Source organism: Haliotis rufescens, unplaced genomic scaffold, assembly GCF_023055435.1.
Source record: "Haliotis rufescens isolate VD_foot unplaced genomic scaffold, xgHalRufe1.0.p SCAF_13, whole genome shotgun sequence".
Taxonomy (NCBI): Eukaryota; Metazoa; Mollusca; class Gastropoda; order Lepetellida; family Haliotidae; genus Haliotis; species Haliotis rufescens.
In genome coordinates this window covers 15,359,171-15,503,349 of record NW_025963813.1, presented here as the reverse complement: position 1 = coordinate 15,503,349, position 144,179 = coordinate 15,359,171, and the positions used below count along the sequence as shown (strand labels likewise).

The 144,179-nt window shown below is 43.1% G+C and overlaps 8 protein-coding genes across 8 annotated transcripts in view; 1 reads left to right on the top strand and 7 right to left on the bottom strand.

Moving 5' to 3' along the window:
- The window catches only part of LOC124116381 (general transcription factor IIH subunit 2-like), a 25,127-nt gene extending 15,327 nt beyond the window's left edge, over positions 1-9,800 (top strand). Inside the window, exons 8-14 of the mRNA XM_048394225.1 lie at positions 2,386-2,462; positions 2,866-2,896; positions 3,382-3,445; positions 5,820-5,926; positions 6,396-6,501; positions 6,856-6,892; positions 9,225-9,800. Of these exons, the coding sequence (XP_048250182.1) occupies positions 2,386-2,462; positions 2,866-2,896; positions 3,382-3,445; positions 5,820-5,926; positions 6,396-6,501; positions 6,856-6,892; positions 9,225-9,362 (560 nt within the window). The 3' untranslated portion in view covers positions 9,363-9,800. The remainder of the gene's footprint in view (positions 1-2,385; positions 2,463-2,865; positions 2,897-3,381; positions 3,446-5,819; positions 5,927-6,395; positions 6,502-6,855; positions 6,893-9,224) is intronic.
- Positions 9,801-17,069: 7,269 nt separating this feature from the next.
- On the bottom strand, positions 17,070-54,919 carry LOC124116379 (macrophage mannose receptor 1-like). The gene is made up of 5 exons (XM_046477693.2): positions 54,733-54,919; positions 49,471-49,636; positions 37,373-37,587; positions 24,463-24,491; positions 17,070-17,756 (listed from the first exon to the last, which is right to left on the bottom strand). Exons 1-5 carry the CDS (start codon positions 54,794-54,796, stop codon positions 17,535-17,537), a joined length of 696 nt encoding a protein of 231 aa, XP_046333649.2. The 5' UTR covers positions 54,797-54,919; the 3' UTR covers positions 17,070-17,534.
- Positions 54,920-75,082: 20,163 nt separating this feature from the next.
- LOC124116400 lies at positions 75,083-81,108 on the bottom strand. Its single transcript, XM_046477720.2, has 4 exons — positions 80,988-81,108; positions 80,738-80,818; positions 77,581-77,679; positions 75,083-75,356 (listed from the first exon to the last, which is right to left on the bottom strand). The coding sequence occupies exons 1-4, from the start codon at positions 81,027-81,029 to the stop codon at positions 75,156-75,158; spliced, it is 423 nt and encodes a 140-aa protein (XP_046333676.2). The 5' UTR covers positions 81,030-81,108; the 3' UTR covers positions 75,083-75,155.
- Positions 81,109-87,145: 6,037 nt separating this feature from the next.
- On the bottom strand, positions 87,146-91,323 carry LOC124116394. Its single transcript, XM_046477714.2, has 4 exons — positions 91,170-91,323; positions 90,019-90,090; positions 89,040-89,141; positions 87,146-87,425 (listed from the first exon to the last, which is right to left on the bottom strand). The coding sequence occupies exons 1-4, from the start codon at positions 91,209-91,211 to the stop codon at positions 87,204-87,206; spliced, it is 438 nt and encodes a 145-aa protein (XP_046333670.1). The 5' UTR covers positions 91,212-91,323; the 3' UTR covers positions 87,146-87,203.
- Positions 91,324-96,299: 4,976 nt separating this feature from the next.
- On the bottom strand, positions 96,300-101,149 carry LOC124116393. Its single transcript, XM_048394765.1, has 4 exons — positions 100,996-101,149; positions 99,295-99,366; positions 97,344-97,445; positions 96,300-96,553 (listed from the first exon to the last, which is right to left on the bottom strand). Exons 1-4 carry the CDS (start codon positions 101,035-101,037, stop codon positions 96,377-96,379), a joined length of 393 nt encoding a protein of 130 aa, XP_048250722.1. The 5' UTR covers positions 101,038-101,149; the 3' UTR covers positions 96,300-96,376.
- Positions 101,150-107,191: 6,042 nt separating this feature from the next.
- Positions 107,192-114,323, bottom strand: LOC124116392. Its single transcript, XM_046477712.2, has 4 exons — positions 114,221-114,323; positions 113,486-113,554; positions 109,807-109,905; positions 107,192-107,396 (listed from the first exon to the last, which is right to left on the bottom strand). Exons 1-4 carry the CDS (start codon positions 114,260-114,262, stop codon positions 107,247-107,249), a joined length of 360 nt encoding a protein of 119 aa, XP_046333668.2. The 5' UTR covers positions 114,263-114,323; the 3' UTR covers positions 107,192-107,246.
- A 3,360-nt stretch (positions 114,324-117,683) lies between these two features.
- On the bottom strand, positions 117,684-124,536 carry LOC124116391 (glutamic acid-rich protein-like). The gene is made up of 3 exons (XM_046477710.2): positions 124,497-124,536; positions 120,665-120,749; positions 117,684-118,278 (listed from the first exon to the last, which is right to left on the bottom strand). Exons 2-3 carry the CDS (start codon positions 120,729-120,731, stop codon positions 117,728-117,730), a joined length of 618 nt encoding a protein of 205 aa, XP_046333666.2. The 5' UTR covers positions 120,732-120,749; positions 124,497-124,536; the 3' UTR covers positions 117,684-117,727.
- A 5,553-nt stretch (positions 124,537-130,089) lies between these two features.
- Positions 130,090-136,550, bottom strand: LOC124116401. Its single transcript, XM_046477721.2, has 4 exons — positions 136,409-136,550; positions 133,745-133,810; positions 131,466-131,567; positions 130,090-130,265 (listed from the first exon to the last, which is right to left on the bottom strand). The coding sequence occupies exons 1-4, from the start codon at positions 136,448-136,450 to the stop codon at positions 130,119-130,121; spliced, it is 357 nt and encodes a 118-aa protein (XP_046333677.2). The 5' UTR covers positions 136,451-136,550; the 3' UTR covers positions 130,090-130,118.
- Between the last annotated feature and the right edge of the window lie 7,629 nt (positions 136,551-144,179).

Here is a 144,179-nt window from a genome sequence, read left to right as displayed (position 1 = left end):
GGTTTGTGCAATCAATTTTTTTTTTTTTTTTTTTAGAGTTTATTCCTGAGCCCTTGATTGCGTGCGCTTTTATCAATTATTACAACATTGAGTTGGTTAATTTCTCCGAATCCCTTTAGTTAAAAACCTGTGAGGTACATCTGCTCCTCAACTTTATTGGGAGATCCTTAGGTCTCTTGAATCTTGTGATCGACCCCTGTTGGCCAAGCCCGGGTTGTGCGACAGATTCTTTTGGATATGAGATTTCCGGAGACATTGATTGCATGCGCTTTTATCAATCTGATCGACCCCTGTATGGCCAAGCCGGGGTTGTGCGACAGATTCTTTTGGATATGAGATTTCCGGAGACATTGATAGCATGCGCTTTTATCAATCTGATCGACCCCTGTATGGCCAAGCCGGGTCATAGATTGCATGTGTGCGTCAATCATAACAGACATTGAATTTTGTTATTCTTTCCGTGAACTCATTTAAGTTAAATGGGGAACGCGGCAGAGGGTGAAAATCGTTAGTTTCTGTCCAAACTCGATGATCGACCGTACCAGACGTTGCCGGATGCAAGTTAGAGGCACTTTCTGTTTGACCGGTAAAATGCATCTGCTCCTCAACATTATTGGGAGAGTGGGATGAGCGACGGGGTCTCTTCTCCTCATAAGGTGAGACGGCGCTCTCGCGCGACACTCGCGCTTTTACGCTTTATACATCATTACAGACATTGAATTCCGAACTCAATTAAGTTAAAAGGGGGAACGCGGCAGAGGGTGAAGATCGTTAGTTTCTGTCCAAACTCGATGATCGACCGTACCATACGTTGCCGGATGCAAGTTAGAGGCACTTTCTTTTTGACCGGTAGAATGCATCTGCTCCTCAACTTTTGGGAGAGTGGGATGAGCGACGCGTTCTCTACTCCTCATAAGGTGAGACGGCGCCCTCGCGCGACACTCGCTTGTAACCCACGTGATTAATATGGCCACCAAGAGCTTAATCACTTGTTTTTACTTGATGCGCTAGTAATCTTTGTAATCAGGATTGTTGATACATGCCTTGTAGAGCTTGTCAATTTTCTCCTTTGACAGAGGCTCGCAATAGCTGCACCTTGACTTTTGTGTGCAGTTGCTTGCATGATAGACATCTAGGGTGAGGGTCACCAGGTATCTGGTGTTGCCCACAGCCTGAACAGACGGGTGTCTGTCCTTGAGATGAAGATCTCATCCCACAAAACGTTTCTAACTAATTACTTACTAGAACTTCCGATCTTCTTATACCCCCGTTCTCTGCTTGTAGACTGCTCACTGCTTGTAGCCTATGAAGCTTGAGAAGATCTAATGTGCTTTGTAAGTGTGGAACTCAATCACGTGTACAGATGTGCAACAAAATATTTTCCTTGTTGTCATCTGGACACACAGGAAAGAAGTGACTAGATTCCCGCCTTGCGCATGCGCAGTGGCGCCTCTGGCAAGGGATAGGGTTTCCCTCACAACTATGGATATGTTGGCAGTGTAGTGGACGTCTGTTGAAAATTTATAAAAAATTATAGTGTGGTTCTCAGCATAAACAGGAATTTATGGCACTGATGTGATAGAGGTGAGGTATTCACAAGAATTATAGGTATTTGGACGCAACTCTGCACAGCGAATCGCCACGCCTTGGACGACTGGGCCACTCGTGCCCCCTTGACTCTGAGAGTTTCTTTGACTTAGGTCTCCGTCATATAGCTGGAATATTGCTGAGTGCTGCGTTAAACAACAAACAAACAAAGCATTGTACTAACAATGTGTGACAAATCTGCTTATGTTTAAAAAAAGGAAGAGTTTTAAGGAATTTTGATTTTTGATCAAAGGTTAACCTGTTAACTGTCGTAAGATTTAATTTGTAAATATTGTTGTTACAGGGTAGTGATTCTTGTTCATTTTAATTAAATATTGTCTTCAATCTCACATGTGACCAGTGTAGATCCAAGGTAGAATAGGTCTTCAGCAACCTATGCTTGCTGTATATGGCAACTGTGCTCGCCGTAAGAGGTGACTAACGGGATCAGGGGATCAGGCTCCCTGACTTTGTTAATGCATATCATCGTATCCCAATTGCGTGGATCAATGCACATGTTTAAAATCACTGGATTGTCTGGTCCAGACTCGATTATTTACAGACCGCCGTCTTATAGCTGCAATATTGCTGAGTGAGGCGTTGAACAACAAACAAACAAACAATTGTGCATGTTCATACCGTGTCAGCAAAGCAGGGGACATAACTCTTGCGAATATCTCACTGATCCAGACCACTGTCTAAACTGGATAAACTTTCGGTCATACATATTTCTGGTTTAGACCAATACCACTCTGTATGACATGTCATTACCACTGTATCATGATAAACTGTCTGCAGGGAAGTACAACGTGATTCTAGACGAGTCTCACTTCAAAGATCTGCTGTACCAACACGTGTCTCCCCCTCCGGCCACGGTAAGCTCCTCACAGTGTCTGTTGGACAAACTCTAAACATGGCAGTGATGTTGAAATTGAGGCAGAATAAATCCCAAGTGGATGAAAAGAAAATATACTAAGATTAAAATAATGAAATGAAAACAAGCTCTACACTTGATACAATTTGTGATACAATAAGTTGAATTCATGATAGTATCTTTGCGATTTTTAAGTCACAAGTCAAAACTGTTTCACAAACAAACATGTTTGAAATGTGTGAAAAAGATGTACGAGGAAAGGGAACACACTGTTACGTCAATACAAGAGGTATGCTTATAATTATTTTTCATCGAGAAATAAATATGTTGCTGTACTTTATGCATTTTTATAATGCTTGGAGAGTTTCATCGTATTATAGTACCGGTACTTTGGTTTATTTCAGTCAAATACAGAATCCTCTTTGATCAGAATGGGTGAGTAAAATCATCATCATCATCATCATCATCATCATCATCATCATCTTTCTGTTTGAACAAGGGGCGGTCGGGTAGCCTAGTGGTTAAAGCGTTAAAACCATACTCACTCACTCACTCACTCACTCATTGTTTGAACAAATATCATTCATATGTTTTTGATTTTGGAAGCAGATTAATATTAACATGAATGAAATAAGATTTAAAAAGAGATTCTAAAAGCATGGGTTGGGAAGCAAAAAGATACATTAAAGAAACCTGCTCGAAGCAAGGTTGATTGGAATTTGGTCTTGAATGGCGAGCCAAGAGTAACTTCCTTCTCAGATTGAGGTACTTTGTGAAATAAGAATTTATTCCTTATTGTGAAAAGGGAAGAAATGTGACCAAATAAGGATGAGTTCTTTGTCAAATTAGGCATTTCACACAACCGATATTGATTACATTGAGACTCATAACCCTGGTCAAGCTGAGTGTTGATGATGCAGGCTTCCCCCACCACACGCTGAATGCTGACCGAGACCAGGGGGAGAAGCCGTCCATGTGTATGTGGTGAGTAGGTGGTGCTCTCAGCATCCATGTGTATGTGGTGAGTAGATGGTTCTCTCAGCATCCATGTGTATGTGGTGAGTAGGTGGTGCTCTCAGCTTCCATGTGTATGTGGTGAGTAGGTGGTGCTCTCAGCATCCATGTGTATGTGGTGAGTAGGTGATGCTCTCGGCATCCATGTGTATATGGTGAGTAGATGGTGCTCACAGCATCCATGTGCATGTAGTGAGTAGGTGGTGCTCTCAGCATCCATGTGTATGTGGTGAGTAGGTGGTGCTCTCAGCATCCATGTGTATGTGGTGAGTAGATGGTGCTCTCAGCATCCATGTGTATGTGGTGAGTAGGTGGTGCTCTCAGCATCCATGTGTATGTGGTGAGTAGGTTGTGTTTTCAGCATCCATGTGTATGTGGTGAGTAGGTGGTGCTTTCAGCATCCATGTGTATGTGGTGAGTAGGTGGTGCTTTCAGCATCCATGTGTATGTGGTGAGTAGGTTGTGTTTTCAGCATCCATGTGTATGTGGTGAGTAGGTGGTGCTTTCAGCATCCATGTGTATGTGGTGAGTAGGTTGTGTTTTCAGCAGTACATATACCCCTGGAGGGACACGCAGCCAGGGTGTGGGGTGGTGGGGTAGGGTGCCACACAACAGATAGTGGGATGGTGGGGTAGGGTGCCACACCACAGATAGTGGGGTAGGGTGCCACACAACAGATAGTCAGGTAGGGTGCCACATAACAGACAGTGGGATGGTGGGGTAGGGTGCCACACCACAGATAGTGGGGTAGGGTGCCACACAACAGATAGTCAGGTAGGGTGCCACATAACAGACAGTGGGATGGTGGGGTAGGGTGCCACACCACAGATAGTGGGGTAGGGTGCCACACAACAGATAGTCAGGTAGGGTGCCACATAACAGACAGTGGGATGGTGGGGTAGGGTGCCACACCACAGATAGTGGGGTAGGGTGCCACACAACAGATAGTCAGGTAGGGTGCCACATAACAGACAGTGGGATGGTGGGGTAGGGTGCCACACCACAGATAGTGGGGTAGGGTGCCACACAACAGATAGTCAGGTAGGGTGCCACATAACAGACATTGGGATGGTGGGGTAGGGTGCCACATAACAGACAGTGGGGTAGGGTGCCACACAACAGATAGTCAGGTAGGGTGCCACATAACAGACATTGGGATCGTGGGGTAGGGTGCCACATAACAGACAGTGGGGTAGGGTGCCACACAACAGATAGTCAGGTAGGGTGCCACATAACAGACAATTGGATGGTGGGGTAGGGTGCCACATAACAGACAGTGGGGTAGGGTGCCACACAACAGACAGTGGGGTAGGGTGCCACACAACAGACAGTGGGGTAGGGTGCCACACAACATACGGTGGGGTAGGGTGCCACACAACAGATAGTCAGGTAGGGTGCCACACAACAGACAATTGGATGGTGGGGTAGGGTGCCACACAACAGACAGTGGGGTAGGGTGCCACACAACAGACAGTGGGGTAGGGTGCCACACAACAGACAGTGGGGTAGGGTGCCACACAACAGACAGTGGGGTAGAGTGCCACACCACAGACAGTGGGGTAGGGTGCCACACAACAGACAGTGGGGTAGGGTGCCACACAACAGACAGTGGGGTAGGGTGCCACACAACAGACAGTGGGGTAGGGTGCCACACCACAGACAGTGGGGTAGGGTGCCACACAACAGACAGTGGGGTAGGGTGCCACACAACAGACAGTGGGGGAGGGTGCCACACAACAGACAGTGGGGTAGAGTGCCACACAACAGACGGTGGGTCGATGGTACGTTCCATGGCCGGCACTGGTATGATATGTTAAACCCAGTCTCTGAAGCCCTGTGGGGATTCCAGGTGAGAAATGGTCACCAGCAGCCTGTTCCAGTCACACAAGGTGATTTACAGATTCGGTGGTCAGTTTTGTTGGCTTTCTTGATTGCATGTCATTGTACTCTGACTGTATGGATTGTCTGGTTGATACTAAATTATTTACAAGCTGCCATGAAGTTGCTTGACTATTCCCAAGTGTTCCGGTGAGCACAAACAAATATTATATTTCTTGGTGTTCCTGCTTTATCGGTTTCACTGGTGGCTATGCAGAGTTGTGGGCCTTTGTCCTACCAGGATCATCTGATATTGGGTGTAAGTGATCCCAGAAAACAATTATCTTCCCTAACATAAATAATGTTTTGAAGATCTTTCTTGTTGTAATGGAGTTTTGATGCATGTCAGAAAGAAGATGGCCCCATGCTCCATTGCTTGACTGACATTTTAAACCAAACCCAATTTATTAATTTCTTGGAGGGATGGAAATCAGAACAAAATGCCAATAACTGATTTATTTTCCAGCCATGCCGATGGAAAGTCTGGCAGCCAAGGCTTCAGCAACAGCGGTTACTTCTGTCCCCAATGCAAGAGCAAATACTGTGAGCTGCCCATAGAGTGCAAGGCTTGTGGTAGGTGGTGGCCATGAGAGACATGTTTGTTTGTTTGTTGTTTTACACCGCACTCAGCAATATTCAAGCTGTATGACCGCAATCTGTAAATAATCGTGTCTGGACCAGACAGTCCAGTGATTGACATCATGAGCATCGATCCAGACAATTGGGATACGATGCATGCATCAACTAAGTCAGCGAGTCTGACCAGCCGATCCCGTTAGACTCCTCTTATGCCAAGCATTGTCGCATCTTAGCCCAAGCATGGGCAGCTGAGGACATATTCTGACCTGGATCTTCATGGGATGACGTGAATGAATTGTGGGGACATCAAAATGGTGGACAAGGTTTCACGAGTAACAGACTACAGATATAACAAATATATTTCACCAGTGCCTTTGTTTATGACCATGTTTGATGTCACTGAGATATCACTCACTCACGTAGTTTCTTCCTTTATTGTTGTATGATATATTTCTATTTCCAGGTTTGACGCTAGTGTCCGCCCCACACCTCGCCCGGTCCTACCATCATCTGTTTCCACTGCCAGCTTTCAAGGAAACCCCAGTGTCGAACTTGTCAGCCAATCCAAAGTGAGTCTGCATTGTGGACACCCGTGAAGATGCGTGTAGAGAATAGGTCTTCAGCAACCCCTGCTTGCCATAAAAGGCGACTATGCTTGTTGTAAGAGGCGACTAATGGCGTCGTGTGGCTTGGTTGATGCATGTCATCGTATCCCAACTATAAATCGGCCGGACTAGTACAAGCAGCCACACACATGCATGCATGTCGCTATATACGTGCAATAATCTTGGACACGACGTTAAACCCAATTTCACCTCACCTCACCTCACCAAGTTTTCGTCAGTAATTTACTTATCATTTTTCATTATGTGGTTGAAATGGTATGTGGTTGGATCATTAGACAATGTTTCCTCTTGTTACAGGTGCTACTCTTGCCAGATCCAAATCACAGAACAAAACGTGAGTGTTATTGTCAAATACAGATTCCTGCTGCATTCCAGGTTAGAACATGTCTCCATCAACATGTTCAACCTCTACTTGTTGAAAGAGGCAACGTTATGTCCCCATCAATTTATTCACAAAAGCAGTGAGATAAAAATCAACAATACCAATCAGAATGTCTTTTCTGAACAAGAGTTCAGAACAAATCTTTATTCCAAAATGTCATATGGATTATCTAAATCAGAAGACATATAAATGCACTTTCAGATGGAAAAGTTGTTTTCCTTGATATTAAGATCGATAGAGGTCCATATGCCAAGAGGGGCACAGGTGGCACAGTTGTCTAAGATGTTCCATTTTGCTGTGCAGAGTTATGTCCCTTGGGCACACCTAAATCCAATGATCATGGGTTCAAATACCGGTTCACCCGATTATTTTTCTAGGTTTGTCAGCCCTGCTCGTGGGTTTTACCAGGTGATAAACGTCTGAGACCGGCTTCTTTCCTCACACATTACGCGGACACGCTGGGATATAACTGGAATACAGTTCCAAGCGGTGTTAAGCCCAACTCACTCACTCATCCCTTATGCTAAGAATAGTTTGATTTGATTTTCTGACCAAGTTCTGCATCATGTTATTTGAACTGGACATGAGACAATGGTTCCACAGTGTCCTTGTGAGTAGAATATCGAACCCTGGGAGGGTTGTTCAGATACCAAAATTTCCAACAAAGTAAACTTAAAATCTATACTTGCCCAGTTTGATTTTCAACTTGCTCTGCTAAATCAGAGAAAGGAAAAAAGACAATTAGACAAGCCAGTGTCACTATCGATGGTCAACCACTGGAACTCACCTAACCCAACCAAGAACCATTTCCGTTTTATTTCATATGATTTGTCCTTTTCCACTTGTATTTTTCGTTTTTTATCGTTTATATTTTCAGTTGTCTTTGTTTCTATATTGAAAAATTGTCCAGAGGATCATCCATGTCAGTTAAACTGGAAATATGATATCTAGAGATACACAATGTTTGATTAGTTAACATATTAACAGTTCAGCCAATCAGAAAAAATCGGAAAAAATACATTCTTAATTTGGAAACGTGTACACTGACATCTCACTGACTTGGTTGATGCATGTCATCGATCCCAATTGCGTGGATCGATGCTCATGATGTCAATCACTGGATTGTCTGGTCCAGACTTGATTATTTACCGGCCGCTGTCATATAGCTGGAATATTGCTGAGTGCGGCGTTAAACAACAAACCAACCAACACTGACATCTCGACTTGATAATGTTAAAGTGACTATCAGAATTAACCATGGAATTCCAAATGGGATTTTTATCCAGTGAGTAGACTGGTACCTGCTTCTGTTCACACACTCGCTATGCTACATAACAGTCACAGCTAGAATTAAAGCATTAGGACAGGGATCCAGTCTAATCCAGCGAGGAGTTTGTGTAAAGGGAGGTAATTCAAAATTATGTTCGAAGCACACAGTGTATCTTCTAAGTTTCAAAGTTAACACCGTCAAGGGCAACTAAATGGTGTTTTCCCACTTGCCCACCAGCACTTTATTGTCATAGGTCGGAAAAGTCCGCCATGCTTTTTAAAAAACCCTGCCTGATTGATCCAGGATGGGGTTCACAGGACCAGTAGAAATAACGGAAAGTGGGGTGATTGTTCCGTTTATGTCATCAACTTGAAATACGAAATGATTTATACCCCTGGTGATATTTTGACCTGTAATCAGAGCTCCAGATAAGCTGCGTATCTGCGTAAAACACGCATCAGAAATGCAGAAATACTCAGTAAAATAAATTCCAAGCGTATCAAATACGCAACGAACATTACAAATACGCTACAAAAATAAAACTTGTGCGTATTATCAAAATATTGTGAAGTAACCCTGCGTATTCGATGAGCAAATCAGCAATGTATTTTGAAATTATAAACGGACATTCCGTCAACCTTGCCAAACTCCACGATGACAGTTACATCATGATCCTTTGCCATCACACTTTCTTTTGGAAGTATCGTGGTATTTTTGAGTCCTATAAAGCTCTCGAACCCACACGACACCAGTTTGAAGGGACTAGATGAATAGCTTATCTTGAGCACTGTGTAATACAGTAAACTACGGTTATTACGAACTCAAAGGGACCACTAATTTTAGTTCGTTATAACCGTAGTTCGTTATAAGTACATATAAAGCATGACTACAGCAAGTAGTCGGGACCAAAAAGTAAGTTCGTTATATCCGTCAGTTCGTTATAAGCGTGTTCGTTATAACCGTAGTTTACTGTATTATAACAACTCACTCACTGACACGTAGCTTCTATTCCAGGTGTATATTTGTGAGAGCTGCAGCCAGTTGTTTTGCCTGGACTGCGACCTGTTCATCCACGAGACTCTCCACTCCTGCCCTGGGTGCTCAAGCTTCAGGGGGACCCAGCTCCAGTCTCAAATACCCATGATTACATGATCAGATGAAGATGTTACATGGGTACAGTGTGTGAAGCCCATTATGGGGCTTCCATTGCTCGCTGTTGTACTTTTGGGAGGGAAGACAAGACAGGCCATTACAGACTTTGTTGCTGCCCCGATATGGCTGCAATATTGCTCACGTAACATTATTTGGGTAATTGATCCCCACCACATTGTACTTGTCATTCAAGCGGACCAAATGGATCTGGTGGGCGGACTGGATGAATTGGTTGATAGAATGTCTTTGCATTCCTTTCAATCACTGACTTGTCTGGTCCGTAATTTGTTATTTACAGGCTGTTGTCATATTGCTGGAATATTGCCGAGTGTGGTGTTTGACAAGAAGCAAACAGAACATTTACTTGTTACTGTTAACACACAAAATATGATGATGAGGAGGAGGAGGATGCAAATAAATGGATCAAAGTGAACTTGTCATTTTAGTTATGTTATTAATTAATTTTTAATTAATTTTCAAAGGAATGTTCTTGGAACCGAGAAATTTCAACCAGTAATATCATGGGAATCTTCCTGTAATATTCTCGAAACTGTGAGACCTCCACCATTAGTGACATTTGAATGTTCTTGAAACTGAGAGGTCCCTTCCAGTAATGTTGCCTGAATCTTCTTGAAAAACAGATGTATAATATCAACTAGTAATGTCACCAGAGTTTTCTGGAAATTGAGAGACCTCTACAAGCGACACTGGAATGTTCTTGAATCTGAGAGGGGACGGTGGGGTAGCCTTGTGGTTAAAGTGTTCGCTCGTCACGTGTGAAGCCCATTTTCTCGTGTACCCTACCGTGTTATTGCTGGAATATTGCTAAATGTGGCATAAAAGCATACTCATTCACTTACTGAAACTGAAACATCTCTACCAGTAATGTCATTTAAATGTTTATGAAACTGAGAGATCCCTGCCCTTAATGTCGTTTGAATCTTGAATCAGAGATCTCTACCAATAATGCGAGAGTTGTTCAAATATGAGGGATCAGTGTTGTTATTTGTTGAGCTAAAAATCAAATTTTCGTTGTGTTCATTGAAATTCCTGCATTCTGATCAGCTGAACTGGTCACGTGTTATTGCATTCATTTCCTCATGAATGTAAAAAAATTAAACCACGCCCACCGAGGCGCACTTCGTTTATTGCTGCGAATCCCAATATTACAGTCGAAGGAATTCCCTTTCTGCTCACGTGTATCGTCATGCACAGGACATTTAGCGACATTCATGCATATTCATTGTCCAAACTACCCTTTGAAACCGAAGGCCGAGAATGAATGAAACAGCAAACGTGCAGGCTCGCTCGCCTGTTTATTTCTCGCTCGCCTCGGTTCAACTTTCATGTCTTCGGGTTTAATTTCTAACTAGCATTTTCCCAACTGTGTTTTCCCGCTCTCATGGAACTAATATTTGAATCTGGCGGTAACTGACCATGTTATTTGAAATAGCCGCCTTCTCCCGGACATATTTCTTCCCGTTGCAGTTCTTCTCGCCGCTTGCAACGCGGATTCATACAGTTTGCACATCGGTTTTTCGATTCATACCTCAATGAACCGAAAAAATCACACAGTCAATCCTTAAAAGCGACAGAGCCCTTTTTCCATCATCATAAGAGATCTATCGTCCAACTCTGTCATGAGCGTGTGTTCATGAATCATTATCAAAGAGTGTTCGCATGGGCGGATACAGTATTTATTTCTGTATAAATTACCACCAAAGACAATAAATAGATCTTAATTGTAGATCTTAAACGTTAAAAGATGGTACTTGTTAATTGTTACCCTGTCTGGCGCTCGGCATTAAGGGGCTAAAACAAGGACTGGTCGGCTCGGAGTCAGTATACTGTGTCTGAGTGGGGTATTCATGTTCAACTGCGGCATGGTATCTCAGTGAGCTAGCACTATAAATCGGCATCAGTCCGGACTAGTACAAGCAGCCACACACACACACGTGCATGCGCGTCGCTATATAAATGCAATAATCTTGGACGCGACGTTAAACCCCATTTCACCTCATCTCACCTCAAATTATCGATACACCTGAATCTTAAGGTAAACTGCTCTTGGCATAACTGCCTTGTTTTGATTTTGCCATCCGTTTTCTGACTCGTATGCATAAATATACAGATAAACAAGGAAGGAACATAATTGTTGCCTTCGGGGATGCCTACATGACTTAATGTCTCTATTTCACATAAGTTATATTCAAGGACGTTCAGTATTTAACTCAATTCGTTCTCAGTAAAATCAAAATGGCATTTGCTTTCATTTTGACAAATTGTCCTGAACCTCCAAAGATAAAGATGTAACTATATGTAAGGTCACCACGTTTAATGACAAATGCATTGATTTTGTCGAACGGAACTCACTGGCTCTTGTTGAGGACATCACAGATGAATCGCACAATATGTGATGTCAATATTTATCGGTGGAGCTTAATGTATATTTGATAATATTTTGACTTCCGGTCTATCTGTTCGTAGCGAAGCACTTGTAAGAGCCTTCTTTCTGCCTTGGGCAGGTAGGTTATCCAGTCGGCCATGCGTTTTGTTAGTGTTGAATGTTTTTGACCATTTATGCAGAAGCGGCTCTGTATATTTGTCTAACTGTATCCTAACAACCGCCGATAGCTGAATGAATTATTCAGAGATTATTGTCACGTTTGATATCTATCTATAAAAATCTATCGTAAAATACATATTATTGTGGAGCGAATTTCTCTGTTGTTGGAGGTCTTTGAAAAACATTTCCTATTTGATAAAAGTTGTAAAACCAAAGGTTGTGATGAAAGGCCAATGGCTTTGAAGCTGCCCGGGGCAGACAAGTCTGCTCAACTCCACAACAATAGGCCTTTTGACGTAAATATCTCACCGACAGATGGTATATATTCTTTGTTCAGATTCGTGCAAGAGGCAGACTAGTTTTTTTGCCACTGCTTCCAAACATATGTTGGGTAGCCTGATGGTTAAAGCGTTCGCTCGTCACGCTAAAGACCCGGATTCGATTCCCAATATTGGTACAATGTGTGAAGCCCACTCACTCACTCAATCACTCTCCTTGAAAGGGGGAACCACATGTATTTCTTCATCGTCCCGAGGCAAGGGAGTTTAAAAATCCAGTTACCACCATTGCCGAATTCGGCTGGAATTTCCAGGCTCGATCGTAGCGCCACCAGTGGCTAATACGACTTAGGTCCCTTCTATGTCCCTCCTATTGACCAATCACATACCAAACTCATATCACTTGCATTGGCTTCAAACAAAATGGCGGCGCCCAGTCACTCGATATTATCGATAATCAAGAACAATATTGAAATAAAACGGGTCGTTTACGCATCAGGATGTCCAGTTCGTTGCGCGATTTTGGTTGGACAATGCATTGACTCGTTAGTCCAGCCAAAATGTAACTCCATAATTCCAGCCTAGTTCAACAAGGTGGAAACTGGACTTTAATAGTCAGTTAACGCCCTTGACTCGGGATAATGACACTTCTTTGTAATCACATCTCGTCTTGTAAAGCTGAATCAAAAATAGTGAAAAAGGTTTTTATACAGCAAATTCTCTCTCACCCCACCTCTCCTCCCCCATCCCCACCCCCTACACGCGCGCACGCACACACACACACACACACACACACACACACACACACACATACCCACAAACACGCACGCACGCATGCTCAAAAATTAACATGGCCGGTCATTGAACTAACCAAGCTTGCTGCATTTTGTTGTTTGATACAAAATAAAAAGAACACCTTTCTTACAACAGATTTTTATTTCTCAGTAAAGGATCACAAGGCACGGAAGAGAAGGGATCTTACCTATTAAAATAACGCCATGGTAGCGGTTCCTTTGTAAAGCGATACAAATTTCAAAACGGTATATAAATGCTCTAAGTCCCTTGAATTAACCCAATTCACTCTGGAAAGATAATCTGTGCCTCCCTGTACACGTAGCTCGTTAGTTATTTTCTAATTGCTCCCCACAATGACAGATTAATCCGTACATTAGTTAATCCGGTCTAATCCACTGAAAACACTGTCGTCCGGATGAACGAGGTCACTTTGTTTAAGATCGAGTAACATTCGTGACTCATTGAAGCAATTAAGTATTTAGAGAGCTGCACGCACCTTGTAATGTGTTAAAATGGACAATCGTGTCTTATGCGTCTTGTGTACCCCTAGGTGTCTAAGTAGTTTCTTGGAGTCCCCATTACTTCCTTTGTGGCTTTCCAATTTGTTTGTTTTTCAGTTGAGTGAGTGAGTGAATTGGGTTTAACGCCGCTTTGAACAGTGTTCCAGTTATTTCACGGCGTGTCAGCTTAATGTAGGAGGATAGCCCGAAGTGATGCAGGTCTCAGACCTATACCACTTTGGTGAAACCCACGAGCACGGATATGGACAAAAGTAGAAACATAATCGGGGCGAACCGGGATTCGAACCCACGATCATATGTTTCTGGCGTGCCCAAGGGACGCAACTCGAATGACGGCGAATTTGACGACTGGGCCACCCATGCCCCCTGATATTTTCGAATTTAACATGTATTTGATAAACCCGAATTCTCCCATCTCTCTGTCCCAGCATGAACTGGAGGGCGTTCTTTACATTTACACGCATCTTAACATCACGCTATTGTTGGAATTCACTGGCCATTCCCTACATGTAAACCTGAGGCAGCTATAGGTCATTTTGCAAAACAATAGAGAAAATATACATCAACCATACCATGGTTAAACTTAATATTGATTTGAAGACAAGGTTGACTGCAGATACTGTACTGATTTGAAGATAGGGTTGACTGTAGAGAGAACTGGATACTGTATTGATTTGAAGACAGGTTTGACTGTAGAGAGTACTAGATACTGTATTGATTTCAAGACAGGTTTGACTGTAGAGAGTACTAGATACTGTATTGATTTGAAGACAGGTTTGACTGTAGAGAGAACTAGACACGGTATTGATTTGAAAACAGGATTGACTGCATATATTTATTTGATTTGAAGATAGGGTTGACTGTAGAGAAAACTAGATACTGTATTGATTTGAAAAAAAGATTGACTGTATATATTGTGTTGATTTGAAGTACTAGATACTGTATTGATTTGAAGAAAGGGTTGACTGTATAGAGTACTAGATACTGTATTGATTTGAAAACAGGATTGACTGCATATATTGTATTGATTTGAAGAGTCGGGTTAACTGTAGAAAGTACCAGATACTGTATTGATTTGAAGATATGGTTGACGCTACATACTGTACTGATTTGAAGAAAGAGTTGACTGTAGAGAGTACTATATACTGTATTGATTTGAAAACAGGATTGACTGTAGAGAGAACTAGATCCTGTATTGATTTGAAAACAGGATTGACTGTATATATTGTATTGATTTGAAGATAGGTTTGACGCTAGATACTGTATTGATTTGAAGAAAGTGTTGACTGTAAAGAGTACTAGATACTGTACTGATTTGAAGACAGGTTTTACTGTAGATACACTGTATTGATTTTCTACATAATGTGACAGTACATATATACACCACTAAAAGTTTGGACAAGTGTTTCATTGGACAACGAGAACTAAATAAATATCACAGGGTGAGCTTTGTATGAGAAGAACTTGCTTCAGACTTAAGTGCTTTGAGCAAGAAGTGGCCATCATGCTATGTTTTAACACTTCCATCTTAAGATCTTTGTCGTCAAACACAGTGTTCTGTATTCTTTTAGAAACAAATGCTAACATGTTAACGATTTACACGGCAAGAACCCTTTGTTGAACACTAATGGGAGTCTTCACCTCCCTGATATGAACATTAGAAAAAGTTCTGAAATGACTTAGTACACAGGTGTTTTGGGGGTGCTCGCCATTCAAAAACAACACCATGGTTACCTTCGATCGCTAAAAATAGACTGGCTTGTTCTAACCAATCAAAATGACCATGCGATCAAGATTTGAACCAATCAGACATCTCCTCTTATAACGTTTTGTTGGTGGTGGCACTCTGCTCTCCTAATGCCCGATGTTATTTACACAAATGGCGGGAAAAGCCGCGTGGAATCGAGGTTATGAATTGAAATTTGTCGACATGTTGTTTCGACTTGAACATATCCCAATTCCGTCTGTGTCTTAAATTCAAGACACGTGGCAGACAGATAATGATTCAAACTTGCACATTATCAACACGATAACTGGACACCAGTGTTGCCTATTTTTGCTATCTGTCAATTGATGCACGAAAGAATTATCCCCGTTTATTTAGGTTTTCATTGGTCGTCTATTCTTAGATTCACGTTATTCTATTTTTAGGGATCAAAGGCTACGTCAAACACATGGCACATGAAATAACGCCACGCGTATATGCAACATTTAAAAGAAAATAGACAATATAAAAGAAAATACATAACAAACATCAAACAATTGAATACGCCAATGTAGAAAATAGGTTTCAGCAGTTTGCTTGTTTCATTTACAGGTAGTCATCGATCGTACAATCCAACCGCTGTTTTATCCCAAAGCAAAGCTAATCGTGTTATTTTGAACATCACTGTTGTTGCACAGATCGGTAATTATGATGTTTTGCGATGAAAGTGAATTTCATTGTGATGTTTTTAGGTCATGTGGTATTTTAGGTCTTCCAGCGTTTGGATATCGCTCGATGACTTCCTCTATACCACTGACGAGTGGTTTGTTTATTTAAAAAATGTTACTTGTATATTTATTGACTGACTATCCAAAATTGACATCTATAAGGATATTGCATTGCACAAGAATGCTAATATGGATAAATAATTATGTACATTTCTCATGAAGTTTCTTTCACTCGTTGCTACGTGTTATCGACGAAATATATCACATAATTGTTTGATGACTTTGAACAGCTTCTGTATAACTGTATAATGTAATTAAATATGTAACATGTTTGAAGTGTCAATATTGTAGATGTAAGCAAAACAATATATATTTTAAACAGTTTCATTTGAAGAACGTAGCTCGAAAACTCATTCGATAGAGGTGCATGACTTTTGTTCGTTGATTTTGAAACCTGTTCCATGAAATTTTAGTCACGTAATAAATATACAGTTAAACACCGTTGTGCCGAAGTTGAAGGAACCTTCGTAAATACTTCTATTTATCCGAGGTTCGACACAACCGAAAATTATGAATAAAGAAGGAATACGCAGGAACAAGGTTTACAAACGTAAGCTCGACACAATGGTGTTTTACTGTACCATAATATTCGAAACACCTCATCTTTTCCTGCCTGATATTTTTTTTCCAAAACGATCGAATACATCAACGTCAACATTGTACCTAAATGGTTTGATAATCTCATTTAGTACGGACAAGCTATATTGTGTTACATGTAAATTTGTTCACAATGAGGTGTTCCGAATGGTCATCTTACTGAACATTCGTGACCACTCGTATATTTCCGTCATCTCATTACACAATCGTGATCACTCGTACCTTATCCCCAAGTTCTCATTCGTCAACATTCGTGAATCATTCGTCACCACTCGCCTCTTTCCGTAACCTGCAAGAAGACTCGTCCCCCTATCGATGAATGTTATGTGCGAAAATACGACAAACCTATCAGAATGCGCGTATGATTTCAAGTTCTTCGTCAAAGAATCCCTCAGAAATAAGTTTTGATTTTACATATGTCTAGCATCTAAAAATATACCCAAGACACAGTAAAATGTGCCAAATCATACTGTATAATTCCGCACGTCCCGATGTGCTTTAAATTGCATCGGGGAAAATATATGTGAACCATTACGCAACGAGTTGAAATTGTTTTAGGTATGCCCGTTTGCGCTAAGACTGAACTCGGTCGTGAAAAAGCCATGAGAGTCGCACGAGTCGCTATTCGGTTTGTCCCGGAATAACACGAGTTGGTCACGAATGACTCGTGAATTTCCTTCCTTTCAATTCGTGGCTTCTGCACGAACATTACAGGGTTGAACACACGAAATTAACACGTGTCAGCGAATGTCTAATTATACATTCTCCACAATTAAAGTTTTTTCCTCTAAATCGATACTTATTCAGGATACGATCACTAATGTCACGATCTGCCGTGAAAAAATAGACTCTACTTTCGTGCCTTTCCGTGATAGAAACATTCAGCAGATCTCGGAATGGCACGAGTGGTTACGAATGTTATTTAGTATTGTTGACCAATCACTGTCACTGGTTCCATGTTCGGCCTGTTCCGGCCCTTCATTTCGCCCTGCCACTTGAAGACTTCCGTTTCCTTTTTGTTCACCCAGCTTTTGCAGCAAGGCAGGTGCATCAATATGGCCACAACCAGGATGAGGCCACCCGCACACGCGAACCCCTTCAGGAGGCCCTCCCACATCACGGCGTTGTTGTCGCGCTTGGCTTGCTGAAAACACAAGGCAATCAATGTTTACAGACAAAGCTAAAAATTGAAGGATATTTGAAGTGTGTTGGATGAACAAGCTTTTTGATTTAGATAATGTAGGTCTATCTTTCGTTCCAGATTTGTTGTCGCGGTTATTGCCGTTGTTGCCCCAAGTGAGTGAGTGAGTGAGTGAGTGAGTGAGTGAGTGTTATGCCACATATTACCAACATCCCAGTAACATCGGGGGACACCTGAAATGGGCTTCACATATTGTAACCGTGTGGGGAATCGAACCCGTTCCATCAGCTTGACACGATAATGCTCAAACCACTTGACAAGACATGGCCCAGATGAAAGGCAGGCACTCGACAACATTGAATATTTTGAGTATTTTTTGTTTTAACGGGAATTCAAACACAACACTCCACACTCACTTCCATGGAATAACATGACATAAAATTTCTAAATAGCAAAAGACACCAGTTCAGCATGTACCTGACAAACCTGCAAAATTTCATGAAAAAATATTGAACGGTTTATGAGTTATGCTCCGGAAACGAACCCTACCCTCACAGAACCTAAGTCCATCTTGTTGCCATGGAAACGTAAAAAATAATAATTTCTAAATAGCAAAAGGCACCAGTTCTGCATGTACTTGACAGACCTGCAAAGTTTCATGAAATAATATTGAACGGTTTCTGAGTTATGCCCCGGAAACGAAACGGGACGGACGGACGGACGGAGCCCGTTTCTATATCCCCCGCCAACTTTGTTGGGCGGGGGATAATAAAACAATACCACCATTTACGCAGCGACTTCATGCGTGTCCGTACAGCAGTATGGTGATATATGTGCCCAGGGAATGTGTCATACACAACGGGTGCCCAGGGAATGTGTTATACACAACAGTGTTGGTGAACTGTGGCAGCGTCATCGTTTACAGCACAGAAAACAATGTTCCACAAAACGTCGATAAACGCATCGCCTCAAGGGAGATATTTACGATCTACGTGAACACTGAACAGCACATTATCTACTGTGCAGGACAATCAGTTGGAACTGAGAGTATTTATCACCTTGACAATCGCTTTGAAGAAGCAAGCCAACACCGGGACCTGTGTTTGTCGCCGTGCAAATAGATGAGCCATACATTTCTTTCAATCGTCCATTTGAAATACTTCACATGCTGTGTGTCTTGTACTGATAGTATAAAATACATCATATATCACTCTGGCACCTATCACACGGGAACACAAATTAACTATTTGTCTGGACGAATAGACAATCCCTTCACAGTCTGAACATCGACCGAGCGCTGTACAATGGACAAGGCTGTCTATTCCTATTGAGCTAGATCTTTTTGGAGGTGGACTATAGCGATGCCCGCAGTGACGTCAGAACTGGACGCTATTGATATTATATCCTATTGATAACAAAAAAAGAGCGGTATAGATGTCAACCTTTACATCTTGGGCGCGTTGCAAGCCACGAATCGCTCAGAGAAAACAAATTGATCGCTCATCCTGGGGTCTGCAACAGTTCGAAGCGCTTTCCCACTCTGCCAAAATGGCGGCGCAACTACCGCTTGGTTGCCTTGACGTAATGAAGAACGTAATAGAAGAGGCTCGATGACAAGCTGATGAGGATGTGGAGCAGACTGAGGATGATGGGGTGATAGCTGCCTTTGCTCATTTCCTCGTTGATCCAGTCAAGAAATTCTTGTTCCGCTGTCAAAGTCAACCGCCGTTTTGGTTTGAGACATGAATACCCCACTCAGACACTGTATACTGACTCTGAGCCAACCAGTCCTTGTTTTACCCCCTTAATGCCAAGCGCCAGACAGGGTAACAACAAGTACAATCTTTTAACGTGTTTTGGTATGACGCGGGCGGGGATCGAACCCCGGACCTTCCGCTCTCCGGGCGGACGCTCTACCACTAAACCATGGAGGCGGTCTAATGTGGGAGGAAAGCCCGGAGTGATGCATGTCTCAGACGTCTACCACTTCGGTGAAACCCACGAGCACGGGTATGGTGCTGACAAACCTAGAAACATAATCAGGGTGAACCGGGATTCGAACTCACAATCATAGGTTTCTGGCGTGCCCAAGGGACGCAACTCTGCACAGCGAATCGCGGCGCCTTAGACGACTGGGCCACCCGTGCCCCCACCAGTGGACGAAGGCAAATTTTGTTTTGGTTGACACCGAAACGTTTAACTTTAAAAGGTTAATTTAGAATGTTTTAGTTTGATAACGAATTCATTTTTCCTTATCACTGACAGAAACAAACAATTGGATGGAAAGTTTTTTCGTGTCGGCAAACAGTTTAAAGTAAAGTGGTGTTTGTTGATATGATGGTTTTTTCATGTGCACGGGGTACGAACTGTTGCCATGTCTTCTATTTAACCCTGTGACAAGGCAAACACATGTTTATTAGACCTTTGTCACAGAAACAATATACAATGAATATTACATCGTGCTTCTCGGTAGGGGAGTGTAGTTTTGTATGGGATGGGCACCCTAAGGACACGACCGGAAAAACGCATGGCCTTGCAATACCTATCTTCCTGCAAAACATGACGACGCATCACTCCGTGCATGGCCGACCAGGACACAGTCTTTTCCAGATCGATTTATTGCATTTGATTATTGATTTATTAGCCATACAAACTCAATAGGTATTTGCCACTAGATTAGATATTGCCACAAGACTAGATGTTATATTGAGTCACTGTGTCTGACCCGTGAAGATCCGCCGGGCCGCTTGCACAAAGCGATCTTAGCGCTAAGATGATCGTAACTCCCATACTTTAACATAGGCTTACAATAGTCTTAGCGCTAAGATCGCTTTGTGCAAGTGGGCCCCGGGTTAGAAGAGGCTGCTTTGAACACTATCTCAGTGACATCAAAACATGGTTTTAACAAACTTAAAGGCACTGGTGAAATATATTTTTTTTATATTCGTAGTTTGTTCCTCGAGAAATTTTGTCCACCAGTTTTCTGTCCCCACAATTCATATACATGTGTACCTGTGAAAATCCTGGTTAGAATAGGTTTTCAGCGACCCATGCTTGCCTCTAACGTTGTGACATGTAGACACCAAAGGCTGGAACTGCTGGAGTATTGCTCGACATAAAGAGAAAGTTTTCTATTTGAAAGTTGAAGTCATCCTCTTGTCATACATTCTTGTGGAGAGTGCTTTGTCACTCTGAATCTGTATGTGTAGCGGCCATAAAATTTCCGAGTCCCGTGATGGGATTCGAACCACGGACCTTCTGATCCGAGGTCGGACGCCTTGTCCAAAGAGGTTAACCCCTTCAGCAAGATGACAAGGTAAGGATGTCATCTGTGGGATGACTCCACGCCCTGCTACATATGCATAGATCTAAATGTGAGACAGACGATGCGGTGTCACTGGTCTCCTTTATTTCTCGTTCAGAGGGGAAGATCAGTGGGAGGGAATCGGCTCTCTGACCGTTATTTAACGATCTTAGACCATCGATATACCTGAAGCTTAAGCTTAACTCCTTGAACATGTGACCTTGTTTTGACCAATACGGGCTCATACGCATACACAAAGATGATCAACAAGAAGGGGTGCACAATTGGCGCTCACGGGGACGCCTTCTTCTTAAATGTCTTACCCCCAAATTTTACATTATCAATGAGGAAGTCCAGTATTTCACATATTGTCTTCTCGACCCGTTAAGATCCGGGGTAGAACAGGTCTTCAGCAACCCATGCTTGCCGTAAAAGGCGACTCTGCTTGTCGTAAAAGGCGACTAACGGGATCCGTAGGTCAGGCTCGCTGACTTGGTTGATGCATGTCATCGTATCCCAATTGCGTGGATCGATGCGCATTATGTCAATCACTGGATTGTCTGGTCTAGATTCGATTATTTACAGACCGCCGCCATACAGCTGGAATGTTGCTGAGTGCGGCGTTAAACATCAAACAAACAAACAAACAAACAAAATATAATTGTTTTCTCAGTCAACTTCACATGGCATTTGCTTTCAATTTTGCAAATTTTCCTGAACCTAGATAGATATGTAACTACATCTATGGTCCTGACGCTTAGTACCACAAAGATCGATTTGTTCCCTTTACCTTGTCATGAGGGAGAGTGGTGTTACAAGTTAAAAAAATCAAATGTTTTGACAGAATTAAATTTGGTCATTTTCTGATATCACAGAAAATCAAGCAAATCCTGAGAGTCTTCGAGAACCCACATGGTATTAATTCCACTTGTCTCAAACACTTTCTGTGAATATACAGAAAAGTCCATCCTTGATGTATAAAGGATTACGTTTATTCTTGGAGACAGGGATTCGGTGGTATCGTGGCAGGACCCAGCACTATATCTCCCTTCGTATGGATTTCGTTTGGATTTTTATGGATTTTCACAAGGAAGTTTAACCTGGTGTCTTTCAAAACAATGCAATGCGGCTATGACACGGTGTTGACATGGTATGGTTAAGATAAATAGATGTAGTTCCTTTGGCTAGCCATTAGCGGCCGGATTATTCGATTTACCAGCCCCGGTCGTGCGATATCAAGCCATGTCTTGTCCGTCGTACATATGGTAGATCAATTAAATGTGTTCTATGATTGATTATTGACTGAGATCACCTCATCCTGAAAGGCGCCTTTGATGGAGCAATGCAATCGATGATCATGAGCGGAAGCAATATTGTGGCAATGTTTTGTTGAACAACTGTTATCAGTGTAAAACAAGATGCGAGTGTTGATGGCCATGCACTTGTCATGTGCTTGTCATGTGCTTGTCATGTGCTTGTCAGTGCGAATACATTTAATACTAATTTTTCAGTGAGATATCAGGACTACTTTTCACCAATCCTGTAGGGGACATCGGGTACTTGGTACCTGTGTTGCCCTAAATGAAGACAAATATGGGGTACCGGGGTCCTATTCTGCCCGGGAATCCACACAGGAAGACAAGCAGGGAGTACTGGGGACCTATTCTGCCCCGAATCCCCACAGGAAGACAAGCATGAGGTACTGGGGACCTATTCTGCCACGAATCCCCACAGGAAGACAAACATGGGGTATTGGGGACCTATTCTGCCCCGGAATCCCCACAGGAAGACAAACGTGGGGTACCGGGGTCCTATTCTGCTCCGGAATCCCCAGAGGAAGACAAACGTGGGGTACTGGGGACCTATTCTGCTCCGGAATCCCCAGAGGAAGACAAGCAGGGAGTACTGGGGACCTATTCTTCCCCGGAATCCCCACAGGAAGACAAGCAGGGAGTACTGGGGACCTATTCTGCCCCGGAATCCCCACAGGAAGACAAACGTGGGATACCGGGGTCCTATTCTGCCCGGGAATCCCCACAGGAAGACAAACGTGGGGTACTGGGGACCTATTCTGCTCTGGAATCCCCAGAGGAAGACAAGCAGGGAGTACTGGGGACCTATTCTTCCCCGGAATCCCCACAGGAAGACAAGCAGGGAGTACTGGGGACCTATTCTGCCCCGGAATCCCCACAGGAAGACAAGCATGAGGTACTGGGGACCTATTCTGCCCCGGAATCCCCACAGGAAGACAAGCAGGGAGTACTGGGGACCTATTCTGCCCCGGAATCCCCACAGGAAGACAAGCAGGGAGTACTGGGGACCTATTCTGCCCCGGAATCCCCACAGGAAGACAAGCATGAGGTACTGGGGACCTATTCTGCCCCGGAATCCCCACAGGAAGACAAGCAGGGAGTACTGGGGACCTATTCTGCCCCGGAATCCCCACAGGAAGACAAGCATGAGGTACTGGGGACCTATTCTGCCCCGGAATCCCCACAGGAAGACAAGCATGGGGTACTGAGGACCTATTCTGCCCCGGAATCCCCACAGGGAGACAAGCAGGGAGTACTGGGGAGCTATTCTTCCCGGAATCCCCACAGGAAGACAAACGTGGGGTACCGGGGTCCTATTCTGCCCCGGAATCCCCACAGGAAGACAAGCAGGGAGTACTGGGTACCTATTCTGCCCTGGAATCCCCACAGGGAGTCAAACGTTGCGTACCGGGGTCCTTTTCTGCCCGGGAAATCCACACAGGGTGACATGCATGGGGTATTGTGTACCTATTCTGCCCCGGAATCCACACAGGGAGACAAACGTGGCGGACTGGGTACGTATTCTGCCCCGGAATCCTCACAAGGAGACAAGCATGACGTACTGGGAACCTATTCTGCCCCGGAATTCCCACAGGAAGACAAGCATGGGGTACTGAGGACCTATTCTGCCCCGGAATCGCCACAAGGAGACAAGCATGCGGAACTGGGGACCTTTTCTGCCCCGGGATCCCAATAGGAAGATTTGTTTGTTTGTTTGTTGTTTAAGGCCGCACTCAGCAATATTCTAGCTATATGACGGCGGTCTCTTAATAACTGAGTCAAGTCAGTGAAGGAGGAAGTGTTTGTTTGTTTGTTGTTTAACGCCGCACTCAGCAATATTCCAGCTATCTGCGAAAAATCGAGTCTGGACTAGACAATCCATTGATTGATATCATGAGCATCGATCCACGCAATTGGGATCGATGACATGCATTGACCAAGTCAGCGAGTCTGACCACCCGATCCCGTTAGTCGCCTCTAACCAATAGGAAGACAGGCAGGGGGTACTTGGGACCTTGATATATAGAATGCTGACACAGGGTTGCTATTGGTATTGTTATAAAGAAGGATAAATGATGAAATCAATACTTACTGGTCGCGGTTTGGGAGTTGCTAGTCGCGCTGAAATGAGACAATGTTCATTGTTATTGAACAACAATTAACAATCACAATACATATTTTCGTACATCATTTTTATCTCTCTGTATCAAGCTCAACACCTCATGATTTCATTTACAAAGTACACAATCAGAACATGTTTCTGTGGAAGTAAACCCGTCTGTCGTGCCTCTATAGTTCCAATATATGAGATAGCCCAGTAGATCAAGTGTTCGCTCGTCGAAGGCCATTGGTTGATGCATTGTGATGCGATGAGCAATGGAACGAAACGATGGAGCGATGGCGAGATGAGATGGAACGATGCGTCAGAATGTTGAAGCGATGCGATAAATAATGGAACGATGCAGCAATAAGATAAAATTGCAGAAAAAAGTTCAGTGAGTTAATGTTGTTTAAAGCCGCACTGAGCAATATTCCAGCTGGAGCACAATGGCTCTGCCCGGGCCTACCAATGGTTGAAATTGTGAACAACGATCAAAGCAATCGTGAATGACAAGCGATTAGCAAAATCACCGAGCCTAACGCCCGCGCCAATAAGGACCTATTCCTCCTCAGAATCCACTCACTCACACAGTATCGCCTATTCTTGATAATCGCAAGATATAATGCCGTGGAGATTCCCAGACAGGATAATGCCGTGGAGATTCCCAGACAGAATAATGCCATGGAGATTCCCAGACAGGATAATGCCGCGGAGATTCCCAGACAGAATAATGCCATGGAAATTCCCAGACGGATTAATGTCGTGGAGATTCCTTGACAGAATAATGCCATGAAGATTCTCAGATAGAATAATGCCGTGAAGAGTTCCCAGACAGAATAATGACATGGAGATTCCCAGACAGAATAATGCCATGGGATTTCCCAGACGGAATAATGCCGTGGAGATTCCAAAACAGGATAATGCCGTGGAGATTCCTTGACAGAATAATGCCATGAAGATTCCCAGACAGAATAATGCCATGGAGATTCCAAAACAGAATAATGCCATGGAGATTCCCAGACAGGATAATGCCATGGAAATTCCCAGACAGAATAATGACATGGAGATTCCCAGACGGAATAATGCCATGGGATTTCCCAGACGGAATAATGCCGTGGAGATTCCAAGACAGTATAATGCCGTGGAGATTTCCAGACAGAATAATGCCGTGGAGCTTCCCAGACAGAATAATGCCCTGGAGATTCCTTTGACAGAATAATGCCATGAAGATTCCCAGACAGAATAATGCCATGGAGTTTCCAAAACAGAATAATGCCATTGAGATTCCCAGACAGGATAATGCCATGGAAATTCCCAGACAGAATAATGCCGTGGAGATTCCCAGACAGGATAATGCCGTAGAGATTCCCAGACAGAATAATGCCATGGAAATTCCCAGACAGAATAATGCCGTGGAGATTCCTAGACAGAATAATGCCATGGAAATTCCCAGACGGAAAAATGCCGTGGAGATTCCAAAACAAAATAATGCCATGAAGATTCCCAGACTGAATAATGCCATGGAGATACCAAAACAGGATAATGCCGTGGAGATTCCCAGACAGAATAATGCCATGGAAATTCCCAGACAGAATAATGCCGTGGAGATTCCTTGACAGAATAATGCCATGAAGATTCCCAGACAGAATAATGCCATGGATATTCCAAAACAGAATAATGCCATGAAGATTCCCAGACAGGATAATGCCATGGAAATTCCCAGACGGAATAATGCCATGGAGATTCCTAGACAGAATAATGCCATGGAAATTCACAGACGGAATAATGCCCTGGAGATTCCTTGACAGAATAATGCCATGAAGATTCCCAGACGGAATAATGCCATGGAGATTCCAAAACAGAAAAATGCCATGGAGATTCCCAGACAGAATTATGCTATTGAGATTCCCATGCTTGTCGTAAGAGTCAATTATTGAGGCTTATTGGCGTAATTTTACGCCGATGGCTTGGGTCGATGCTCATGATATCAACCACTGGTCTGTCTTACCCAGATTCGATAACTCACATGCCGCTGTGACATCTGGACTATTTTTGACTGCCTTGTAAAACGTCAAATAACATTCCTTCTGTCACCCGCAATATATAGGTTAACTTTGCTAGACCTTATGTGTACATGTTTAACGTCAACCATTTAATAAGGGGGCTGTCGGGTAGCCTAGTGGTTAAAGCGTTCGCTCGTCACGCTGAAGACCCGAGTTCGATTCCCGACATGGTACAATGTGTGAAGCCCATTTTTGTTGTTCCCCGCCGTGATATTGCTGGAATATTGTTAAAAGCGGCACGGTCAACTAAACGGATTGATTAAACCAGAAACTACATGAGAGATTAACATGATCAAAAGATCCACCTGCTTTCGACTTAACATCAAACACCACGAAAAATACTAGCATTAATAATTGTTTGTTCAGGGAATATGCATCTATATTTTGGCAATTATTGTACAAAGATTTGTGTACGTTTGTGGTTGTATGTGAGTGCGTACGTGCCTACGTGTGTGTGCGCGTGTGAAGTGTACGGGCGGTGTAACACCGCATCCAATATCATTAAAATCAAATCCCATCTCCGTGTGATACGGGGCGGTGTGGGTTAGCCAAGTGGTTAAAGCGTTCGCTCGTCCCGCCAAAGACCCAGGTTCGATTCCCCACATGGGTAAAATGTGTGAAGCCCATTTCAGGTGTACCCCGCCGTGATATTGCTGGAATATTGCTAAAAGCGGCGTAAAACCATACTCACTCACTCCGTGTAATGCGTCATATAGGAATAAAGATCTGACCCTGCCACGCCCATGTCCTACTTTACAACAAAGTCCAGGACCTTCGATTTTCTATCCAGAAAGAAAATACTTGGCATTGTCTCCTTGCTATTGTTAAACTGCCAACACTTAGTATAATCTTACTAAAACAAAATTGAAAGGGAAAACATTAATATATAAATACTTATTTGTACCAGTATATATGTAAATTACATCCATTCGTTTTCAATATGACAAAGATCCATTTTACAGAAATGCATGTTTATACAATGAATAATGCACGAGAGAATATTATATACGAGTCTTCCAATAGTTGACTGTCTTTGTTTGTAATCGTGATCTGGCCGCACAAGATCGAACTATGTCAATAGTTGGACAGAACTGGGGACGTCACATCTCTCCATATTTGATGATGTTTGTACAAATTAATCTTGGGTCGTTAGCACAAAGGTTCAGTCGATCGCAGATAGTTTGACATGTTTTTAATTTGTTGAAAGGTATAATTTGTATCCAAATTGCAATACCACTGCCGAGGTATTATTCTTATATTAGACGCAGTAAAAATAAACTGCGCACGTCACGACTGGACAACGTTCTTGTCCTTACGTCACGTTCTCCCACGTCAAACTGACTGCAGACGGAAACGTCATGGATATGTGCTCGAGTTCTGATTTTGTGGCCCAAAACTTTCAAAATGTGAACAACGACATTCCGTATAGATCTTAGCGCTGTGTGGAAGTCACTGTAGTCGTTTCATATTAAAGGTGAGGTGAAATTGGGTTTAACGTCGCGTCCAAGATTATTGCACTTATATAGCGACGTGCATTCACGTGTATGTGTGTGTGTGTGGCTGCTTGTACTAGACCGGAGTGATGCCGATTTATAGTGCTAGCTCACTGAGATACCATGCCGCAGTTTAACATGAATACCCCACTCAGACACAGTATACTGACTCCGATCCAACCAGTCCTTGTTTTAGCCCCTTAATGCCGAGCGCCAGACAGGGTTACAACAAGTACCATCTTTAAACGTCTTTTTGTATGACGCGGCCGGGGATCGAACCCCGGACCTTCCGCTCTCCGGGCGGACGCTCTACCACAAGACCACGGAGGCGGTTCGTTTCATATTTTATCGATGAACTTGCCCTTTGTTTAAGCTCCACTGCCCAAATCACTAAGCAGATTCCTCTCTGTTATTTTCACTTCTTCAGCACAGAGTCCTACAACTAACATGAACCCCTTTCACGACTAAACGATTTCCCTTTTCCAGAATGGTTCCAAAATGGTTCCAAAATGGCACGGACAGGACGTAAATTCAGCTGATCAAGGAAACCGAAACATGTTGATTTCACAGCGGGGATACCATTGCGAGTGACCGACCGAAGGTCCAAAATTCAAAGAACGGCACTTAAGACTGTTCCTGAAATTGTTCTGAGCACTAAAACTTTGCGCTGAAGTGAGTGAGTGAGTGAGTATGGTTTTACGCCGCTTTTAGCAATATTCCAGCAATATCACGGCGGGGGACACCAGAAATGAGCTTCACACATTGTACCCATGTTGGGAATCGAACCCGGGTCTTCAGCGTGAGGAGCGAACGCTTTAACCACTAGGCTACCCGACCGCCCCGTGCGCTGAAGTAGCAATTGTTGAAGACGTTCAAAAATAAACCGGTTAAGCGTTGTGCTGTCGCATCTACACACACAATACCTGCAACTCTTTATTAGCGTGTGTATTGAAATGTTGAAATTGTATCCCGACTGTAAATTACGAAATAGATATTTCTCTCATACGGAAGCCTCTTGGGGCCATTTGGTTTTTTTTAAGTTTCAAGATACAAACTAAGTTGAAATTTCTAGGTAATAAGTTCAAATTTCAACTTAGTATCTTGAAATTTTAAGAAAAATATGAAAAAAACAGGATTCCGTACATTTAAGATGCCGTTCATGTCTTATTTGTTTGTGGGGCCCTGCACAGCTACATTTAAAAAGGTATCCTCCTGTACATCACACTTCACTAACATAATAAAGTAAAAGTTGATATTATTTACAGCGATAGAGTGAGTGAGTGAGTTGGGTTTAACGCCGCTTTTAGCAGTATTCCAGTTATATCGCGGCGTGTCAGCTTAATGTGGGAGGAAAGCCCGAAGTGATGCAGGTCTCAGACGTTTAACAGTTCGGTGAAACCCATGAGCGCGGGTATGGTGCTGACAAACCTAGAAACATAATCGGGGCGAACCGGGATTCGAACACAATCATAGGTTTCTGGCGTACCCAAGGGACGCAACTCTGCACAGCGAATCGCGGCGCTTCAGACGGCTGGGCCACCCGTGCTCCCCTACAGCGATAGAAATTCTCACAGTCATATATAGTCCTTCCAAACTGCCCCAAACAGTTGAGGTATAATAGAGATTTGTCACATTTAAGGTTTTTGATTTTATTATAAGGACAAGTGGAGTAAAAATATTAATTTCTAGCGCTGTATTTATTGTGTAAGTTTTTATTATTACCGTATTCAAAAATGAGGAAGTGCTTTATGTTTATAGAAATACTGTAATAATTCTCTCGCATGTAAATTTTTGTATGATTGTATTTGGGATCCATTGATTTATACTCACTGTCTGAATTACATGCTTGTTTGTCTGAATCACATTCACGCCCTCGGGTCAAGATAGTAAATGAACATCTTTTCATGAAGAAACTCTCAAAACTATTCATGAATTTATTGTAAGTGAAGGAGTTCGCACACACGAAGGTAATTCGAACAATGAGCCAACTTCAGGAAGGAAATACCAAATACCAAAATGAGCCCGACAGAGAGAATGGACTTAAAACCGTAATGGGTTAGCTTTATAAATGTACATGCCCGCTTATGGTTCGGCAAACATCGGGACAACCCTTACCACACATACTTGTTACACTGGAATACTTCACGACACTAGACAATCGCCATCAGGCTCTATCCCCCGTGCTTCTCAACCCAAACACCATCCACTGAGTGGCGAGCTAACACAAGACGACAAATTAAACACACGTCTCCATGGTAACGGACTAAACCAAACTAAGAACAAGCTTGCTAATAATACAACTGTATAACTTTTCCACTTATCACCTGAGATCAATAATATAAAAAACCAAGAACTCCTCATCTCTCTATATTGTATGTGTATCAGAACACATCAGCTGGTTCAATGGCAGAACAGCCGTGCATTAGCAGATTCAAAAATAAACCAACTAAGTATGGCTGGAAATAATTATTTGAATTCTCCGCATTCAATAATATGGCTTATCTCGCTATTATTCTTGTATAAAAGGCTAGTGTTTATGGATACGAACGATTTGGGGTTGATGAGATGTTTTAAGTCCAATTCACAAGGTGGAGTACTGTTTTGATGTTCTATATTTGATTCGGCTTGTTTTCAAGGTTTGTAGCCATGAAGTATTTTCAAGACCACACTTTCGAGTTCATCCCACAATAAGGCGGAGTAGCCTAGTGGTTCGTCAATAATGATAATAATAATAATAACAACAACAACAACAATAATCATCATCATCATCATCATCATAAAAAATAAAAAAATAACAAGAAGAAGAAAACAGCGTTATCACTTATCATCATCATCATAAAAAATAAAAAAATAACAAGAAGAAGAAAACAGCGTTATCACTTTCCCCCGCCATGAGCCTCATTAGAAGTTTGTTTATTCATATAGTAGTGAACATAAACTTTTAAAAAAGAGCCCCACAAAGCCTTAAGAAGAGACAGGCACTTGGACCTCTTTTTGTCATCAGAATAAAGTAATCAAATGTGATATTAATACACACAAAAGGCCCTTTCTCTGGAAAAAAATAACTCAACCTTGATAAGTGTCTCTTAGATAAGCTAACTTCAGTTGTTTCTGAGAAAACTTGCCCCCATTACACAAACAACACAGATCGAAGACCGTAAACAAATAATTGACGGAACCAATTTTCGAACTCAGTCTTGACAAGTATCTCTTAGATAAGCATGCAAACGTTCATTCATGTAACTTCAGTAGGTTTTTTTTAGAAAACTTGTCCCCATTGCACACACTATGCACAAAGCAATCTCATTCAAATCTTATCTTCGTTCTCGCTATCGATCCCATTACGGGTCACGTTAGACCGACCTTGCGCGAATTTTTTGATCAATGGAAGGACTGACGACATTAGCCAATCACAAGGCAGCTTTCTCGTGCTTTACGGCTCTAATTTCAAATTGGCAACTACGCTTCGAAACATATTTTGACAAATTCTCGATTAAAAATTTAAAACCTGAACAAAAGAACATTCTGGAATGGCAAATATATGGTCTAGATTGTATGAATTCAGTCGCTTAACCCGTAACTATCGTTTGGAATACCCCGTGTTAAAGGTTTCGAGGTTGCATGATTAGAAAACACATTCCGACTGTCACTTTCATGATCTGGTAAGCGACGCTCTGATTGGTCGGATGAAAGGTCGTTTCACTCGATCGCCTGTAGGCAAGTGCGACGCCATGTTTGTTTGCTATCACCGGAAGTGGTCCCTACCTGACCTTTCATATCTGCACCTTTATCCAGTGACCTCAGCGGATATCGTTTTTAGCCCTTGGTTATATCCTACCGAGAAACATACCCATTATATAATCAAACTTAATATTGAATCAACGTCGAACCCATTCCCCCAAGCCGAATGGCACTTTTTAAAATTCCGGATTGAGAAAAAATGTAGTTCTCAAGAAAAATACTCATGAGTAGTGACTAGCCAGTCGAATATCGAATTTAATTTAATCACGTCTGTCAATCAATCAGATTGGAAAAATCCAACCATTTCATGTGTACGGAATGCTTTTAAACTCCGAACAATGCACTTCATACATACGCACTTGGTGAGACTGGAGGTAATCGATTGAACTCCTTGAAATAAAAAAAACCCAGAAATCTTTTGTAAAGAATGACATTTTTCGTGCATTCTGTGTACGCAACGTATCCGTACGAGATAAGGCATACGTCGATGAACAAAGAAAAACTGTTTCTACCACATCGATCACAAAATGCAACACTTTCTATTTATCAGAGAGCTTGATTCCGCGACTGTTGTTTATATTGAATGACTTGATTCATTGTTGTTTTTTATATTGAGATGGGAACAACATGCCTTGAAAGTATCTGGACAATATGTAAAGTAGCAGACAGTTTTCTTTTAGTGTCTCCAAACGCGGATCAATCAGGTTCAGTGCATGGCATTTCTTCATGAATAACAACTTCTTTTATTCCTTGAAACGACGTTTCAGAGCTACGTCGAACACAAGCGTTTAGAGTTAAACGGCGAAAGATCTTATGTGCAAAAAGGAGTTTTGACAAGCACAAATATATATTTATTACAGGATGATATGATGGCGCAATGTATGATTAATGTACACACGTAACAATATGATGAATATCAATTTATTAAATGACGAAGCGATTGGACTGGGTTATATACTGTGGTAACACTATCAATAAGACAATCAAGATGTCCATTTGTGATTGACGGCTTGGTGATTTGTGTATGAGATGAGATGAAATAGGGTTTAACGTCGCGTCCAAGATTAGTGCACTTTAAAAGCGACGTGTATGCACGTGTGTGTGGCTGTTTGTACTAGTCCGGACTGATGCCGATTTATAGTGCTAGCACACTGAGATACTATGCCGCAGTTTAACATGAATACCCCACTCGGACACAGTATACTGACTCCGAGCCGACCAGTCTTTGTTTTAGCCCCATAATGCCAAGCGCAAGACAGGGAAACAATAAGTATCATCTTTTAACGTCTTTTGGTATGACGCGGCCGGGGATCGAACCCCGGACCTTCCGCTCTCCGGGCGCACGCTCTATCACTGGACCACGGACGAGGTGTATGATTAATGTGCAACGATAACAATATAATGATGAAGCCAGTGGGATTAAAATGAGAAAGCATTTGATTGCAACGACGTTGTGGCGATTGGACTTGGTGTAGTAACTGTGTTCACACTAACAATAAGACAATGAAGATGGCCATTTGTGATTGAGGCCTAGATGATATGTGAATAAAATTTCATGCAAGCGTGGAGACAAATATATTGGCGAGACCCCATGCCCCACAGCCACCAGAATAAAAGAACGCGAGATCTCTGTTGAAAAATCTGACATGAAATCTGCCCTTACGGAACATACAACAAAAAATCCCGACCACCACATTTCCTGGCAAAAGTTAGTCTCCATACCAACACTAATCACTGGAAAAAGAGGAAACTTTAGGAAACTGTTGAAATCCTCAGATAGAAGCCATTCGTTAACAGAGTGAGCGAGTGAGTGAGTTTGATTTTACGCCGCTTTTAGCAATATTCCAGCAATATCACGGCGGGGGACGCCAGAAATTGGCTTCACACATCTTACCCATGTTGGGAATCGAACCCGGGTCTTCGGCGTGACGAGCGAACGCTTTAACCACTAGGCTACCCGACCGCCCCCGTTAACAGACTAAGGCATGTAGCTACCTGGCGTGTACTTCACAGTACTAGCATCAACCACAAATGGATTGCCTCCTTGTTATAATACCGAGCCCCATCACGACATCTCATAAGGTCAGAGTTTCTGCTCTGTGGGACCTGTGAAGATCCGGGGTAGAATTGGGCTTCAGCAACCCATGCTTGTCGTAAAAGGCGACTAACGTGATCGGGTGGTCAGGCTCGCTGACTTAGTTGATGCATGTCATCGTATCCCAATTGCGTGGATCGATGCTCATGATGTCAATCACTGCATCTTCTGGCCCAGACTCGATTATTTACAAACCGCCGTCATATAGCTGGAGTATTGCTGAGTGCGGCGTTAAACAACAAACCAATCAACTGCTCTGTGGTGAGTTGTGTACTTACGAGGAGTGAGTGAGTGAGTGAGTGAGTATGGTTTTACGCCGCTTTTAGCAATATTCCAGCAATATCACGGCGGGGGACACCAGAAATGGGCTTCACACATTGTACCCATGTCGGGAATCGAACCCGGGTCTTTGGCGTGACGAGCGAACGCTTTAACCACTAGGCTACCCGACCGCCCCTAATGATTAAGAAAAAGTATTCCAGTGCGGCGTGGGTCTGTTTACTTACGAAGGGTACGGTGTTGGTCTGTAGACTTACGAAGGGTGCGGTGTGGGTCTGTAGACTTACGAAGGGTGCGGTGTGGGTCTGTATACTTACGAAGGGTGCGGTGTGGGTCTGTATACTTACGATGGGTGCGGTGTGGGTCTGTATACGTACGAAGGGTGCGGTGTGGGTCTGTATACGTACGAAGGGTGCGGTGTGGGTCTGTATACTTACGATGGGTGCGGTGTGGGTCTGTATACGTACGAAGGCTGCGGTGTGGGTCTGTATACGTACGAAGGGTGCGGTGTGGGTCTGTATACGTACGAAGGGTGCGGTGTAGGTCTGTATACTTACGATGGGTGCGGTGTGGGTCTGTATACGTACGAAGGCTGCGGTGTTGGTCTGTATACGTACGAAGGGTGCGGTGTGGGTCTGTATACTTACGATGGGTGCGGTGTGGGTCTGTATACTCGGGTGTGTCAGCCTGTTCAGGGTGGGCGTTTCGTGTGAGGTGTGTTCTTATGAGGGGTGCGGTGTGGGTCTGTATACTTACGAAGGGTGCGGTGTGGGTCTGTATACTCGGGTGTGTCAGCCTGTTCAGGGTGGGCCTTTCGTGTGAGGTGTGTACTTATGAGTAGGATGCGGTGTGGGTCTGTATACGTACGAAGGGTGCGGTGTGGGTCTGTATACGTACGAAGGGTGCGGTGTAGGTCTGTATACTTACGATGGGTGCGGTGTGGGTCTGTATACGTACGAAGGCTGCGGTGTTGGTCTGTATACGTACGAAGGGTGCGGTGTGGGTCTGTATACTTACGATGGGTGCGGTGTGGGTCTGTATACTCGGGTGTGTCAGCCTGTTCAGGGTGGGCGTTTCGTGTGAGGTGTGTTCTTATGAGGGGTGCGGTGTGGGTCTGTATACTTACGAAGGGTGCGGTGTGGGTCTGTATACTCGGGTGTGTCAGCCTGTTCAGGGTGGGCCTTTCGTGTGAGGTGTGTACTTATGAGTAGGATGCGGTGTGGGTCTGTATACTTACGAAGGGTGCGGTGTAGTCTGTATACTTACGAAGGGTGCGTTGTGGGTCTGTATACTTACGAAGGGTACGGTGTTGGTCTGTATACGTACGAAGGGTGCGGTGTGTGTCTGTATACTAACGATGGGTGCGGTGTGGGTCTGTATACTTTCGAAGGGTGCGGTGTGGGTCTGTATACTTACGAAGGGTGCGGTATTGGTCTATATACTTACGATGGGTGCGGTGTGGGTCTGTCTACTTACGAAGGGTGCGGTGTGGGTCTGTATACGTACGAAGGGTGCGGTGTGGGTCTGTATACTTTCGATGGGTGCGGTGTGGGTCTGTATACGTACGAAGGGTGCGGTGTGGGTCTGTATACGTACGAAGGGTGCGGTGTGGGTCTGTATACTTACGAAGGGTGCGGTGTTGGTCTGTATACTCACGAAGGGTGTGGCGTGGGTCTGTTTACTTACGAAGGGTACGGTGTTGGTCTGTAGACTTACAAAGGGTGCGGTGTGGGTCTGTAGACTTACGAAGGGTGCGGTGTGGGTCTGTGGACCTACGAAGGGTGCGGTGTGGGTCTGTATACTTACGAAGGGTGCGGTGTGGGTCTGTATACTTACGATGGGTGCGGTGTGGGTCTGTATACGTACGAAGGGTGCGGTGTGGGTCTGTATACGTACGAAGGGTGCGGTGTGGGTCTGTATACTTACGATGGGTGCGGTGTGGGTCTGTATACGTACGAAGGCTGCGGTGTGGGTCTGTATACGTACGAAGGGTGCGGTGTGGGTCTGTATACGTACGAAGGGTGCGGTGTAGGTCTGTATACTTACGATGGGTGCGGTGTGGGTCTGTATACGTACGAAGGCTGCGGTGTTGGTCTGTATACGTACGAAGGGTGCGGTGTGGGTCTGTATACTTACGATGGGTGCGGTGTGGGTCTGTATACTCGGGTGTGTCAGCCTGTTCAGGGTGGGCGTTTCGTGTGAGGTGTGTTCTTATGAGGGGTGCGGTGTGGGTCTGTATACTTACGAAGGGTGCGGTGTGGGTCTGTATACTCGGGTGTGTCAGCCTGTTCAGGGTGGGCCTTTCGTGTGAGGTGTGTACTTATGAGTAGGATGCGGTGTGGGTCTGTATACGTACGAAGGGTGCGGTGTGGGTCTGTATACGTACGAAGGGTGCGGTGTAGGTCTGTATACTTACGATGGGTGCGGTGTGGGTCTGTATACGTACGAAGGCTGCGGTGTTGGTCTGTATACGTACGAAGGGTGCGGTGTGGGTCTGTATACTTACGATGGGTGCGGTGTGGGTCTGTATACTCGGGTGTGTCAGCCTGTTCAGGGTGGGCGTTTCGTGTGAGGTGTGTTCTTATGAGGGGTGCGGTGTGGGTCTGTATACTTACGAAGGGTGCGGTGTGGGTCTGTATACTCGGGTGTGTCAGCCTGTTCAGGGTGGGCCTTTCGTGTGAGGTGTGTACTTATGAGTAGGATGCGGTGTGGGTCTGTATACGTACGAAGGGTGCGGTGTGGGTCTGTATACGTACGAAGGGTGCGGTGTAGGTCTGTATACTTACGATGGGTGCGGTGTGGGTCTGTATACGTACGAAGGCTGCGGTGTTGGTCTGTATACGTACGAAGGGTGCGGTGTGGGTCTGTATACTTACGATGGGTGCGGTGTTGGTCTGTATACTCGGGTGTGTCAGCCTGTTCAGGGTGGGCGTTTCGTTTGAGGTGTGTACTTATGAGGGGTGCGGTGTGGGTCTGTATACATACGATGATAGCGGTGTGGGTCTGTATACTCGGGTGTGTCAGCTTGTTCAGGGTGGGCGTTTCGTGTGAGGTCTGCCTTAGGATGGGTGCGGTGTGGGTCTGTATACTCGGGTGTGTCAGCCTGTTCAGGGTGGGCATTTCGTGTGAGGTCTGCCTTATGAAGGGTGCGGTGTGGGTCTGCATACTCGGGTGTGTCAGGGTCGGCGTTTCGTGGGAGGTCTGCCTTATGAGGGGTGCGGCGTACTTACCAGGGGTCTGGGGGTTGGCCCGACACACCACCCCATGAAGTGCGGCACACATGGTCGTCATCCAGTTGGCGTTCAGTGAGCTGGCCTTCACACAGTTGTATCCAGTGGCATTGTTGGGCTCGTTCGGCATCCAGTTGTCAGATTCGAACACAGAGTTATCCGCCCACTGAAACTCGGCGTTGTCGGAGGCGCGGCTCAACCCAATCCAAAAATAACTGAAACGTAGAATCACACTGACTGCAGTAAACCATTCTTTTGAACTTCAAACACGACTTGTTTACTAGTCAGCGAAAACATCCAAAACATCCAATTGATATATTCCTTGACCAAATTCATATTATAAAGACGAATCAAGACTGTAAGTCTGTGTCGTCAGCTTAATGTTGGAGGAAAGCCCGAAGTGATGTCGGTCTCATGGTATGGTGCTGACAAACCTAGAAACATAATCGGGGCGAACCGGGATTCAAACCCATCTGCACAGCGAATTGCATCTTCCCGAGTCAAGGGAGTTAACTATAAAAGCCCAGTTTCCATCCTTGCCGAACTAAGCTGGTATTATGGAGTAACATTTTGTCTGGACTAACGAGTCTATGCATAGTCCAATAAAAATCGCGAACCGAAATCGAATTCCCGTTCGTAAAATGTCATGAAGAGTTCGGTCGATTGCAGGATTTACAAAGCATGTGCACCGCCAACTCGTTGTCAGCAGATATTTTCTAAATCTATTCAAGTTTTAAATCAAGGTTCTCACATGTTTTGATGCACTTCGCGATCTAAGACCCGTTTTATCACAATATTGATCTTGATTGTCGATCAGATCGTCTTGTCTGGGCGTCGCCTTTTTGTTTGAAACAAATGCAAGTGATACGAGAGGTGGAATCTGATTGGTCAATAGGAGAGGCATATAAGGGACATAACTCGTATCAGCCACTGGTGGCGCTACAATCGATCCCAGGAATTCCAGCCTAGTTCGGCAAGGGGGGAAATTGGACTTTTAAAGTCAGTTAACACTCCTGGTTATATAGAGTTATGAACGTTTTCTGAATGGATACCCACTCGTCAAGCAGGATGTATTTGAGATCAAAGCAGTTGAAAAAGTTAATATGTAAATGTATTTTGTTTTATTCTATTGCATCTGTCGATATTATAGATAGTTAAGTGTAGCACTGTCATCGGGTCATGGTTATTTGTGGTGCATTGTTAGGCCGAACAATCATTACACACCTTCCTGTAATCTAATATCACGTTATACCCTTTATTCTAAGGTCATGTTATATCCTTTATTCTAAGATCATATTAGCCTTTATTCTAAGACAATATTAACCTTTGTCCTACGATCATGTTATAACCATTATTCTAAGATCTTATTCTTTATTCTAGTAGCATGTTATATCATTTATTCTAAGATACATTATTCCCTTTATTCTAAGATAACGTTTTAACCTTTAATCTAAACATTACATCCTTTATCCTTAGATCGTATCCTTTATTCTAGCAACACGTTATATCCTTTATTCTAAGATATATTATTCCCTTTATTCTAAGATAACGTTATAACCTTTAATCTAAACATTACATCCTTTATCCTTAGATCATATCCTTTATTCTAGTAACACGTTATATCCTTTATTCTAAGATAATGTTACATCCTATATTCTAAGATAATAGTTTATCCTTTATTCTAAGATGGTGTTATATCTTTTATTCTACTAAGATATTAATTCATTTATTATAAGATCATATTGTATCCTCTAATCTAAGATCATGTTATATCCTTTAATCTAAGATCATACTTTATCCTTTATTCTAACCCCATCTTATGTCCATTCATAAGGGCCCATGTTAAACAGTCGACAGTGCAATAGAAACAATAGTTAGTACTTTGAACTTGCAAAGATAAACACATCTTACATTTTGTGTACTTACTTGTAGTGAAAATAAACATAGAAAGAAATACAATTACATTCAGACGGGACCAGTTCTGGAACTGAGTTCCTGCTTCGCATGTCCCGCGAAGAAGTAAGTTTGGCCAATATTGATTCAGCTAGGACTATAGTTTGTTTATTACTCTGCAACCTAAGCGTGTCGTGTTCCCTGACGGATCTATAGGAAGCGAGCCACACCTGATTTGTTACAGAAGTGTTCTAACAGAACTTGCATGCTTGCTTTCAAGTATAAATCTATATTCCTTGTGTATTTTTTTCAGTGAATACCGGCTTCAGAGGAACTGACTCAAACTAGATTCAGTCTAGCCTGCTCTTCAACATGCTTGTCTCAGTATTGATGTTTGGCATACGTTTTGTTTAGCTCAAACTGACGTTCCACCTGCGTCGCGTTTCCGCCCTTTTAGTCTGGTTATATGCATCGGTTGTTTGAAGAAGACGTAGAGATGCTAAACAACTTACATGGAATAAAAGCCATGGTATTTTAAGGTTTTATATGCGCATAGAAATAAGTAATAACATAACTTAAACAAAGGATTTAACATGGACCGAGAAAAGGGGTATACCATGGTCTTAGAATAAAGGGCATATCATTGACCCAGATTAACGGGTGTAACATTACTTATAATATGGACCTTGGGTATAACATGGGCCTTGAATAAAGGGTATAACATGGTCCTTGAATAAAGGATATAACATGGACATTGAATAAAGGATAAAACATGGACATTGAATAAAGGGTAAAACATAGGCCTTGAATAAAGGATATAACATGGACCTTGAATATAGGCTATAACATGGAACTTGAATAAAGGGTATATCATGAACCTGGAATTAAGGTTATAACATGGACTTTGAATACACGTATAACATGGACCTTGAATATAGGGTATATCATGAACCTGGAATTAAGGATATAAAATGGACTTTGAATACACGGTATAACATGGACCTTGAATATAGGGTATAACTTGCACCTTGCATTAAGGGTATAACATGGACCCTGAATACAGGGTATAACATCCGATGTACTTTGAATAAAGGGTATAACATGAACCTGGAATTAAGGGTGTAATATGGACCTTGAATAAAGGGTATAACATGAACCTGGAATTAAGGCTATAACATGGACCTTGAATAAAGGGTATAACATGGGCATTTAATAAACGCTATAACATGAACCTGGAATTGGGGGTATATTATGGACCTTGAATAAAGGGTATAACATGAACCTGGAATCAAGGCTATAACATGGACCTTGAATACAGGATATAACATGGACCTTGAATAAAGGGTATAACATGAACCTGGAAAAAAAGGGTAAAACATGAACCTGGAATTAAGGATATAACATGGACCTTGAATACAGGGTATAACATGGACCTTATATACAGGGTATAACATGGACCTTTAATAAAGGCTATAACATTGACCTTGAATAAAGCGTATAACAGGAACCTGGAATTAAGGGTATAACATGACCTTGAATAAAGGGTATAATATGGACCTTGAATACAGGGTATAACATGACCTTGAATAAAGGGTATAACATGAACCTGGAAAAAAGGGTGAAACATGAACCTGGAATTAAGGATATAACATGGACCTTGAATACAGGGTATAACATGGACCTTATACACAGGGTATAACATGGACCTTGAATAATGGGTATAACATGAACCTGGAAAAAAAGGGTAAAACATGAACCTGGAATTAAGGATATAACATGGACCTTGAATACAGGGTATAACATGGACCTTATATACAGGGTATAACATGGACCTTTAATAAAGGCTATCACATTGACCTTGAATAAAGCGTATAACAGGAACCTGGAATTAAGGGTATAACATGACCTTGAATAAAGGGTATAACATGGACCTTGAATACAGGGTATAACATGACCTTGAATAAAGGGTATAACATGAACCTGGAATAAAGGGTAAAACATGAACCTGGACTTTAGGATATAACATTGACTTTGAATACACGGTATAACATGGACCTTGAATATAGGGTATATCATGAACCTGGAATTAAGGATATAACATGGACTTTGAATACACGGTATAACATGGACCTTGAATATAGGGTATAACTTGCACCTTGCATTAAGGGTATAACATGGACCCTGAATACAGGGTATAACATCCGATGTACTTTGAATAAAGGGTATAACATGAACCTGGAATTAAGGGTGTAATATGGACCTTGAATAAAGGGTATAACATGAACCTGGAATTAAGGCTATATATAACATGGACCTTGAATAAAGGATATAACATGGGCATTGAATAAAGGCTATAACATGAACCTGGAATTGGGGGTATATTATGGACCTTGAATAAAGGGTATAACATGAACCTGGAATCAAGGCTATAACATGGACCTTGAATATAGGATATAACATGGACCTTGAATAAAGGGTATAACATGAACCTGGAAAAAAAGGGTAAAACATGAACCTGGAATTAAGGATATAACATGGACCTTGAATACTGGGTATAACATGGACCTTATATACAGGGTATAACATGGACCTTTAATAAAGGCTATCACATTGACCTTGAATAAAGCGTATAACAGGAACCTGGAATTAAGGGTATAACATGACCTTGAATAAAGGGTATAACATGGACCTTGAATACAGGGTATAACATGACCTTGAATAAAGGGTATAACATGGACCTTGAATTAAGGGTATAACATGACCTTGAATTAATTATAAGGGTAAAACATGGACCTTGAATACAGGGTATAACATGGACATTGAATTAAGGGTATAACATGGACCTTGAATACAGGGTATAACATGGACCTTGAATTAGGGTATAACATGGACCTTGAATACAGGGTATAACATTGACCTTGAATTAAGGGTATAACATGAACCTGGATAATGGGTACAACTTGGACCTTGAATACAGAGTATAACATGTACTTAGAAAAGTATGGTATTTTCAGTCGGATAGCACTTGACTTATAACAAAGGGTATAACATAATTCAAATAACTGTTAACCATGGATCTTGAAGGAAGGGATCACCATGGACTTTTGTGTCTCTCTGTTCAAATGTAACTATTGAACAACTATTTTATAAATACGTATTTTTAATTCCGTGCCCGTAATACGTTCTGTCGTTTGAATTAAGTTTTTGTTAAAAAGGCTTTGAGAGTTTCAGAACGATCATATATTAAGAATAATGTCTACCTCAACTGGCAATGCGCTCATGCGTAATGTACATGTTTGCTTGCTGAGCATATTCGCACATTGCCATACCGATTTACTACTTCCGTTTTGTTAGAATATCTGACGACAGTTACCTCGTCAATCACCGGTAATTGACAGAATTTGCATACCATATGCTATTGTCAGCACGACTAATGCACACACACGAACCTCTGCTGGGCCCCAATAAAATTATGAAACTATATGTTATAATTAGTTTTCAATTCCAGAGACGTGGTATTGACTTTCTGTTCAGAAAGAACAAACAAATATCGATTTTATGCGTAAGATTTAAGTAAAATAAAAACTCAGCGGTTGATATCGATTTATTATTTACCATTCCATATTTTGCTACTTGAAGTGATTACGGGATATTGTGTTTTTCAGCAAACATCCCGCACCTTCTGACATTTGCTATGCTGCTGAAAACAATAGGTCGAAGACGTTTCGTTTTGTAACTTTCAGAGCACGTCTGGGTTTAGATCAAGGCAAAACAGTTAATTGTTTTAAAGAATGTCCACAACTTTAGATATTTTCTTTTGAATTTCAAACACAAGATAAAATCAACTGAGAGGTACAGTTTCATACCACCACCCGTCCCCCGTTTATATAATAAATGCATTTCTCTCTCTCTCTCTCTCTCTCTCTCTCTCTCTCTCACACACACACACACACACACACACACACACACACACACACACAAACACACACACACATGACTTCCTTGACGTATTTTCTCCCCCTATTGCCACTAACTGTTACGTCATGCGACACAAATACTGCTATAGACTAACGATTAGACCGCCTCCGTGGTCTAGTGGCAGAGCGTTCGTCCGGAAAGCGGGCTGTCCGGGGTTCGATCCCCGGCCGCGTCTCACCAAAAGACATTAAAACACGGTACTTGTTGTTTCCCTGTCTGGCGCTTGGCATAAAGGGGCTAAAACAAGGACTGCTCGGCTCGGAGTCAGCATACTGTGTCTGAGTGGGGTATTCATGTAAAACTGCGGCATGGTATTTCAATGAGCTAGCACTATAAATCGTCAACACTCCGGACTAGTACAAGCAGACACACACACATACACACACACACACACACACACACACACACACACACACACACACACACACACACACACACACACACACACACACGTGCATGCACGTCGCTATATAAGTGCAATCATCTCTGACGCGACGTTAAACCCAATTTCACCTCACCTAACATTTAGTCTCTGAAATGAACACGTTTTGCAGAAACAAACTGAATATAATAGAAAGGAGACTTTCTTCATTTACAGCAACTGCAGTAATGTAGACTTGCCAAATATTATAGACTTGCAAGGGCTGTGTTGCATATATTTGTTTCAGTGTCCGTATGTCTAACACTTCGGCCCTACGTCACCTCTGACCACGTAAAAGTTAAAATTAACGGTACACCCGGAGAGCCGTTGAGCGGCGAAAGATTTTGTGAGGAAAAAGGAAATCTGACAAGCACAAATGTCTCCAAAAAATACAAATCCTATTGCACAAGCCAACCAGCTGAAGCCAGTGTGACAGTTGTGTGACGCGTGTGTCAGACTTCTTTGATCACTCGGCGAATCACGGGGTCCCATGTTCCATTCCCCAGACGAGGGCTGAAGACATATGTCAATATATTCATCATTTTCTTTAATCGTTCATAAATATTCCATGTCCAAGCTTCAATGGATGCATTGTGTCCGAAGCGAAGGGAAATTACTTTATTGTTCTCGATGTCTTCCGGCCCAGATATAACTCCACAAGCAGGACAGAACAATGGGAACACAGATAACAGAAGCAATCCAGGGCATCAACACACTGAAGCGTGTGTATCTTGGGGGATTTAACTAATTCAAAGAAAATATTGTGTATACAATTCTACAGCTTGGTCGATATGTCTTGATAAAAAATGTGGAAAATAAACATTTCGAAGGAAGAAGGCTGGCTCTTTACACATCTAATTTTAATCAGCATATTACCCTAATATTTACGGGCAAACATCATATAGATGGAAAAGTGTTGATTGTACCTTAAACAATAGATATACATGCGACCCGTGAAGATCCGGGGTAGAATAGGTCTTCAGCAACCCATGCTTGCCGTAAAAGGCGACTATGCTTGTCGTAAGAGGCGACTAACGGGATCGGGTGGCCAGGCTCGCTGATTTGGTTGATGCATGTCATCGATCCCAACTGCATGGATCGATGCTCATAATGTCAATCACTGGGTTGTCTGGTCCAGACTCGATTATTTACAGACCGCCGTCATATAGCTTGAATATTGCTAAGTGCGGCCTTAAACAACAAACATTAAGAAGATATACAAACTTGTCGCTATACCTATACCTGCAGCACCAAGCCTGGACACATTGCCAGCCTAGTGGTTAAAGCATTTTAAAGTCATTGGTTCGTATTCGTGACAATTGCGTCTCCGGTATGTTTTGTCCCATTTGAGTCGGTTGTCGTCGTTTTGTTTTAGTCATGGTGGTGTCTGGAGTCTTTGTCTGATGTCTAGAACGGTAACTGAAGTTTGAGGAATATCAATGATCTGATATCGTTCAATGATGGTCAAATAGTCAAATCCCTTCCACTGATTTACATTAACTCGTTACCTCTTTTCCTGGATTAGTCGGGGGCACGGGTGGCCCAGTCGTCTAAGGCACCGCGATTCGCTGTGCAGAGTTGCGTCCCTTGGGTACGCCAGAAACCTATGATTGTGGGTTCGAATCCCGGTTCGCCCCGATTATGTTTCTAGGTTTGTCAGCACCATACCCGTGCTCGTGGGTTTCACCGAAGTGGTAAACGTCTGAGACCTGCATCACTTCGGGCTTTCCTCCCACATTAAGCTGACACGCCGTGATATAACTGGAATACTGTCAAAAGCGGCGTTAAACCCAACTCACTCACTCACTCACTCCTGGTTTAGTCAGATAGGATCTCGGTAATCGTTTACCTATCTGAACCAGAAAAACGAGTGACAAGAGAAACCGCCTCATCTGTTTCATATTTAGGTCTGTGTGTAAAGAAGCAGAGCGACAAAAAATAAATACCCACAAGGGAGATGGCAAAAGTCATTTTTATGTCGAGAATATTCCAGCAGCTCCAACCATTGGTGTCTATATTTCACATTCACAAGGTCTAATCGACCATAATTTTACTGTTAAGATTTTATAGAGTGTTGTTCGACTCTTGCTCAAAAGTTGTTTGAAGAGGGCAACAACACTACATATTTAACGTATTGATGGCAAAAATGATGTCTGATGCAGTTCCTTATTTTGACTTGTACCATATGAGTTTTTCACGAACACTTGACTTGTCTTTGCATGTGTTTGTAAAGGTGCCACCGGTGGAGCAGGATACGCCCCCTTTTTCGCGAACACCTGTCATCACTATTTGCTTATGATCTCATCGGAATCGTACATTGGTACAAACGTACAGAAATGTCTAATGATTGTGGAAAGTTTTTTTGTGGCTTTCATGTGCCTTTGTTTTAAAAGTGTCTCTTTTTTCCCTTTGTGCTGATTGCCTCTGTGCCTTCAGGATAATTGTCCTCTGGAACCTACTACAAGTACAATAGGCTTCACCCATTGTACATTGTTCGGAATCGAACCCGGGTCTTCGGCGTGACGAGCGAACGCTTCAACCGCTAGGCTACCGCCCCTGATATCCGCTGAAAACTGGACATTGGTATGTAATTTATCCATCAGAGTAGCCATTTTACGGTTTGATCCAGTTATGAAAAAGGTGAATGTTATTGTGATTTTGTGAATACACAGAAGTCTGAAAGCTATTGTTAATATTATCTTATTTTGTCTCACTGAAATGGAACAAACAGTTTGGCTAATTTTATGTCATTTTGGACGCCGCCATTGATGTGAAGGTCAGGTCGGTGCATACTTACAGGATACACTTTCATTGCGCAATGGAGGGCTGTGTGTATTGTTTGTTTGTTGTTTAACGCCGCACTCAGCAATATTCCAGCTTTAAACGGCGGTCTGAACAATGATCGAGTCTGGACGACACAATCCTGTGATTGACACCATGAGCATCGATCCATGTAATCGGTACACGATGACATGCATCAACCAAGTCAGCGAGCCTGACTACCCGATCCCGTAAGTCGCCTATTACGACAAGCACAGTCGTCTTTTTACGGCAAGCATGGGTTGCCGAAGACCTATTCTACCCCGGAACTTCACGGGTCCATAGTCATAAGAAAACTATAAAACGGAGTCCATTGTACGATTCCTTATATATCACGAGCATGTGTTTATGAATTACTATCAAATAGTGATGATACCAGGAGTTCACAGAAGGGTGAGCGTATCCTGTCCCACAGTCGGCACCCGTCGCAAACACATGCAAAGGCAAGTCAGTTGTTCACTGAAAACCACGGGAACAAATGGTCAAAACTTTGCACCTGACATCATTTTTTGTAAGTGATGCGTCAAACTTTTAAATGCCCTCCACCTGTCTAACGTTAAACGTTTTGAAAGCTTTACAGAGGCCACAGTCGCCTTTTACGGCAAGCAAGGGTTGCTGAAGACCTATTCTACCTCGGAGCTTCACGTATTGAAAGAAGGCAGAGTGGACAGTTTGGTCAATGTACAATGTTACCCAAGAAGCGTGAGCAGTTGTTCAAACATACAAGAACACTCATCACAGTTCTTGTCCTGTTTCATCACCGACATCACAGGGCTCCTGTCGCATTCAGAATGAGTGAGTGACTGAGTATGGTTTTATTCCGTCTTTAGGATTTTCCAGCAATATCAAGGCGAGAGAAGAACAGAAATGGACTCACATATTGTACTCAAGATGGGAATCGAAGCCAGTCTTCAGGGTGACGCTGAGTGAATATAGTGTTACGCCGTTTTACCAACGTCCCAAAAATGAACCCAAACATATGCTTCATTTTACCCATATTTGGATTCGCAAACGGAACTTGAGACGAGCGAAAACCTTATCCGACTTAATGGCCATTTACACGGTACAACTAATCGCATACAACAAGTTGTACCAACTAGTTGTGCCATGTGAATGACCCTTTACGCACATCCCTCAGCTGCAGGGTATCCATCTTACCATACCTCACAATGATATGTGATATGATGATGTGTGACTGATGTATACATATATATTTGCGAATATTTCCAACAAGGCGAAAGATATTGACAAACTAGTTACTGAAGACTAGCAATAGACCAAGCAATAAATACACCCTCAGGAATTTTCGTGCCTCGGGTACTGGTCGTCTTCCTAGGCCAACCGGTGCAACATCTGCCATTGTGATCTCAACTCGATGAACAATTCATCTTCATCGATCAATTTTGAAAGTTTTTTGCGATGATGCTTTATGGAACTGGAGAAGCTTTCCGCTGTTGTGTTCAATGGAGCAGCTGCTGTGTGTTGGGTGCACATTTTCTATTTTTTTGACACATGATTAAATATATGTATTTGTAAGATTAGTAACTATACTGTGTTGACAATATAAATTGAAAATCATTTAAAGTCATAACACTGGATATTTTCTTAGTTCACAGACTTTATCAGTGATTACTGCAACTACATAGAAACAATGGCTTAGTTTCACCCAGGCATTAGTGAGTGAGTATGTTTTTTCGCCGCTTTAAGCAGTATTCCAGCAATATCACGGCGGGGGACACCAGAAATGGGTAGCCAGGTGGTTAAAGCGTTCGCTCGTCACGCCAAAGACCTGAGTTCGATTCCCAACATGGGTACAATGTGTGAAGCCAATTTCCGGTGTCCCCCGCCGTGATATTGCTGGAATGTTGCTAAAAGCGGCGCAAAACCATACTCACTAACTCAAGATGTCAAGACCAAACTGAAGGCTGCATTAATTACATGTTCTAAGCGAGCGCAATATTACTGCCTAGATACACTGTAAAATTAATTAATTTATGAATTACAAAAGGCTACTGAGGAAATCTGTCAAGAAAGATTACTGTTCATGACATTACCCAGTATTGATGTGGTTGTTATACAAAATGCGGGTTATACATAGTATACATAACAACCCACATTGTGGTTAAGGCGTTCGCCTGTCAATTCAAAATCCCGGGTTCGATTCCTCACATTGGTATACTGTGTAAATATTTAACGTTTACGCCCGACTATCCGCCGATTGGGCGTAAAAGACCCGTGAAGACCCGGGGTAGAATAGGTCTTCAGCAACCCATGCTTGCCGTGAAAGGCGACTGTCATGTTTGCGGAGGATCAGATTCCCGTTGAGACGGTGTTTGATGTCCTTTGTGGCAACGAACGTTTATCAATGTGTAGATCAAGTACTTTGCGCAAGCCCGATTATCAAGAGTCTCATACTGGGATGAATTGCCGGGATCCCCGGACGCTGCATTGTGTCTTTTGGGATGCAGCCCTTTCTTTTTGGTTGGCAGCCCTTTCATTTTAGGTTGCAGCTCTTTCGAACAAAGTTCAAGACGTTCAAGGTGCAGCGTATCGCAATAGAATAGAAATATAATACACTGGACGAGGATGCTTTTTGTGGTGCGTATTGTGATCAGTGCGCTGTTTAAACTACCTCTAATGAGTGAGTGAGTGAGTGAGTGAGTTGGGTTTAACGCCGTGTATCCGAGTTATATCACGGCGTGTCAGCTTAATGTGGGAGGAAAGCCCGATGTGATGCAGGTCTCAGACGTTTTCCACTTCGGTGAAACCCACGAGCACGGGTATGGTGTCGACCTAGAAACATAAACTAAGTGAACCGGGATTCGAACCCACGATCAAAGGTTTCTGACGTGCCCAAGGGACACAACTCTGCACAGCGAATCGCGGCGCCCAAGACGATGTGCCACAAGTGCCCTCTTGGTATGAGTAATCCACGCAACTCTTAAAAGTGAATTTGCTGAGATGCACACAGGATCATATCACCTACCTGTCATTTTTAAGTGCCAGATTCTGTTTTTCTAGGCTTCTGTTGAGGTCGTCCCACTGTCCGACCTCTGTCTGCATGTACATGAGGCCTCCCCTCGCCGTGCAGTAGTCTTTCGCCTCCGTCCATGACGCGTTCATTGGCCCCATCATGTAGTCAACTTCACCGCCTGAAAGGGAGTTCAGGAAGTGAATGATGTCAGGTTTAATGTCGGACATAACACATCACTCACTCACTCACTCACTCACTCACTCGTTAGGTGCCGACCTTAAATATTTTTTTAGGGAGCCGTAGAATAATTAAATATATTCTGTATTCGGATTAGTTACCGGAAGTGAATCCCAATTTTTTAACTTCAATCATGTTCGAACCGCGCCCAAGTGAGAAGTCAGTCTCCACGCTGTACACGATATGTGCCTGTTTAAGAACTCAAGTGTAGCTTAAAGTCGTGTTCGTCTCAAACAAAAGCAGACGAGCAGCAAAACACAACAGACACTAACTACACGTTTCTCTGGAAAGAGTCGTCGTCTTTTCCACAATGCATTTAAAGGATATGCACCATGTCCTGCAACCATATTATATTTTTTTTTAAACTGAACCAAATACTTTTCCGAGTATTGTCAGGACAAATTAATGTTGTTAATCAGTATTTTCTGTACAATTATTGAAATAATTCTATAGTGTCATAATGACCATTTTTATATTATTTATTATTCATTTTTATATTTATTTTTATAATAATAATAGTAATAATAATAATAATAATAATAATGATGATGATCATCGGAAGATTCACATTCACTAAACTTTGGAAATAACCCTGTAATAATAAAAATAAAAATAATAATAATGATGATCATCATCATCATTGTTGTTACTATTATTATTTAATTTATTATTATTATTTTTATTATTATTATTATTACAGGGTTATTTCCAAAGTTTAGTGAATGTGAATCTTCCGCAAATTTAAAAAGAAAACATTGCAAGGAGACGGAACCAGTGTGCTGAAACAAAGGGCTGAAACCTATATCCGATAAATATAAGCGACAAAACCCGATTTCGACCGCACCAGAAGTATGTGTGTCATATAAACACAAAGTCATGCTTTTGTCGTAGTCGGAATCAGACAATGGATTTTACTTTTAGAGATTCCATATGATTATTGAAAGGGTTTGTCTCCTTTGTTTGTGAATCACTTTGAAATTGTGATGATGCCAGGTGTTCGCGAAAAGGTCAGCGCATCATGCTCTACCGGTGGTTCCCGTCCTATTTGCTCACTTCACTGAGACAATACTGAATGCCATAACGCTGACCAAGCAAGAGCTGTATGACACGCCTTCAAAGCTTCGTAGAAAAAGCATGTGGAATTGAACCCTCAAAGTTGTGAAACGTGGACGCCAAGGGCCGGAGCGGGAGGAATATTGCTCGACATGAAGGGAAAGTTGATGTTTGGAAAGTTGAAGTCATCCCTCTTGTCATACAGTTTTGTGGAGTGTTTTGTCACTCCGAATCTTTATGCTTAGAACTAAGTATGAAAACAATGAGGCGGTTTCACTGGTCTCCGTTAATTCTGGTTCAGTAGGGGCGGTCGGGTAGCCTAGTGGTTAAAGCGTTCTCTCGTCACGCCGAAGACTCGGGTTCGATTCCCGACATGGGTACAATGTGTGAAGCCCATTTCTGGTGTCCCCCGCCGTGATATTGCTGGAATATTGCTGAAAGCGGCAAAGATCCATATTAACTCACTCACTGTTGTGAAAGTAAAGAACGTGTTTCTTTTATGGGATTGTGGTTACACTTGGATATGGCATTAGTAGTACACTTGCTGGACCCTGCAATATTGAATTTTGGAGCTTTGGAATCCAGTACACAGGTGGAAAGGACATGTCTGGAAGAGAGAGAGAGAGAGAGAGGGAGAGAGAGAGAAGGGGGGTCGGGGGGTATGTGGGTATTTGTGTGTATATGTGGGTGTTCGTATGGGGTTGTGGGTGTGTGTGAGAGAGAGAGATAGTGTGTGTGTGTGTGTGTGTGTGGGGGGGGGGGGGGGGGGGGGGGGGTGGGTGGGTGTGTAGTGATAAAACCCCATTGTACGTATGAGATTTGAAACCTGGAAAGTATCCATTTGAAACCTCAGACTAACGCGTTCTGTCTAAAAAGTGAATCTCAAAATTTCAAATCAACACTCATATCGTTCACCCGATGAATTCTCTTCCTCATGTATATCATGTATTTCTAAACGCCTTTCAAAAACTTCATATCTTAAAACTCTGAACATTGTAACCCCATCTCCGTTGTGACTGTGCCTTGTTCTATGTTTGAAAATACTTTTGAAGGCGTCGATGACTTGTCACAATGGGGTCATTATTGGTTACATTAGTATTGCAATAGTTAACGACACTCGACATTTTGGGGGGCATTAATCTCAACATCTGACAAACCCATCACGTCTCAGTCTCAGCAGAAGGCCTGGCCAACTCACTTTCTCTCACCGTTTGAATCTCACACAGGTCAATGTACGACAGGCCATTTGTGGGATATTGAATCCCTAATCAACTATATTGGATCCAGTATTGATAATCCGGTTATTGAGTTTGCAATAACTCACATCCCCAGTAGAATATGACAGTATACGCGAGCCATAATGCAAACAGCAGTATCGGTGGTTGAGGCGGAAAGTACGTTCTACAGACAATACCATTAATCCGGGTAGTGTGGTTCCTGGTGAAATCGTCCGGATAAACAAATAACAGGATTAAAATAAAACGTGGTAGTGAATGACTGAATGAAAACGTAAACGGCAGAATTTCAGCCATGTAGCGTCGAGACCAAAATACGAATAAAAAGACGTCATTAAAAGTTTTGTATAAAGGTACATTGTATATTGACAAACATATATTTTACCATTGCAATATTTATACATTAAAAGAAACATTAAATAAAAGCGACAAAACCATTTCCATTATCATAACACATCTCGGCTGAAAGCAGACTCTGAGTCGATTGTACGATTCCAATTATATCATTAACCTGCGTATGTGAAAAACTATGGAATAGTGATCAAAACCATTTTCGCGAAAAGGTGAGCGTATCCTACCCCATCGGTGGCACTTGTCACAAACACATGCAAGAGCAAGTCAATTGTTCATTCGAAAAAACGCTGAGACAAGTGGAAATAGGAAGTACATCGGACATAATTTTTGTCACTGATGCATCAAATTTGTAAATATGCTCACATGTTTATAATAAAACGTTTTGAAAGCTTTACTGAGGCCTTGAATGTTGTCACCTTGATCAAACAACTTTTGAGCAAGAGACGTATATCGCTCTTTGATGTCTTTGCAGGAAGACTCGCATCAGCCGTTGACTTGACAACCAGCAAAACACCCGCACAGTGAAAACAAACTCTCCTTTAATGGCGCTATGCTTAATGGCAACTCCTTTCGAGTGTATTCACGATAACACTTGTTCCTACGATTCTTGCTCCTCCAAAGTGACATTTATTCAAGTTCAGGGTCCTGATGACTCTGTGATATCACTTCCAATGTTCTGAAATAACATCTCCGTGTAACGACACCACGTAATGCCTTGACAAGGGAAAACAGTTGAGGTGTAGAAAATACCAGATGAGCTTTAGTTCAGAAATCCGCCAAGAAGCAATCGAAGATGATTACTTTCTGTACGTGTTTTCTCTCAATAATCTCAATCATAACGCAATATTGAGAACAAGAGTGACCTGGCCATTATTTAACGCCACTTGAACTACATATCAGTGTCAGCTTGAAATGGAGGGAAACCAACACCATTCCAGATGGTGGTAGTTAACAGAATTGGGAAAAACAGGGTATGAGGATTAGAAAATGTAGATGGTAATCAGGGCGAATCATCATCATCATCATCATCATCATCATCATCATCATCATCATCATCATCAACAACATCATCATCATCATAATAATTATAAAATAGTCATAATAATACAAAAACTTTTCCATATTCATCGCTGCTTAGAACAGAGTCTATTGTACGCTTCATAATGGTATTCATGTGTTTATGAATCTCTGTCCAATGTTTGCGAAAAGGTGAGCGTATCCTGCCCCTACCGCTCTGATTTTAATCGTTCAATACAAACTCAATACTCCAGTTTCCAGTAGTGTATCAACATATTAAATATAATCGGATCTTGCTATGCTTGTTTACATCTGTAATAATCAATTCCCATGTTGGTTCGTGAAAATGATTCTTACAAAAAAAAGGGGAATGTGTTTTGATAGTCAGAAATACACAACGATTTCATGGTTATTTTCCACGTGGAATCAATATACTTGTTACATACTTCGACTTTGCGTATACACCGAGCCGGCAGATGAGTATATGAATGACAAGCATGAACGATAAAGATATTGATAAAATGGATGTGTAACCATAGTTACCAGAGGATAATTCTATCTAGGGGCCATCTGCAGAAAATAACGTGTTTACATTTAAAGATGTTTCCGATAGGTTAACAGAAATACGAACTCACAGTGACATAATGACGGTGTTTTGTCTATATTACCGGTATTTGATAAGGCGCTTTGGGTATGTGATGGATGAATATAGCTTCCGTTTGTTCGTCGTTCTTATATTCCTTGTATGTTAAGCGGTTTTACCTGTTAAAATTCTTTTTTTAATATACATACTTTCACACACAGTGATGATAGAATAAGTTAACAGTCACGTTTCACATCAAATTGTAACATTTAAATAAAGTAAATATTTACCACACGGTAAACATACCCCATTTACTTAACAGTGAGTGAGTGAGTGAGTATGGTTTTACGCCGCCTTTAGCAATATTCCAGCAATATCACGGCGGGGGACACCAGAAATGGGCTTCACACATTGCCATTTACTTAACAGAAAATATTACACTTTAATCATTCAATCATGAATCCAATCTTTTTTTTCTTTCAATCAACTAATAAACTGACGGACAAAAAAAAGTATACACTTGAAAATTGAGTTGACCCAAAAATTACACACATTATCAACACGTTACAAGAATGAAAACGGCCGCCGGAACACTGCAAATTTTAGGTCCAAAACACAACTATGATACCCGTTTCAAATACATAATCCTCGAATAACCATTTCTTGTTCGTTTTATCTTAACCACCATCAAAACATGGCTGTACATTCGTTTTTCTGCCCTCAAGGTAACAGCGAAAACAGGATCTCTTAAAAAGTTAATAATTCACACATGGATACTGAAATAGATCTACTTACAAACACACGAGACCAAGGCCAGAACCATACAAGCCACAGTACCGTAGAAGAAACTGACATCCATTTTGGATTTTCAATCTGGCACGCAGGTTTGCAGAACTAATTCCAAGAAAAGCTGACCCTGCAGCCGTTGTCGACAGTCTGCTGCTTGGCCTGCGTTTGTCAAGACACTTGCTCCTCCAGCGCTTCAATGACATGCGCAGACCAACGTGTCGTAAACAATATGTATCACTACATCGATTTATACCGGGTAGGTTATATGGTCGCATCAATATGTAGCGAAAGGACATTGTGTTGTGATGAATTGCTCCATGGAATAACTCCGCTTGTAGTTCAATGTATCAATTTGCTAATTTCATACTATTGTTGACGCAACTTTTTGGGGGGAAAGTCGGGATTATATGGAACGTTTATGTTTGTTTTGTCTCTATGCGTTCAATCCACTGGTATTAATCAGAGATGGAATGACGTGTTTGTGTGCGTGTTTATTAAGACTGACTCTCATATCATCCACAGATTTTATCCTCCCGAGAATCCAATGTTCTGAGATCTGATGTAGGTCGAGCAAGATATTCAAATTTGTGAGTGACAATGTATTTATCCCTAAATTTAAAGCTGACAGACAATCTATTATTCGTCTTTTTCAATATTAAGATCGATCCATCGATCGGCTTCACTCACACAGAAAAGCAATCTATATCAGAGTGATTTGCAAAGAAAATAATTCGGTAAACATTTGTCAGAATGTTAACGCTGCAATGAATGTACTGAGGTCAAAGGTCGCCAAGGCTAGGCTAACTGTAGGCACCATGCGCTACCTCATCAGTTGCAAAAATGACGTCATGACATTATGACGCCATTAAAGATTACCTAATTTTGAAATAGAACGAAAGATCGTGACGCTTATCCACGTGAGTGAGTATGGTTTTACGCCGCTTTAAGCAATATCACGGCGGGGGACGCCAGAAATAGGCTTCACACATTGTACCCATGTCGGGAATCGAACCCGGATCTTCGTCGTGACGAGCCAACGCATTAACCACTAGGCTACCCGACCGCCCCTCGTCCACATGAAGGGACTCATATGCATCAATCTGTAAAATTACATATAAATAATATTAAGGTATTCATGTTATTGAATAAAGAAACACGCCAAGGTGTAGCCCTGCGGAATATATTGATGATAAACATAAGCTAGTTTAGTTAACTATATCATTCTGCATTTCAAACTAATTGAAACCGAGAAATGTGATAATAAAATATTCATTAACTATATTTTTCTTTTAATAATGTCAAATTTCGTGTGTATGACTCTATATAAATATGTAGGTGTCCTTACGTGTGATATTAACTACCGTTATTGTACATACAACATGACGTGTCACGTGACTAATGGCGTGTGTATGTATGAAACGTGGTGTGTGATATTATCTACCGTTATTAAACATACCGGTTATTATTGTAAGGTTAGAAATAACCGAGTTCATAAAAATCGTATTTGCACTTGTGCAAATATCACCTCACGCATTGTATTGTTAACGTCAATTGTTTTCGAATCTTATTGTGACGTAAGGTCGGAATGATGTCACACTAGAAACGTCGCATAGCTGAAGATTGTTGACGTCATTCGACCATTTTGGTTTTCTAAGATGGCAGTCGTGATCAATGCATTTTTCAAGGGAGCTCAAAAGAATGAAGAAATAATGGGTCATAAAGAAATTATACTCGCATGTGTGTAACACTGATGTGTCGAAACTCATGTAAGAATTCATGCATAAGCCTCGTTTTCGCTCGGGACAATAGTTTCCTAAAATCAGTATGTGACTACACGTGGCTTATGACGTATGCATGTCTCTATATACGTATGTATGAAACGTGATGTGTGATATTATCTACCGTTATGTAACATACAGACTAACGTGACACGTGACAAATGGCGTGTGTCTATGTACGTTTGTATGTGTTCTGATGTGTAACGGTGAGGGGAAATGGGGTTTAACGTCGCGTCAAAGCTTATTGCACGTATGTAGCGACGTGCATGTACGTGTGTGTGTGTGTGTGGCTGCTTGTACTAGTCCGGACTGATGCCGATTTATGGTGCTTGCCCACTGAGATACCATGCCGCAGTTTAACATGAATACCCCACTCAGACACAGTATACTGACTCCGAGCCGACCAGTCCTTGTTTTAGCCCCTTATGCCAAGCACCAGACAGGTTAAGAACAAGTACCATCTTTTAACGTATTTTGGTATGACGCGGCCGGGAATCAAACCCCGGATCTTCTGCACTTCAGGCGGACGCTCTACCACAAGACCACGAAGCGGTCTGACGAATAATGGCCGCTGATAATTGACCGTTTCCAAACATACAAGATAACGTGTCTCCTATCGTCAATAAAATTTGTGTATAACTCCGTCTCGTTATTTCACCATCCGTGAATACATTTTTTAGACAGGTGTCTTTTTTTAACCTCCAATGAAATGAGACCGTTAATAATTCACGGACTCCGCACGTGAATTAATGGTTGGTTGGTTTGTTGTTTAGCGCCGCACTCAGCAATATTCCAGCTGTATGACGGTGGTCTGTAAACAATCGAGTCTGGACCAGACATTCCAGTGATTGTAATCATGAGCATCGATCCACGCAGTTGGGATTGATGACATGCATGAACCAAGTCAGCGAGTGAATTTATGGAAACCCTACCATTTCCTTATGTTAAAGCAATATTGTCGTTTGTCATACCTTGCACGTGAATGACGGATGAGGCCCATTCTATTATTTCCAATGTTCCCCTTCCTAATGTTCACCTCTCGATTGCCGAACTGTTGGCATTAGATTTGCATCATACCAACCGCAGTTTTGTATCTCGTGATCATAATGCCATTCTCCGGATATTTACGATATTTTCCGAATGAAATAGATCTAGGGGGAATAACTCTAAGATTGTTACTGTCGTCTGCCATTTTTCCCTGACAATGTAAAACCCCGAAGAGGATAAATGCCTAACTGTGGTATTCTTACGGATTCGGGCCAGAGCGGTAATGGATAATACATACCTGCAATATAATTAGGCGTGCGGTAAATAGATTCGTTGTCCACCGCTCCCGGGAACATCAAACCATGCCCCCCCCCCCGTTGTTGATCAGAAACTGAGGAGGGCAAAACACCAGCGTATCACCGTGGGCATGTCGCTGATGGACGTGAACCACATCTTGTGACTGGAGGTTGAGCATCCAGTTGAGCACAACACCATCCCTATTTTCACTCACCCCTTGAACTTTAAGCTATGGACCCTTCCAATTTGACCCAAGTACCTACATGGCATAAAGGTAAAAACTCTCATCTGTGAACAGTTCAATTGTTTCATAACCTAACCCTAGAAATTTAGATCACGTCGGTGAACACCTGCCGACAGTCCCAAGTTACCCACAGTATTAAAACAACAGGATAATGTCTGAAGCTAATAATGGATGCATGAAAGAGCGCGACTGAGTACTTGTTTTATTTGTTAGGGGTTGAACTCAGTAGGCAGAACAGTGTATGCACAATGGGAGCTACAGGGAAAGAAAAACGCACACCGATAATGTTCCCTGTTGTATTTTCAAGAATATGAATAGCTGCACATATGTAATCGTATTGTGCGTGTGTGTGTGTGCGTGTGTGCGTGTGTGTGTGTGCGTGTGTGTGTGCATGTGTGTGCGTGCGTGTATGGGGTGGGGTTTTGGGGCGGAGCACGAGCGGCCATGTCGTCTGATGCTGTGAAGGTTTGTGTCCCATGGTCAGATACGTTCCGTGCCTGTGCTCGTGGGAAATGTCTTGGATCTGCTCTGATTCGGGGTTTTGTCCCATGTCAGACCGTGGTCAAGTGGATGGAGCGTCTGACATAGGAGCGGAAGGTCCGGGATTCGATCCCCGGCCGCGTCGTACCAAAAGACGTTAAAAGATGGTACTTGTTGTTTCCCTGGCTGGCGCTCGGCATTAAGGGACTTAAACAAGAACTGGTCGTCTCGGAGTCAGTATACTGTGTCTGGGTGGGGTATTCATGTTTAACTGCGGCATGGTATCTCAGTGGGCTAGCACTACAAACACGCCATTAGTCCGGCGCAGTACAAGCGCGCGCCCACCCGCCCGCCTGCACGCACACACGCACGGACACACACACACACACACACACACACACACACACACACAAACCAGTGTTTGACATCAAACGCATCGATCTACGCATTTGGGATTCGATGACATGCATCAACCAAGTCAGCGAGCCTGACCACCCGATCCTGTTAGTCGCCTCTCACGACAAGCATAGTCACCTTTTACGGAAAGCATGGGTTGCTGAAGACCTGTTCTAAACCGGATCTTCACGAGTCGAGCGAAATAACTGTCGTTCACGACAATTATTATTTCAATTCATAGTCCGGTAGCAGTCGGTGTTGGAACATGTGTTTCATAAATAGATTTAGATTACTTTAAACATTAGACAAACGATGCACTTCAAATAGCAGTCAAACAGCACGCTTGTTCAAGCTGGTGCTGACGCCTTATTCAACGGAAACAAGTGTTTTCCAAATACACAATGATAAAACATTTACAAAAATTGAGAATGTATATCTTGTTGTCACGGAAACCAATTGTTTTGTTTATTTACACTAGACTCACCTACTTAAAATGCAGTGTGTGTAATATAACCTTATTTGCCATGAAGAAAGTGACCAAACACTGTAAACGAGCTTCAGATCGCTGACAATGCCCCATCTACAGAAGGATTTCAACGATTCATCTTTATTGCGTCTGTAATGTTAATCGAAGGGTATGGCATCGTTAGCGCAAAATATTTGTGAGTCATTGGAAACTATGTTGTGTTCTTGGATTAGGTCGATATTGTATTTTAGTGACGTATTGTGGGCGCCTTGTTGATATACTGATTCAACGAAACAGCTTAAAGCGAAATTATTTTTTGACATAACATTAGCGCATCCTGCGAGGCAAAGGGACGTAACTCTGGAACGACTGCCCGTGCACTTGAGGTGTATAAAGGGTTTACCGTCGTTGTTTTAGGAATGGTTTCGGAAGGAAAGAGTGATTGGTAGAGATATTACGCTTGAAGCAGTTGAACAAATTTGTTGCTTGAGTGAGGGTTTGGAGGTTGAAGGTGTTAAGGGTTGAGGTTGACTGTTGGTGGGGGAGGGTCTTGGGTGCACTTAAGTAGGGTGAGGGTCATTTTCTCACATATTGATATCTTGCTTCATCCTGACACCACTCACTCACTCACTTTGGATGACAGCGGGGTGGTTTGACGGAAGGGTGGGTTGACGGAGAGATGGGTTGACGGACTGTGGGTTGACGGTGGATGGGTTGACGGCGGGTGGGTTGACTAAGAAGTGGGTTGACGGAGGGGTGGATTGACGGAGGGTGGGTTGACGGAGGGATGGGTGACGGAGGGTGGGTTGACGGAGGGATGGGTGACGGAGGGGTGGGTTGAAGGAGGGATGGGGCGAGTGTGGGTTGACGAAGGGATGGGTGACGGAGGGGTTAGGTTGACGAAGGATTGGGTGACGGAGGGGTGGGTTGACGGAGAAGTGGATGACGGAGGGTTGGGTTGACGAAGACCTATTCTAATTCGTATGACCCATTTAGACCCTTAATGATGTCAAGACATCTGCCATAAATTTTGAAGACTGTTGCTATTGAGTCGGGCTGCTGCTACTGGTATACCAGCACACAGATTGAGTGAATGCAGAGAAGTTATCACGCAAATGATGTTTGGAGATGCTAAATTTCCTGCATTATGAATAAACAGCCTTGGCGAGCAAAATACATAGTGTTTATTCCTAATACAGGAGATTTACCATCCCCAAACACACAAGCATGATAACCTCTTTATCATATAATGTCATTCTTTAATTCTGTGCTTGAAAATCGCTCCTGGAATGCGCGCATTAATATTTATTACGTCACATGGTAAGTGATGTGTCAGTCGGACAGTGACAGTAGCCAATATAGATCCAACTGAAATCTGTTTCTTATACAGTGGCGAAACAACATATACGCAAAACAACAGTTGTTTTTAATTGCCTTTCGCGGCAATCCATCGGTCTGTCCGCGAGAGTATCTGCCCTTTGTCAAAGGGAAGCTACTCCAACCCTAGTCAGGTTTCAAAGGAAAAGGTTTCAAGCCGCAGAGGTCTACAAGCACAGATATGGTTACTGATCCCGCTTGGCTTGGCCGAGTGCCCTCGCAAAATTGTTACGAAATTTATATCTTCAAAGTTGCAAAAACTTGTAAAATACCTTAGCTACGTCACAGTTAGACACTGATTTCCAGTATATTAGACTGTTCTTTTGATAATGTTAGCAATTATCCCTGTAGTTTATCGCGATTCCCGATGGTTAATTCTGACTCGATCGCCGAATGACAAGGGCGACGCCATGTTTGTTTATAAACGCTGAAAGTAGTCCTACTTGACCTTTTATAGTAATTTTGCATCTCTATCCGCATATGACCCCAACGGATATCGTTTTGATCCGTTGGCTTTATCCTGCCGAGAAACCTACCCATTATATGATAAATATGTTTTACGCCGCTGTTATCTCTATTCCAGCAATATCACGGAGCGGGAAACTAGAACTTGGCTGCACACATCATACCCATGTGGTGAATCGAACCCGGGACTTCGGTGTGACAGGCAAACGCTTTAACCACTAGGCTACCACACCGCCCCCAGCATACCTAGAGTGAGGGAGTATCGTTTTACGCTGCTGTTATCTCTATTCCAGCAATATCACGGCGGGGGTAACCAGAACTTGGCTGCACACATCATACCCATGTGGTGAATCGAACCCGGGACTTCGGTGTGACAGGCGAACGCTTTAACTACTAGGCTACCCCACCGCCCCCAGCATACCTAGAGGTGACTATGAACTTAACATGGGTGATACTGAATTTCGTCAACAAGTTGTGTAATTTTTGTTTGTGAGAAGGTGAATGAGTCTAGCCATTGTTGCAAATATCGCTCGACTCTCAGAAAGCATCTGTCCCCAGACAGCGTAGCCATGCCAACCACGGTCAAATGAACTGACTGATAATATACATAGACACACAACAAAAACAGAATATGTCCTGATATTTCACAAAAATGACGCCGTTTCGCTGAATCCAAACATTCCTCGCTAAATCGGTCTTTCCGTTTGGAAATTTCAAGACATAACACTTGTTATAGTACGTTTGTTTGAACTTGCACAACCCCACACGCAACACAATAACCCGTTTCACGCCTTCGACACAAATCACTTCTTGTCATGTAGATTAATGCTCTGTAACAAAAGAAAATGGCGCGCACACTTCACTGCGACGTCACACATTTTCATCAGCCTAAAGCCGGGTGTTTAAATATACATACACGCTGTTGTGGGATAAAGACAGTGATTTGCTTCTTATTAGATGACAATGAAATAACATATGACGGTTTGGGCGTGTATTCATACATTTTGTCTGACTATTTAACTTGTTTTAAGACGTTTTGATTCAATATGTCGTCTTTAAAGCTAACACTAAATCTATTGAGAGTGAACTCGACCAACTGAAGAGAAACATATTGAATGATATTGGACACAGAAGATTCCCGCTTGGGGATTCTGGCAATGAAGACTAAAGAACTATACACCTTGAACACAGGTCTGAATACCAGCAGAGCATTCCAGATGGACATTCTCTTCGTATATGAGACCGCCTCCGTGGTCTAGTGGTAGAGCGTCCGCCCGAAGAGCGGAAGGTCCGGGGTTCGATCCCCGGCCGCGTCATACCAAAAGACGTTAAAAGATGGTACTTGTTGTTACCCTGTCTGGCGCTCGGCATTAAGGGGTTAAAGCAAGGACTGGTCGGCTCGGAGTCAGTATACTGTGTCTGAGTGGGGTATTCATGTGAAACTGCGGCATGGTATCTCAGTGGGCTAGCACTATAAATCGGCATCAGTCCGGTCTAGTACAAGCAGCCACACACACATACACGTGCATGCACGTCACTATATAAGTGCAATAACCTTGGACGCGACGTTAAACCCCATTTCACCTCACCTCACCTTCGTATATGAACTCAAATATCACATTCGGGGAACGGAGAATTCGTAGTGCCAAACTTCAAGCTCTCTGTTTTCCCTCAATTTATACTTCCAAATTAAGTTCCAAATTTCAAGCTCTCTGTTGGCCCCTAAATTTAGAATACAAAATTAAGTAGCAAATTTGAAGATCCACTTAATTTTTTATACAGACTCACTCAACGTCTGACGTATTTTCTGCCCCAAATATGGTAGTCGTGAGAGGACATGGCTTTCTCGCAATTCTCTATTCGCTCTGCAGAGTTACGTCCCTTTGGTACGCCAGAAACCTATGATTGTGGGTCCGAATCAAGGTTCGCCTCGATTATGTTTCTAGGTTTGTCAGCACCATACTCGTGTTCGTGGGTTTCACCGAAGTGGTAAACGTCTGAGACCTGCATCACTTCGGGCTTTCCTCCGACATTAAGCTGACACGCCGTGATATAACTGGAATACTGTTACAAGCGGCGTTAAATCCAACGCACTCACTCAACATGCATTTCAAGAACTAATGTTCCGACAAATCTTACTCTAACAGTGTGGCTTATCTCATTCGCCAAAATATTATCTCATAAAAAAATTGGTATTCTGATATGATGTCTATCTTTTTTTATTCGTGGGCACTTCCACTCCCTAGAAGATGTCTAAATGGAAACTACGTTGTAAAAAGTGTTTAATCCTTGTCCGATAAGTAAAACGCGTTTTGGAATTTTTTAGAATGAAAACGAAAACGTTCTTCAAAGCAAAATGATACAATATTCAGATAATCAAGAACTTTTAATGTTTATATGTGTTGGGTTGGACCATATTATCAAAAAAGAAAATGTGATTGATCACTAACAGATTTATATGATATCGCACAACGATCGATATTTCTCTTCTGACATGCTTGATTTTTTTGCCCTGTGATTGAATTTCCCCAAGACTCTGCATGAGTTTGAAATAACGATTGTAACAAAACGGATGCTGTTGTAAACGCACTGACGCGCGAAAGGAACACGGTAACTAAAGATTGACACCATTAACATAATTACAGTTTTCATACACATGTTTATGTTCAAAACATGTTGAGATTTGGGGATATCGAGATCCTGGCATGTGTTATAAAGGGCAGAACGTGTTTAGTTAAAACACACACTGCCTCTGTTCCTTTAGGGTGCGGTGGGGTAGCCTAGTGGTTAAAGCGCTGGCTCGTCGCGACGAAGACCCGGGTTCGATTCCCACATGGGTACAATGTGTGAAGCCCATTTCTGGCGTCCCCCGCCGGGAAATTTTTGGAATATTGCTAAAAGCGGCGTAAAACCATGCGCACTCACTCACAGCGGTGTCTATCCAATTACAATAAGCAAGTGCATACACATGCAGATTTGAACAAGAGAAGAGATTCAATACAAGTTGAATGTAAATAAAATGTCAAAAAGAATATTCACGGACAAGAGTATTATGGCATTCACATTGAACTCAAAACAAGTAAAAGAACACCCACAATTTTGCAATACAATCAGCCATGACTGATTAATAATAGTCATACGAAAGAATCGGGTGTTCTTTAACATCTTTTGATTAGTATATACTTATATATATAGACATTAACGTGATTTATTAAGAGAGTATTGCCATGACCCGCCACCCGCTGACGACGCGATTGTTCCATAAAACTCCTGATTAGGGTTATAAATCAATCAATTACGATTTACGCAGAAATCCGCGGATTGTATTAAAATCACTTACGTATGTAGAGTTATTATTTTTGAGTGAAAAGTAAGAACATTTAACATTCGCTCCAAAGCTTTAATATGAAATGTGACTGAAAAAAATCTCAGTTCTCATTTATGAAAAAAACCCACCTCGGCTACCCCCGACCTTAGTCCCATACAAATTAAGAAAACAACATGATACATACCCCTTATATCCGTATATTAAATGGTCAGCCCCCTAATGATACCGAAGTGTGGTTAAATCATTCAATACTGTTGTTTTACGTGTATGCTTTCACCGTATAGAAGCACATAACACATGCGACCCCTGTAGTGGCCAAGAGGGGATATTGCTTTACCGTGAGAAAGTGATAACACGATAACATAATATTATACTTCTCGCTTTCTCGTCTCGCGCTATCGCTTTCTCGTTTCATGTTATCGCTTTCTCGTCTCGTGCTATCCCTTTCTCGCCTCGTGCTATCCCTTTCTCGTCTCGTGCTTTCGCTTTCTCGTCTCGTGCTATCCTTTTCTCATTTCGCGCTTTCGCTTTCTCGTCTCATGTTCTCGCTTTCTCGTCTCGTGTTCTCGCTTTCTCGTCTCATGTTCTTGCTTTCTCGTGTCGTGTTTTCACTTTCTCGCGGCCGTAACTGAAGGCGAGAAAGGGATGTCCAACCTTACGGCAACCTTACCACAATCTATTACCACACTTACCTCGAATATGGTAGCAACTACAATTCTGCATTTTATAACCTACACCTGTAAATTTCGTTTTTTTTTAAATATTCGTGCGGACATTGACCGAGAAGGAAATGTTCTCTGTATATATCAGCACCGGCGGTGATGAAGAAATCATTTGTTTTTCATGGGATTGGTTTAAAGTGATTTCAAATTTCTAAATGACCAATCAGAATCGAGTATTTTCCAAAGTCATGTAGAATGCTATAAATACCACGTTTATCAGGACCCGATGATCCGTCCTATTCAGTTGAGTACTGTGAGGAATATCTAGCAATGTTAAGAATTTAACGCCATTACCCTGCTCGTTAAACCGAAGATTTGATCAAGAAGGTTCCTGACCGGTTTAAAGAGGTCCCACGATCCCTTTTCACAACGGACACACACCAACATATAATTAGAATACGTAATTGTTGAAAAATATTCAAGACTGTGTGATTGGTGTTTCCCCCATATGACACGAAACATTTGTGAGCCTCCTTGAGCAGTCGCTTGAGAAATTTTGTTGTAATATCATCAATGCATCGCTTGATTACATCAATAAACTATGTCCTCGTTCGTCATTCCCAGTTGACGTCAATTAACGACAATCGATGAAGATGTACATGAACTGAGTACCGTATCAAACACGAACGATGACAAACCTCGCTGGCAGCACTCAGTGGGGAAGGGTAGGTTGGGGGTGAGGGAGTGAGTCTGGGTGCTTGTCTGCAAGGCTTATTAGTTAATGATCCTGATACGAGTGGAACTTGTGCTGTTAATGTGCACGACTCTCATGGGTAATCAACGTAATAGCTTCTCAGGTCACGGAACATTTCTTACGCTTCCTTTGTTAGGAGTTACCGTTGTCATAAGCACCCCAAGGCTTAAAGCCCCCTTAGCCTTTCCTGATACGCAAATCCACGTTCGGAGTTGTAGGTCATAAGGACGGTTACATACAAAAGTGCGCATTCAAAATGGAAAGTAACAGATGCGGAACCGGAACGAGTAAGAGTGTCGGGAATGGGAAGAATTATCAAATATTTTCTTGTGGCGTAACCTTTAAGCCTTTGTGCAAACTGAGATGTGATGAAATGCACATCCATGTCTATTTCTGTGTGGTGTATGATGATTGCACTTAAATAGCGACGTGCATGCACGTGTGTGTGTGGCTGCTTGTATTAGTCCGATTATATACCGATTTTTGTACTGCTAGCCCACTGAGATACCAAGCCACAGTTTAACATGAATATTCCACTCAAACAAAGTATACTGACTCCGAGTCGACCAGGCCTTGTTTTAGCCCCTAAATGCCAATGCCATCGTTTAACGTCTTTAGGTATGACGCGGCCGGGGATCGAACCCCCGACCTTCCGCTCTCCAGGCGGACGCTACCACTAGACCACGGAAGCGGTCCTATTTTTGTGTTAAGGACATTTGTGTTTAAAGAAAGTCTTTGTTCGTGACGAAACAATGAGCTAATGCTGTTTTACACCAAAGGCAGGACTATCATGCTGTACAAAATGTATTGATCTCATGATAGTCGACAAGTTTCAGCAAGGGGTGTTTCCACATTGAGTAAAACAAATAATATTCCAGGGGACTCGGGTGGCCAAGTTGGCAAAGGCGCCATAATTTGCCGTGCAGAGGTGGAGAGGTGCGTGGCGGAATCCTATTATCGTGGGTTCGAATCCCGCATTCGCCCTGATTATTATTCTTGGTTTGTCAGCACCATACCCGTGCTCGTCGTTTCACTAACGCGCTAAACGTCTGAGGCATGTATCAATTCGGGCTTTCCTCCAACATTAAGCTGACACGCCGTGATATAACTGGAACTGATGTAGACTTACGCTTAGTCTCTGAAAAAATATATTTAAAAAACCCAAAACAAATAACTTCTTGTAAATTGAAAAGGAGCCCCAGTTTGATGGAGATTAAGAACATTCGAAAAATCTAGACTTGCTTTATTTAGGGCTTTTGCATGAGAGAAAGGCTGTACAGAAGGGGAGATATGGTTCAGAGACTGTGAGACAGGCTGATGGTCAAACCGGTGTTACACGCAACATTTACCAGCGTTTATAATCCCGGAAGGAACACCACTCGAAAAAGGTTCTAGAATTTGTGAGTGAGTGAGTATGGTTTTACGCCGCTTTTACCAATATTCCAGCAATATCATGGCAGGGGACATCAGACATAGGCACCATGTACCCATGTAACAACGAGGCTACCCGACAGACCCTAAAAATTGTGCTTTACTGACAAGGTGTAAAAACATAAGTTACTGTACCATGTGACCACTTTCTAAAAGGCAGGGTCTATTTATAACTTACTCATGTAGCAGATATATTAGTGATATCGAACTTACTATAAGAAACATGGCCTAGCTGGGATAGTTCTCTCTCCAGACAGTTGCAGTGCATTAAACAACCCGGGCCAATGTTTTGTGAATATATCCCTGCTCTGTTATAAGTATTATTCTGCTAATGGCAGATGTTTTTCGCATCAGCTATGTGTTGAAATAGGGAGGTGGGGTGAGGTGAATGGGGTTTAACGTCGGCTCCAAGATTATTGCACTTATATAGCGACGTGCATGCACGTGTGTGTGTGTGGCTGCTTGTACTAGTCCGGACTGATGCCGATTTATAGTGCTAGCTCACTGAGATACCATGCCGCAGTTTAACATGAATACCCCACTCAGACACAGTATACTGACTCCGAGCCGACCAGTCCTTGCAGATAAGGGTAAGCATTTCGTACCCTACCAGTAGCATCGCCATTCACACAATGTGCATAAAAAGGTCAGACACTTTGTTGTGCGTAGTTAATCTGGTAAGTGTGTTGCTGTCTATATTAACTCTGTCTAAAGCTGGAACTTGACAAAAGGAGGCCACAGGTGGTCGAAGGAGCACCTGCTTTACACTGGAGTTGGAACACACAATACAATACGTTGTCATCAATAAGTAATGTATCACAGTCCTTTCAGATGCCTTACGCCACAGCAAGACACGTGCAGATGAATGCCTATTCAACTTAAGGACCAAGATGCCACACCCGTGCTGTCCTGCACCTGTGTTGGTGTTCCTGCCATAACTGAATGTTGTCATTTTGAAAACACCAGATCACACCATACAAACGACTTTTTGATGTGACTGATGACGTGTTACATTAGTTAATGCCTATTTCATTGTCTGCATGCAAGGTTGATGGCCAATAAAGACATTTTATAAAGCCTGAATGATTGATGCATGACAATTATGTATTGTTACTTATTCGTGAGAAAAATGAAATCATGCAACATTCAGGATCGAACACATAAATCGATATTCTTTGTTTGTTGGTATGTAATAAATACCCTGAAAGTTTTAATAATGTATTGTCCTGAAACAATAAACTTTCAATAAACGAGTAATATACCTTTCTTAATTGACTGACTCAGGTGACATTAGCTCCGGGTTTGGGTACTGGCGGGAAGTACTCGTGTATCCGTTGTTAAAAGAGCGTGTTTATTCGACTCTTGCTCAAAAGTTGTTTGATCAAGGTTACAGCATTCAAGGCCTCTGTAAAGCTTCCAAAACGTTTTACGTTAGTCAGGTGGAGGGTATTTAACAGTTTGACGCATCACTTACAAAAAATGATGTCAGGTGCAAAGTTTTGACCATATGTTCCCGTGGTTTTCAGTGAACAACTGACTTGCCTTTGCATGTGTTTGCGACGGGTGCCGATTGTGGGACAGGATACGCTCACCCTTCTGTGAACACCTGGCATCATCACTATTTGATAGTAATTTATAAACACATGCTCATGATATAGTTGGAATCGTACAATGGACTCTGCTTTTATAGTTTTCTTATGACTATGGACCCGTGAAGATCCGGGGTAGAATAGGTCTTCAGCAACCCCTGCTTGCCGTAAGAGGCAACTAACGGGATCGGGTGGTCAGGCTCGCTGACTTGGTTGATGCATGTCATTGAGCCCAATTGCGTGGATCGATGCTCATGATGTCAATCACTGGATTGTCTGGTCCAGACTCGATTATTTACAGACCGTCGTCACATAGCTGGACTATTGCTGAGTGCGGCGTTTAACAACAAACAAACAAACAAAAAATCTTATGACTATGGAAAGGGGTTTGTCGCTTTTATTGCCATCATTTCTATTCAACATTTTCCAAAATTCTCTCGGCTATCACAAGGCGTTATGTCCATTATTTTTGAAGCTTTTAATACGTTTATCAATGCAAGCTTAAAAGTTCTTAGACATTTGGTGGCAATGAGCTCTATTTAAAGGTGTTTGGTTTTCTGCGTTTATGTTTATCTTTTTAAAACTTTTTAAGTTGGATTCTACATTCTTTGCCAAATCAAGGTGTCATGTTTCTTTTTATGGTTAGTATATGGTTTGACATTCTTCCTGACTCTGAATGAGGTGCGTGCAGCCTCAACAAGAGCGTGTCCAATATCGCCGGCCACGCCGTTGATCACTCTCGCCTCAACCTGAGTTTCACGTGCTGCACGTGCTGGATCAGTCAGTACACCTATATACACATTGACAAAACATGGTGGATGTATTTGCGTTGTACCGCTTGTGTTTCTCACTTTCAAATGTACCAATGGATGGATAACTGAGAGGCCCAATTTGGACATCTGGTTCCTGGAAGGTATTTGAACAATGACGTATACTGGGCAGTGAACATCAGAGAAAAGAGGTGAGTAATTAATAATTATAATATTTGTTTTTATCTGTGAAGAGTTGCGAGGACAGTGGTGATGTAACATCACAACTACTGATTTATCTTTACAAATTGCGGGGGCACAGGTGGCCCAGTCGTCTAAAGGCGCCGCGATTCGCTGTGCAGAGTTGCGTCCCTTGGGCACGCCAGAAACCTCTGATTGTTGGTTCGAATCCCGGTTTATTATGTTTCTAGGTTTGTCAGCACCATACCTGTGCTCGTGGGTTTCACCGAAGTGGTAAACGTCTTAGACCTGCATCACTTCGGGCTTTCCTCCCACATTAAGCTGGCACCCCGTGATATAACTTGAATAATGTTAAAAGCGGCGTTTAACCCAACTCACTCACTCACTTTACAAGTTGTCTTTAGTTACCAGTATTCCTGTCTCTGTCCAAACTGCCATTACAGATAATTAGGTTAAAATATTTGTATATTTAAATGAGTTTGCCACCTAACCTATTCACCCTATGTATGTCTTGTGTACATCTGCCATATGGTGAGCTTTGTTTATCTCTCAAATCCATAAGTTCATCAAAAATATGTTCATGAAATGTTCAAACACCACACACTTTCTTTTTTCGTACGTCACATGAAGATTCGGGTTAGAATAGGTCTTCAGCAACCCATGCTTGCCCTAAAAGGCGACTAACGGGATCGGGTGATCAGGCCCGCTGACTTGGTTGATGCATGTAATCGTATCCCAATTGCGTAGATCGCATCTTCCCGAGGCAAGTGAGTTAACTGACTATAAAAGTCCAGTTTCCACCCTTGCCGAACTAGGCTGGTATTATGGAGTTACATTTTGGCTGGACAAACGAGTCTATGCATAGTCCAATCAAAATCGCGCACCGAAATCGAAATCCGGTTCGTAATGTGTCATGCAGATTTCGGTCGACTGCAGCATTTGCAAAGCATGTGCACCGCTAACTCGTTGTAAACAAATATTTTCTAAATCTTTTCATGTTTTGAATCAAGGTGCTCACATGATTTGATGCACTTCGCGATTAAAGACTCATTTTATCACAAATGAATAAATATCTTGATTATCGATCAGATCGTCTTGACCGGGCGGCACCGTTTTGTTTGAAGAAAAAGCAAGTGATACGAGAGGTTGAATCTGATTGGTCAGTAGGAGAGGCATAGAAAGGACATAACTCGCAATAATCACTGGTGGCGCTACGATCGAGCCCACGAATTCCAGCCTAGTTCGGCAAGGGTGGAAACTTGTCTTTTAAAGTCAGTTAACTCCTTGCCTCGGGAAGATGCGTAGATCGATGCTCATGATGTCAATCACTGGATTGTCAGGTCCAGACTTGATTATTTACAGAGCGCTGTCATACAGATAGAATATAGCTGAGTACGGCGTTAAACAAACAAATAAAACATAAATAAGACGAATACGCTCGTTCATTCCTGAAAAATATGTTCAAGTTCGCAGTGTTCAGGACCATTCTGGTTCGCATATGACAAACGCTGGACAAACGAGTCTATGCATAGTCCAATCAAAATCGCGCACCGAAATCGAAATCCGGTTCGTAAAGTGTCATGCAGATTTCGGTCGACTGCAGCGTTTGCAAAGCATGTGCACCGCTAACTCGTTGTCAACAAATATTTTCTAAATCTTTTCATGTTTTGAATCAAGGTGCTCACATGATTTGATGCACTTCGCGATTAAAGACTCATTTTATCACAAATGAATAAAGATCTTGATTATCGATCAGATCGTCTTGACTGGGCGGCAGCGTTTTGTTTGAAGAAAAAGCAAGTGATACGAGAGGTTGAATCTGATTGGTCAGTAGGAGAGGCATAGAAAGGACATAACTCGCAATAGCCACTGGTGGCGCTACGATCGAGCCCACGAATTCCAGCCTAGTTCGGCAAGGGTGGAAACTTGTCTTTTAAAGTCAGTTAACTCCTTGCCTCGGGAAGATGCGTAGATCGATGCTCATGATGTCAATCACTGGGTTGTCAGGTCCAGACTTGATTATTTACAGACCGCCGTCATACAGATAGAATATAGCTGAGTACGGCGTTAAACAAACAAATAAAACATAAATAAGACGAATACGCTCGTTCATTCCTGAAAAATATGTTCAAGTTCGCAGTGTTCAGGACCATTCTGGCTCGCATATGATTGAAAATGTTATCCCATAGGTAGTGTTATTAGCCCTGAGTTCTTCGATATTATAATAAATGATATTTCACTGATTTACCATTAAATATATGCAGAACTGATTCCTGATTATAGACTATTAATTTAGAGATGCTTAAACATGACTACTGGGTGGTGTTCTCAGTGGGGTCTTAGGGTTTCTCGGGGGGCACGGGTGGCCCAATTGTCTGAGGCGCCGCGCCTCGCTGTGCAGAGTTGCGTCCCTTGAGCACCAAACCTATGATTGTGGGTTCGAATCCCGGTTCGCCCCGATTATGTTTCTAGGTTTGTCAGCACAATACCCGTCCTCGTGGGTTTCATCGAAGCGGTAAACGTCGGAGACCTGCATCTTTTCGGGCTTTCTTCCCACATTAAGCTTACACGCCGTGATATAACTGGAATACTGTTAAAAGCGGCGCTAAACCAAACTCACTCACTCTTAGGGTTTCTCAGTCCAAATCTATTGCCTTGATGATATAACTGATAATATATTTGGGATTACACTTTCTCAATAAAGTAGAGATTCCAGTACAAAGTACTCGAATCAATACTTTACTAAGAAAGTGTTATCCCAAACATATCATTTGTTACAATTGACCACATTCTAAATGGCATTGTGTGTTCATTGCTTTCGGCCAAGGGAGTCGTGCAAATTTACACTCGAGTCCCGGACGGGACTCAACCCAAAAGAGTACAAGAATCTGTTCTTTACTAAGAAAGTGTTATCCCAAATATAACATTTGTAACGTTTGATCACTTTCAAAATGGCATTGTGTGTTCATGCAGTGATGATAACCAGACAAGAAATTCCTTCAAATACAGAATTAACTCTTGGTGTCCAGAGTTAATAATGTTATTAATCTGTAGAAATGCATTGCCAGAACTCAGTGATATTGCTTTATGATATTGCTATATTGCTATCAAGGCTTGACTGTGACTGCTTGGTGCTTATGCCAGCCCCAAAACCTTATCTTTCTAAACTTGACCGGTCCAAATCCGGATTTGGGATTAGTATCGTTGTGTTACTGTGCGTATCGGCGCTTGTGTGGAGTATCGTTGTGTAACTGTGCGTATCGGCGCTTGTGTAGAGTATCGTTGTGTTACTGTGTGTATCGGCGCTTGTGTGGAGTATCGTCGTGTTACTGTGCGTATCAGCGCTTGTGTGGAGTATCGTCGTGTTACTGTGCGTATCGGCGCTTGTGTGGAGTATCATCGTGTAACTGGGCGTATCGACGCTTGTGTGGAGTATCGTTGTGTTACCGTGCGTATCGGCGCTTGTGTTGAGTAACGTTGTTACTGTGCGTATCGGTGCTTGTGTTGAGTATCGTTGTGTTACTGTGCGTATCGGCACTTGTGTAGAGTATCGTTGTGTTACTGTGCGTATCGGCGCTTGTGTAGAGTATCGTTGTGTTACTGTGCGTATCGGCACTTGTGTAGAGTATCGTCGTGTTACTGTGTGTATCGGCGCTTGTGTGGAGTATCGTCGTGTGACTGTGCGTATCAGTGCTTGTGTGGAGTATCGTTGTGTTAGTGTGCGTACTGGCGCTTGTGTGGAGTATCGATGTGTAACTCTGCGTATCGGCGCTTGTGTAGAGTATCGTTGTTACTGTGCATATCGGCGCTTATGAAGAGCATCGTTGTGTTACTGTTCGTATCGGCGCTTGTGTGGAGTATCGTTGTGTTACTGTGGGTATCGGCGCTTCGGTGGAGAAGCGTTTTAAAACTGTGCGTATCGGCGCTTGTGTGGAGTATACTTGTTACTGTGCGTTCTGGCGCTTGTGTGGAGTATTGTTGTGTTACCGTGCGTATCGGCGCTTGTGTGGAGTATCGTTGTATAACTGTGAGTATCGGCGCTTGTGAAGTGTATCGTTGTGTTACTGTGCGTATCGGCGCTTGTGTGGAGTATCGTTGTTACTGTGCGTATCGGCGCTTGTGTAGAGTATCGTTGTGTTACTGTGCGTATCGGCGCTTTTGTGGGGTATTGTTGTGTTACCGTGCGTATCGGCGCTTGTGTGGAGTATTGTTGTGTTACTGTGCGTATCGGTGCTTGTGCAGAGTATTGTTGTGTTACTGTGCGTATCGGCGCTTGTGTGGAGTATTGTTGTGTTACTGTCCGTATCGGCGCTTGTGTGGAGTATTGTTGTGTTACCGTGCGTATCGGCGCTTGTGTGGAGTATTGTTGTGTTACTGTGCGTATCGGCGCTTGTGTAGAGTATTGTTGTGTTACTGTGCGTATCGGCGCTTTTGTGGAGTATTGTTGTGTTACCGTGCGTATCGGCGCTTGTGTGGAGTATCGTTGTTAGTATGCGTATTGGCGCGTGTGTGGAGTATCATTGTGTTACTGTGTGTATCGTTGTGTTACTTTGTCTATCGTTGTGTTACGGTGTGGATCGTTGTTACTGTGTGTATCGTTGTGTTAATGTGTCTATCGTTGTGTTACTTTGTCTATCGTTGTGTTACGGTGTGGATCGTTGTTACTGTGTGTATCGTTGTGTTAATGTGTCTGTCGTTGTGTTAATGTGTGTATCGTTGTATTACTGTGTGCATTGTTGTATCACTGTGTGTATTGTGTTACTGTGTGTATCGTTGCGTTACCGTGTGTAAAATATTGTTACTGTGTGATATTGTTGTGGTACTGTGTGGATCGTTGTTACTATGTGCCGTAGTGTGACCGGATGTATTGTTGTGTTACTGTGTGTATTGTATCACTGTGTGTATTGTATTAATGTGTGTATCCTTGCGTTACCGTGTGTGATGTTTTGTTACTGTGTGATATCGTCGTGTTACTGAGTGCATTGTTGTGTTTCTGTGTATATTGTTGTGGTACTGTGTGTATTGTTGTGGTACTGTGTGTATTGTTGTGGCACTACGTGTATCATATCACTATATAGTTCCCTTACGTTGTGTTATTTAGTGCTAATGACTCAGAGAAAACAGAAAGCAGGAAAGGAGAAATAAATGACCGTTTTTTTAAATTGTAGTTTATTAGAGAGTGAGAGACAGACTTCGTTTATTCGGGTAATTCAAGGTAAGGTTCCTCAAAATCCACTGTCCGGGGCAGTGGCCATTGGCCCAGAGGATGAGGGGACGCTGGAGGGATGCACATAGTCCACCTTGTACACGTATTTGCCGATACACTGGAAGTTGGCGTACAAGTCGTGGAACTCACTGCGGAGCTCGCTGTAGGTGTAGGCGTGCTCGTGCAGGTTCGGCTTGACGTAGTTGAGGTACAGGTCGTCCTGGAAACCGTGGTGAGGAAACAGTGCGTGAGGGAAACGTGCGTGAGGAAACAGTGCGTGAGAGAACAGTGTGCGAGAGAATAGTTTAAGGGAACCGTGCGTGAGAAAGCAGTTCTTTAAGGAGCAGTGGCCTGGAGAACATTACGTTAGGGAACATTACACGAGAGAACACTACGTGAGGATACTGTACGTGAGAGAACAGTGCCTGATGAAATGTTACGTGAGAGAACACTGCGTGAGGAAACGGTGTGTGAGGAACAGTTCGCGAGGGAACAGTGCGTGAAGGAACAGTGCGTGAGGGAACATTACATGATGGAAAAGTGCGTGAGGGAACAGTGCGAGTGGAAAGAGTACGTGAGGGAATAGTGCGTGAGGGAAAAGTGCGTGAGGGAACAGTGCGAGTGGAAAGAGTGCGTGAGGAAATAGTGCGTGAGGGAATAGTGCGTGAGGGTACAGTGCGTGTGGGAACAGTGCGTGAGGGAATAGTGCGTGAAGGAACAGTGCGTGAGGGAATAGTGCGTGAGGGAACACTACGTGAGGAGACTGTACGTGAGAGAACAGTGCCTGATGAAATGTTACGTGAGAGAACACTGCGTGAGAAAACGGTGTGTGAGGAACAGTTCGCGAGGGAACAGTGCGTGAGGGAACAGTGCGTGAGGGAACATTGCGTGAGGGAACATTACGTGATGGAAAAGTGCGTGAGGGAACAGTGCGAGTGGAAAGAGTACGTAAGGGAATAGTGCGTGAGGGAACAGTGCGAGTGGAAAGAGTACGTAAGGGAATAGTGCGTGAGGGAAAAGTGCGTGAGGGAACAGTGCGTGAGGGAACATTGCGTGAGGGAATAGTGCGTGAGGGAATAGTGCGTGAGGGAACATTGCGTGAGGGAATAGTGCGTGAGGGTACAATTGCATGTGGAAAGAGTAAGTGAAGGAAAAGTGCTTGAGGGAACAGTGCGTGAGGGAACATTGCGTGAGGAAACATTACGTGATGGAAAAGTGCGTGAGGGAACATTGCGTGAGGGAACATTACGTGATGGAAAAGTGCGTGAGGGAACAGTGCATGTGGAAAGAGTACGCGAGGGAACATTACGTGATGGAAAAGTGCGTGAGGGAACAGTACGTGAGGGAATAGTGCGTGAGGGAAAAGTGCGTGAGGGAACAGTGCGAGTGGAAAGAGTACGTGAGGGAATAGTGCGTGAGGGAAAAGTGCGTGAGGGAACAGTGCGTGAGGGAACATTGCCTGAGGGAACATTGCCTGAGGGAATAGTGCGTGAGGGAATAGTGCGTGAGGGAATAGTGCGTGAGGGTACAGTGCGTGTGGGAACAGTGCGTGAGGGAATAGTGCGTGAAGGAACAGTGCGTGAGGGAATAGTGCGCGAGGGAACATTGCGTGAGGGAATAGTGCGTGAGGGAACACTACGTGAGGAGACTGTACGTGAGAGAACAGTGCCTGATGAAATGTTACGTGAGAGAACACTGCGTGAGAAAACGGTGTGTGAGGAACAGTTCGCGAGGGAACAGTGCGTGAGGGAACAGTGCGTGAGGGAACATTGCGTGAGGGAACATTACGTGATGGAAAAGTGCGTGAGGGAACAGTGCGAGTGGAAAGAGTAAGTGAAGGAAAAGTGCTTGAGGGAACAGTGCGTGAGGGAACAGTGCCTGATGAAATGTTACGTGAGAGAACACTGCGTGAGAAAACGGTGTGTGAGGAACATTACGTGATGGAAAAGTGCGTGAGGGAACAGTGCGTGTGGAAAGAGTACGCGAGGGAACATTACGTGATGGAAAAGTGCGTGAGGGAACAGTGCGTGAGGGAACAGTGCGTGAGGGAACAGTGCGTGAGGGAATAGTGCGTGAGGGAACAGTGCGTGAGGGAACAGTGCGTGAGGGAATAGTGCGTGAAGGAACAGTGCGTGAGGGAATAGTGCGTCTGGAAAGAGTACGTGAGGGAAAAGTGCGTGAGGAAACAGTGCGTGAGTGAACAGTGCGTGTGGAAAGAGTACGTGAGGGAAAAGTGCGTGAGGGAACAGTGCGTGAGGGAACAGTGCGTGTGGAAAGAGTACGTGAGGGAAAAGTGCGTGAGGGAACAGTGCGTGAGGGAATAGTGCCATTCCTGGTAGACATCGGGATGTCAGGAACACCTTGATGTATATTGGATATGTAAAATAAAGGAAGTTTTCACAAGATATCAACACAATTAGCCCTCATCTTGTTCATGACCTTACCTCAAGAGCTTCCCTTTCATCTTTGTTTCGTAACTGCCTCTCCATGATAGCGTCAACGTGGACGATGTGACACGTCTTCCCCACAATCAGGAGTAGGTGCTGCAACAAATACAATCTGTAGCAGTAAGTGGTTAGTGAGTGAGTGAGTGAGTGTGTGAGTGAGAGTATAACTTATATATGTATTGTCGATCCGTGAAGATCCTGGTTAGAATAGGTCTTCAGCAACCCGTAAAAGGCGACTAACGGGATTGGGTGGTCAGGCTCGCTGACTTGGTTGATGCATGTCGTCGTATCTCAATTGCGAAGGTCTCTATATGGCTGAAAAATGCCGATGCGACGTTAAATAAAAATATTAACTCACTCACCCAATTGCGCAGATCTATGCTCATGATGTCAATCACTGGACTATGTGGTCCTAATATCATTAAAATCAGACCTTAGTTTTCGCTACCGCTAAACAAATATCTGAGGACATCCTATTACGGGTCACTTCAGACCGACCTTGCGCGAACTTTGACCGACCAATGGAATTACCAATCAGAAGGCAGCTTTCTCGTGCTTTACGGCACAAATTTCAAATTGGCGACTACGCTTCGAAGCATATTTTGACAAATTCTCGATTACATATTTGAAACCTGAACAAAAATCATTCTGGAATGACTAATAGATGGTCTAGATTGTAAGAATTTAGTGGTTATACCCGTAACTATCGTTCGGAATACCCCATGTTAAAGTTTTCGAGATGCATGATTAGAAATTATCACATTCCGACTGTCACTTTCATAATCTGGTAAGCGACGCACTGACTGGTCGAATGAAAGGTCGGCCTGACGTGACCCCTAATGGGATGTCTTCAGATCTTTGTTTAGCGGTAGCGAGAACTAAGACCTGATTTTAATGAGATTGATGTGGTCCAGACTCGATTTTTGACAGACCGCCGGCGTTAAACAAACAAACAAGTATTGTCATCACTGGCCTAGCACAGTGTATATCTATGGTTATATTGTGCGTAACATATACATTAATATCACTGACATGCGTAACACGGTATGTGTGTATTGACTACAGAATCTATATGACTGTAGATTTACTAACGAGAGGCTGCTGTCAATCATGTCATGTATGTGACGACAACACAATACAACCAAATGTATCAAGCTTAACTGAAACCTCATTTGTCTGCAAGCTGGTTTATGGTGACATTCTGTCAGTGATCACAACGTGTCCAAGCAGGGCGACAACATCTATAGATTCCGCAACACATTGCTACATCGTGCTACAAAAGGTATTTGTACGCGGCACAATGCCCCGACAACTTTGTGATATTACGGCTTAGCCTCAACATGTAAATAGGCCGTTGACGAGACACATCACTCATTTCCCAAGGGAGGAATGTTCTTTACCGCTCACATTCATCTTTGGCGATTAGTATTGAACTGCAAACTGAGTTAGCTGGGAAATGGTCATGTTAATCATAATATTGATATCATGTCATTTTAATCAACTTGCACGTTCGCAAATATAGTTGCACAAGCGTGTTGATAAACATTAGCCATGAATAATAGCCATGAAAGTTATCATGATGTCGGTATACAGGACTATCGGCTATAATAAAGCTGTATGCAGAACATCGGCTATAATGAAATCAGGTTTAGAGGAACATCGGCTATAATGAAGTCAGGTTTAGAGGAACATCGGCTATAATGAAGTCAGGTCTGTGGAACATCAGCTATAATGAAGTAAGGTTTATAGGAACATCGGCTATAACGAAGTCAGGTTTAGAAGAACATTGGCGATAATGAAGTCAGGGTGAGAGGAACATCGGCTATAATGAAGTCAGGGTGAGAGGAACATCGGCTATAATGAAGTCAGGGTGAGAGGAACATCGGCTATGATGAAGTTAGGTTTAGAGGAGCATCTGTTATAACTAAATCTGGTTTAGAGGAACATCGGCTATAATGACGTCAGGTCGGTGGAACATCGGCTATAACGAAGTCAGATTTATAAGTACATTGGCTATAACGAAGTCAGGTTTAGAGGTACATCGGCCATAACGAGTCAGATTTAGAGGAACATCGGCTAAAAACGAAGTCAGGTATTGAGGAACATCGGCTATTATAAAGTTGGATTTAGAAGAACGTCGGGTATTACGAAGTGTGATTTAGAGGAATACGGATTTAGAGGAACACTAACTTTATTACGAAGACAGGTTTGGAGGAACATTGGCGATTATAAAGTTGGATAGAGAAGAACATTACGTGTTACAAAGTCTGATTCAGAGAAACACTGGCAGTTACATAGTCTGATTCAGAGAAACATAACGAGGTAGGATGAGGAGGATTATTGGCTATAGAGATGTTGGAGAGAAAATCTTCAGCGAAGATTGAATGTAATGGAATTGCTCGAAGTCATGTGACGCTAACAAAATGTCGCCTGATTGACTCGTCTCGCTTGACAGGACATTATCCATCTTGATTTGAAAAGATATGATCAATCGACCATCGAAGTGTAAACAGAAATAAATGTGTCTCAAAAGAAAGACTTTATTTTAGTGTATCGGGGTTGTTATAAGACGCGTAATCAGAAATACTTCTTAGGGGTTCGATCCGTGAACATCCGCTTTGAAGACTTACTTGTTCTTACCATTCAGTGAGTGAGTGAGTGAGTGGGTTTTACGCCGCTTTTAGCAATATTCCAGCAATATCACGGCGGGAGACACCAGAAATGGGCTTAGCACATTGTACCCGTGTCGGGAATCGAACCCGGGTCTTCGGCGTGACGAGCGAACGCTTTAACCACTAGGCTACCCGACCGCCCTTCTTACCATTCATGCCGTTCGGCATTAATGGGATAATACAAGGACTGGTCGGTTCGGAGTCGGTATACTATATCTGAGTGGGGTATCCATGTTAAACTGCGGCATGGTATCCCAGTGGGCTAGCACAATAAAACCGGCATAAGTCCGGACTAGTAAAAGCACACACGCACGCCCGTACGCACACCCACACATCCACCCACACACACTCACGTCGCTATAAATTTAATCTTGTACGAGACGCTTTTCCTTTGTCACACAATTCGATTCCCGGTGTCGCTGAGGACACGTAGTAGGGGGGACAACTCCGTTTTTTCAAATTATCTCCCTTGCAAAACTTACGTGGGTAGCATGGAATTCAAACCAGTAGTCTTCGATTCTCGAAGTAATATAGCCATCGGGAACCACATACGGGTCCTGCGCCTGAAACAGTCATGGAATTGAATCATTTAAAAAGACAGGAAACAATATATAGAAGCCAAAACATTATTATTCCAGCGTTAATAATTCATAACGTTGATATATCGTTTGCCAAGTTGTTTTTCATGCGCAACATTATTAATGGATACTAAAAAACAAACATTTCACTTACCAAAACTAGAGCAAGGAACGCCAGAGAAAGGAGGAGACGCATGGTGATTGTGTGATAAGGTCAAAGGTCAGGGTGAGATAGTCCTGCTGGCACAAGGTGACCTGTGACCTGGTGTGAGAATACGACACGTGCTGATAAGACGCACTAAAATTACATAATGGCGACTATCAGATGTGTTCCCAGAACGCGATTTTATCTCCGCTTTTGGAAAAACCAATATATACTAGACATGTGGAATTAGTTGTCAGTGCTTAATTCATTATAACATTTGTTTTTAACTTACACGGCGGCACGGGTGGCCCAGTCGTCTAAGCCGCCGCGATTCGCTGTGCAGGGTTGCGTCCCCTGGGCACGCCAGAAACCTGCGGTTGTGGGTTCGAATCCCGGTTTGCCCCGATTATGTTTCTAGGTTTGTCAGCACCATACCCGTGCTCGTGGGTTTCACCGAAGTGGTAAACGTCTGAGACCTACATCACTTAAGCTGGCACGCCGAGATATAACTGGAATAATGATAAAAGCGGCGTTAAACCCAACTCACTCACCCACTCTCAACTTACACAACGTAGGCTGACAAACAAACATAGCGAATACAATTTATTGTTGTGTACAGGATTTCACATTTGAGCAAGTTTTGGGTTCAATTTATCACCCTTCGAACGGTATTTTAGTCAAATCAAAGCGTGTTATATTCATGTGGACCCGTGAAGACCAGGGGAGGAGGGGTACAATAGGTCTTCAGCATCCCATGCTTGTCGTAAAAGGTGACTATGCTTGTCATAAGAGTCAACTAACGGGATGGTGTGGTCAGATTCGCCGACTTCTTTGATGCATGTCATCGTATTCCATTTGCGTGGATCGATGCTCATGATGTCAGTCACTGCATTGTCTGGTCCAGACTCGATTATTAACAGACCGCTGTCATATAGATGGAATATTGATGAGTGCGGCAAACATATCAATGTAGGGGGTAAGCCCGAAGTGATGCAGGTCTCAGACGTTACCACTTCGGTGAAACCCACGAGCATCGAACAAGGAGAGGCTGTGCGATGAACAGAGCAATTGTTGCATATGAGGACAGAATAAAATAGGAGAATACAGTATAAAATCTAGACCCGACGTTGGAATAAAAAAAAATAGATAATCAGTTTGCGATCCTTGGTCTGTCAGCACCATACCCGTGCTCGTGGGTTTCATCAAAGTGGAAAAAAAAGTCTGAGACCTGCATCTGACACGCCGCGATATAACTGGAATACTGTTAAAAGCGGCGTTAAACCCAACTCACTCACTCACTCACTCACTCACTCACTCTCCTGGTTCGATGGCAACACGCCGATGCTATGTAAACTTTCCACAGTTGACAGCGATACTGTGTGATACTTTCTATTGATAAAATGAAAGAATATAACTGGAATACTTCTTCTTAACCATTAGGGACGGTCGGGTAGCCTAGTGGTTAAAGCGTTCGCTCGTCACGTCGAAGACACGGGTTCGATTCCCGACATGGGTACAATGTGTGAAGCCCACTTCTGGTGTCCCCCGCCGTTATATTGCTGGAATATTGCAAAAAGCGGCGTAAAACCATACTCACTCACTCTTAACCATTATTTACGATTATTGATTATTGATTATTGATAAGAGGCTATCTGCTCACAACATGTTCACAATCGCAGGGGCACCGCATAAGGCGATGAAATTCGCAAAGTTGCGTCCCTTTGGCGTGCCAGTATCGTCTCACAGTGGGTTCGAATCAACTTTTTGGTTTCTTAGAACCATACCCGTACTCGTAGGTTTCACATAATTAGTGAGCGTAAATCTGATGTATATCTTGCATTCAAAATATTTTTTTAAAGTTTCTTTTCCCCCACTACCGAATATTCCCAATTTGATACTTCTTAGTTAAATATTTGAAACCTATTACAAACACCTTCGGCTTTAAATCTGATTCGGGGACACAGGTGTTGCGTCCGATAGGCGACCAGAAACTGATGGACGTGGGTTCGAATCCCAAATTATGATTTTAGTGGTAAAAGCTGACGACCTGTTACACTAAGCTGACACGCCCAGATAAAACTCAACTTTCTCACACATATCGGTTAAGGGTTATCACAACATATCAACACGATAAACAGTAGTATTTGTTCAAATATTATGTAATAGAGTGGGCACATAAAATCCTTAAAACTCGGAACCATTGACGGACACCTGTTCAGTGTCCATCCAAATTGCCTTAACTTCAGCTCCCTATATAGCTTGGAGCAAACCACCACAAACGAAACATTGTATAATGACAACAATTCCACGAGGTAACCTGTTAACGGTTGGGTGTGTCCTATTGTGTCAGACCCGTGAAGATCCGGGGTAGAATAGATCTTAAGCAACCCATGCTTGCCGTAAAAGGCGACTATGCTTGTCGTAAAAGGCGACTAACGGGATCGGGTGGTCAGGCTCGCTGACTTGGTTGATGCATGTCATCGATCCCAATTGCGTGGATCGATGCTCATGATATTAATCACTGGATTGTCTGGTCCAGATTTACAGACCACCGCCATATAGCTGGAATATTGCTGAGTGCGGCGTTAAACAACCAACCAACCAACCAACCTATTGAGTCACTAACAGTTTAACACCAGTCATTTTAAGTTGGTTTAGCTTAAACATATGGTATTCACAAATGGTAAAAGGATTAGGAACAAGTCACGCAACTAAGGACAACCTCTGCTTGGTATTTCCATACATAATTTACTTATGTACAAGGGATGATTGAGTGAGTGAGTGAGTGAGTTGGGTTTAACGCCGCTTTTAACAGTATTCCAGTCATGTCACGGCGTGTCAGCTTAATGTGGGAGGAAAGCCCGAAGTGATGCAGGTCTCAGACGTTTACCACTTCGGTGAAACCCACGAGCACGGGCATGGTGCTGATAAAACCTAGAAACATAATCGGGGCGAACCGGAATTCGAACCCACAATCATAGGTTTCTGGCGTGACTCTGCACAGCGAATTGCGGCGCCTTAGATGACTGGGTCACCCGTGCCCCCGAACAAGAGATGAAGCAGGATGAGAAGTACAATAAGAAATGATGAGAATAGCAAGAGATGAAATAGACAAAACGTTTCAGGTGGCCAAAGATTAAAACGTGTTCTGCCGTGTGCAGTCAGGGAATTGGTTTGTAGGCTACGATGGTGCCGCATGTCTCTCGGGTAAATTAAGAATTGTAACTTTAGCCTCATTGTTAGTTATAAGGTCAAGCAAAATGTTGGAACTACCCACAATCTCTCATTAAAGTCAGATCTTAGTTCCTTCTATCACAAAACAAATAGTTGGAGACATCCTATCACGGGTCAGAACGACCTTTCGCTATCTTTTTCCTATATTTGGACCAGAGCTAATTTTCTAAAGAGATGTAATTTACAACATTAAAATGGTGAAACTTCATGGAGCATTGAATTGCCCATAGTTTGATTTTCTCTTGAAGTTTTAAACATGTTTATGTACTCAAGTGCAAACGTAAGAATTAACAAGGTCCATTTGTCATTCGTACGAACACGTCAGATAATTTTGTAACTTTAGAATATTACATTTGAAGTAGGCAAATACTCTATCCCAACTCTTTCTTCCGCCACAAAACTGTCAAGGTCGACGTTGGCATGTCACCTCCTTTTTCGTCATGGATCTGCCGTTTTCAAATGTTTGCCAGAGAGAGCCCCCGGAATCGTATAACAGATATTTCTTTACAGGAAGGGCAGGACACCGCTGTTTTGCCTTTTACGCCGAATGGAATCTGTATGCTCGAATGATTAGCACTTGTTATTCTTTGTCGTTGACGTTTATATATACTTACGGAAAAAGTGCACGTGCTTCTTAAAAGTGTGTGTGGGGTAGCCTAGTGGTTAAACCATTCGCTCGTCACGCCGAAGACCCGGGTTTGATTCCCAACATGGGTACAATGTCTGAAGTCCATTTCTGGTGTCCCCTGCCGTGATATTGCTGGAATATTGCTCTCCCACTCACTCACTCACTCACTCACCTACCCACTCACTGACTCACTGACTCACTGACTCACTCACCAACCCACTCACCCACTCACTCACCCACCGACCCACCCACCCACTCACTCACTCACTCACTCAATCACTTACTCACTCACTCACTCACCGACTCACTCATTCTCAACCCAAAACCCACCAACCCACTCACTCACTCACTCACCCAACCAACCCACCCACCCACCCACTAACTCACTCACTCACTCACTCACTCACTCACCCACCCACCCACCCACTCACTCACTCACTCACTCACCCACTCAACCCACTCATCCACCCACCCACCCACTCACTCACTCACTCAGCCACCCACCCACTCACTCACTCACTCCTAAAAGTGATGTAAATACTCACTCACTCACTCACTCCTAAAAGTGATGTAAATATAGTCGAAGAAGCATAATGTTTGACCGTTCGTCTTATCAGTATTTTGGCATAAGTTTTCATTGACAAGGGTAACAAGGGAGAGGGCGACACGGCCTTAAAGATGGGTGGTGTAACAACTCAATTAACAGTGTCAGTATCGGTTGTGATCACCATTTACGAGACAGCGACGGCGCATTGATGACCCTAGATGATTGAAAACAGGGTGGGAGGGGGGGGGGGGGGGGGTAATGTTGTTCCAAATGTCAACCATTTATTGGCCAAAATGAGCGAGCGGAACCCAGGTTCTGGTCCTGTCGTAGGCATCGTTCCTTCACATCCTAGACATGTTCTATGAGGAAGAGGTCTGGAGAAACAACCGGCCATAGTAGCGTAGCAATGTTACGCTGCCCCCAAAAGTCTGTTGCAACACGTGCACCGTGTGGGCGGCCATTATCCCGCGTTTAGTCCCTTCATTACGTCACTGCATTTGCGCAAAGGGAAGAACATAATATCGAACGATGTCGTGCCGGTACCGTACGTCATTCAAATTACCTTTAACAATGATGAGTTGCGATGCCACTCCATACCATTACACTTCCACCACCTTACTGACGGCGTTGGGTAACGCAAGCTTCGTTCAAACGTTTTCAAGGACCTCTATAGACCCGTGCACGACCACCAAGGCTGTCCATAGGAAACCTGAGCCCCGTTCCTCAAAGCGATCTTAGCGCTATGATGATCGTAAGCCTATGTTAAAGTATGGGAGTTACGATCACCTCAGCGCTAATATTGCTTTGAGGAACGGTGCCCTGGACTCATCAGTGAACATGATGGTTTTCCAGTCTTGTCTTCTGAACCCTAGATGCTGTCTTCAACAGGCTTGGCGTGCCTGATGGTGACGTGGCAACAAACCTGGGCCACTAATTGTTCTCAACCCAGGACAACCCGAGCTGTAACTGTGGTAGTTTGGTATCGATTTCGTTGATGCACCAACCGAATATGGTTGTCGTCACACGTGGACGACCTGCCCATGGCAAGTCATGAGTGTTTCCCTGCTGTAGGTAACGGCAAAACAACCATTGTGTGCTGTTCGTATTAAAACATCCACGTGTATGATTATCCTGTTCCCAGCATCCGAATTGGGCGCCGTGCATTAACAGACCGCCTCCGTGGTCTAATGGTAGAGCGTCCGCCCGGAGAGCGGAAGGTCCGGGGTTCGCTCCCCAGCCGCGTCATACCAAAAGACGTTAAAAGATGGTACTTGTTGTTCCCCTGTCTGGCGCTCGGACGCGATGTTAAACCCCATTTCACCTCACCTCACCGTGCATTAACATGCAACTTAAAGATGTCTTAATGAATATGCTTAAATGATGCATGATTATGCATTAAGATCCATTATTTGAAACACAGTTACGTTTTTTTCCGTTGGTATATATTATGATTATGGAAAGTCTTTTGTCGTTTTTATAACACGTGACAGGTGAAAAAATACACCTGGCGAGAGAATTGTGTCTCAAAATAAACGTACAATTTGATTTATGGGTAAGGAGGTAAAATTATGACAATGTGCCATTTTTTGAGTAATTGACTGGAGTGTTTCTAGAAATTATATTATGATAACACAGTATAACACTTCACACATAGCACCAGTGATGAGATTCGAACCCCGGACTTCAGAGTGACAACGCTTCAACTACCAGGACAGGCCACAGAACGCATTCATCAATACAGCAACAATGACAACGATGGTCAGTCACAATACCTTTATTTCCCGAGTATACAAGTCTATCCCAGACAAAGATGTATTTATACATCATCGACAATAGGCACGGCGTCGGAAATAGCATTATATGTAGACGACATCATTGGCGGCGTGGTGACGGTGGCCACGTAGGTGTACGCTACGACATGGACGCCGAGGTTGGCACACTGGGCAGCGGCCAGGTAGTCGTGGAAGTCGTGCTTGATGTCGTCCTTGCCGACGTCTGTCACTTCAGTGTTCGAGTTAATCTTGGCGATGACTTCATCCTGTGAATAATACGGCCATTGTTATTAACTCGTTGCAACATGTATATATGTTTTCTTACGGATCCGCTGTCCTAAGTAATCAAAATTTGGGAAACAATTGGTATCAGAGATAGTTTTGACAATAAATAGTCCGATAAATGTTTATATGACTAAATTTGCGTTGTATGGGATGCAAGGAGTATCATCTTTTTTCACCTGGATGCCAGGCCATTGCTTCCCCGGCACTCTGCATCACATATCCACAATGATGCTACTGGCTGTCCTCCTCAGGGGGCGGCCGGGTAGCCTAGTGGTTAAAGCGTTCGCTCGTCACGTCGAAGACCCGGGTTCGATTCCCGACATGGGTACAATGTGCGAAGCCCATTTCTGGTGTCCCCCGCCGTGATATTGCTGGAATATTGTTAAAAGCGGCGTTAAACCATACTCACTCACTCACTATCCTCCTCAGTGCAATAGATGTGGTGGCCATGTTAATGTTAAATCCCAGTCTACTGTCTCACCAACCAATCCATAAAACTAAAATGAAGCGGTCTGCTTTTAGATTCATAATAAGGACCCAAACGATTTTTATTGTTTTATCATCTACCGATCCATATCAAACTTAATTAATGCCGTACAAAGTTATTTATTTTTTGTTTTGACCTACTGACGAAACGTATAGTCCCCTCCCCTAACAAAACAAACACCAAACCACAAACAGAACAAAAAACAAAACCAACAAAACCAAGACAAAAAAAGCAAAGAAAATCTTTAGGACAGAGACACGGTCAAGGTGAGAAGGGGTTGTCTGGGTAGCATGGCGCTGGTATGTTCGAACAGCGTGATATTCTTTAACCAGGTCGTTGACATTGAAACTTCCAGACGGGTATGTTCCACATGAAACCATTGAAATTATAAAGCAAATTTTTATGACAAATGGAAGTTTAAACCCACAGCTAGACCTTATTTGGCAACTGAAATTTTGACGTCTCCTTTTGAAAAGGGATTGAGTGAGTGAGTGAGTGAATGAATGAATGTTGACGAAGTGAGCAATGTTTCAAATGTGTGTGTAATCGAGATGTGTGAAGTCTGTAAATAATAAAGTCTGGACCACACAATCCAGTGATTGACATCATGAGCATCGTTCTACGCAATTAGGACACGATGACATGCATCAAGCATGTCAGCGAGTGTGACCACCCGATCCCCTTATTCGCCTCTAACGACAAGCATGGGTTGCTGAAGACCTATTGTCTAATGGATATTCACGGGTCTATTACCAACTATTATCACAGAGTAAGCGAATGCCATCAGGTGGACCGAGTGTCTATAAAGATCCACTGATGGCAAGTTGGATTCGCACCGATTATGGTTCTTGGTTTGTAAGCACCATACCATTGGTTCACCAACTTGGCAGAAGTCTCAGACCTGCATCACTTGAGGTCCTCACTGACATTGGTGACGTATCCTAATTGCGTGGATCGATGCTCATGATGTCAACCGCTGGATTGTCTGGTCCAGACTCGATTATTTACAGACCGACGTCATATAGCTGGAATGGTGCTGTTAAACAACAAACAAACAAATCAAAAACTGTTTAATGCGGCGTAACGTCAAGTCCTTCCGTCATCTCACCTCGACGGCACGCCTGGTCATGGGGACTAGAAGAGCCTGTTCCATGACGTCATCCATACGGACAAGGTAGCAGTTCAGTTGATCTCTGACAAGCAACAGTCGCTGAAACAAGGGATAGAGAACACGATTGGGTTTAAAACGACAATGAACATTCTCTCATCTTACATTAAAGTACAAGCATCTGATTGGTTGAGGGTCTATTATTTCCATGGCGCCCTCATGTTCCCCGCTAAGAAATCAATCGGAACACACCTTAGGTAACTTGCTTATCTCGCATAAGTATCGTTATGCTGAAATAACCGATGTTTATACGAATAATTGGGTGAAGGGGAGTAACTCGGTACGTTTGCGTCGTCTGCTAGCTGTCAAAATGGCTGAATCAAAGCGTTTTACTCAATGAAACTTCGGACATGTACTCGGACGTATTCCGTGTCTGTGGAAATGAATGTCAGTTAAATAAATTCATTTTTAACGATCCCTCAGGGCAAATGGTGTGATGTACCTTATGTGTGAGTGAGTTGTGTTTAACGCCGCTTTTAACAGTATTCCAGTTATATCGCGGCGTGTCTGCTTAATGTGTGAGGAAAGCCCGAAGTGATGCAGGTCTCAGACGTTTATCACTTCGGTGAAACCCACGAGCACGGGTGTGGTGCTGACAAACCTAGAAACATAATCGGGGCGAACCGGGATTCGAACCCCTAATCATAGGTTTCAGGCTTGTCCACGGGACGCAACTCTGCACAGCGAATCGCAGCGCCTTAGACGACTGGGCCACCCGTGCCCCCGTACCTTATGTGTGAGTCAATGTACATCACATCACATACACCTCGAGACCAGTTGACAACTTACTTACGTTAAACTACACATAGACAGCAAAGATGTTATATTAGCCTCAAATTTAAAACAAGACGACTAAATAAGCGGAAGATCAAAGACGGCCATCCTGTTAAATGTGCAATGCATGATGGGATATATTTACATGTGATGAGTGCTCTTCGAAGTGATACCCTTGGTAGATCTCGTTTACTGTGGTGGATGTAAATATGAAGGCCTGAAACAAACGAGAATTATTCAATAAATAACAAAAATACGAAACGTCAATGCCAGAAAATAACCAGTCTCGATTATCCGCCCAAACATTCGATCCATCGGGCGTAAAAAGGCAAAATAGCGGTGGAAATTATATGAATAGGTCACTGAAACTTACAAGCTCCTTCCCAGCGCGTGACACCTTCGTTATACTCTAGGTAACATCGCTGCCACCAGTGTGGGCGCGGCCATTACAAGAATCTTGAAATTTGCCCTCTAACCCCATATGTTGTAACGTTTATACTTTTGTTTATGTCTTAGTGAAAAACATCATATTTCATTTTGAAAAGGTTTACGACTGATCATGTTTTCAAGATGAATTTACTTTGGTTTTTTTAATAATCAGATTGGTTCGAGATTGCATACTAACGGAAAATCTACAAACTTCTCCCTTACATTCTTACTATATCAATTAAAGATGATAGTTTTAATGTAATAGAAATTCAAATTGACAAAGAAAGAAAGTAATTTATCAGCGGTAAGTGTATTCGGCGTCACGACAGTCGTCACTTGTTCGTAACCATAACAGTCATTCGGTTGCGAGCTCAACTCCAAGTATGGTTGTGACCACCTTTCACAGTGGGGAGTTTTGACTGGTGGCAGCGATAGTATAGAGAGCTCCGCGAACGGACTATCGCTGTGAGGAGCTTGTGAAACTCAGTGACGACACCAGGTGTTCTCGGAATTGGTATATACTGTCCTACCGGTACCACCTGCTACACAAGTTGCGTAAAAAGTATGTGGTTTGTTTTCTGCCCGCACAGGAGGAATCCTGCCATACGACGACGGCATGAAAAGAACAGATACAAGCCTTAGTCTTTTATTTCTTATGAAATGTATTTTAACTTTTAAAATTATTTTTAAACATCAAGAATTTCACAATGACCCCAAATAGTGTAAAGCCATGTGAATTAAATTATTGCACAATTATTGAAATAATTACATAATTGTTAAAATTTAACCCACCTCACTCATTCAAAGCGAATGCTGGGCTATATTTTATATACATTGTTACATTGAAAGGTTTTAGACAGTACTTACTGAAGCACATACGAACACAGCTGGAAGAGCGAGGAGCTGCATGACTGCGATTGTTGTGTTGGTGTCTTCACAGATAGCTGAGACTGTTCGTTTCTATTCTAGTCAGCAGGTGCGCGACTAACCATTTGGCTCGAGGTCGACTGAGGGTCATGCGCGGTGTGGGTCGGCTTAATCTTAATGGTAACGATTATACCACCTCGTATAACAGACCAACAACGCACGAATACAATATCACCACCACAAACACCAACACTAACACCACCCTCAACGTTATCACAAACAACAATACCAAAACCACGAACACCATCACCACAAACAACGCCACCCTCATCATCACCATAAACAACACCAACACCAACAACACAAATATCAACATCAACACTAAGAACATCCGGGTTAGAATAGGTCTTCAGCAACTCATGCTTGTCGTAAAAGGTGACTTTGCTTGTCGTAAGAGGCGACTAACGGGATCGGGTGGTCAGGCTCGCTGACTTGGTTGATGCATGTCATCGATCCCAGTTGCGTGGATTGATGCTCATGATGTCAATCACTGGACTGTTTGGTCTAGAATCGATTATTTACAGATCGCCGTTATACAGTTGGAATATTGCTAAGTGTGGCGTTAAACAACAAACAAACAAACATTCCAGTACACATCATTCATCAGTACGTGTGATTCATCAGCACTAGTCATTCACTTGTACACGTCATTCATCAGTACACGCCATTTATCAGTACGTGTCATTCACCAGTACGTGTCATTCACCAGTACGTGTCATTCACCAGTACACGTCATTCACCAGCAAACACCATTAATCAGTACGTGTCATTCACCAGTACACGTCATTCACCAGTACACGTCATTCACCAGTACACGTCATTCACCAGTACACGTCATTCATCAGCACACGTCATTCACCAGCACACGTCATTCACCAGTACACTTCATTCACCAGTACGCGTCATTTACCAGCACACGTCATTCACCAGTACACGTCATTCACCAGCACGCGTCATTCATCAGAAGACACAATTCACCAGTACACATAATTTATCAACGCTTCCACACTCGTGTCTAGTTGCATCGGATAAATACGATGACTGATATAACTAGGAATTTCGGGGTTTGAAATAACATGTCGCAGAAATAACTGTATCTCTCTCTGTCTCTCTCTCCCTATCTCTCTCACTCTCTCTTGCTCTCACGTCCATAATAGTCGGCAAGTCTACATTACTGCAGTTCTGATAATGAAGAGAGTCCCTCAGCTCCTTTTTATTATATTTTAATAACATAAGTCAATAACATTTTTTCTGTTAAATATGTTCTTTTCAGAGACTAGGTGTTAGTCTAAAACCTCACCATAGCTCCAGATAGGCTGTATATTTGTAAATCACCATGACCCATTTAATTTGGATTTGCTTTGAAGAAATTAGATAACCCAACAGTACAACATCACTGTGCGTAATTGCCTTAATCAGTTCTTTCACCTTAGGGGGCACGGGTGGCCCAGTCGTCTAAGCCGCCGCGATTCGCTGTGCAGAGTTGCGTCCCTTGGTCACGCCAGAAACCTATGATTGTTGATTCGAATCCCGGTTCGCCCCGATTATGTTTCTAGGTTTGTCAGCACCACACCCGTGCTCGTGGGTTTCATCGAAGTGGTAAACGTGGTTAAAGCGTTCGCTCGTCACGCCGAAGACCCGGGTTCGATTCCCGACATGGGTACAATGTGTGAAGCCCATTTCTGGTGTCCCCCGCCATGATATTGCTGGAATATTGCTAAAAGTGGCGTAAAACAAAACTCACTCACTCGAATACTGTTAAAAGCGGCGTTAATCCCAACTCACTCGCTCAGTATTTCCAGGGCATGCTGTACTACCCAAAGGCACGTTTCCACGTGAAGGGTCCACCCCAATCAGTCTCGACCTCAGCGGTCAACCAAGGCTTTTGTTGTTGTTGTTGTTGTTGTTGTTGTTTAATGCCGCACTCAGCAATATTCCATCTGTATGACGGCGGTCTGTAAATAATCGAGTCTAGACCTAAATATCCAGTGATCGATATCATGTGCATCGATCCAAGCAATTGGGATACGATGAAATGCATCAACCAAGTCAGCGAGCCTGACCCCCCTATTCCGTTAGTCGATTCTTCCGACAGGCAAAGTCGCTTTTTGCGGCAAGCAGGGGTTGCTGAAGACCTGTTCTAACCCGGATCTTCACGAGTCTCACCCAAATCACCCAGCTTTGGGCAGTTTACCTGGTTACTGAATGTACCTCGAGTAAGTTGTATGAAGCTGACGAAAGGTTCCAGCAGGGTCATGAGGTAGTCTCCAGCCCAGATATGGAAGCTATTAAGACAATCTCGAAACTGCTGGAACCAAGTGGAGACCTCTTGCAGGCCAGGCGTAGAGGACTTGCTTCACAAAGTCCTAGTGCTCTCTGTACTGTGACCGGTGGCGGGCGGCATTTCAAGACGTCAGCAAGGAAATTGGTGTTTTCTCTGAAGTCCTTGTCAACCTGGAAGCCTTAAAGATCCCGGATCTGGTCATCCCGTCAAGACACCCACGTCTAAACCCTCAAAGTTTAACACAAACAATAACAATGGTACATTAATAAAATAATATATTTTCCTTTTTAAATTCGGTTTTCACTTTGGGTAAACAATCATCCCGATTTTAAGCCGAGACTAGTAGACAGTCGTCATTTCCACACCAGCTTGTGTGTCATAGGTGTAGGGGAGCTTGTAGACTTGGAGGTCTCTGCACTGGGATGCGGCCAGGTAGTCGCTGTAGTCGAAACGGAGGACGTCAGATGACACATTGACGGCTGAAGTTCCGTCCGATATTATGGCCAGTATGTCATCCTGAGAAAAAAAGTTTATAAAACGAAAGAGAATTACCAAGTGACCCGTGAAGATTCCGGGGTAGAATAGGTCTTCAGCAACCCATGCTTGTCGTAAAAGGTGACTTTGCTTGTCGTAAGAGGCGACTAACGGGATCGGGTGGTCAGGCTCGCTGACTTGGTTGATGCATGTCATCGATCCCAATTGCGTGGATTGATGCTCATGATGTCAATCACCGGACTCTGTGGTCTAGAATCGATTATTTACAGATCGCCGTAATACAGTTGGAATATTGCTAAGTGTGGCGTTAAACAACAAACAAACAAACATTCCAGTACACATCATTCATCAGTACGTGTCATTCATCAGCACTGGTCATTCACTAGTACACGTCATTCATCAGTACACGCCATTTATCAGTACGTGTCATTCACCAGTACGTGTCATTCACCAGTACGTGTCATTCACCAGTACACGTCATTCACCAGCAAACACCATTAATCAGTACGTGTCATTCACCAGTACACGTCATTCACCAGTACACGTCATTCACCAGTACACGTCATTCACCTGTACACGTCATTCATCAGCACACGTCATTCACCAGCACACGTCATTCACCAGTACACTTCATTCACCAGTACGCGTCATTTACCAGCACACGTCATTCACCAGTACACGTCATTCACCAGCACGCGTCATTCATCAGAAGACACAATTCACCAGTACACATAATTTATCAACGCTTCCACACTCGTGTCTAGTTGCATCGGATAAATACGATGACTGATATAACTAGGAATTTCGGGGTTTGAAATAACATGTCGCAGAAATAACTGTATCTCTCTCTGTCTCTCTCTCCCTATCTCTCTCACTCTCTCTTGCTCTCACGTCCATAATAGTCGGCAAGTCTACATTACTGCAGTTCTGATAATGAAGAGAGTCCCTCAGCTCCTTTTTATTATATTTTAATAACATAAGTCAATAACATTTTTTCTGTTAAATATGTTCTTTTCAGAGACTAGGTGTTAGTCTAAAACCTCACCATAGCTCCAGATAGGCTGTATATTTGTAAATCACCATGACCCATTTAATTTGGATTTGCTTTGAAGAAATTAGATAACCCAACAGTACAACACCACTGTGCGTAATTGCCTTAATCAGTTCTTTCACCTTAGGGGGCACGGGTGGCCCAGTCGTCTAAGCCGCCGCGATTCGCTGTGCAGAGTTGCGTCCCTTGGTCACGCCAGAAACCTATGATTGTTGATTCGAATCCCGGTTCGCCCCGATTATGTTTCTAGGTTTGTCAGCACCACACCCGTGCTCGTGGGTTTCATCGAAGTGGTAAACGTGGTTAAAGCGTTCGCTCGTCACGCCGAAGACCCGGGTTCGATTCCCGACATGGGTACAATGTGTGAAGCCCATTTCTGGTGTCCCCCGCCATGATATTGCTGGAATATTGCTAAAAGTGGCGTAAAACAAAACTCACTCACTCGAATACTGTTAAAAGCGGCGTTAATCCCAACTCACTCGCTCAGTATTTCCAGGGCATGCTGTACTACCCAAAGGCACGTTTCCACGTGAAGGGTCCACCCCAATCAGTCTCGACCTCAGCGGTCAACCAAGGCTTTTGTTGTTGTTGTTGTTGTTGTTGTTGTTTAATGCCGCACTCAGCAATATTCCATCTGTATGACGGCGGTCTGTAAATAATCGAGTCTAGACCTAAATATCCAGTGATCGATATCATGTGCATCGATCCAAGCAATTGGGATACGATGAAATGCATCAACCAAGTCAGCGAGCCTGACCCCCCTATTCCGTTAGTCGATTCTTCCGACAGGCAAAGTCGCTTTTTGCGGCAAACAGGGGTTGCTGAAGACCTGTTCTAACCCGGATCTTCACGAGTCTCACCCAAATCACCCAGCTTTGGGCAGTTTACCTGGTTACTGAATGTACCTCGAGTAAGTTGTATGAAGCTGACGAAAGGTTCCAGCAGGGTCATGAGGTAGTCTCCAGCCCAGATATGGAAGCTATTAAGACAATCTCGAAACTGCTGGAACCAAGTGGAGACCTCTTGCAGGCCAGGCGTAGAGGACTTGCTTCACAAAGTCCTAGTGCTCTCTGTACTGTGACCGGTGGCGGGCGGCATTTCAAGACGTCAGCAAGGAAATTGGTGTTTTCTCTGAAGTCCTTGTCAACCTGGAAGCCTTAAAGATCCCGGATCTGGTCATCCCGTCAAGACACCCACGTCTAAACCCTCAAAGTTTAACACAAACAATAACAATGGTACATTAATAAAATAATATATTTTCCTTTTTAAATTCGGTTTTCACTTTGGGTAAACAATCATCCCGATTTTAAGCCGAGACTAGTAGACAGTCGTCATTTCCACACCAGCTTGTGTGTCATAGGTGTAGGGGAGCTTGTAGACTTGGAGGTCTCTGCACTGGGATGCGGCCAGGTAGTCGCTGTAGTCGAAACGGAGGACGTCAGATGACACATTGACGGCTGAAGTTCCGTCCGATATTATGGCCAGTATGTCATCCTGAGAAAAAAAGTTTATAAAACGAAAGAGAATTACCAAGTGACCCGTGAAGATTCCGGGGTAGAATAGGTCTTCAGCAACCCATGCTTGCCGTAGAAGGTGACTAAGCTGGTCGTAAAAGGCGACTAACGGGATCGTGTGGTCAGGCTCGCTGACTTGGTTGATGCATGTCATCGATCCCAATAGCGTGGATCGATGCTCATGATATTAATCACTGGATTGTCTGGTCCAGACTCGATTATTTACAGACCGCTGGAATATTGCTGAGTGCGGCGTTAAACAACCAACCAACCAACCAACCAACCAAGTTATTATACGAATAAATTGGGCCTCGTATAATGTTATGATGCTGGTTATAACCCATGGCCTGCTTGCCGTAAAAGGTGACTATGCTTGTCGTAAGAGGCGACTAACGGGATCAGGTAGTCAGGCTCGCTGACTTGGTTGATGCATGTCATCGTATCCCAATTGCGTGGATCGATGCTCATGATGTCAATCACTGGGTTGTCTTGTCCAGATTCGACCGCCGTCATAAAATATTCCCAAATTTATTCATGATATTTTTTGTTCAGTGTAAATGAATAATATCCTCTCAGACACTAGCATTCCGGTGGGGTTTCCGTGCTAAATCGGGATTGGGTAGTATGCATTAGGAGCAGCAGGATCTGCTGATTGTGTTAAGCCGACGTTTGTTGCTCATTTCATCGACCACTGGTTTGCTTAGTCTCGATCTCTATCTGCTTGCTGTGGTAACACATGGGAAGTAGAATATACTCACTCACACTCTTACCTTAATCCTGTCCTTCTCAGTTTGATTGTTGAACGCCTCGCTGAGGCGGTGATCGACGTGGACAAGGAAACATTTGACGTTGTTGTGAATCAAAAGTAGACCCTGTAAACATGATACAAGGTAACATGATAGATCAGTGCGAACCACAAGTAGACCTTGTAAACATGGTACAACGTAACATGATAGATCAGTGAGTACCACAAGTAGACCCTGTAAACATGGTACAAGGTAACATGATAGATCAGTGCGAACCACAAGTAGACCTTGTAAACATGGTACAAGGTAACATGATAGATCAGTGTGTTCCTCAAGCAAACCCTGTAAACATGGTACAAGGTAACATGATTGATCAGTGTGTTCCTCAAGGAGACCCTGTAAACATGGTACAAGGTAACATGATAGATCAGTTGTCCACAAGGAGACCCTGTAAACATGGTACAAGGTAACATGATAGATCAGTGTGTTCCACAAGGAGACCCTGTAAACATGGTACAAGGTAATATGATAGATCAGTGTGTTCCACAAGGAGACCCTGTAAACATTGTACAAGGTAACATGATAGATCAGTGTGTTCCACAAGGAGACCCTGTAAACATGGTACAAGGTAATATGATAGATCAGTGTGTTCCACAAGGAGACCCTGTAAACATTGTACAAGGTGACATGATAGATCAGTGTGTTCCACAAGTAGACCCTGTAAACATGGTACAAGGTGACATGATAGATCAGTGTGTTCCACAAGTAGACCCTGTAAACATGGAACAAGGTAACATGATAGATCAGTGTGTACCACAAGTAGACCTTGTAAACATGGTACAAGGTAACATGATAGATCAGTGTGTTCCACAAGTAGACCGGAAACATAGTACAAGGTAACATGATAGATCAGTGTGTACCACAAGTAGACCTTGTAAACATGGTACAAGGTGACATGATAGATCAGTGTGTTCCACAAGTAGACCTTGTAAACATGGTACAAGGTGACATGATAGATCAGTGTGTTCCACAAGTAGACCCTGTAAACATGGTACAATGTAACATGATAGATCAGTGTGTACCACAAGTAGACCCTGTAAACATGGTACAAGGTAACATGATAGATCAGTGTGTTCCACAAGTAGACCCTGTAAACATGGTACAATGTAACATGATAGATCAGTGTGTTCCACAAGTAGACCCTGTAAACATGGTACAATGTAACATGATAGATCAGTGTGTTCCACAAGTAGACCCTGTAAACATGGTACAAGGTAACATGATAGATCAGTGTGTACCACAAGTAGACCCTGTAAACATGGTACAAGGTGACATGATAGATCAGTGTGTACCACAAGTAGACCTTGTAAACATGGTACAAGGTAACATGATAGATCAGTGTGTACCACAAGTAGACCTTGTAAACATGGTACAATGTAACATGATAGATCAGTGTGTACCACAAGTAGACCTTGTAAACATGGTACAAGGTAACATGATAGATCAGTGTGTACCACAAGTAGACCCTGTAAACATGGTACAATGTAACATGGTAGATCAGTGTGTTCCACAAGGAGACCCTGTAAACATGGTACAAGGTAACATGATAGATCAGTTTGTACCACCAGTAGACCCTGTAAACATGGTGCAAGGTAACACGACAGATCAGTATGTACCACAAGTAGACCCTGTAAACATGGTGCAAGGTAACATGATAGATCAGTGTGTACCACAAGTAGACCCTGTAAACATGGTACAAGGTAACATGACAGTTCAGTGTGTACCACAAGTGGACATCATACAAGTTAACACGACCGCTCAGTGTCTAACACAAGTAGATCATGTTTGCAGATTGTCAGTGGAGATCTTTTTGTACGACCTGAAAACGGCATAACATTATCTATAATACACTTTGCTATGATTATTAGATGCTTAATATAATAATGATTTACTTAAAATGTTTTGTTTAACTTACGTTCGGTGCGTGATATTCAAATCGGTAGCCATTGTACAGTTCATTGAATGATGTAATGGTGAAAATGAAGGCCTACAAAGGGAAATTCAGGGCTGTCATACACTGAAAATCAACATTTAACAACAAGAGTCGATCAAAATAAAAACGCCTCGTGGAGATCTCGGGGCAGAATAGATCTGTCGAGAACCCTTCTTGTATTTAGTTTCTACAAATAAGAACACAGTTGCATATGCGACCTGGCTGATTGTATGTCAGGGTGCCCGAACGGCAATGTTTGTTTGTTTGTTTGGTTGTTTGGTTGTTTGTTTGATTGTTTTTTTTTTCAACGCCGCACTCAGCAATATTTCAGCAATATGACGGCGGTCTGTAAATAATTGAGTCTGGGCCAGACAATTCAGTGTTTGACATCATGAGCATCGATCCACGTATTTGGGTTACGATTACCTACATCAACCAAATCAGCGAGCCTGACCACCCGCTCCCGTTAGTCGCCTCTTCCCACAAGCATAGTCAGTTGACTTTTACAGCATGCATGGGTTGCTGAAGACCTATTCTAACCCGAATTTTCACGGGTCAAAGGTGAGGTGAGGGGCTGGTCATATATTTTTGGGTGGAGTCGGTGAAATTGGTCTCAGGACTATCATAATTTCCCATACTCACACACCCCTCCCATTTTATGTAACAATTTGTCGTGGCCCACCCAAATACATGAAGCAATCTTTCATGTCCCCCTCGCTCCTAAAATAAATGACCAGTCCCTAAATAATGTTCAATTGTATTAAAAGTATAAATTATTCGAAAAAATAGAATTGTGGCCTTTTTCATATAGTTGTGATAATTTGGGCGACCAATGTATACAGAGGTGAGGCGAGGTGAAATTGGGTTTAACGTCGCGTCCAAGATTATTGCACTTATATAGCGACGTGCATGCACGTGTATGTGTGTGTGTGGCTGCTTGTACTAGTCCGGACTGATGCCGATTTATAGTGCTAGCTCACTGAGATACCATGCCGCAGTTTAACATGAATACCCCACTCAGACACAGTATACTGACTCCGAGCCGACCAGTCCTTGTTTTAGCCCCTTAATGCCGAGCGCCAGACAGGGTAACAACAAGTACCATCTTTTAACGTCTTTTTGTATGACGCGGCCCGGGATCGAACCCCGGACCTTCCGCTCTCCGGGCGGACGCTCTACCTCTAGGCCACGGAGTATCATTATATGGTCTCTGATGTATAACAATTTTACTCACTCCTAATAGGTGAGGCAGTGAGGTGATATGGGGTTTAACGTCGCGTTGAAGATTATTGCAGTCATGTAGCGACGTGCGTGAGCGTGTGTTTGTTTGTGCGTGCGCTTGTACACGTCCGGGCTAATGGCGATTTTATAGAGCTTCCCCATGAGATATCATGCGCAGTTTAACATGAATAGCCCACTCAGACACAGTATACTGACTCCGAGCCGACCAGTCCTTGTTTGAGCCCCTTAATGCCGAGCGCCAGGCAGGGTAACAACAAGTACCATCTTTCGGTATGACGCGGCGGATGGACGCTGCGCGGAGGCGGTACTCACTCCCAACACACTCTGCCTCCATGTGAATTACAAATAACTATTTTTCAAGCAACTTTATAAAGGCCCTTAGATGTCAAATACAGAGATTAAAATATCAAGAATTGATGGGTGAAAAAACGTTTTACTCACAGCTGAGTACCGAAAAATGGCTGCAAAAGAAAGAGCTCTCATTTGGAAGTTCTGTGGTACGTTGACATATAAAGAAATTTAATAGATGAGAAGAGTCACCTTGTCGTTTGATAAAAGGTCTTATCTATAAAGTCAGAAAGTGTATCCCAATTTAAATATATACTCACAATGCCGTACCTAAATAACCCATTGACTTACGTAATGGCGCGTCGTCGTGTGGTCTCGGGAAACCATTGCGAGTTGCGTCCCTTAAGCTTAAAAGGATACGCTGTTTTGGGTTCCAACAACACTTTCGTCACTGTCATGATTAATGGTTTTGTTTGTCAGAGCCATGGTTTCATTGTTGGGTTTCAACGAAGTGACAAAAGCTTACGACCTACACTGTCTACTCGTCGTTGGTTCGAATCCCAGATTCATACAGATTATGATCCGCGATTTGTGTTCACCCGTGTTCGTGGGTTTAAATAGGTTATATGCGACCTGCGTTCGTTCTGATGACACGCATTGATATTCCTCAAATACTGTTCAAAGCGGCGTTAAATCTTAATCGTCACTCACTTTACTAAGCTTTTTAAAAAAAGGAAGTAATTTACCAGTATCGTCACAAATAAACAATTGTAATATTGGTAACACGCGAAATATTTTGGATAATCTACTCGGCGGAATGTAGGCCTCGATTACTTAGTTACAGACCGGACCACCTCCGTGGTCTAGTGGTAGAGCGTCCGCCCGGAGAGCGGAAGGTCCGGGGTTCGATCCCCGACCGCGTCATACCAAAAGACGTTAAAAGATGGTACTTGTTGTTACCCTGTCTGGCGCTCGGCATTCAGGGGCTAAAACAAGGACTGGTCGGCTCGGAGTCAGTATACTGTGTCTGAGTGAGGTATTCATGTTAAACTGCGGCATGGTATCTCAGTGAGCTAGCACTATAAATCGGCATCAGTCCAGACTAGTACAAGCAGCCACACAAACACACACAAACACACACACGTACATGCACGTCGCTATATAAGTGCAATAATCTTGGACGCGACGTTAAACCCCATTTCACCTCACCTAGTTACAGACCGCCGTTATACAGCTGGAATATTGCTGGCGTGCGGCGTTAAACAACAAACAAACAAACAAACACATTAACAAAACTAGGCTGCACTGTCGACGTAAGACTAACTGTGTAGTCATCTGTAACGTTCGATACTTTCGAACACTTAGTTGAAAAATCAAACAATATGAGTATGAAATTGTCTTGGAACTGAGATATAATTGTGTCACCCGCTATCTGTCAGTCTTCCACTCGTGTGAAGACGCCAGGTTGTAGACATGTAGATCCGATGTTCGGGGCGAGTGTCCGGGTTATGTGTTTCCAGATCGAAGAAGGACTACATGAAATACGACATAAGTCATTCATTCCCTTTATTGATAGCTACACTGTTCAAGATAAGAGAGTTGGAAACTTTATACCAAGCAGCGTTGACGTCATGAAATGTCATTATTGACGTAAAGCAGACACGGGTAGCCATATCACTATTATTTACACAGACTATACGGGCTGACATTATCATATACACGAGCTGCACGGGCTGTCATTATCATATACACGAGCTGCCCGGGCTGTCATGATCATTAACACGAGTTGCACGGGCTGGCATTATCATATACACGAGCTGCACTACTGTCATTATCATACTCACGAGCTGCAAGGGCTGTCATTGTCACATACACAAGCTGCACGGGTTGTCATTATCACATGCACGAGTTGCACGGGCTGACATGCCATTAGCATATACACGAGCTGCACGGGCTGTCATTACCACATAAACAAGCTGTACGGGCTGTCATGTCACTATCATATACACGGGCTACCATTATCATATACACGAGCTGCACGTATTTTCATGTCATTATCATATAATCGTGCCACACGGGTGGCCGTCATTATCATATACAGGAGCTGCATGGGTTGTCATGTCATTATCATATACACGAGCTGCACGGGCTGTCATGTCACTATCATATACAAGAGCTGCATGGGCTGTCATGCCCTAAGCATATACACGAGGTGCACGCGCTGCACCTGTTGCCATGTCATTATCATATACACGAGCTGCACGTGTTGCCATGTCATTATCATATACACGAGCTGCACGGGTTGTCATTATCATATACACGAGCTGCATGTGTTGCCATGTCATTATCAAATACACGTGCTGCACGGGGTGTCATGTCACTATCATACACACAAACTGCACGTGGTGTCATGTCACTATCATATACACGAACTGTACGGGTTTTCCTTATCATATACACGAGCTGCACGGGCTGCACGTGTTGCCATGTCACTATCATTAATACGAGCTGCACGGGCTGCCATTATCAAATGTGCGAGCTGCACGTGCTGCCATATCACTGTCATATACACGAGCTGCACGTGTTGCCATGTCATTATCATATACACGAGCTGCACAGGCTGTGATGTCATTATCATATACACGAGCTGCACAGGCTGTCATGTCATTATCATATACACGAGCTGCACGAGTTGACATGCCATTAGCATATACACAAGCTGCACTGGTTGCCATGTCATTATCATATACACGAGCTGCACGGGTTGACATGCCATTAGCATATACACAAGCTGCACTGGTTGCCATGTCATTATCATATACACGAGCTGCACGGGTTTTCCTTATCATATACACGAGCTGCACGGGCTGCACGTGTTGCCATGTCACTATCATTAATACGAGCTGCACGGGCTGTCATTATCAAATGTGCGAGCTGCACGTGCCGCCATATCACTGTCATATACACGAGCTGCACGGGCTGTGATGTCATTAGCATATACACGAGCTGCACGGGTTGACATGCCATTAGCATATACACAAGCTGCACTGGTTGCCATGTCATTATCATATACACGAGCTGCACGGGTTTTCCTTATCATATACACGAGCTGCACGGGCTGCACGTGTTGCCATGTCACTATCATTAATACGAGCTGCACGGGCTGTCATTATCAAATGTGCGAGCTGCACGTGCCGCCATATCACTGTCATATACACGAGCTGCACGGGCTGTGATGTCATTAGCATATACACGAGCTGCACGGGCTGACATGCCATTAGCATTTACACGAGCTGCACGGGTTGTCCTTATCATATACACGAGCTGCACGTAATGCCATGTCATTATCATATACACGGGCTGCCATTATCATATACACGAGCTGCACGTGTTGCCATGTCATTATTATATACACGGGCTGCACGGGATGCCATTATCAAATACACGAGCTGCACGTGTTGCAATGTCATTGTCAAATACACGAGCTGCACGGGCTGTCATGTCACTATCATATACACGAGATGCGCGGACTGACATGCCATTATCATATACACGAGCTGCACGGGCTGACATGCCATTATCATATACACGAGCTGCACGGGCTGCCATTATCATAGACACGAGCTGCACGTGTTGCCATGTCATTATCATATACACGAGCTTCACGGATGGCCGTCATTATCATATACACGAGCTGCATTGGTTGTTATGTCATTATCATATGCACGAACTGCATGGGCTGCCATGTCATTGTCAAATACACGAGTTGCACGTGTTGCCATGTCACTATCATATACAAGAGCTGCACGGGCTGACATGTTATTATCATATAAACGAGTTGCACGGGCTGTCATGTCATTGTCAAAATACACGAGCTGCACGTGTTGCCATATCATTATCATATACACGAGCTGCACGGGCTGACATGTCACTATCATATACACGAGCTGCACGGGCTGTCCTTATCATATACACGAGCTGCACGTGTTGCCATGTCATTATCATATACTCGAGCTGCACGGGTTGTCATTATCATATAAACGAGCTGCACGTGTTGCCATGTCATTATCATATACACGAGCTGCATGGGCTGTCATGACATTGTCAAATACACGAGCTGCACGGGCTGACATGCCATTAGGATATACACGAGCTGCACGGATTGTCCTTATCATATACACCAGCTGCACGTATTGCCAGGTCATTATCATATACACGGGCTGCCATTATCATATGCACGAGCTGCACGTGTTGCCATGTCATTATCATATATACAAGCTGCACGGGGTGTCATGTCACTGTCATACACACGAGTTGCACGGGTTGACATGCCATTAGCATATACACGAGCTGCACTGATTGTCATGTCATTATCATATACACGAGCTGCACGGGTTGTCATGTCATTATCATATACAAGAGCTGCACGGGCTGTCATGCCATTAGCATATACACGAGGTGCACGGGTTTTCCTTATCATATACACGAGCTGCACGGGCTGACATGCCATTATCATATACACTAGCTGCACGGGCTGCCATTATCATAGACACGAGCTGCACGTGTTGCCATGTCATTATCATATACACGAGCTTCACGGATGGCCTCTATTATCATATACACGAGCTGCATTGGTTGTCATGCCATTAGCATATACACGAGCTGCACGGGTTGTCATGTCATTATCATATACAAGAGCTGCACGGGCTGTCATGCCATTAGCATATACACGAGTTGCACGGGTTTTCCTTATCATATACACGAGCTGCACGGGCTGTCATGCCATTATCATATACACAAGCTGCACGGGCTGCCATTATCATAGACACGAGCTGCACGTGTTGCCATGTCATTATCATATACACGAGCTGCACGGATTGCCTCCATTATCATATACACGAGCTGCATTGGTTGTCATGTCATTATCATATACACGAGCTGCACGGACTGCCATGACATTGTCAAATACACGAGTTGCACGTGTTGCCATGTCACTATCATATACACGAGCTGCACGGGCTGTGATGTCATTATCATATACACGAGCTGCACGGGCTGCCATGTCATTGTCAAATACACGAGTTGCACGTGTTGCCATGTCACTATCATATACACGAGCTGCACGGGCTGACATGTCACTATCATATACACGAGCTGCACGGGCTGTCCTTATCATATACACGAGCTGCACGTGTTGCCATGTCATTATCATATACACGAGCTGCACGGGTTGTCATTATCATATAAACGAGCTGCACGTGTTGCCATGTCATTATCAAATACACGAACTGCACGGGATGTCATGTCATTGTCAAATACACGAGCTGCACGGGCTGCCATGTCATTATCACAATTCACTCTGCCTATATGTGATTAGCTAATTACAATTTTTCAAGTAACTTTAAAAATCCTGTTATTATCAAATATCTGTTTTTTGTGCGGCTCGTGAATTTGATAATGACATACACACGATGTCATGGATTGTCATGTCATTATCATATGCACGAGCTGCACGGGTTGTCATGTGATTATCATAATACACGAGCTGCACGGCAAACAGACAGTCAGACAGTGTATCGCTAGTACTAGAAAAATACCTCTAAAGTTGATAACCCTAATATATCTAATAGCTTAAACTCTTTTATTTTAAGATTTACCTTTAATTTGTGGGTAGGATAATTTTGCATGACATGTTAGAATCATGCTCCTGGCCCGCTATCTACGTAAGACAATGTTGATGGCGCATCCATTACGCTGCACCTGATATGTTTGTGAACCATCTGTGTCATCAACTACGATCCCTTTCGTATCAATTTTCATTTGTGGACATGCGAAGACGGTTTCAGTGGACAATGCAAATGGTCGACACAATTCCACCAACACTCAGTTTCTTCTACACCAAATATGTCGTTCCCATAGTGGTTTTCGTGGCCTTCAGTGCATATTGAGACATCAGGCAGCTATGATTGGATGGTGTTGTGTAAGATGTAGCTGGGGTACGTGTGTTCAGCTTCCTGAACTCTGAAAAGGAATCGGCTAAGGTAGCCATTTTGTTTGTTTGTATTGCTGCTAAAAGGCTAGAATGTGTTAACATGTACATGTTATAGTTATTCAATGCCAAGTTATTGTTTAAAAATTAAACATCACTATAGAAGTCTTTGTGAAATCATTTAGTTTTGTGTAACCTTCACACCACAGTTTCCGTAAATCTAACGCGTTCGGTTTCTCATTATTTTTACAAGTATCAAATCAACGTTTGAAACCTTAAAATCGAAAATCGGTTTATCTCCTAATTGAAGCGATACCATATATGCAAAACAAATATATTTATTAAAGAAAATAATAAGCATCATAAGACAATGTTTTAATAACACCAGGGGATGTGATCAGCAGAATACAGGTGTTTATTTTGTGGCTGCTGAGTATGTTAGTTCGTAGACAGTCTTTCTGAAGCACTCGAACACTGCCCGGATGTCGTGGTAGTCCTGGCGGACTTGGGAGAGACTGGTACGATGTTCCCCCTGGCCGGACGTGATTTGGGCGTAGACCTTGTCCTGTGGAATGAGTGAGTGAGTGAATGAGGTTTTACCCCGCATGCTGCTGGTCATTATAATGAGGGATTCGAACCCACGATCTTAGGATCATATCATCCCGAAGGGGCGCAACTTATTTCCCCGAAGGATAACGTCGGGTACAGGCCCTTTTTTGAACAACTGGAAATGCCATTTGGTAAAGATTTGTAGAGAAATGCATGTATGAAATTGGTGTGCCAATTATTGGAGATGTTTAAATGTTTGATCCCCTTTTACTTCCAACAGGTCTGTGAAGACCCGGTTCAGAATAGATCTTCAGCAACCCATGCTTGCCGTAAAAGGCGACTATGCTTGTCGTAAGAGGCGACTGACGTGGTCAGGCTCGCTGACGTGGTTGACGTATTTATCCCAATTGCGTGGATCGATGCTCATGATGTCAATCACTGGATTGTCTGGCCGAGCCTCGATTACAGACCGACGTCATATACCTGGAATATTGCTGAGTGCGGCGTTAAACAAGGGACAAACAAACACACAATACTTCTAACATGATCAAATACATAGACATGGCCAGAGCGAGAGAAAAAGGTCGACTCAGTTGTCCATGCCCCAAAATGGCTGATTTACCATATAGATGTGTAGATCAGAAAGTCGATGCTGATGGGAGTTGGGACGTGTTGATAGGCGTTGGGGCGTGCTGATGGGAGTTGGGATGTGTTGATGGGAGTTGGGGCGTGTTGATGGTTGTTGAAGGGTTTTGAAGGGTGTTGATGAGCGTTGAAGGGTGTTAATGCGTGTTGATGGATATTGAAGGGTGTTGATGGATGTTGAAGCGTGTTGATGGGTGTTGAAGGGTGTTAATGGGTGTTGATGGATGTTGAAGCGTGTTCATGGGTGTTGAAGGGTGTTGATGGGTGTTGAGGCATGTTGAAGGGTTTTGATGGGTGTTGACTGACGTTGAGGCATGTTGATGGGTGTTGACGGGTGTTGAAGGATGTTGAAGCTTGTTGATGAGTGTTGAAGGGTGTTAATGGATGTTGAAGCGTGTTGATGGGTGTTGAAGGGTGTTGATGGGTGTTTAAGGGTGTTGAAGCGTGTTGATGGGTGTTGAGGCGTGTTGAAGGGTTTTGTGGTGTGTTGATTGGTGTTGGCTGATTTTGAGGCATGTTGGTGGGTGTTGTGGTGTGTTGATGGATGCTGAGGCGTGTTGATCGGTGTTGATTGGTGTTGATGCGTGTTGGCTGATTTTGAGGCATGTTGGTGGGTGTTGTGGTGTGTTGATTGGTGTTGTGGCGTGTTGATCGGTGTTGTGGGTGTTGATTGATGCTGAGGTGTGTTGATGGGTGTTGATTGGTGTTGGCTGATTTTGAGGCATGTTGATGGATGTTGTGGTGTGTTGATTGGTGTTGTGGCGTGTTGATCGGTGTTGATGCGTGTTGGCTGATTTTGAGGCATGTTGGTGGGTGTTGTGGTGTGTTGATTGGTGTTGTGGTGTGTTGATTGGTGTTGTGGGTGTTGATTGATGCTGAGGTGTGTTGATGGGTGTTTATTGGTGTTGGCTGATTTTGAGGCATGTTGGTGGGTGTTGTGGTGTGTTGATGGATGCTGAGGCGTGTTGATCGGTGTTGATTGGTGTTGATGCGTGTTGACTGATTTTGAGGCATGTTGATGGGTGTTGTGGTGTGTTGATTGGTGTTGTGGCGTGTTGATCGGTGTTGATTGGTGTTGATGCGTGTTGACTGATTTTGAGGCATGTTGGTGGGTGTTGTGGTGTGTTGATGGGTGTTGTGGGTGTTGATTGATGCTGAGGCGTGTTGATGGGCGTTGATTGGTGTTGGCTGATTTTGAGGCATGTTGATGGCTGTTGTGGCGTGTTGATGGGTGTTGGGACGTGTTGAGGCGTGTTGATGGGTGTTGGGACGTGTTGAGGCGTGTTGATGGGTGTTGAGGCCTACTGATGGGCGTTGAAAGGTGTTGAGACGTCTGGAGGGATGTTGAAGGGTTTTGAGGTGTGTTGGTGGTTGTCAAGATGTGTTAATGGGTGTTGAGGCATGTTGATGGGTGTTGTGGTGTGTTGATGGGTGTTATGGTGTGTTGATGGATGCTGAGGCTTGTTGATTGGTGTTGATGGGTGTTAACTGATTTTGAGCCATGTTGGTGGGTGTTCTGGTGTGCAGATGGGTGTTGATGGATATTGGGACGTGTTGATGTGTGCTTATGGGTGTTGAGGCCTGTTGATGGGTGTTGAAATGTGTTGAAACGTCTGGAGGGATGTAGAAGGGTTTTCAGGTGGGCGTCAAGATGTGTTGACGGGTGCTGAGGCGTGTTGACGGGTGTTGAAAGGTGTTGAGGTGTTGAGGCGTCTTGATGGATGTTGAAGCGTGTTTGTTGGTGTTAAAGGGTGTTAAGTGGTGTTGAGGGGGTCCCTTACTTCAATTGCGTAGCGTTGCTGGAGGTCACCCATGACAGCATCCTTGCCCGGGAGGGATACCAGGATGCAGGTGCTGCTGTTGGTGACTACCAGTAAATCCTGAAAGTAAATCAAAAAGATAAGTGTGTCTGTGTTTGTGTATGCCTGCTTGTTCTAATCTTGGCTAATGTCTGTTTCACACTCAGTTTAACCCCACTCAGACACAGTATACGGACTTCGAACCGACCAGTCCTTGTTTTAGTCCCTAATGCCGAGGACCCGTGAGGATCTGGGGTAGAATAGGCCTCAGGAAACCATGCTTGCCGTAAGAGGCGACTATGCTTGTCGTAAGAGGCGACTGACGGGATCAGGTGGTCAGGCTCGCTTACTTGGTTGATGCAGGTCATCGTATCCCAATTGCGTGGATCAATGCTCATGATGTCAATCACTGGATTGTCTGGTCCAAACATTTTTTACAGACCGCTGTCATATAGTTGGAATATTGCTGAGTGTGGCGTTAAACAACAAACAAACAAACAAAACAAACAAACCTAATGCTGAGCGTCAAGCAAGTACAATATTTTAACCTCTTTTAGATTGACGCGGCCAGGGATCGAACTGCCGTCTTTTTCGCTCTCCTGGCAGACAGTCTATCCACTAGACCACGGAGGTAGTCAATTTGTTTTGGGGAACCTTTTCGCTTGACTTGCTTGAGGGAGTATGGTTTTACGTCGCTTTTAGCAGGGGGACACCTGACTGGGGCTTCACACATTGTAGCCATATGGGGAATCGAGCCCGAAAATTTAGCGTGACGAGCAAACATTTTTATCACCAGACCATTCACCCACCTTGCTGGGTTTAATGGTGTGCTGTGGTTTCCAAGGAATTGTTTTGCACGGGTGTCTTGAAGCGGAAACGTCACCCCATTAGTTACAATATCAAACAGTCGGCTTCTAACTTCTAACTTTCACTTTAGCCATACGTGTTTCCGTCTTTTTCAGAACACTTGACTTGTCTTTGCACGTGTTTGTGAGGGTGCCAGAATACGATCACCTTTTCGCGAACACGTGGTATCATCGCTAATTGATAGTTATTCATAAACTCATGCTTATGATTTAGTCGGAATCGTACAATAGATATTTCATTTGATGATGGAAATGGTTTTGTCGCTTTTATCTAACAACATATTTTTTGGTTAAAACCAAAATAAATGTCTTAAAATATACCCCCCTGAGAAGTCATACGCGTGAAGTAATTACATTCCGGAGGAGACATGCACGTGAAGTCATTAAAATACTAGACCCGTGAAGATCCAATCTCATTAAAATCTGATCTAAGTTCTCGCTGCCGCTAAACAAAGATCTTAGGACATCCCATTACGGGTCACGTCAGAACGACCTTTCGCGAACTTTGACCGACCACTGAAATGACTAACAAGAAGTCGACATCAGCCAATTAGAAAGCAGCTTTCTCGAGCTTTACGGCACTCGTTTCAACCTGGTGACTTCCATTTCAGACAACGCTTGAAAAGTATGTTGACACAGTTCTCGATTAATATTTTGAAAACTGAACAAACGAACATTCCGGAATGTCTTATATATGGTTGCGATTGTATGGCAGTGCTTCCCGCGTACTGTGCAACGCCTCCTCCATTCAAATGTGATCCCACGGAAGCGAGAGAAAGACGATAATTTTGACGAAATCAGTCGTATGGGCCGTAACTGTCGTACGGAATACCCCGTGTTAACGTTTTCGAGGTTGCATGATTTGAAAACACATTCCGACTGTCACTTATACGATCGGGTAAGCGACGCTTTGATTGGTCGGATGAAAGGTCGTTCTGACGTGACCCGTAATGGGATGTCCTCAGATCTTTGTTTAGCGATAGCGAGGACTAAGATCTGATTTTAATGAGATTGGCGAAGATCAGGGTTTTTAATGAGATTGGTGAAGATCAGGGTTAGAAAAGGTCTTCAGCAACCCATGCTTGTCGTAATAGTTGGCAACGCTTGTCGTAAAAGGCGACTAACGGGATCGGGTGGTCAGGTGACTTGGTTGATGATTCATGTCATTGTATTCCAATTGCATGAATCGATGGCCATGATATAAATCACTGGATTGTTTGGTCTAGACTCGATTATTTACAGACCGCCGTCATATAGCTGGAATATGGCTGAGTACGACGTTAAACAACAAACAAACATTAAAATATCAGGCTTCAAAGAAGTTAACATTATTGTTGATGTCAAGAGATGTAATTCTAAAACCTAGTTATATGAACAAAAATACAATACAGTTGTACCATTCTATCTACTTTAGTGATTTAGCCCGGCCCTTTACCAGGCAATGCCGAGTAGGTGTGATGAGTATTGGCGACATTTTCTTCACATCAACAAACAACACTAATGTTGTTTATATAGAGCCAAACCTCCACACCCAGAAGATAACAATAAACCACAAAATACACATACAAAACAAACCGGGGGACATCATGAACTGACTTTCACTTTGTGTGGGTTCATTGAAGTATGAACCTTCATAGAGTGAGGGCCAAACTCTATTAACCTCGGAGCTTGCTTTTCTTCGTATTTATTCACTAGGATGGGTCGTATCAGGGATGTTCTTAATATAATGCAGGTTAACCCTTTGACTTATACCAGTGTATGCTGAAACGCTATATATCACTTAATAATGGTGTTAGTATCTTCACCAAAACGTCGCATGCGTTGTAATATGATCATATGTCCACAGAACTATCTCCCTTGGTCATCATTCCAACTTAAATATCCACCCTTTAGGATAAAACGCTAAGTTCAAGATAAAAGGGTCTAAATGATCAGAAACCACGCTTTTCTATTTACACATCCCAGGGAATTCCAAGGGTCTTCCCCAAGAAGTAGAACGTCGGTGTTACTATTACTTACTGAATAGTAAACTGTAACGTTAAAAGAGGCGTGTCTTTAGTCTTGTAGAGACTTGAAAGATGACAAAGAAGGGGCTTATGTGAGGCTGGGTGGGAGAGTCCCACAGCGAAGCAGCTAGCGGCGTATTGGAAACAACGTAGACACAATTTATGGTTAACAACTTCTTTAATACTGTAAAGGCGACGTTTCGGTTCAGATCCTTATACCGTTGTCAAGCAAGACTGAATGGGGGACATTGTACAGAATATTGATGGAAGGTGGGGGATTAACAGTGGGGGAACAACAGTTGCATCCATGAGTGGGATAATAAGAGTAGGTAATGACAACAGAAGGATAATACTGTCACAACATGATGGACAGAGAACACATGGGTGAAAACCAATGGGACATGAAGCCAATTAAACAGGATAAGTCTGCACAGGTGTGGTGATTATTGCTTTATGATTTCATAGCATTGGAAAGACCGAGCACCAAATGACTTGAGTCTGTAAGACGAGAAGTTGAGTTGGAGATGGTCACTTGGTCGTATTTTCATTTACCAATATGCTACTATTGTACAATCCCGAAGCAGGAAAGGATAGGGACGTTCCAAGCCGTTCACAATGAGTATGTTTTTCACCCAATCGGGAAAGACATCAGACAGGTTCCGTGAATAGGCTGCGCTTGCCCTAGTCTGAGTGTAGCGCAAACGCAACCTACCCAGGAACCCAGGCTGGAAATACATTGACCGCCTCAAAAGCAACGTGTGGAATACCTCCAAGTAGACTTATACTTACAGCGTATGAGTGATATTCAAATGTGTAGCCATGGATTCGATCACGGTTGTAATTATTGGGATGCTGGGCCTAAAAACAAAACAAAATTTTATTTCAGACAAAACACTCCAGCGAGTGTGCAAAGCAAATAGAACAGCTTGGTCAAGGTGTGAAAGCTACATGGAACCGTCGCTGGGTGCAGTAAACCAGTTTTCTTGTTTTTAAAGTTGGAAGTTTTCTTATCAACATTTAGCATGATTTCTGCCATATCAGGCGTCAAAAGGTCGAGACGTTTACCACTCTGGTGACACCCGTGAAGCCCCGGGTAGAATAGGTCTTCAGCAACCCATGCTTATCGCAAAAAGCGACTACGCTTGTCGTAAGAGGCGACTAACGGGATCGGGTGGTCAGGCTCGCTGACTTGGTTGATGCATGTCATCGTGTCCCAATTGCGTGGATCGATACTAATATCAATCATTCGATTGTATGGTCCAGACTCGATTATTTACAGACCACAGTCAGTTTGCTGGAATATTGCTGAGTGCGGCGTTAAACAACATAGAAACAAACAAACAAACAAACCATCTGGTGAAACCCACCAGCACGGCTGGAAAACTATGGATCATAATCAAGGCGTAACAGTGATTTGAATACATGATTAGCGGATCCTCATTCGACTAAGGGACGCAACTCTGCATGTGCCCCAGTGCTACTATAGTTATTATGTATGATTTGAGAATGAGACTGAAATCCTACCACAACAAACCCAAAGAGCGCAAGAGCAAAGACCGCCTTCATATTTCCACGGATATGTGTCCTAAAGAGACGGTACAATCCAATGAGTCATATTTTATATGTTAGATAAGATAAGTCCTCCGACATAAGATCGTGACGGTTGAAGTCCCAAAATAGAATATTTTTATAAAAATTAATCAATTACACCAAACAAAAAATGCCTTTAATGCATTGTCATTCATTAACACATACACGATTTAGCTCCACTTTAATTTCATAATTCGCAGTTTGGTTTTTTTAACGACTGATAACCATGATAACAGATCCATTGGTAGGTCCCCCTTTGAGTGAGTGAGTGAGTGAGTTGGGTTTAACGCCGCTTTTAACACTTTTCCAGTTATATCACGGCGTGTCAGCTTAATGTTGGAGGAAAGCCCGAAGTGATGCAGGTCTAAGACGTGTACCACTTCGGTGAAACCCACGAGCACGGGTATGGTGCTGACAAACCTAGAAACATAATTGGGGCGAACCGGGATTCGAACTCCCCCTTTGAAGTTATTCCTTGTGTGTACGTTTATTATTTGCATATATTAAAATTGTTACGGTTTTCATTTAGATTCGATACCTATAAGTTTAATTCCATTGGTATTTGAGACTGTTTTGAGGGTCGATGTATGTGGTTTCATTTGAAACAAGTATGTTAGTAAATAAAATAATGCACACTTTTGACGAGACCGTGGGAGGTGGACGGTGTGATGATCACGTGATCCCTGGGCGATTGAACGTGACCTTGTATATCTTATCTAGAAGTTATAGAATACCGAGCATGTTAATAATCTCTTCAAAGAGGAACAGGCTTAAATGATATTAAAGGTGACAGAACAACAATTTGTGTAACCATTTCTTTGGTACCACTATTAGTTATACATGTGATTATACACAATGCCCGAATCCTCTTTGTTTGTTTGTTTGTTTGTTTGTTTGTTTGTTTGTTTGTTGTTTCATGCCGCACTAAGCAATATTCCAGCTGTATGACGGCGGTCTGAAGATAATCGAGTCTGGACCGAAAAATTTAGTAATTGACAACATGAGCATCGATCTACGCAATTGGGATACGACAACATGCATCAGCCATGTCAGCGAATCTGATCCTGTAAGTCGCCTCTTACGACTAGCGTAGTCGCCCTCTTACGGCGAGCATGGGTTGCTGAAGAGCTATTCTATCCCGGATCTTCACGAATCCCTCTTTTTCAACGCATTCTTGTCACAAATGTTTGTGTGTGCGTGAGTTGTTTTCAGTGTTTGTGTGTGCGTGAGTTGTTACACGTGTTTGTGTGTGTCTGTGTGAGTTGTTGCACGTGTTTATGTGTGTGTGTGTTTGTGTGTCTGCGTAAGTTGTTATACGTGTTTGTGTGTGTACAGGTGACGGAATTCGCTGTGGAGATGCGTCTTTTGGGCACGCCTAATACCTTTGATCGTGGGTTTCGAATCCCGGTTCGCCCCGATTATGTTTCTAGATTTGTCAGCACCATATCTGTTCGAGGCTTTCACCAAAGGGATAAATGTCCGAGACCTGCATCACTTTGGGCTTTCCTCCCACGATCACACGATCATAGGTTCTTGCGTGCCCAAGGGACGCCACTCTGCACAGTCATTTTCGGCGCTTAAGACGATTGGGCCACCCGTGCCCCACAAGGAGACGAAGGATGTGTTTTACATCTGGCTTCTTAGGCTGCATGGGTGTTGGGTTCCCCTTACGATGTAATCTGCTTGAGGTCACACATGCACTGTCATTATCGTTTTGGGGCAGTCGGGTAGCCTAGTGGTTAAAGCGTTCGCTCGTCACGCCGAAGACCCGGGTTCGATTCCCGACATGGGTACAATATGTGAAGCCCATTTCTGGTTTCCCACGCCGTGATATTGCTGGAATATTGCTAAAAGTGACGTAAAACCATACTCACTCACTCACTCATTATCGTTGCATCAGTGACAAGAGCGATAGCTGATGGAATTCCTATATTGACTTGTATCACTAGTCCCCGTATTCTATTCAGATGAACGATTGACAATTGAACGTGATATAAATGAAATATTTTCGAGCCGCGTTTATTCCACACAAACAAAGTCTACCCGTGAAGATCCGGGTTAGAATAGGTCTTCACCAACCTATACTTGCTGTCAAAGGCGACTATGCTTGTCAGAAGAGGCGACTAACGAGATCAGGTGGACAGGCTCGCTGACTTGGTTGATGCATGTCATCGTATCCCAATTGCGTAGGTCGATGCTCATGATATCAATCCCTGGATTGTCTGGTCCAGACTCCATAATTTTAAGACCGCCGTGATATAGCTGGAATATTGCTGAGTGCGGCGTTCAACAAGAAACAACATCATTTAAATCACCAAACACAGTAACTGTATCACCGAGAGATAATTAAAAAATAAGTATATCATTATGCGCGTGTCCAGAACCGTCAAGTGGTATGTACACACACCGACAGTAAGTCACCGCCTCCGTGGTCTAGTGGTAGAGCGTTCATCCGGAAAGCGGAAGGTCCGGGGTTCGATCCCCAGCCGCGTCATACCAAAAGACGTTAAAAGATGGTACATGTTGTTACCCTGTCTGGCGCTCGGCATTAAGGGGCTAAAACAAGGACTGGTCGGCTCGGAGTCTGTATACTGTGTCTGAGTGGGGTATTCATGTTAAATTGTGGCATGGTATCTCAGTGGGCTAGCACTATAAAATCGGCATTAGCCCAGGCTAGTACAAGCAGACACACACACGTTCATGCACGTCGTAAAAAAAGCGGAACAATCTTGAACGCGGCGTTAAACCCCATTTCAGCCCACCTCACACTAAGTAAGCGTCTTGAACAATATCTTGAAATGTCTTGTAAAATCTATAATATTACTAACTATCTCTTATTCCTTACTGCAATCCCCGAGCCACCTGTTTTTCTCGCAGAGTTGGGTCTGTGCTTCAGGTACAATGTGAAATTATTATTATATTATCATCATCATCATCATCATCACCATGTGCATTGTCTTTGGGAGTTGTTGCATTATCGTCAGAACCATTTTAGTTAACATCGTCGTCGTGTAGAACATTCTCTGCATTAATAAACAACCCGTAAGGATGCGTCAGAATTGGTCTTCAGCAACCAATGTTTGTCGTAAGGGGCGACTTTGCTTGTCGTAAGAGGCGACTAACGGGATCGGGTGATCAGGCTCGCTGACTTGCTTGATGCATGTCATCGTGTCCCAATCGCGTAGATCGATACTCATGGTGTCAATCACTGGATTTTCTGGTCCAGACTCGATTATATACAGATCGCCGTCATATATTGCTGAGTGCGGCGTTAAAGAAGAAACAAAACGCTCAAAAACGATTTGGGTGACCGCTGAGGTCGAGGCTGATTTGGGTGGCCCCTTCACGAGGAGACAGGAACAACAAACAACAACCAATAAACAAACAAAGGCTTATATGTTTGCTGTTACACCTTTATTAGTCTCTTGTTCTTGATCCAGGTTAAAGGTTGTCAAGACTTTTTACAGAACGTAAAACGTCAACTGCTTTGCTGCGGATCTTCTGCCCAGTTCTTTCCAAATCATGGCTGTCGTTTATGATTTCGTCCCCAAGTCGTTTCATTTTTTTCGCCTTCCGTTGTATGTCATCGTTGCTCTTTTTCCTCAATTGACAGATTTTCTTCCTATATTTTTTTATATATTTCTTTTGTTCCTTTGAAGTCATTTTTCCCCAGTTTTTGGGTTCCGGTAGGTTGTGCCTTTTCAAGAATCCTCCCTTGTGCCCTTTTATACCATGATCCTCGTCATCCTCATCCTCATCCTCATCCTCATCATCCTCATCTTCTTCGTCATGCTCGTCATCTTCTTCGTCATGCTCGTCATCTTCTTCGTCACCCTCGTCTTCTTCTTCGTCATCCTCGTCATCTTCTTCATCATACTTGTCAACGTCGTCATTATCTTCGTAATGCTGCTCAACGTCGTCGTGTTCCTCTTTGTCGTGCGTTACCTGGCCAGGTGACCTGAATAGATTTTGAGATCCCCCGGGCTGTCCATCTGGTGACCACATGAGACCAACTATTTGGCAATTATTTTAAGAGACGGAAATAATTTCAGCCACTGATTCAAGAAACGCATATCTTCCTCAAAAAGATGAGGCGAACACATTTATATTTATTAACAAAACGAAAAAAGGACATCCCTCATCATTGTTATAAAACCTGAGGCAAATGTTTTTTTAAAGTATTTTTAGGAGTACAAAATGCTCATATGTCGATCTGCTTAGTCAGGTTACAGCATGCTTGTGTTGGATTAATCTTAACAATGCAGGGTTCAGGTCATAATAGGGGACACAGTCGTCCAAAGCGTCGCAATTCGCTGTGCAGAGTTGCGTCCCTTGGGCACCAGAAACCTATTGTTGTGGGTTCGAATCCCGGTGTAGGAGGCTCAAATGACACCCCCGTCGTAGGCTCAGATAACTCCCCGGACTCAAGTGACTCCCCCATTTGTTTTGAAGAATACACATGTTTTGACACTAATTGTGCAACAGTCTGTGAATGTCGTACACAAATAATATATTTTCGATGATACAGCACCGTATTTTCGATGATTGCACTAAATATTTTTTTACAAATTGTGAAATTACCAGGTTTTTGGTATAATAAGATTTTATGTGAATACATTTTAGGGACATTATCAAGTCATTTCGTTAAGACTTTTTAAATACTATTACACATCAGCAACTTTATTTTCTGACATTATGGCTGGATATGATGTGATATTGACGCTTTACTGCAATATTTGTTTAACTTAGAAAAAAATTGAATTAATTTTTCTGTTTGATTTACAAACTTTGTACTTCAAATTATGCACCTGATGTTTGATTGTAATATCTGTAATATTTTTGAAAAAGATAATTATATTGGCACTATGACCTGTTTGGCAATCTTATTTCTTCGTGTAAAATGTTGATATTATGCATGCACGATCATTATGTAAAAAAATTAACGGAAATCTGTATTTTTTAAAACATATGAAAATAATTACTTTACCTTATGTGATATGTTAGTAAGTTTCCTTTTTGAGGTTATTTTTATCGTCAAATTACCTTAAAGTGAAGTTTAAGTTTGCTTTCTGTTCACTCGGCGCGGTCATTGTTTAATTGGGTAATATGTGTTTGATACACTTGTGTCTCTTTATACACGAAAACTAATCGTCTTGTAAAAATAGAATCTTTTATGGGTTTTATTAAAGTTACCTATTGTTCCTAATGCAGCGACTCGCCCATTGCAATACACTAAATCTCGGCAACTGCGCATTTTAAACTGTGAGTAACTAAAATCGGATTTTACCTACCAGGTGAATTTTATAATAAGCTGTTCAACGTGGTATTTGTTGTCCGTGAATCAAAATGTACCAAGTATATGGGGAATTTGTTTTAACTGGCCGGAAGAGGTCATATAATAAAAATGCGTGTCTGTGATATTAAAAGGAGGTGTGAATGGATAGTCTGTTTGACAAAGCTAACAAATGGTAGTCATAATCTCACAACCACTATGCACTGTATAAACATTTTCTCTGTTCTTTCAATCTTAACCCTTTACCTGTAATTGACAAGATCGCATTGACGAATGTTGCCTCATCGATCAATATTGTTTTAACAATATAAGTAGGGTCGTCTACTGGGATTTTGAGCAGGAAATTCTCATAATGACTTGCAATGTTGAAAAACAGCTTTGTGGAGATTAACTTCTCGTATATCATGAGAACTATAGAGGCGATTAATAATTTTAATTCAAAACAAGGGGAGTCATTTGGGCCCAGTAGGGGAGTTAGCTGAGCCTTGAGGGAGTGTTTTGAGCCTGACAAGGGCAGTCATGAATGCCTAGGTCCATATGACTCTTGATTCAAATTATGGGGAGTCGTTTGAGCCTTCTACACCGGTTCGCATCACGTCAGGCTTTCCTCCCACATTGAGCTGACTTGCCGTGATATAACTGGAATAATGTTCAAAGCGACGTAAAACACTACTCACTCACTCACTCACTCACTCACTCACATGATAATAATATATGAAAGATTTGATTGGTTGGTTTGTTGTTTAACGCCGTACTCAGCAATATTCCAGCCATATGACGGCGGTCTGTAAATAATGGAGTCTGGACCAGACAATCCAGTGATTAATATCATGAACATCGATCCACGCAATTGGAATCGATGACATGCATCAACCAAGTCAGCGAGCCTGACCACCCGATCCCGTTAGTCGCCTTTCACGACAAGCATAGTCGCCTTTTACGGCAAGCATGGGTCGCTGAAGACCTATTCTACCCCGGATCTTCACGGGTAGTATATGAAAGAATTGATATGATATTAATGTGAATAACAATTAAATGTATGTTGTTCAATTAATTTAAATTAAGGTGGATGCGACGATAATTACTTTCAACTGGCTTAGCTTCTCCCTGTCCAATTAGGACGACACACGCAGCGAGCAGGTACCACTTCATTGTCTCCTGGCTTGTCTGCTGCAAACACATTATCTCAAATCATATAGTTCAAGTCATTATTTCTTGCTTGGGTTTATTTTTTCTTGTTCATTTTTTTATGCCTGTGGTGGATGATGGATTCAGATGAGATAAACACAAAAGAATGACGTCTTTGCTGATTAATTCCCCGTGTTATATTATAGGAGAGTAGTGGGCTTTTATGTTGCTATTTTTTGTTGTTTAACGCCGCACTCAGCAATATTCCAGCTATATGACGGCGGTCTGTAAATAATCGAGTCTGGACCAGACATTTCGGTGATTGACATCATGAGCTTTGATCCACAAAATTGGGATCGATGACATGCATCAACCAAGTCAGCGAATCTGACCACCCGATCCCGTTAGTCGCCTTTTACGACAAGCATAGTCGCCTTTTACTGTAAGCATGGGTTGCTGAAGACCTATTCTACCCCGGATCTTCACGGGTGGGGTTTTATGTGATTGGAGCCAGTATGTGGTTGGAATGGTGTGGCTTTCATTACTCTCATTGAAAAGAGTGCCCCCATCCTAAATTCATTGTGTCCTTTCTGTCTTTGATGAGAGCTCGAGGCAGACCAAGGAACGCTATCTATTTCAAACACTTGGGGGGCGGTCGGGTAGCCTAGTGGTTAAAGCGTTCGCTCGTCACGCCGAAGACCCAGGTTCGATTCCCGACATGGGTACAATGTGTGAAGCCCATTTCTGGTGTCCCCCGCCGTGATATTGCTGGAATATTGCTAAAAGCGGCGTAAAACCATACTCACTCACTCACTCAAACACCTGGTGTCATTGGTGTCGCCGATGAGAGCTGTGAGCACGACAAGACACGCCACCCATTTCAAACACTAGTGGCCATAACTGTTGATGAGTGCTCGAGGCAGGCCAAGGAACGCCAGATATTCCAACGCCAGGTGTTATTCCTGCCCGTGTTAAGGGTGAATGTTTGTTGTATGTATTTTTTGTACAAGGTTTTAATGTCCTTGGACACTGTACTAATTGTCTTGAGTCGTTAGTGTTCACTCAGTGTTTCTTCAACAATACATTTCAACGACAATCTTGTACAGAACTGTTATCCCTAACTCCGCGTAGACATCCCATAGGACAGATTTACTGTTACTGTAGTAATATCAAAGAATCGGATGGTCCTTAACTTCTATTGAGTAGTATACATTTAATAAGTATCATAACACAGTCGATATCATAGCAACTTCATTATTAATTTACATATATGGCGTCTCCATCGACAATCGACATAAATATTATTTTGAAACCGCGGCGACAGAAGCAACACGGGGACGTTGCCAACTACAACTACAACAACAACCGTATTGTTAAAATCTTGTATAGAACTGTTATTCCTAACTCCGCGTAGATATCCCATAGAAGAACAGATTTACTGTAGTAATATCAAAGAATCGGATGGTCCTTAACTTCTATTGAGTAGTATACATTTAATAAGTATCATAACACAGTCGATATCATAGCAACTTCATTATTAATTTACATATATGGCGTCTCCATCGACAATCGACATAAATATTATTTTGAAACCGCGGCGACAGAAGCAACACGGGGACGTTGCCAACTACAACTACAACAACAACCGTATTGTTAAAATCTTGTATAGAACTGTTATTCCTAACTCCGCGTAGATATCCCATAGAAGAACAGATTTACTGTAGTAATATCAAAGAATCGGATGGTTCTTAACTTCTTTTAAGTAGTATACATTTAATAAGTATCATAACACAGTCGATATCATAGCAACTTCATTATTAATTTACATATATGGCGTCTCCATCGACAATCGACATAAATATTATTTTGAAACCACGGCGACAGTAGCAACACGGGGACGTTGCCAACTACAACTACAACAACAACCGTATTGTCTTTCTAATATGCAGAACCGTCACGGACTCAAGTGTTCCAGTTTTTCACTGCCTGTCAACTTATTGTGGGAGGATATTTGAAAATATCTTAAGTTAACGATATTACGTCCAAGAAATGAACTTTATTGGTTCTTTGTCAGAACGCAAAGAATACTTCCACTTGTTTTTATATTTTTTTAACATTTTAAAAAATTTAAAAAATCTCATAATATACAACTTAAGATGTGTTTCGTAGACACCGTATCTTTGAAAATAAATAGTTTCCTTTTCCATCACAAATTTACATTTCAAACATAGTTTGGTTGGGGCCATGTCGTTGCAAATTCATTTCAGTTACACCAGTCTTCATTAAACCAATTTATTTTACCAAAACTAACCAAGCCACAGATTACATTTCACAACTTGTTGTAGGAATTAATGATGGTCACATAGACATAATCAAATCTAACAATAGTTAATTCAATTACATAAAAAAAACTCAGCATACATGTACTTTCTTTTGCCCCTCAGTTTATAATATTATACAAATATCAAATATCTCAGTTTCATAACTTATAATAAACGTCTATTATTGCTGTAATTGCCGTATTTTTAATTGCTTGCATTACTGTCAGATCTGTCTTAGGTCTATAACATAAGTTGCAATTGGTTTGTTCAGCAGACCGACAAAATATAAATGAAATGTGGAAAAAAACTTGAATTAATTTGACAGTTTTTTCGAGAGGTGACAATAGCGTATGCCGTGGGGTCACGGTGAAACGCACAAGTGACCGCGACTGACCACCCGATGCACTTGGGCACCCCTTAATAAGCGAAGACAGCTGGGTATCATTGCTAAACCTGAGTGAGTGAGTGAGTTGGGTTTAACGTCGCTTTTAACAAAGATGGCTTGGTATCATTGCTAAACCAGAGTGGGTGAGTGAGGTTTAAAGCCACTTTTAACAGTATTCCAGTTATATCAAGGCGTGTCAGTTTAATGTGGGAGGAAAGTCCCGAAGTGATGCAGGTCTCAGACGTTTACCACTTCGGTGAAACCCACGAGTGCTGACAAACCTAGAAACATAATCTGGGAGAACCTGGTTCAAACCCACGATCATAGGTTTCTGGCGTGCCCAAGGGACGCAACTCTGCATAGCGAATTGCGACGCCTCAGACGACAAGGCCAATCGTTCCCACTAAACCAGACTGAGTGAGTGAGGTTTTACGCCGCTTTTAGCAATATTCCAGCAATATCACGGCGGGGGACACCAGAAATGGGCTTCATACATTGTACCTATATGGGGAATTGAATCCGAGTTTTCGGCGTGACGAGCGAACACTTTAACCACTAGGCTACCCGACCGCCCCTGTTTGATAGTGATTCATACTCACATACTCACATGTCGGAATGGTACAATGGCCTCTGCTTTTAGTAGCTATTTCTTATGACTATGAAAAAGGTTTTCTGACTTTTATTCCATGTAAAATGTGGTGATGGGAAAGTTGGGTTTCGCGTAGCTTTGAAGAATATTGCATTTATATAATAATGTCAACTTGAGGTGTGAAAACATTGAACACGTAGTCATTTACCGCTTTGACATATCCCATGGGCAATGATATTTTCCTGATACATGATACATGGAACCCACCATCCATGTATCATGTTGCGACTGTCGGTACAGCTTCTGTACCATCTGTCCCCATTAATGGAGAATAAAACAGACAAAATAAGTCCTCATAAAATTTTCATATTTGACTGCTATGACAACAATAAAAAATACACTTAATCCAAAAACTCAATAACCTCCAGGCTACCCCACCGCCCCTATTTATATATGCAAATTCACGGATGAAGCATTAGATTAAGAATACTTACCTTTCGTTCTTGGAAAATAGACAGTGAGCTGGTTGCTGAATCACACACTTTTATAGATGGAGATTTGAATGTGGTTGATATGTTTATATCACATGGCATTAGTGATACAGGTAAACATTATCAATAAATAATCACTCATTTTAGCGAAATTACCGATATTGTGTCTTTGCATAATTCATTGTCAGCCTATACTCTTCGAAAATGTAGGGGATCATGAAATGTATATGTTAATACCAAGTGAGTGAGTGAGTGAGTTGGGTTTAACGCCGCTTTTAACAATATTCCAGTTATATCACGGCGTGTCAGCTTTATGTGGGAGGAAAGCCCGAAGTGATGCAGGTCTAAGACGTTTACCACTTCGGTGAAACCCACGAGCACGGGTATGGTGCTGACAAACCTAGAAACATAATCGGGGCGAACCGGGATTCGAACCCACAATCATAGGTTTCTGGCGTGCCCAAGGGACGCAACTCTGCACAGCGAATCGCGGCGCCTTAGACGACTGGGCCACCCGTGCCCCCTGTTAATACCAAGTAATACCAGGACACGAATAAGTGACCCGTAAAGATCCGGGGTAGAATAGGTCTTCAGCAACCCATGCTTGCCGTAAAAGGCGACTATGTTTATTGTTATGAACGGCTGGTCGGGTTCGCTGACTTGGTTGATGCATGTCATCGTGTTCCAGCTGTGTGGATCGCTGCTCATGATGTCAGTCACTGGAATGTCTGGTAGAGATTCGATTATTTACAGACCGCCGTCATATAGCTGGAATAGTGTTGAGTGTGGCGTTAAACAACAGACGAACAAACGAACAAACAAACAAACAAGAATAAGTGTTGACGACAAACATCCTATGCAAGAACGTTTGTCTGTAAAAATTAACACCAAAACGGGGCGGTCGGGTAGCCTAGTGGTTAAAGCGTTCGCTCGTCACGCCGAAAACCCGGGTTCGATCCCCGAAATGGGTACAATGTGTGAAGCCCATTTCTTGTGTCCCCCGCCGTGATATTGCTAGAATATTGCTAAAAGCGGCGTAAAATCAAACTCACTCACTCACTCAATAACACCAAAACACATTCTACAGTTCGTACGAGAGTCGCGCAGTCATTGCTGATTGTGATACTTTCAAGAAGGGTCAATTAATCTCTGTTGACCATTATTTCTGTCAATCTTATTGAATCTACTTATCATACAGTTGTGATGTACTTGATTTCATACATTGTTGTCATTGAGCGCCTATGGGCTATCGGCAAGGTGGAAACTGACAGAAGTGGGCGTGACATCCCATTACGGGTCACGTCAGAACGACCTTTCGCGAATTTTGACCGACCAATGAAATGACTGACAAGAAATCGACATTAGCCAATTAGAAAGCAGCTTTCTCGAGCTTTACGGCACTCTTTCAACCTGGCGACTTCCATTTCAGACAACGCCTAACACTAGTTTCAAACTGGCGACTACGCTTCGAAACATATTTTGACGTATTCTCGATTAAAAAAATTAAAACCGATAAGAAGAACATTCTGGAATGGCTTCTAGATGGCCTAGATTGCATGGATATAATCATAAAACCCGTAACTGTCGTTCAGAATAGCCCGTGTTAAATATTTCGTGGTTGCATGATTAGAAAACACATTCCGACTGTCACTTTCATGATCTGGTAAGCGACGCTCTGATTGGTTGGATGAAAGGTCGTTCTGACGTGACCCTTAATGGGATGTCCTCAGATCTTTGTTTAGCGATAGCGGGAACTAAGATCTGATTTTAATGAGATTGGCAGTGACATTACCTTCAATGTTTCACAGTCTGTTTATAAGGCACCAACAAACCCAAAATGTTGACGATCGACCCGGTTCAGGGCGTCCCAGGTCAACGATAAGAGTACAGGATCGATTGATCGAAATCAGGCTCTACGAAATCGAGCTATACGGCGAATCAAATATTTGGAACTCACTACCTACTGAATACATTAATGCCAGTAGATGGAAGATTTAAAAGTTTTATAAAAAACAATGATAAGAATGGTATATACTTTGATACAAATTATGGATCAAGATTCTGTCAGGTTATACACTCCCGTCTCAGGCTTGGCTGCAGTGATCTTAACGCCGACACATTTGCCAGTTTTATGTCCGACGGCCCGTTGTGGCTATCACACGGAAGATGCACTTCATTTCTTTCTTACGTGTCCCTTAAACAGTACATTAAGGCAAAATATGCATATTTCGTATTAAAATTCAGTTTGAAATGAGGGCACAGTTTTATCTATCTTCTTGCCGATTTAGAGATTTTATCTGTCTTTTTTTTTTTTTTTTTAATGTTGGCTTTGCTATATGATACTGCGATGACGTTGTACTGGATGTAAATAATAACGTAGCTGTAGTTACGAAAGATAATCGAGTAATAAAACACTTACAGAACAATAATTATCTTTAATGTCAATTATATAATGTATGCTATTTATCATGTCACTTTTAATACGTTGTAATTTGTATGTGTATCATGTTTGGGAGAGGCATTCAGATAAGCAACGGATTAACGAGTGTCGGATTAACGAGACTTGACTGTATTTGCTTGTTTGCCAATCCCTCCACTTTATGAAAATAAATAGGTTTATATAAACTCCACTCCATATTGTACAAGGACGGGTCACTGGACAGTACTTTCGGGACAACATGCAGACACCCTGCGTTGTCCCGTTTGCAAGGCGTGCGGGTCGACGTTTTGTCTTTCAGGATGACAACGCCCGTGCTCACCGTGTACTAGTCGTCTATGCTCACCCCAGCAGAATGCCATGGTCAGCAATGACGACAGACTTTTCCCTATTGAACAAGTTTGAGTCATGATAGGGAGACGTGTGTGTCAAAGTCATTCGAATGCAAGACCTGGTCACATTGGTGTGTTTTCGTGGCAATTACAGACTGTCGCTTCAGTGTGGGGTTGTCCTGTATGTGGTGAGTGAGTGAGTTGGTGGGTATGTGAAAAGTGAGTGTATGTGTGTGTGTAGGGTGTGATGTGTGTGTGTGTGTGTGTGTGTGTGTGAGATATGTGTGTGTGTGTGTGTGTGTGTGTGTGTGTGTGTGTGTGTGTGTGTGTGTGTGTGTGTGTGTGTGTGTGTGTGTGTGTGTGTGTGTGTGTGTGTGTGTTTATGTGTGTGTGTTTATGTGTGTGTGTTTATGTGTGATGTAAGTGTGTCTGTAGGGGTAAATGTCGGGATGTAGTGTGTCTTTGTTGTGTGTATGGGTCTGTGAGTGTGAGGGTGTGATGTGTGTGTGTTAAAGTGTGATGTTAATGTGCCTGTCGCATCAATGTAAGGATGTGGTGTATGTGTGTGTGGTGGTGTGTGTAGGGATGTGTGTGTGTAGGGATATGTGTGTGTGTGTGTGTATTTGTGGAGGGGTGATGTGTGTGGGGTGGGTGTGTGATGTGTATGTGTGTGAGGGGGAGGTGTTGGGGTGTGACGTGTGTGTGTAGGGGTGTGTGATTTGAGTGTATGCGTGTGTGTGGAGGGGTGAAGTGTGCGTGTGTGTGTGGAGGGGATGTAGGGTGTGTGGTGTCAGTGTGGGGGTGTCGTGTGTGTAGGGTTGTAATGCGTGTGTGTTTCTGATGTGTGTGTGTAGGGGTGTCATGTGTACTTGTGTGTAGGGATGTGATGTGTGTGTAGATGTGTGATGTGTATGTAGGGGTGTATTGTGTGTATAGAGGTAGGATATGTGTGTAGGGGTGTATTGTGTGTGTAGGGGTGTGATGTGTGTGTAGGGGTGTGATACGGTGTAGGGGTGTATTGTGTGTGTAGGGGTGTGATGTGTGTGTAGGGGTGTATTGTGTGTGTAGGGATGCATTGTGTTTGTAGGGGTGTATTCCGTGTGTAGGGGTGTGATGTGTGTGTAGGGGTGTATTGTGTGTGTAGGGGTGTGATGTGTGTGTAGGGGTGTGATGTGTGTGTAGGGCTGTGATGTGTGTAGGGGTGTGATGTGTGTGTAGGGGTGTATTGTGTGTGTAGGGCTGTGATGTGTGTGTAGGGGTGTATTGTGTGTGTAGGGGTGTATTGTGTGTGTAGGGATGCATTGTGTTTGTAGGGGTGTATTGCGTGTGTAGGGGTGTGATGTGTGTGTAGGGGTGTATTGTGTGTGTAGGGGTGTGATGTGTGTGTAGGGGTGTGATGTGTGTGTAGGGCTGTGATGTGTGTAGGGGTGTGATGTGTGTGTAGGGGTGTATTGTGTGTGTAGGGCTGTGATGTGTGTGTAGGGCTGTGATGTGTGTAGGGGTGTGATGTGTGTGTAGGGGTGTATTGTGTGTGTAGGGGTGTGATGTGTGTGTAGGGGTGTGATGTGTGTGTAGGGCTGTGATGTGTGTAGGGGTGTGATGTGTGTGTAGGGGTGTATTGTGTGTGTAGGGCTGTGATGTGTGTGTAGGGGTGTATTGTGTGTGTAGGGGTGTATTGTGTGTGTAGGGATGCATTGTGTTTGTAGGGGTGTATTGCGTGTGTAGGGGTGTGATGTGTGTGTAGGGGTGTATTGTGTGTGTAGGGGTGTGATGTGTGTGTAGGGGTGTGATGTGTGTGTAGGGCTGTGATGTGTGTAGGGGTGTGATGTGTGTGTAGGGGTGTATTGTGTGTGTAGGGCTGTGATGTGTGTGTAGGGCTGTGATGTGTGTAGGGGTGTGATGTGTGTGTAGGGGTGTATTGTGTGTGTAGGGCTGTGATGTGTGTGTAGGGGTGTGATGTGTGTGTAGGGGTGTATTGTGTGTGTAGGGATGCATTGTGTGTGTAGGGGTGTATTGCGTGTGTAGGGGTGTGATGTGTGTGTAGGGGTGTATTGTGTGTGTAGGGGTGTGATGTGTGTGTAGGGGTGTGATGTGTGTGTAGGGCTGTGATGTGTGTAGGGGTGTGATGTGTGTGTAGGGGTGTATTGTGTGTGTAGGGCTGTGATGTGTGTGTAGGGGGTGTATTGTGTGTGTAGGGTGTGATGTGTGTGTAGGGGTGTGATGTGTGTGTAGGGCTGTGATGTGTGTAGGGGTGTGATGCGTGTGTAGGGGTGTATTGTGTGTGTAGGGGTGTGATGTGTGTGTAGGGGTGTATTGTGTGTGTAGGGCTGTGATGTGTGTGTAGGGGTGTATTGTGTGTGTAGGGATGTGATTTGTGTGAAGGGGTGTGGTGTGTGTGTAGGGGTGTATTGTGTGTGTAGGGATGTGATTTGTGTGAAGGGGTGTGGTGTGTGGTGGGGTGCATTGTTTGTGTAGGGGTGTGATGTGTGTAGGGATGTATTGTGTGTGTAGGGGTGTGATGTGTGTGTAGGGGTGTATTGTGTGTGTAGGGGTGTATTGTGTGTGTAGGGGTGTGATGTGTGTGTAGGGGTGGGATGTGTCTGTAGGGGTGTGATGCGTGTGTAGGCGTGAATTTGTGTGTATGTAATGTATGTGTTTGTGTGGAAAGGGGGTGTTGGGTTGAATGTGTATCAATGTAACGTAAACAGAACCACTGTCCTTTTGTGTATTCAAACCATATCTTGAAAATACGAATAAATCGATTTATCTCGTATTCGACACAGACAAACTACTTATTTCAGATGTAGGGACTAATCTGCTGGGGTTGTACATTCGACAGCTTTATTTCACTGATTCCTATGTTGAGGGCATGTACTTGATCTGATAGACATTGTGGCGAAAACACTCGACTATAGCACGGATGTCCTGGATCTCGTGTCGGATCCTGTCGATGGAAGACACGACCTCTCCCTTGTGACTCATCATTTGGTTGTAGATTTCCTCCTGAAAAAATACAACACTTGACGTACTTTTATCTCATAGAGAGGGGCGTTTGATTGTAAAAAAGGCATATGATTTCACCGTATTAATAATGAGAGGGTGAGCGAGTAAGTGGCTGGATGAGTGAGTGTGTGTGTGTGTATGTGTGTGTGTGTGTGGTGAATGTGTGAGTGAGTGAGTGTGTGCATGCTATGAGTGAGTGGGTGGGTAAGTGGTGAGTGAGTGAGTGGGTGAGTGTGTGGATGATATGAGTGAGTAGGTGGGTATGTGGTGAGTGAGTTGGTGGGTGGGTATGTGGTGAATGAGTGAGTGGGTGGCTGATATGAGTGAATGAGTGAGTGGTAGGGTGTGTGAGTGAGTGGGTGGTAGGGTGAGTTTGTGGGTGGGTATGTGGTGAGTGAGTGAGTGAGTAGGTGGTAGTGTGAGTTGGTGGGTGGGTATGTGGTGAATGAGTGAGTGGGTGGCTGATATGAGTGAATGAGTGAGTGGTAGGGTGTGTGAGTGAGTGGGTGGTAGGGTGAGTTTGTGGGTGGGTATGTGGTGAGTGAGTGAGTGAGTAGGTGGTAGTGTGAGTTGGTGGGTGGGTATGTGGTGAATGAGTGAGTGGGTGGCTGATATGAGTGAATGAGTGAGTGGTAGGGTGTGTGAGTGAGTTGGTGATAGGGTGAGTTTGTGGGTGGGTATGTGGTGAGTGAGTGAGTGAGTAGGTGGTAGTGTGAGTTGGTGGGTGGGTATGTGGTGAATGAGTGAGTGGATGGCTGATATGAGTGAATGAGTGAGTGGTAGGGTGTGTGAGTGAGTGGGTGGTAGGGTGAGTTGGTTGGTGGGTATGTGGTGAGTGAGTGGGTGAGTACGTGGTAGGGTGAGTTGGTGGGTGGGTATGTGGTTAGTGAGTGGGTGAGTAGGTGGTAGGGTGAGTTGGTGGGTGGGTATGTGGTGAGTGAGTGGGTGAGTACGTGGTAGGGTGAGTTGGTGGGTGGGTGGGAGAGAAGTCCAGGGGTACACTGGTCGGGGACGTATATTCACGTGAACCATTATAACCTCTACAGATCAAAGATGCCACAAGGGTTGAATCCACGCACACTGCATCTTGGCAGCTATGAGAAGCAACTAGCATCAGTAAGATACATGGTTACAAATAAATCTTCAATGATTAATACTGATTATTGTTCCATGTAGAGGTCGCAAATTTCAATTTGATACCTCTATCTTTGCCCTCGTTGTGCTGTGTCTCAGGTCGCCCTCGAGGCCGGCGGAGACGTCGACGATGTAGCAAGCAGTAGCGTTCCTGACAACGATGATGTTCTAAAATAAATAGTCTTTATTATCTTACATGAATCAGTCGGTTGCCTGTCGTGCTTTCATTTATGAATACAAAAAAATGTAATGTCTGATATATTTATGTTTTTACGAACGTTTGCCATAATAATCTTCTTCAATCCAATACTGGTGACGATTAAAGAATTATTTTAGCTTCAAGTGATATTTAGAAACTCCTAAAGTGTCTTCTGAGAGCAAATCTGAGTCTTGTCGAGGAATTTGAAACATTTATTGACGAGTGTTGAAAAAATTGGAATCAAAAGACACAAGTTTGAGGTTCTTTTTTATCTAACATCATTCAGTGCAGACAGATTAGTGATGTTATATAATTCCGACGTCATGGTAAAGATGACGTCACAATGGCGCAATGGCATTGGGGTGTTATCTTTAGGGAGATATGTCACCCAACGATATCACGTGGAACAAGTTTTGGATGATAATTCAACATAGCAAAGCCTGACGGTACAATTCCGAGTAGAATATTCCGGTCCAAATTTAGGATTAACGAATCATGGGTATTTTGTGTATATATAAAGACGTTCCCAGTGTCCGGAGTATGGGGTGTCCGGATTATCCGGTCAACGTAATTGAGTTTCAGCGTACCGTCCTCCCTCGATATAATGCCATCATTAGTCCTGCAGGAAATGTACCAGCGAGATGAAAACAGTACCTTACTGATACTGTACATACATATATACATTACATGTCAAATGACATTTTATTTATGCTTATAGAAGAGGATATAATTTTTAACATCAAACTATTTTTTTGTCATTTAAATAAGGTGAATGAGTCTCTGTGTGGGGATTAGCTGTGAAACAAACTGAGATCAATGCAGTGAGTTTGCTGATTAAAAAGAGCGAATTATCTCCATTGCCAATTTGTTATCAAAATGAAACCAAAAATGGCATTATAATCAGGGATTTTTGGAACGTTTGTTCTGAAAAAACCCCATTGGCATTGGGATTATATCCAGGGTGGCATTATATTCAGGGTTAAACTACGACCAGGGTGGCATTATATTCAGGGTTAAACTATAACCAGGGTGGCATTATATCCAGGGTTAAACTACAACCAGGGTGGCATTATATTCAGGGTTAAACTATAACCAGGGTGGCATTATATCCAGGGTGGGGTTATAACAAGGGTGGGATTATAACCAGGGTGGCATTATATCCAGGGTTAAACTATAACCAGGGTGGCATTATATTCACGGTTAAACTACAACCAGGGTGGGATTATATCCAGGGTGGGGTTATAACAAGGGTGGGATTATATCCAGGGTGGGGTTATAACAACGGTGGGGTTATAACAAGGGTGGGATTATATCCAGGGTGGCATTATATCCAGGGTTAAACTACAACCAGGGTGGGATTATATCCAGGTCGGGGTTATAACCAGGGTTAAACTACAACCAGGGTGGGATTATATCCAGGGTGGGGTTATAACAAGGGTGGGATTATATCCAGGGTGGCATTATATCCAGGGTTAAACTACAACCAGGGTGGGATTATATCCAGGGTTAAACTACAACCAGGGTGGGATTATATCCAGGGTGGGGTTATAACAAGGGTGGGGTTATAACAAGGGTTTGGATTATATCCAGGGTGGCATTATATCCAGGGTTAAACTACAACCAGGGTGGGATTATATCGAGGTCGGGGTTATAACCAGGGTTAAACTATAACCAGGATGTGATTATATCCAGGTCGGGGTTATAACCAGGGTTAAACTATAACCAGGATGTGATTATATCCAGGGTGGGGTTATAACCAAGGTGAAACTATATCCAGGGTGGGGTTATATCCATGATGGGACTATATCCAGGGTGGGTTGATAACCAGGGTGGCATAATAATCTGGGTCTCATTATATCCAGGCTGGCATTATAACCAGGGTGGGATTATATCCAGGGTGGGGTTATAACCAAGGTGAAACTATATCCAGGGTGGGGTTATATCCATGATGGGACTATATCCAGGGTGGCAAAATAACCTGGTAGGCTTTATATCCATGTGGCATTATAACCAGGAATGCACTGCGGAAACCCGTTCTGATTACAACTTGGCTTTATAACGAGGGATATTATAACGAGGGAGGACTGAACATTAATATGAACCACAAATGATTTTTTCCTGATGAGAAATATGATAAAGCACATACAGCGTAGCTGTGATACTCCATCGAGTAGCCATGGACGAGTTCTGGATGGTAGTACACAATCTGCGCCTGAAATATGATATTATTATTAATATATAATGAGACAAGCCTTCGTCAAACACGGGATATCTAATGCAAAGAAGCGGTACGTTTAGACGACATCTTGCATTCCCGATCAATTTTCTGTCGACTGACACAAACTTGACGCATTCGTGGTCAGATCTAACCTGATACTTCTGTATTATGTTCCCTGAAATCAAAGATTCTTTCTCTAAATTCAATAAATTCATAGTTCTGAAACAAGAACTATGCGTACCATGTGTGTTAGTGAGTGAGTGAGTTGGGTTTAACGCCGCTTTTAACATTATTCCAGTTATATGACGGCGTGTCAGCTTAATGCGAGAGGAAAGCCCGAAGTGATGCAGGTCTCAGACGTTTATCACTTCGCTTAAACCCACCATGTATATTAGTATATATGTATGTATATTCTCCTAACAATTAAGGGACCTAACTCATTCCCTGAATATAAATAGTTCCTTATTATGCATAATCACTTCTTTGTTTCTTGGTAAATGCCGCACTCAGCATTATTCCTGCTACATGACGGCATGTCTGTGAATTATCGAATATGGAACAGACAATCCAATGATTTACAGCATGAACAGCTATCTACGCAAATTGGTTACGATGACATGCATCAATCAAGTCAGCGAGTCTGACCACCCGATCCCGTTGGTCGAATCTTATGACAAGCATGGGTTGCTGAAGGCCAATTCTAACCCGGATCTTCGTGGGTCCCCTAATACAATTACCGCGGGAGAGTTTCCAGGCTACCGAGGATTGCTGAAGGCAAATGTAATTGATGCATCAGCCGTCCGACATGCCAGCTGCTCAGCCACGTGTGTGCTGGGGCATGGATGGCCCACTCGCCCAAGGCGCCGCAATTCGCTCTGCAGAGTTGCGTCCCTTGGCACGCCAGAAACCTATGATAGTGGCTTCGAATCCCTGTTCGCCCCGATTGTGTTTTTAGGTTTGTCAACACCATACCCGTGCTCGTGGGTTTGACCAAAGAGGTAAACGTCTGAGACCTGCATCACTTCGGACTTTCCTGCCACTTTAAACTGACACGCCGTGATATAACTGGAATACTGTTCACAGCAGCGTTAAACCCAACTCACTAGCTGTGAGCCTGTGACGTCACTGCATGTTACAGAGACAATACGGTTGCTGTTGTTGTTGTAGTTGTTGTTGTAGTAGGCAATGTTCCCTTGTTTGACACCTGGTGTTTGAAATGGGTGGCGTGTCTTGTCGTGCTTAGAGCACTCATCAACGACAGTAACCACACCCGGTGTTTGAAATGGGTGGCGTGTCTTGTCCTGCTTAGAGCACTCATCAACGACAGTAATGACACCTGATGTTTGAAATGGGTGCGTGTCTCGTACTGCTAAGAGACTCCCGGATCGCCCCGATTATATTTCTTGGTTGATATAGAATGGCAGATCATACTTAAGTTTTTGCTACCATGTTTATGTAATAACTGACATTCTATATATTTACATTCAGGAGGGTCACCATGGCTAATTACATACCTGGCGAATCTGACGTCCTTGCGCTCGGTGCCACACACACGGTGAGTTATGTCTTATATTTCATTCTGTATATTCATGTTATGCACACCATTGTGTGCTATGGTTAAATGTAATCATTATCAATTTTATATAAACTGTATGTCAGAAAACATTAGGACAAATCTTGTCTATGGTGGCACGGGTGACCCAGTCGTTTAAGACGCCGCAATTCGCTGTGCAGTTTTGTGTCCCTTGAACACGTCAGAAACCTATGATAGTGGGTTCGAATCCCAATTATGTTTCTAGATTTGTCAGCACCATACCCGTGGGTTTCACTAAAGTGGTAAAGGTCTAAGGCCTGCATCACTTCGGGCTTTCCTCCGACATCAAGCTGACACGCCGTGATACAACTAGAATACTGTTAAAAGCGGCGTTAAACCAAACTCACCCACTCACCCTACGTTTATACAAATGTCGAATAAAACTTGTACCTTGAGAGAAACTCAATGATTTAACGTTTTGGTAACATTCTCCTGAAACGAAATATAGGATAGACAGAGATGAACAGAATGAATCAGACTTTCGGTCTTCTTGTCATCTGTGAGATGAGTGAGTGAGTGAGTTTGGTTTTACGCCGCTTTTAGCAATATTCAAGTAATATCACGGCGGGGGACACCAGAAATGGGCTTCACACATTGTACCCTGTAGGGATTCGAACCCGGGTCTTCTGTGTGACGAGCGAACGCTTTAACCACTAGGCTACCCGACCGCCCCTGTTTGTTGTTTAAAGCCGCACTCAGAGATAGAGAGTGTTGAAAAAATTGGAATCAAAAGACATAAGTATGAGGTTCTTATTTATCATCTAACATCATTCAGTGCAAACAGATTAGTGACGTTATATAATTCTGACGTCATGGTAAAGATGACATCACAATGGCACAATGGCACAATGGCATTGGGGTGTTATCTTTAGGGAGATATGTCACCAAACATATGTGAGATGAAGTACACCTGGTCTACCACGTGGTGTATTGGTGTGATTGGTACCTATGCAGTCATGATACATAATTCGTATTAATGCCATTGTTTGTCAACTTACCAGCACAACTCCCAAGGCTGTGAACACGAGAAGAGCCTTCATGCTGGTCCGCGAGTCTCTGAGTGAGATTAGGCGATAGGGTTACTGCGTGTTGAGGAGTGCTAGGAATTCCCTATCAGTAATTGTTAACGGTGCTTTTTCCCGGGGCGATTAAAATGAAGTGAGCAAATTCAAATTTCATTTCTTCACATTCTTTCAAAATGGAATTCGGTTACTTTTTCTCAAAGACCGGGAACGTGGTCTAGTGGTTGAGCTTCCGCCTGGAGAGCTGAAGGTTCGGGGTTCGATCCCCGGCCGCATCATACCAAAAGACGTTAAAAGATGGTACTTGTTGTTACCTGTCTGGCGCTCGGCATTAAGGGTTAAAGCAAGAATTGGTCGGCTCGGAGTCAGTATACTGTGTCTGAGTGGGGTATTCATGTTAAACTGCGGCATGGTATCTCAGTGGGCTAGCACGATTTATAGGCACCAGTCCGGTCTAGTACAAGCAGCCACAAACACACACACACTAACACTAACACTAACACACACACACACTAACACACGCACACACGTGCATGCACGTCGCTATATAAGTGCAACAATCTTGGACGCGACGTTAAACCCAATTTCACCTCACATCACCTCAAAAATAAAATTAACATTGGATTGATAACATTTCTTGGGAATTAAACATATTTGTGACGTTACTCTATTGTTTTAACGAACCATTGTTTTTCTCGAATGGACAGTTGGTTGTGAAAGTAACAGTTTCTATCAAAACAATTATGTTGTGTAAAGTTATTCTACTTATTTCGATGTTCTTGATATAGATGGGGCGGTGTGGTAGCCTAGTGGTTAAGGGTTCGCTTGTCACGCCGAAGGCCCGGGTTCGATTCCCGACATGGGTACAATGTGTGGAGCCCATTTCTGGTGTTCCCCGCCGTAATATTGCTGAAATGTTGCAAAAGCGGCGTAAAACCATACTCACTCACTCATGATATAGATATTATTGAATTGTTATTATTACAAGATCACACCAAAGATCTGAGGACATCACATTGCATGTCATGGCAGACAGACCTTTCGCGAACTTTGACTGACAATGAAATGACAGGAAGTCGACATTAGCCAATAAGTAAGCGGCTTTATCGACCTTAATGGCACTAGTTTTGAAATGACGACTTCTTTTCCTGACGACGCTTTAATAACTATTTTCACAAGGTTCTCGAGTCACAATTTGAAAACTGGACAAAAGAAAGTTCCGGAATGTCTAATTGATGGTCGAGTTGTGTGGCAGTACATCCCGCGGGCTATGAAACGTTCTCTTACATTTCAAATGCTGCCCTTATATCGGGGGCTAGACGATGTCTAGCATCTGGAATCTCTCGAACAGTCCGTAACTGCTGTTCAGAATAGTCAGTGTTAAGTCTCAGGTTGAAGAAAGCACATACCGACGGTGACTTTTCAGATCTGGTAAGTGGCGCTCTGATTGGCCGGGTGAAAGGTTTGAGACCTCACATAATTGTAAAGATCAACAAGCGACGGCCCACCTTCATCAACAGCAGAAAAAATCTCTTTAACTTTGAGTCAGTTGGGATGTGAACAACTGTCTGCTCCTAACTAATTCTTATTCACGAACCGACAGTTACTCTTATGAAAGGCATTTAGAAATGATACACATAAAGAGGAGAATATACGGATGTCAACTTCTTTTAGAGGAACAAGTCGTTTCGGAGTATAATTATGCTTACTCCTTCATCATGTGAACGTTATTATCTTAACATAACCGTATTTCCTCCATTAAACGCCGGATAAAGTCTTGACCGAATTAATAGACGCCCTCCAGTCTAATAAGGGAAATACGGTAATTCAGGAATCAGGTTTCATTGAGCTACATTTTAAATATTTCTGTGAAAAGTTACAAGTAATCTTTGAAATTCGAATATGATCAAATATATCATCGGGGTTTCCTCCGTGAATAGCTTGCCTGTGTAAATAAATATGATTGTCACTTAAGAAACCGAAGGAAACGCCAGCAGGGACGATTACTGCTCTGGTGGCAACAATGAGGCTGACAAACAAATGCTCAGAATCTGAGCGTAGCTCGGACTCGAACCCACCTATAATCAGCAGATCCTTGAACAGGTGAGAACAGCATCTTACTTGAGGTAGTGTCATCAATTATACTTGTATCACCCATGCGCTGAAACAAGGACTGGTCGACTCGGAAGATACTGTGTCTGAGTTGATCCATGAGTATTCATGTTAAACTGCTGTATGGTATGTACATGTTTAAAAAAAAAAAGAAACGTACAGGTAGATTTTTAGTAAATTTATTGTACCTCATAAAATCGCTTTATTTAATTTAATATCATAGATACAAATATGACATTTTGGAGCTCGATAGTCACATGTTGTCTTTGTACAAAGGCATTGAAAATTGTTCATTGTCATGTCAAATAAGGTCACACGGTTGCGCTGAACTCTTGTTGACCACCCCGGGCAGCAATCTCGGTTCTGCATCTTCTTGGCACTGACTGGATAAGTGTACGAATTCTGTCCTGCGGAATTCTGCACCATTCTGCTTGTAACGCGTTGGCCAGTTGTGGGAGTGACTGCAGCGTGTTCTGACGTTGACGTTGACGTCGATCGAGGTCATCCCAAAGGTGTTCGATTGGGTTGAGATCTGGAGATCACAACGTCCAGGGCAAGATGTTTATGTTGGCATTATGGAGGCAGTCTACCGTGACACGAGCTGTGTGCGGTGTAGCTTTGTCCTGTTGAAACAGCTCCCTCTGGCGGTCAATGATTGGAAGAAGGTGAGGTTAAAGAATTTGATTCATGTAGCGATTTGCTGTCAAATTTCCCTCAATCACAACTGATGTAGGATATGTCCCCACACCATGACACTACCACCACCGAATTTGTTGAATTCACGTAGTACACACAATGTGGGCAAAACGCTCATTTCGACGACGATAAACACGTTGTCTTCCATCTCGTCGGTGAAGAAGAAATCGTGATTAATCGCTGCACCACACCCGTCTCCAGTTTCCCAACTTCCACGGCTGTAATGTATGGCACCAACGCAAGCGTCTCTGTCGATGAATCTGTTGCAAAACAGGGATGATACCTGGTCTTCTGGGTCGGATTCCAGCCACACGAAGATGGTTCCTGACAGGCTGGTCCGATATCCTCTTCAAACCAGGGATGCGTCCAGCAGTCTCCAAAGCTGTCATTGCAATGGCGTAGGTGGAAGACGAATGTAGCGTTCCTGTGCATGGGTGGTAACACTTGGTCGGCCGGTTCTAGGACGGCCTGCAGTGGAATTGAACTGTGTGTATCGGTCACAAAGGCGGCAAATGGTGCTGTGGTGGACGTTGAAGTGGCGTGCCACAGAAGAATGCGATTCCCCTCGTTGGATACGTCCAATGGTGCTGAGTCTCGGCATTTTCAAACTTGAAAAATGTTGACAATTGAATGACAAATTATTGGTTTATGCTTGCATTTTTATAGCCAATACAACGAGTTACGAATGCCATAACTTGCACGTGCATTTTGCTTTACTGTTTTCCTCCATGCCATTTTTGAACAAGTGTGAAAACAATGCCGTTTAAGACATTGCGAATCGACAATGGCTGCGTTTTGACGCACCGTTTGTCGAATATCAGGACACCAACATTTTCCAGTATCCAATTTATATCCAGGATTTTTTGTGTAGTCAGGTGCAATGAACTGCATACTACCTGTGCGTTTCTTTTTTTGAAGAGTGTAAGTGGGCGAGCATTTTAAAATCGGCATAGACGAGTACAAGCAGCAATATAAGTGCAATAATCTTGGACGCGACGTTAAACCCCATTTCGGGGCGGTCGGGTAGCCTGGTGGTTAAAGCGTTCGCTCGTCACGCCGAAGACCCGGGTTCGATTCCCGACATGGGTACAATGTGTGAAGCCCATTTCTGGTGTCCCCCGCCGTGATATTGCTGGAATATTGCTAAAAGCGGCGTAAAACCACACTCACTCACTCACTCACTCACTTAAACCCCATTTCACATCACCACCTACAAACTATACATTTACTATATTATGTAACTTAGCTGGATCTGGTGTTCTACCATGCACACAATCTTATCATCCCAAACTGGCTTCTATAGAAAATATTGCTCAGTGTGGTCAAGCGATATCTACAAGGAGACTATGTGTCTGCCGCTGAAGCTGGATAGCAGTACCTATTGGAAGCATGGCATTGGACATTACTGTTTACAGACTGGAGTGAGTGAGTGAGTGAGTGAGTGAGTATGGTTTTACGCCGCTTTTAGCGATATTCCAGCAATATCACGGCGGGGGATACCAGAAATGGGCTTCACACATTGTACCCATGTCGGGAATCGAACCCGGGTCTTCGGCGTGACGAGCGAACGCTTTAACCACTAGGCTACCCGACCGCCCCATTTACAGACTGTAACATCTGTCTGCACTGAAGCTGGCTGGCTGTACTTTACACTGAAAACACTGGTTATGTTGGCGATAAAACACGACTCCGAGTCGCGGTATAAAAGGAATCCGATCAAAGAGTTCGAGAGAAAAAACACGTGCAGCATGGACCAACTGGAGTCATGACATGTAAAATTGAACAACTTTGTCAAATTGAAAATCAACCTGCCCCGGTGACTGCGTGGGAAAACAATAGGTTATAAGACCTAACACGATATAAAACCTAACCCTGAGGCTGCACGTTCGATTCTCGTCATGGAATTTTCATGTATAAAATATGACTTTTAACCAATCAAAAATCAACATTATATTCATATTAAAATTAAAACCTCAAAACAGGTTTAGAAGTCACCCAGGTCAAAACCTTGATTTGGAACATGAGCTGGTTACTGATTTACTTCCCATCTGGGTTTAATCGAGGCTGTCAGGAACCTAATGCAATATAGGGTATTGTGATGATAGGTTTATAATTCTGTTAACACACTGAAACAGTTTGAAGAATGATTTGGGATGATGAATAGAATCTTACCATTGCGAGTTTTAAACTTGTATCGAGTCATGTTGATGGGGTTTTTTTCAAAGAGATTCTGTGTGTGCACCGGGTATGTTCCATAAGCCACGCCCCCGTGAACATCCGCGTTAGAATTGGTCTTCTTCAACCCATGCGTGTCATAAGAGGTGACTATGCTTGCCATCAGAGGCGACTAACGGGATCGGGTGGTCAGGCTCGCTGACTTGGTTGATGCATGTCATCTTATCCCAATTGCGTTGATCGTTAACCATGATGCCAGTCTCGAATATTTACAGACCGCCGTCATATAGCTTGAATATTGCTGAGAGCGGCGTTAAACAACAAACAATCCATAAGTCATGACTCACAGATAATGGATCAGGGTCACGCAGCAGAATAACAAGGGAGTGTTCAAGTGTTGAAAACGCCAAGGCATACAGCGTTTCTACTGCCCTACATCCCTACATCCCAAATACATCCTCACCATTCATCCTTCAATGTTACATGCACATAGCGAAGGATGCAGATATATATATATATACAGCTGAGTAATTTTGATAAAGGATGTCCCTGTTGTTAAAATTGGTCCCTAGGAACATATGCTGGCTCTAGGAGGCTCCCCTATGGATTGGGTGGTCAGGTTCGGTGACTTGGATGGCATCGTAACCCGACGGTATGGATCGTTATTCATAATATCAATCACAGATTCGGCGCACACAAACAAACAAATAAAAAAAAGGTAACTTGCACAGCTCACACGTTGTGCAAGGCCGTTTTAATGGATTCTTGAATGGGTTCTTCCACCAACAACACTTTCATGGCAAACATACATCGTCACCTTGTTGACAATACGAGGGCTGGTCAAAAAGTTCTAAGCCTGACTAACTTGTATTTGGTCTGTTGAGGTCGTTTATATATTAGTGACAGCCAGTTGAACGTGATAGGGGTCCAAATGGTCACAGAAATGGAACAGAGCGAGCACCGAGCAGTCATCAAGTTTTTAACTTTTGAGAAACGTACTCCCAAAGAAATGAATGGGGATAAGTGCCCTAGCTATTCCACTGTTAAACTGTTTAAGCCTGTTTAAGGAGAACAAGGCTTGATGATGACCCTAGGTCTGGACGTCCCCCATCCATGAAGATTCATATCAAGGAGATAGAAAAACTTATACTGTCAATTAGCCAGACGTATTGCCATTGCTGTACTTGAGGAAGACACAGGTCTAGCCTGGATACATTGAAACTATTATTCATGAACATTTACAGATGAATAAGATATCTGCTCGTTGAGATTTAGAGCTAACTGAGGAGGATTTCGTCAAATTCAAAAAGAGATTAGTGACGGTTGATGAAACATAGGTCTACCACTATCATCCCGAGTCAAAACGCCAATCCATGGAATGGCACCATACCACTTCTCCGGCACACATGTAATTCAAGTCTTCAAGATCAGTGAAGAAAGTTATGACCGCTGTGTTCGGGGATGCAAAAGGTGTGATCCTTGTTGATTACTTAGAAAGTCAAGAGACAATCACCGGTGCCTACTATGCTGATTTGCTTCATCGCCTGAGAGAAGCTATCAAAGAATAGCGGCGAGGAATGCTGACTGCTGGAGTTCTACCTCTTCTGACAATGCCTCTTCTCATACCTCTCGACCTGCAAAGGCTGCTGTGCGACAATGTGGATTCGAAGAGCTCCATCACCCTCTTACTCGACAGTCCTGGCACCAAGTGGTTTCCACCTGTTTCCTAAACTGAAAGAATACTTTCGTGGAAAGCGCTGTGACGACAACGATTACCCCAAAGCTGCCGTGAATGGGGTTTTTTAGGGTGGTTTCAGAAAACTTCTTCCTGACTGTAATTGAAAAGCTTCACTATCGATATGATAACCGTATTGAAAAGCAGGGAGATTATGTGAAAAATAAAATTAGAAATGCTTTCACAATTGTTGATTTTATTTGTTAGGGTAAGAACTTTTTGACCAGCCCTTGTAGAAAATGGTTGTGAGTGAGTAAGTAAATTTGTTAATACGTCGCTTTGAACAGTATTCCATTAATGTCACGGCCTGTCAGCTTATTGTGGGAAGAATATCCGAAGTAATGCAGGTCTTAGACGTTTAGCACTTTGGTGAAACCTAAGAGCACGGTTATGGTGCTGACAAACCTTGAAACATACGGGATACGTGGACATGCATCCGCCAAGTCAGCGAGTGAGTGAGTTGGGTTTAACGCCGCTTTTAACAGTATTCCAGTTATATCGCGTCGTGTCAGCTAATGTGGGAGGAAAGCCCGAAGTGATGCAGGCCTCAGACGTTAACCACTTCGGTGAAACCCACGAGCACGGTTATGGTGCTGACAAACCTAGAAACATAATCGGGGCGAACCGGGACTCGAACCCACAATCATAGGTTTCTGACGTGCCACCTGAACGGATATAAAGTACTAACAATAAGAGTAATGTCCCAATTGATTTACAACATCATATCACGCCAGTAATGAATTGTGTATATAGAATTTACAGCTATAGCGAACGAATTTTCCACATAAAGGAGGCATAAAACTCATTATTTTCATACAATAGTAACAAGACGATGGGGTAGCCTAGTGGTTAAAGCGTTCGCTCGTCACGCCGAAGACCCGGGTTCGATTCCCAACATGGGTACAATGTGCGAAGCCCATTGCTGGTGTTCCCCGCCGTGATATTGTTGGAATATTGCTAAAAGCGGCGTAAAATCATACTCACTCACCACATCAGAAACAAACTGGTCAAATTCAGTCGGTGGCTGTT

Bases quoted from the DNA above. Each gene is read 5' to 3' on its own strand.
- LOC124116379 (XM_046477693.2), bottom strand. From the start codon at position 54,796: ATGGATGTCAGTTTCTTCTACGGTACTGTGGCTTGTATGGTTCTGGCC. The intron at 49,637-54,732 runs GTAAGTAGATCT...ACTCCCTTTCAG, and splicing joins GGCCTTGGTCTCGTGTGTTT to GCGGTGAAGTTGACTACATG. The intron at 17,757-24,462 runs GTAAGTATTGAT...TTGTGTTTTCAG, and splicing joins CAACTCCCAAACCGCGACCA to CAAGCCAAGCGCGACAACAA.
- LOC124116400 (XM_046477720.2), bottom strand. From the start codon at position 81,029: ATGCGTCTCCTCCTTTCTCTGGCGTTCCTTGCTCTAGTTTTG. The intron at 77,680-80,737 runs GTAAGTTTTGCA...TATTTGTTGCAG, and splicing joins TTGAATTCCATGCTACCCAC to CACCTACTCCTGATTGTGGG. The intron at 75,357-77,580 runs GTAAGGTCATGA...CACGGTTTCCAG, and splicing joins ATGAAAGGGAAGCTCTTGAG to GACGACCTGTACCTCAACTA.
- LOC124116394 (XM_046477714.2), bottom strand. From the start codon at position 91,211: ATGCAGCTCCTCGCTCTTCCAGCTGTGTTCGTATGTGCTTCA. The intron at 90,091-91,169 runs GTAAGTACTGTC...CGTTTGTTTCAG, and splicing joins CTGTGTTCGTATGTGCTTCA to GCCTTCATATTTACATCCAC. The intron at 89,142-90,018 runs GTAAATATATCC...CCCTTGTTTCAG, and splicing joins TCGAAGAGCACTCATCACAT to CGACTGTTGCTTGTCAGAGA.
- LOC124116393 (XM_048394765.1), bottom strand. From the start codon at position 101,037: ATGAGAGCTCTTTCTTTTGCAGCCATTTTTCGGTACTCAGCT. The intron at 99,367-100,995 runs GTGAGTAAAACG...TTCCCTTTGTAG, and splicing joins CCATTTTTCGGTACTCAGCT to GCCTTCATTTTCACCATTAC. The intron at 96,554-97,343 runs GTAAGAGTGTGA...TTTTTTTCTCAG, and splicing joins CTGAGAAGGACAGGATTAAG to GATGACATACTGGCCATAAT.
- LOC124116392 (XM_046477712.2), bottom strand. From the start codon at position 114,262: ATGAAGGCGGTCTTTGCTCTTGCGCTCTTTGGGTTTGTTGTG. The intron at 113,555-114,220 runs GTAGGATTTCAG...TTTTGTTTTTAG, and splicing joins CGCTCTTTGGGTTTGTTGTG to GCCCAGCATCCCAATAATTA. The intron at 109,906-113,485 runs GTAAGTATAAGT...ATTTACTTTCAG, and splicing joins TTGAATATCACTCATACGCT to GATTTACTGGTAGTCACCAA.
- LOC124116391 (XM_046477710.2), bottom strand. From the start codon at position 120,731: ATGAAGTGGTACCTGCTCGCTGCGTGTGTCGTCCTAATTGGACAGGGA. The intron at 118,279-120,664 runs GTAATTATCGTC...TGTGGTCACCAG, and splicing joins AGAAGCTAAGCCAGTTGAAA to ATGGACAGCCCGGGGGATCT.
- LOC124116401 (XM_046477721.2), bottom strand. From the start codon at position 136,450: ATGAAGGCTCTTCTCGTGTTCACAGCCTTGGGAGTTGTGCTG. The intron at 133,811-136,408 runs GTAAGTTGACAA...ATCATATTTCAG, and splicing joins CAGCCTTGGGAGTTGTGCTG to GCGCAGATTGTGTACTACCA. The intron at 131,568-133,744 runs GTATGTGCTTTA...TATTTATTTTAG, and splicing joins TGGAGTATCACAGCTACGCT to AACATCATCGTTGTCAGGAA.